At 48.8% G+C, this 141,526-nt stretch overlaps 7 protein-coding genes, 1 long non-coding RNA gene and 1 pseudogene across 12 annotated transcripts; 6 read left to right on the forward strand and 3 right to left on the reverse strand.

The window, feature by feature from the left end:
* Positions 1–1,824: 1,824 nt before the first annotated feature.
* LOC120688111 lies at positions 1,825–4,111 on the forward strand. 2 transcript variants are annotated; one of them, XR_005680977.1, is made up of 6 exons: positions 1,825–2,128; positions 2,254–2,320; positions 2,639–2,687; positions 3,011–3,055; positions 3,216–3,308; positions 3,795–4,111. XR_005680977.1 is itself a non-coding variant. In XM_039970283.1 (6 exons), exons 1-5 carry the CDS (start codon positions 1,886–1,888, stop codon positions 3,276–3,278), a joined length of 471 nt encoding a protein of 156 aa, XP_039826217.1. In that variant the 5' UTR covers positions 1,830–1,885; the 3' UTR covers positions 3,279–3,308; positions 3,795–4,111. The 2 variants fall into 2 exon arrangements, 1 of the variants encoding a protein (XP_039826217.1); XM_039970283.1 differs by having other exon boundaries at positions 1,830–2,128; positions 3,212–3,308.
* Positions 4,112–5,212: 1,101 nt separating this feature from the next.
* On the reverse strand, positions 5,213–10,677 carry LOC120688101 (FT-interacting protein 3-like). Its single transcript, XM_039970273.1, has 2 exons — positions 10,275–10,677; positions 5,213–8,536 (listed from the first exon to the last, which is right to left on the reverse strand). Exon 2 carries the CDS (start codon positions 8,490–8,492, stop codon positions 5,472–5,474), a length of 3,021 nt encoding a protein of 1,006 aa, XP_039826207.1. The 5' UTR covers positions 8,493–8,536; positions 10,275–10,677; the 3' UTR covers positions 5,213–5,471.
* On the forward strand, positions 8,536–12,354 carry LOC120688122. Of its 3 annotated transcripts, XR_005680979.1 has the most exons (4): positions 8,536–9,904; positions 10,875–11,023; positions 11,183–11,463; positions 11,547–12,354. It is a non-coding gene; the product is annotated as an uncharacterized LOC120688122 (long non-coding RNA). The 3 variants fall into 3 exon arrangements; XR_005680978.1 differs by having other exon boundaries at positions 11,183–12,354; XR_005680981.1 differs by having other exon boundaries at positions 10,875–10,976; positions 11,183–12,354.
* A 35,490-nt stretch (positions 12,355–47,844) lies between these two features.
* On the forward strand, positions 47,845–48,844 carry LOC120688150 (actin-depolymerizing factor 2). Its single transcript, XM_039970326.1, has 3 exons — positions 47,845–48,044; positions 48,184–48,449; positions 48,543–48,844. Exons 1-3 carry the CDS (start codon positions 48,042–48,044, stop codon positions 48,691–48,693), a joined length of 420 nt encoding a protein of 139 aa, XP_039826260.1. The 5' UTR covers positions 47,845–48,041; the 3' UTR covers positions 48,694–48,844.
* Positions 48,845–49,710: 866 nt separating this feature from the next.
* LOC120688134 (E3 ubiquitin protein ligase RIN2-like) lies at positions 49,711–58,213 on the reverse strand. 2 transcript variants are annotated; one of them, XM_039970311.1, is made up of 12 exons: positions 57,700–58,181; positions 56,144–56,221; positions 55,111–55,197; positions 54,919–55,040; positions 54,325–54,421; positions 53,751–53,856; positions 53,039–53,202; positions 52,822–52,959; positions 52,677–52,744; positions 51,722–51,931; positions 50,098–50,461; positions 49,711–50,021 (listed from the first exon to the last, which is right to left on the reverse strand). In XM_039970311.1, exons 1-12 carry the CDS (start codon positions 57,910–57,912, stop codon positions 49,962–49,964), a joined length of 1,707 nt encoding a protein of 568 aa, XP_039826245.1. In that variant the 5' UTR covers positions 57,913–58,181; the 3' UTR covers positions 49,711–49,961. The 2 variants fall into 2 exon arrangements, with proteins under 2 accessions (XP_039826245.1, XP_039826251.1); XM_039970317.1 differs by having other exon boundaries at positions 49,825–50,021; positions 53,039–53,196; positions 57,700–58,213.
* Positions 58,214–102,253: 44,040 nt separating this feature from the next.
* Positions 102,254–104,942, forward strand: LOC120688160 (spindle and kinetochore-associated protein 1 homolog). The gene is made up of 9 exons (XM_039970336.1): positions 102,254–102,470; positions 102,548–102,672; positions 103,149–103,264; positions 103,339–103,432; positions 103,541–103,602; positions 103,697–103,802; positions 103,891–103,920; positions 104,002–104,115; positions 104,700–104,942. Exons 1-9 carry the CDS (start codon positions 102,365–102,367, stop codon positions 104,775–104,777), a joined length of 831 nt encoding a protein of 276 aa, XP_039826270.1. The 5' UTR covers positions 102,254–102,364; the 3' UTR covers positions 104,778–104,942.
* Positions 104,943–114,886: 9,944 nt separating this feature from the next.
* LOC120696159 lies at positions 114,887–116,896 on the forward strand (annotated as a pseudogene).
* Positions 116,897–118,130: 1,234 nt separating this feature from the next.
* LOC120688178 (beta-ureidopropionase-like) lies at positions 118,131–121,063 on the reverse strand. The gene is made up of 6 exons (XM_039970360.1): positions 120,709–121,063; positions 119,844–119,951; positions 119,497–119,685; positions 119,152–119,379; positions 118,836–119,060; positions 118,131–118,724 (listed from the first exon to the last, which is right to left on the reverse strand). The coding sequence occupies exons 1-6, from the start codon at positions 120,814–120,816 to the stop codon at positions 118,362–118,364; spliced, it is 1,221 nt and encodes a 406-aa protein (XP_039826294.1). The 5' UTR covers positions 120,817–121,063; the 3' UTR covers positions 118,131–118,361.
* Positions 121,064–121,234: 171 nt separating this feature from the next.
* On the forward strand, positions 121,235–126,911 carry LOC120688171 (asparagine--tRNA ligase, chloroplastic/mitochondrial-like). The gene is made up of 15 exons (XM_039970347.1): positions 121,235–121,667; positions 122,249–122,317; positions 122,464–122,568; positions 122,896–123,003; positions 123,525–123,662; positions 124,278–124,355; positions 124,487–124,564; positions 124,659–124,727; positions 124,834–124,908; positions 125,056–125,139; positions 125,263–125,349; positions 125,756–125,851; positions 125,935–126,009; positions 126,128–126,254; positions 126,400–126,911. The coding sequence occupies exons 1-15, from the start codon at positions 121,311–121,313 to the stop codon at positions 126,513–126,515; spliced, it is 1,662 nt and encodes a 553-aa protein (XP_039826281.1). The 5' UTR covers positions 121,235–121,310; the 3' UTR covers positions 126,516–126,911.
* The last annotated feature ends 14,615 nt before the right edge of the window (positions 126,912–141,526 follow it).

The raw sequence follows: 141,526 nt of genomic DNA on the forward strand, positions 1-141,526 counted from the left end.
ATGTTGATCAATAACTCAGATTCAAGTTTTCATAGTTTGCACAGAGAGATTGGTTTGCACCTGATACGTTCCCTACTAATAATTTAGCCAATTACTGGCTGCAAGACTCTTTGCAGCTCATCTCTCAGCCCACTTGTTTAGTGGATTAGCTCCCCACCATTAATATATGGCACACTTGTCTATCTCACAATCTTTCTTAGTTCTTGTGTCAAAACTGACTGTAAGCTTAGAGCAGGTATTATAGAGCCAGCGAGGAGGGTTGGGAGCACAGCCACGTCGGAAAAATCATTGCTGGCGAAGAGAGAGATGGAGAGAGAACGTGAAGCGGACGTCTCACTAAACGTCGGCTTCCAGCCGACGGATGCGCGCGCGCTGCGCCCATTCGCTGTGCTACTGCTGCGCTCGTGCACGTGCTGCTCCCATTGGCCGCATGCGCTGCCCGCTGATTGCCGCTGTCGCTGCAGGCTATAAATGCTCACCATGCTGGCGTTCTCTCCGCCGGGTGCGGGCGCGTTTATTAGAGCCCGTTTGGTAGGGCTCTTCCCGCGGCTCCGCCAGCAGCTCCACTAGGAGCCGTGCCAAACGGAAGAATGGGAACCGGCTTCACATGTGAAGCCCTTGCTGGAGCCACCGGCGGCTTCCACAGGCGGCGTGAAGCCAGTGAAACGAGGCTCCGCGCGGCTCCGGGAGCTGACATCGCCCTGCCTTCCAGAATTGCCCCTCCCCCAACCCTCCAAGCCCCGACGGGAGAAAAAAAAAAGAGCGCGGCGTGACGGCCGGCCAAGGTGCAGCGCGGGGGAGGAGCGTGGTCCGCCGCCGCCGTCCGCCGAACTCGCGGCCCGGGGCGGAGCTTCGCCGAGGCGGCGCGTACGGCGGCGGGCACGAACGGGGCGCAGACGGGCGGCGCTGCGGGCGGGCGGGCGAGCGCGCACGGCGGCACGGCGATCGACCAGGGGCAGCGTGTCGGTGGTGACCAGGGCGTGCGGCGGCGGCGCGGGTGGGTGGAGCTCCGCTGTAGGTGTGTGGGTGGGCGGAGCTCAGGGGCTCGCGGCGCGTCGGAGGCGCTGCGGGTGCTGGGCGGCGGCAGAGGGCGGTGGAGGAGGAGGTGTGGGGCGGCGGCAGCTCCGGGGCAGAGGCCGGCGGAGGATTCGAGGAAGGGGCCGATGACTGGAAAAAGAGGGGAGGAGGAAAAAAGAAAGGGAAAGAAAAAAAATAAAAAAGAAGAAAAAAGAAAAAGGGCAATTTAGACTTTTTGCAATCTCAATCCAACAAGTGAAGCTGTTTTGCCAAAAGTTTTCTAAAACGGCTCCAGCTCTACCAGAAAAGCCGCTCCACCGGAAGAGTCGGAGCCGGAGCTGTTTTTGGAGGAGTCGGAGCTCTGCCAAACAGGCCCTTAATCTTGCTCTTACAGCCCACCCCCCTCTCTCTTTCTCTCTCTTCCACCTCATCATTCAGTCTGCTTTTATCTCACTATAATACTTGTTTTAAGAGCAAAACTAATAATATAGCCAGCTACTGGCTGCATAGATTTTTTTAGCATTCTCTTAGTCCATCCATATAGTGGTTAAACCCTTCATTATTAATGTATGGTCTACTTATTTTTCTTACAAATTTTCTTAGTTCTTGTGTATAAGCGGGCTGTAAAATTACAGTCCATCTCTCTTTTTTTTTCTCTTCTCCAACTCAACATTTAGCTAACTTAACCCACTTTGCTCTAATCAAATTAGACTGTCCGCTTTCGGGTTAAAGATAACCAAAGTCCACGTCAGCTTCCAGCGCACCGCACGTCGTGTCAGTACACGTCATCCACAAAGCGCCAGGACACCTTCCTCTTCTCTCTCCCCACTTCCGTTCCGCGAAACAGAAAACCCAACCGGAGAAGGAGATGGAACCAGCCACGGCCGCCGGGAAGTCCCCTGATCCGATGCCGTCGCCGCCCCCGGAGGGCCCATCGCCCGTGGTGACCTCCTCATCCTCCGCCGCTTCCCCGGTGACGCAGGCGCCGCCGCCGGCGCCTCCGGGGGCGCGGGAGGTCGCGGCGGTGATGGAGGCGGTGGAGCGGGACGCCGCCGCCATCGCCGAGAGCTACGCGTCCCTCTTTGCCTCCCTCCGCGTCGCCCTCTCGAACGTACGTACTCTCTCTTCACAGACCAAACGCGGCGAGCCTTCGAGCTCTGCTACTCTCCCTTCACATTCCCGAACGCGACTGATGGATTACGATGAATCTTACTGCTGCGACGCGTGGAAACGAAGGTCACCTCGACGTCGGCGGAGAACATGGAGTGCTTGGGCGACGTCGTCGGCCGCCTCCAGGAATCTGGTGAGGCCTCGAGACTCATGGGAAATCTAGTCTCTCGAGTGTTCGCAATGTATTGGGGCTTTGGGGGAAATTTTGTCTTCGGATTGGTGCAACTAAATCTCTGATAATACTGTGAACTGTGGGCCTTCAAACGTCACCTCCTTTACTTGTAGCAATAGTGATTGCAAAGTTTCCATAGTTTGATGTGTGAATTTCTATAGATGTTGCTTCTTGTGTTTGGGGTTGTCATATATGATTCCATGTGCTGAATGTCTAAACATCAATTATTTTGCTGGGGTTCCAGATTATGATTGTTACTTTTTTTTTATGTTTTTGCAGCACTTGAAGCATCTTCAAAAGGAAATAAATACATCAACTCGTGCTTGAGGTGATCAGTTTGACCAAAATGTTCACCTTGCCATGCATAGTGTGATAGTACAGTGTGTGTGGACTACTTAATCTAGTGGGATATCTTGTTAACTAATAGCAGTTCTGGAAGTATTTGTGAACTGCACATTTCTGTAGTGGCTAAAAGTCTTGCTGCATTTCATGATTGCTGTGATTCTTGAAGTGAAAGAAGATACTATATGAAAAAAAACTGTATTTCTTTTTTAGAATGATGTTCTTTGTATGTATTTACAATGGTTAACACATTTTGTGTTTCTTGATTCTTACTAGCCTTTCCTGATAATATATTTTTATTTTTTGCAGGTTAAATGAGGAATTGAGAGGCTTGGAAAGCCTAGCTATGCAACTGTATCCTTTTGTTAGTTGACAATATATAGTTCTATTCACTATGGAACTGGTTAATGGCCATCTTAATATGATGGTCTCAATGTGTGTTACTTTTCATAGTACTTAATACTTTAACTCAGTTCATTTCTGTCTTGTTAAATCTTAATTTTCTGGAAGAAAGATACTACGGAAGAACGTTGATTCATTAGATTTGGCTGTCAATCAGTTGCTCCGCCTCCCCTAGTCCATGAATATTATCAGTAGCTCGTATAAGGTAACTACCACTGGAAATCCATGACATGTTTCCTGAGCCACATCAAATTGTTTTTTTGGTATCTCATCATATGCTCTGAAAGTGCTTCAACGCCTTAGTCAAGGAAAAGCTAATAGTAATAGCAAGATTTCCAAAGTAAAGTGTCAATTACCCACTTTAGACTTTGGAAGAATTGAGGCCCTATTGTACAGTACAAGTGTTTATGCATCTATTGGTAGGCTCATTGAATTTATTTTTTATATATATACCTACAATCACTTTATTTCGAAATGTAGGATGTACTCAATACTTCCCTATAAGATAATACCTCATGAGTTATTATCCACGATTGCAGCTGCTCCTTGAATGTTTACATTGACGTCAATACATACTGCTAGTTCATCAAATGTTTACTTTTAACTATAATACAGAGTTGCAGACTAATGGTTCTTTTCCTGCTGTGATGCTGGTGTGCATGTACTGATTCTTGCCACTATTGTGCTGCAGGTGTAAGGAAATTGATACACCAAATACATGCCAAGTGTTTTAGTTCCAAGGCAACCAGGTGGTGGAATATGAAGGGGCTTATGCCAACAAAGGATGACTTTCCCTTCCATGGCATGATAAAATACTCCTAACTCTTGATTTGATTTATGCTTCCATCTTATGTGTATTTGTAAACAATGCTATGCAAGTATACATTTATTGAGAAATATCTTTGTCTTCTTGTGATATGTACATGGAGTTATGTTTGTAAATGGGTCGTTCAGTCCATGGACAATCTCTTTAAATTGGGGATAAATGGCACCAAGGTTTTCCTGTTATATCTTCGCTCTGCTGTTTCTTATCTTTGTTTGCTCACCCATGGATTTCTGACAATGATCCCACTTGTGATAACATTACAATGTGTGGTATTCAGATCTGGACTTAATCTTTCTATTTGCCAGCAATTTTAACTACTCGCAGTTGTAAGCGAGAATTAATAGCTTAAAGAAACAGATGCCTTGTGAGGTTAACACGAAAATGGTAACTTTCTCATTACCTTTCTTATACACCACAAATGTTGTTGTTAAGGATATAAGAGTAAATGAGTCAAGGGTAGTTTAGTCATATTTATTCCAAAGACCTTTGCTGCTTTGTGCCTATATTCATACAATTGCTCAACCCTGACTGGTTGCTGGATAGCCTGATTACCAGCCATCTCTCAAATTTCTTTATATCTTCTGGAGTTTGTAGCACCAGAATACATACTAGAATGTGTACTCATTAAATCTGTAAAAAAATAGCTACAAATCATGTCATCACCTGGTAGCTACAGCGCTACAGGTAATTCAGTACCCACAGGTAATGCCAGAACAAACGCAATTCTTACTTTACCTCTTTTTGTACTGTACATAACTTGATATTTATTTTCAGTGAATGTTCAGAACCAATTTCTTTTCAGGTAGTAATGTTTTGAGCTTCTTGATAGTTTGATTATACAGAAAAACTGATAGCTTGAAAGTATCAGATGTCCTGTTAGTGCTTTTAACTGATAGCTTGAGAGTATCACTCTCTGGAGGGCTGAATGTACTTCAAAATTTGCCCCAAGATGATACCCGATAAGGCGATAAATAACTAGGAGAGCTCGATATGTTAGAAACGCTTTCTGGATTAGTTCTTTAGTATTGAATATTGTTGGTTTATGTTAGGGCCTCCTTGACTTTTATGTTCTTCAGGTCCCAGGCTGCTTCTTCAAAGTGCAAAAAATGGCATCCAGTCCTAGTCTCCTAGTGGTGCTATTACCTGTTTTCAGATACAGTAAGGTCTGATTCTCAAATTCATGATGCAATAAGGTTTTGATGATCAGACATGGATGCACTATAGTAAGTGTTTATTTTGTTGACTTATATATTCACATCCAGATGACATCAAAAGTCCCAGCATGAAAATTTTGACTCATTGGAGAAACTGTTGTTGAATCAGACATCTTACATACATTTCATGATATACAAAAGTTTGAATATATTCTTAACTTCTAAGGCATGGAAGTTACCTGACGAAATTGACTTAGTTTGTTCTGTCACATGAAGTGCAAATTGCATTTTATCTCACTTAATACTATTATACAACAATAAATGGGACACAAGAAACACAAACAGAGAGGTACATTAGATACCATCAATAGCTGTTCCCCAAGGAACTTTACAGCAAAGAATCTGTCTTTGCAGGTAGCCTCCTGAAGAAGTTTACTGGTGCAGCCGGCACCTTGTGGCGAAATCGAGGATGCCTCATCCAGAAGAACCCAAGACAGAGTGCAATCACCTGGAATGGTGTCACATATAGTATAATGGCTGTGATCAGGCAAAATATTAGGAACATAGCTGTTGCCCTTGGGTCCCTCCAGCTCAGCAGTGACTGTAATCTCTCTCCCTGAGTGGCTATGTCTCCAACAACTGTCTGAATTCTCCCAGCAACATGTCGTAACCTATCATACCTCATCCTAATTAGATCTGGGCTTTTTGAGGTAGGGAATGTGTCAAATTCCTCATCAAGCTCATCTGGATGGGCAACATCAGCATAAGATATTCTTGTGTTCATGTGTGGTGGGAAGCGTGGACGGAACCGGTAATTCCACAGCCCTATCAAGAACATGTAGAGGAAGATTGTTGGCAGGATAAGGTCTGGATAGAACACAAGCATGACAAAGAGCACATGAACCAATACTGTGGTGACTGGGTTTTTCCACTGACAAACATCGCCGAACCACTTTCCTGCAGCAATGACTCCAGAGAAAACTTGCATAAGACGGAAGAAATTAGCTTTGCTCCGTCGCATGCTCCACAGGTGAGAGCGAGCATCTGACATGAACTCAACAACTTCCCTGCGAACTGGTGGCTCCATGCGCCCCAGGCGCTGCGCAACAAGCTGCACAGCCTGGTGGCGAAGCATTTCCTGCTGGACTATTGACAGAGGCTGTGCATAATGCATCTTGGGCAAGAGGGGCCTAGAGTATGTAAAGAGCACATTGATCAGGGATGTGGCTGAGAACCGGATGGCAAGGTGGAGTTCACCCATCTTTTTAACTCCTGATGGGTGGAGGACAAGCAATGGGTATGTGTGTGTGTACACCCGCCCAGTCTCAAGTGTTGAAAGCCGAATTCGCACTTTCCCAATGGGTTTATCCATATGGCCTTGGGAACCGTGGTTACTGTCTCCACTTATGTGGCAGTTGTCAAATAGACCAATTGTGAGTACAGTTCCATGATCATAAACTTCCCAAGTGTACTGCTCATTGAATCGAGGGCTCAAGTTGTCAACGATTGTGCGTGTCCGCACCCATTTTGAACCATACTTGGCAACACAATATGCATCACATGACCCTCGGTCATTTCTTGTTTTTGTTGGATTGAGACCATGTGCACTTAAAATGCCAACTTCAAGCATGCCAATTGGTGGCTTCCACAACTGCTTCATTGTTGGCCGGAGATCACTACAATATTGTGTGGACTCATCAAGCACATGATAACCACCTTCAAGGCAAATACGGAGGTTTACCTTTGCATAGAATTTGTCTTCCTTTAGCTGGTTCACATCAAGCAGTCCTGGTCTTCTCAGATCAAACCATGCTGGCCGTACTGGCTTGTGATCAGCCCGCTTTGGAATCCTTGTCAGTGGTATCATAACTTCACCAATCACCTCATCTTTGTTTTGTGCTACACGGTCTTCTATTGTTATGATCAAGTCTTCCTCAAAAGGCTCTGCTGCGACAAACATCATCTCTTCATTCCACATGAAGTTTTTGGTTGGTGACCGAACTTGCCTTGTCTTCAACAATTGGTGGCCCAGCCTCACTTTTACAAATACATCAGGTATGTGGTTCTCCATTGGGAATATATCCTGTGCTTCAATTACATTGACCCTCACGTACCACATTCTTGGTGCAGGGTAGACCTTCCCACGGATGTAGTTGTGAAGATGGGAATCAACTGGTGTTGATCCTGCATGGATGGCGCTTGAGAAGCATTCATCTGCTTGAGTACCATACCAGACTGCAAGCATCAGCTCTCCTCTGTCCCTCATGCCATCCTTTCCCACGAGACGATACCACTCAGGCGCCAATGGGCTGTCAGGAGGGACCCTTACAGGGACCTCATTCAGGTCAATACTCACTCGACCGACATAGTCATCCCGAATAACATCCTTGTCCTTCACAACAACTTCAAGTGTTGTTGACTGCATGACTTCTTTAGGGAATGCAAACACCTCATCCCATTCGGGCCTCTGATTCTTCTCAAAGTACTTTGTTTTCATTTTGTAGTTTCCAAGGTGCACCTCGACATAAGGGTCAAGACTCCCAGTGATGTCCATGTTGGGCAGGTCGCGGGCCTTGACCACTCGCACAAAGAGGTACTGCATCTTCTCAACAAGGTCGTAAGCCCCGGCCTTCTCACCAGGATACACCCGGCCGCCAATAACACGGCCACCACCAAGCGTTGGGCTTGTCTCCTTCATCTGGAAGTCGATAGGTTGCTGCGAACCTGGAGCATACATCCTTGATACCTGAGGCGGAGGAGCTCCGGCTTTATTTGCAATTGCAGAAAAGCTTCTCTGCTGCTGGTCTCCGTATGAACCTTCATTGTAGTATGCTTGTCCCATTGGTGCCGGACGCTGCTGTTCTCTTGGCAAGTGCTGTAATTGTCTCACTGGATTTGGTCTGGTCTCTTGGAAAGGATTTGGAATGGAGTTGGCCGCCTCCTGCTCTTGCGCAGTGCTAGATGTGCTTAACATATCGAATTCCGGACCTGGTGCAGACACCCTTACTGATGGATCATTTGTAAGGAAGACCCTTAGTCCAAGCTCACCGCGTGCGCGCGATAAGATGTTGCGCTTCTCCAGGGGATAGTGCAGGGGCGAGGCATCTGGTTGGCTGACAAAGGATGTACCCGATATGCGAACCTTGCCAAGGCAGGTCTTGGAATTGTTGGCACGGTTTGCATGGTACACATAGGCCTCAAGGTGTAGCTCCGTGAGGCGGGATGGATCAGATATGTTGAAGTAGAACTGCTCATTCCACACAGGGTTGAGGTCCCTGTCTTTGATGGCTGTGCGGAACTTCTGGTCATCAAACTCGACCTCAACAAAGGCATTGGCTGTGCCCTGTTCTTTCGGGAGGAGATCGTGAGCACTGAGAACCTCAACACCAAGCTTAACATTGCTCATCATGGCCTGCCACTGGATCTTGTAGCACCGAAGAGATGCACCTTATTCTGAAATAAGAACGAAACAACGGTTAGAAATCTTCTGTTGCAGAAACTACAGTGACAGCTAGCATTACAACTACCAGTTTGGCCAATATTCCAGTTGAAGCAAGTGATGGAAGAAAGAAAATGTTTGCACAACGGACAGTTGTATCGGTAGGTTGGAAAAATTTTCCTGGGGATGCCCACAAGTTTTCCCATGGTCCCCAGGAATCAATTGTTGTTGTTTGGAGCATGTCAGTTAGACAAGAGAGGTGCTGACAACAACAAAAGTAAAAGTGTGTTTTATTTTCGCGGACCAATGGATACACACATGTAGCATTAGATAAGAAATTTGAGGCTCCAACTTCTTTTCTAGATTAGACATACGTACAGCTGGAAGCCATGTGTAACTGGAGTATTCTGCTTCATGCCTCTGAAAGGCCATCGCGACTTCTTTTTCTTTGGAGGATAGATTATTACAACTTGGACGCACTTTAATCTATATTGAACTATCCTACACAGACCATTACTGAACAATCATCAGCTAATGATCTACGCCTTTCTCAATACATCTGTTGGTGCACACATAGTCAGCAATCAGATCTCAGACTTAAGAACACATTTTAAATCCAGTCCAGATAATGGCATGCGTCAACATTATGTGCTGATTCAGTAAGGTACAACCATCGGCCACATGTTGCAGGCCAGATGCTGACGCAGAGAAAGAGAGAGGCCACCGGCCCTTCCCTTTCCTGATTGTGGCTGCCACCGTGACCACAAAGGATCACAATTATTGACGACGCTTATTAGCCGAAGCTTCAGTTCAATTCCATGACAAAGAGCACACGTTTAGTATGAATGTGATGTTATTTATTTCCCTTGCACCGCTTGTTTGCGCAGGAGACGCGACGCTAACAGGGAAAGGAGATCCGGAGGCATAAATGAAGCGGGCACGATCCTAACGTCCGGAAAGTGGCAACTGAATTTGCTGAGTTCCATCAAGAGATTAGGAGGGACCATGTCCATGGTGCACCTCCTTTGCTGAAGAAAGGTAGGTAGGTAGGCAGGCAGGTGATGGGAGGATGGGATGGGGGTGTCAACATTGAGGCAAGTGAACAAAGTGCTCCATGATGTTGCTTAGTTGATTCCATCCATCCATCCATCAATCCCCAAGTATCGTATCCGTTTATTTGGAGCCCTGTCTATGGAATCTGTCTGCTTCATTAGTTACATGATTAATTGCTAAACTTGGTGTTGATCAAAAAAATTTGGACTTGGCTTCCACATTTGCCTTGTGATTTTCTTTCAGGCTGGACTTTTAAGAGAGTATATGCACTGAATTTGGGGGAAAATCAAGGACAACCATGTACAGAAGAAAGCAGATACTCGTAGCAGGTAAGATGCCAAATTCTCAGCGCATAAAAGTGATTCCTAAACGCTTTTGTGGTACATCCCTGAACCTGGGATCTTCTTGCATCCGTTTTCATGCATCACATCAAAGAAAGGGGAATAAAAAAAGTTTCGTTTTGGAAATCATCGCCGAGCTGTCAACAGAATCAGCAAGGACGTCTTTTCTTCGAATAAATCAGCAGGGATGTCAACAGAGATGATTCTGAGGAAGGAAGGGGAGCGCAGGAGGCAATCTGATTGCCCAATTCGCCCTCCTCCATCACCAGACAAGAACTTGGAGGAGCACACAAAAAACACACCCAAGAAAGCTCCGCAGAATTCAGAGGTAAACATCACAAGAGGATAGGATACGAACCTTCAGAAATTCAGAAGGCAGTAGCCTCTCTATCCTTCAGCCGTTGAACAGGCAGCAGCTTCAGCCCTCGGTGGTTCCTCCCTAATCCCGAGAAAAGAGCGAGGACGACGACGACGACAACGAAGAAGACGAAGATGGAGGCGAGGACTAAACTATCTGGCTCTGGCTCTGCTGATAGGAGAGAGGACAAGTGGCCACCACGGTGATGAAGGAAAAACTGAAGAAGAGGAGGAGGAGGAAGAGGAGGGGGGAGCTGCACAACGTGCAACAACCTATCGCACTAAAGAGCGAGGATGGAGAGCCGGAGCCTGTGGAGCGAGGAACACATGCACCTGCTGCTGGTGGTGGTTCTTGTGGGGGGTGCCGTCAGCTGCTGGTGCCGTGTTGGGCCTTGGAGCTATCCGGGAGGAGGATAGACCGAGAGATTAATCAACCGGAAAGAGGGGAGAACGAGCGGGAGCGTGTGAACTCAAGAGATTAATTAGAATAGTATCCAACCCAACGCATGGGATAATAATAATATTCAGGATTTGTTTGTGTTAATTAATACGCGTCCAAAAAAAACAAAAGGAACTAACAAATCTAATTTTTATAATGAAGGATGACTAGGTTAACAGCGACGGTTGAGTAGAAAAGACTGATGGATGATAGGATGGGCGTTTTGCTGTGCTGGTGGCATCGCCTTCCTACATTGACAATTCAGTGAGGCTGTGGCCACTACAGCGCTGCTGTTTTGGTCTCTTCCCCTTGTGCGCTTGCTTGCCTCATTGTTATCCATTCTTTTCCTCCTCTCTTTCTTTCTTTTTATCTCTGGTGTCTTTACATTTAGAGTCCTTTTGCAGTAATTTGTTGTATACCTGATTCTTTTTTTTCCTGGTCACGCTTACTATCATTGCTGAAATTCCCAGGTCAACATCGAGTCGTTGCTCTAGTTTGGCGTTGCAAAATGGCCTGGCTCAGTTGGTTGCCACGCGCCGACGCGCCAAAAAGAAAAGGGCAAGTTACTGCACTGCACTTGTCATCCTTTGTTTTTTCTTGACTCAGCACCGGTCTCTGCATGCCTCGGCGGCTATAGATTAGTGTTTCTTGCTCTCAGCTTTGCTGTGTGTTTGCTTAGATTATGCTGCCTCAATCAGCTCAGGTGATCCGCAGTGATCCGTGTCACAGTCTCGCCATGTTCACTCGAAACGTAAACAACCTTGCAGTGTGTTTTGTTATTCAAAAGGAGTATCAAATAATATCGTCATTAACTTGCTCTAATTTTTCCGCTAGATTTAATTGAAGTAGGTGCTGTCTAGTAACAGTACGGCTGCGGTGGATGGCTGGACAGCTTGTGACTTTGGCAAGGAAAAAAGAGGTCCCGTGGAGTGGACACCCACTTTTGCTGTTCTGCGAGGACAAAGAAGCAGCAGGAGCACGAGTCCAGATCTGAGCGACGAACTTCTTCCAAAAATAAAATCTGAGCGATGAACTTCTTCCAACAGAAAGATCTGAGCCATGAACAGTGCAACTGCTACTGCAGTTGCGTTGACCTGGATAGACTCCACAGCAATTAGTAAGATAGGACATTTTACTTGTTCATTTTCATGGCGTTAAGAAAACACACGAATCACGTCAGCCACACGCGTTTAGAAAAGAAGACGGAGTTGTTGTGATGTCTATTTATATTTTGAAAGGAAGTTGTTGTCATGTCTAAGGAAAGGGACAAACGAGGAATATTTTCCCTCCAAAATGTAACATATCTTCGGTCTCACCCTGCCTGAAGAAAGCCGTTGCCAATGACCCAAACGTAACCCACAAGCCACTTTGTTCTGGTAAAAATGCGCTAGTCAACATCATCTCTTACTGCTACTGCAAAGAAAGCAGAGAGCTGGTCAAGAAAATAGTTAAGAAAGCGGAGAGACTTTTCTACGTCAGTTTTGAACAAATTTTAGCAGAGGGAATAATATGGCAAAGTGGCTTCTGCAACCCTAAGGTGTAAGGATGGGACGACAGTGAAAATATCACTTTTCCATCCCTGGAAACTTTCCCACTGCCATGTGGCTGGGGCTAGATGATGTATACATTCACAAGTTGTTTCTACAAACAGATTCATTATTGATTGTTAAAAGAATCTATCCATGACATAACACTTAATTAATCACCTCGCAGAATAGTGCCACAAAAAAAATCTTTATAAGTGGCTTAGTTACATTTAGCCATACGTAATGTGTAGCTCGCAGGAATTAAGAAGAAATGTTTGGAATTTACCAGTATCGCTTTTCTTCATATTTTTACCAATTATTAAGTCCACCTGTGTTTGATTATTTCTGCAAAATTTTGCCAGTTTGACTAGGGAGTGATCAGGTATAGGCTGGTGTGCAATTCTAATACCACACATGTCATTTTCATTCCCTCTTTGCTTCCTTGTTATTCTTTATTCTCCTCCTCTCCTTTGATATCTCATCTTTATATGTTGTCCTTTTGCAATAATTGTTTGATGAACTTTTTCTCATGGTCATCCTTGCTTATCATTGTAAAATTGAAGTCGGTCAATCTAGCTACGTCGGGGTTCCAACTCTTCTGTTTTTATGTTGGAAAATTTAATTGGCCTAACCTTTCTTGCAATTTGCATGTTACTATAATTGTTTATGATATTTTTTTACTTCTTTCTTTTCATCTCTGATCCTTATAGATTTAGGGCCCTTTTCTAATAATTCTTGTGGTACCTTTTGCCCATGTTTTACCCTCACTCACCATTTGCCAAAAATTGTCAGTCAATCTTAGTCGTTGTAACAGGCCCTTTTGATTGTTGCAATTCATTGACTAGTCTATAACTCTGCAGTTTTTCTATGGAATTTGGAAAGTGAAATGTGGCTGTTCCTTTTACAACAAAAAGATTTTTTGCCAGGTACTAGCAGCTCTTAGCCCTTGTCCCCCTCCTTGACTCGACACTCGTCTTTGCATGTGTCGCTGCCTGTAGATTATTAGTACTCTTGTTCTTAGTTTTGTTGTGCGCTTGTTTAAAACCTCAATCTTCACAACTATCTCCCATGATCTGTGTCGCTGTCTCTCCATGTGCACTTAGCTTGTAACGTAAACAAGTCTGCAACAGTTCTTGTTATCAAAACTAAAACGAAATACAAAATATTTGCCCAAATTTGATTAATCACTCTGCATTTGGCACTAAATTAAATTGAAGCAGGTGCGACTGCAGTGGATGACTTGACTTTAAATTGAGAGGAAAAAGAGGTCTCGTGGACAGGACAGGACACCACCCACTTCTGCAATGACTGTGTTTAGTTCCTCTAAAGTTTCCAAACTTTCCATCACATAAAAATCACATCAAAACATTAAATATAGCAAATGACGTATGCATGGAACACTAAATGTGGGTAAACAAAACAACTTATTGCACAGTTTGGATATACGTTGCGAGATGAATTTTTTGAGCCTAGTTAGCCCATGATAAGATAATATTTTTTCAGCTTCACTTTTTTCATCTAAACACAGTCAATGACAAAGAAGCAGCAGGAGCATGGACCCAGATCCGAGCCATGAAAACACTGCAGCTGCTACTGCGGTTGACGTTGACCTGGATTATTGACTCAACAGCAATTAGCAAGACAAGACATTTATTTATTTTCGGGCGTTAAAGAAAAAGCATTAATCACATGCCAGTGACACGCGTTTAGAAAACAAAAAATTAGTAGAATATTACGGTGTTGTTCTAAGAGTAATGTCCAAGGAAAGGGACAAACCAGGAATATCTTCCCTCCAAAGTGTCGCCTATGTTTCCGGTCTTCACCCTGGCCGAAGAAAGCCATTCCCTGTGACATAATGTTGGGCTTGTCTTGTTTTGATTTGTCTCGGCTTATTTCGACTTATTTTCTCTCACAGAATACTATTTATTCTACCAATTCTATACTATTCATATAGTCAGCCGAACAGGCTCGTAATCCACAAACCACTCTTGATATATATATAGAGAGAGGATCGGTCTATTTAGTATTTCGGGTGTTGAATAATATTCAACGCTCATGGCGGAGCGCCGAACCACATTCGGCAAACTAAATTTACTCCATGACACAGTCCGGGTGTTTTAATGCAGACTTGACCAATGGCATCACGGATGTGTTTTAATGCACATTTGACCAGCTCCAGCTCGCACAGTCATAAACAATTTTTAATCGGTGTAAGGATGAGTCACGGGTCTCCCATGAAAGTTCTGGATCGCTGGTGGCGTAACCCATCGGACCTCCGGCGAGCTGGATGTTTACTACGTGGTGTTGTAGAGGGAGTAAAAGGACGTAAAGGCTTAACATTACTAGTACGTTGGAGTCCTGGGAAGTAAAAAGCTACGGTTCCGTCACCTTGCATGGTTTGGAGAAGTAAAAAAACTAGAAGGTAGACCTAAAAGTTAAATATTACTACCCTTCCGGCTCCCTACGCTGAATTGTTATCTGCTTTTATGGGAGTTTTTTTTAAAAAAAGTGGACGTTCCACGGCGGATTAGTGGCAAATTTGTATGATCCAAACATTGCATGAGGGTAGCTAGAAAAAGGTGGCCGGAATTTTTTTTATATTTTGCGCTGTGAATGCAGATCCTTGTGCGCCGATCTATATGCACTTGGTCTTGACAGCACTCCGGAAGTAAATTTTCAACACATGGAAAGTTAATTTCTCAATAAGTAAATACACGGAATATTCAGAGAGTAAGATTGGATGTTTTTTTACTGCTGCATATCCATTCATATTTTAAAAATTGAATAAGCAATGTCAAATTATAGAAGTCATTTTTTTCAAAATTGAAATGAAATTTCTCACTGTTTGTGTAGAAGTAATTTCCTGCACGCATTATAGCTGTGGTCGGACACTCGGACTCACGCTGGCCCGCAAAATGCGGTCAAGATGTTTGCATGCGAGCATGCGGCCTACATGGAGGCTTTATAAATTTAATTTAAAATTGCACAAAGAGACATTCGAGGGTGTATTTATTAGCTACTAGTCGCTAATAGAGATTTTAGGGAGAATATACGGATGTGTAATGTGTTTGGAATTAAGTCAATAGAGAACTAATTTCCACTAATTATCTCAAAATGTATTATTGCAGTTCAAATAATTTTCAAAATAAAGAAGTAAATATTAAATATTAGAATGGTATTTTCATAATGACTTGACAGTAATATTCTTTCAATTGTGTTGGTCTCCGCCATCAATTAGGGTGCGTTTAGTTGGTGAAAAAGTTTGGGTTTTGGTACTGTAGCACATTTTGTTATTACTTGACAAATAATGTCCAATCATGAACTAATTAGGCTTAAAAATTCATCTCGTGCTAATCAGTTAGACTGTGTAATTAGTTATTTTTTTCAACTATATTTAATGCTCCATGCATGTACCCAAAAATTCGATGTGATGGGTACTGTAGAAATTTTTTTGAAAACTAAACGGGGCATACTCGATTGTTCCATTACAATGAGTTGTGGCCACGCCCACCACCGGACATGTTCTCTATGTTTGAACGATCTGACACAGATTACAGTTAGTAAATAAGTGTAGGAGTTAGGTTACTGCAGAGGGTGGAAGTGTAGGAGTTAGGTTACTGCAGAGGGTGGGACCTCGACTGCTGTATTCGAGTAATATAATCACTCCATTTTAACTTTTTGTTATTTCAAATAACATTAATTCAGAAGTAATTTCTAAAACTTAGATAAATAATTTTCTAGAAGAAATTAAACTCACAATTATACAAGTCCACGAAATAGGAAAAGGACTTGGACAAGTAATTTATTTGAGTAATTTTCCAAAAGTAATTTTCCAAAACGACATCAACTCAATGATAGAAAAGCTATCTCTGTTACTATTATTCCTCTAATTCTATGATAATCAATGTAAGAAATAGCGGGCTAAGATATTTAGCAGAAGCCTTTTCATAAAGCTAAAAGAGCTATAGCGGAAGCTAAATCATTTAGCAGAATAATAAAATAATCAATAATTACTTACAAATTAGAAGAATCATTGGTCTAACACTTAAAAATAGACTCAACACATATCTTGACTGTCCAACTGTACCTCTACTGCTTTGTCTATGATCCACTCTAGTTATATTGATTCTTTATTTCTTTTAAATAAATCTTTAGCGGACATAACGGATATTTATTACCGCTAAATCCTGTAAAACCTCCTTTAGCGGACATAGCGGACAAATATTGTATAGTATAGCGGTAGGTCTCCTAAAAAGCTAATAGCGGATAATAGCAGGCTATTAGAGCATCTCCAAGAGACTCTTCATATTGTTAATGGTTTACAGAAATAGAGATTTTGATAAAAAAAATACCCTCCAACATGCTCTTCAATTGGATATCTAAATACAGACGTCCTCTATTCCGGATTTTTCACTAGCCAAAGATGAAGAGCGAGAATGGCTCTCTAGACTATGCACAAGATATAGAAAGACTCTTGGAAAGCACAAATATATAGAAAACAATTTTTACTCAAATGACTCTCTAAATGGTGATTTAGAGAGTAGATTTTAGAATGTCTCTTGGAGATGCTCTTAGCGGGCTATTTTGTACTTTGATGATAATACTCTTTAAGATTAATAACATTACTACTCGGCATCAATACTTAGTTACTGGGTTTTGGAAATCGAAGTTAGGTTACACTGTACAACCTGATTTGATTACTCAATCAACTCCCACTGTCTGCTTGCATTGTTTCATTCCTGCAAGCAGATCACAAAAAATGAACAAATTCTAATAAAATAGATCACAAGGGAAATCTCCCACATCCGCATGCGCGGGCAGAGCTGCGTGGAATGAATTTCTGTTGGGAATAAAAGCTTTTCTACCACCGCATCTGCAATAGGAGATTGATTTTTAATACAATAAACTACATGATGGGCATGTGACTAGAGAACACCATTGTGCCAAATACTCAGCAGTGCTAGAGTGTCCCCAATAGGGTCTGCGGCAGTGGCTGAGGAACAGGATCTTGGAGGAAGAAGATTGTTCAGATCGAGAGGGCACCTAACCTGAATCGTGGCAAATTAGTACACCGTCAAGGACATCATGAAGGGAGGGCAGATTCAAGGAATCAAGGTTGCAGGCATGGAAGTAACCGTGGTCACTAGACAACAAGCCATGTGTGGCCGCTGGACAGCAAGCCGCTGCGCCGCAAGGCTTGTTGACCTCCTTGGATCAGCACAGCAGCAGAAGGATCTCGCTTTAGCCGCCGAGGATCCTGGTCAACAGTGCTGCTGATGGGGAGGGAACTAGAGCTGTGGCCGCCGCCTACAGCCGCTTAGGGGCTCCACCGCCAGACACCACCGTGCTGCTGAAGCGCCCCGACCCCAAAGATCGAGGCTAAACCATGTATTCATAACCGAAGCAAGTCTCCGGTACAATACATGTTACATCAAGTGGAGTCCAAAGTCATACAGAGCTTTATTCAACCCGTACACGAGGAGTAAAGTGACAACACAAAGCTACTGCAAATAACCACAGGATAATGAGTAGCATAATGACATGCAAGACTAGCTCTTCGTCCATCACGGCTCCACTCGATCAGCTTGGGTGCGGTCACAATCTACTCGTAATCTTCAGGCACAAAGTCAGGATCCTCTGGAAAAAAAATAATCAACAAGGGTTGAGTACGAAAGTACTCAGCAAGTCCCACCTCACCCTTACGGGGAGGGAGTTACAGATTAACACACAAAGGTCCATTAATCAACCAGAATAAATAACAAATGTAGTATTAAAGGTAACCCAAACAGTCATCCATCTCAGGGGCTAGGTGGTTCAACTAGTTGAGATGTCCACACCGTAACCTGTCCAAACCGAGGACACAGATCATTCGAATGGATTGTACACTCTGCAGAGGTTGTACGCTTTACCCACACGCACTTCACCGTCCAGAGACGGCTCCGTCATAGCCGACACCCAACCGTGGATCAAACCCCGACTAGTCGCCCACAAACCCCCGGGGTCTTGACCAATCCAGGTATCACCCCAAAATATATCCACCCCGGACGACTACCAGGTTAGCCAGTGGGATTATACTAAGGTTTTCCCATACAAACTCATGTGGTCGTACTGAAAGTATGTTAGGTGAGATGGCACCACAACACACGGTCCTTAAGGTTCATCAGGGCAGTCAACAACCATAACCAACCAAACCCGAGGTGTCACCACGACAAAGGTCGGTCGCAAGTCTACCACCACGATAGCTCATGCTCCAACACATTCCACACTGCCCTGGTCTCATTCCCATTCCAGTTTCATCAATTAACAAGGTTTGATAATATGTCAGTCTGACAGTAAATCGATATGCAACATGGCTTCAGTCAATGGTTTATCTCAATCCCTCAGTGTATCGTCTCATGCAATCCCTAAGTCTAGCAAATTTTATATTTAACCTTACTTGGGATCAATCATAGTCAACATAAGGGATCGATGAGACTTGCCTTCACTTTCGTACGCGTCGGCGTCGGCGGTTTCCTGATCTCCCGGCTCCTTTGGTTTCTCCTCTGGAATCGGTTCTACTTCGTCATACACGGCGGAAACAGCACAACCGACGAACAACATAAGCAAGCATAAACATAAAATAAAATGAGCTTGAATCGGAAACAATTTAAGATACGGGGATAGGAGTAATATTTTTTTGGGAGATTTTCTAATGGCACGGCCAAAATTATAATAGAAATGGTGTGGTAAAGTTTCAGGTCGATCGGAGGATTTTTTTGACGCATGAAATGATATGTTAAAGGAGTGGTTAGGGTCTAAATCGGGTTTCAAGGGCCCATTTGCAAATACTTTTGGGAGAGGAAAGGTCCTTATTGGAATTTCTGAAAATATCCAGGCCATATTAGAAGGGCAGGGGCCTATGTGTAAATGTTTTGTAAAGTGGAGGGGTCATCTCTTTAAATAGGATGGACAGAGAGGGTTTCTTTGAAAAAGGACTAGAGAGAGGTGGGAGGTTTCTTAACAGAAAAGGAGAAAAGGGAGGGGGCTTTGGGCAAAATAGCCCTTTCTTCTTCCTCCCGTTCTCTCCCTCGATAGAACAGAGGAGGGGGATGAAGGGGGGGCTGGGATCCGGCACTCTGGAGCACGGCGGCGGCCGGGAAGAGGGGGGAAAGGGAGAGGAGGCCGAGGGGGTCTGATTCCCCTACTCACCTCGGGCTATGGTGGTCTGTGGAGGGCGGACGACGGTGGCGGGTGGAGGTGGCCGGCTATGGCCGTGGCGGCGGTGCTGCAGACTTGGGGAGGGGGCAAGCGGTGGTGAGGGCGGTTGTGGTGGAGGAGAGCTGCGCGTAGGGCCTATTTATAGGCGGGGAGAGGCGGTGGAGCGCGGTGGAGGCCGGCCGGCGAGCTCGGCGGCCATTAATGGTGCTTGGACTCGTCGGGGCATCGCGGAGCGGTGGCGCGATTCGCGGCGGCGGTGCAGACGACGGGACGGCTCGGGCAGAGGCCGAGCGGCGCGCCGGGCATCCCGCGGCGCGTGAAACGCGTGGGCATAGGGGGGGGGGTGCTGCAGCGTGTGCACTGGGGAGGGTGCTGCAGCGCGTGCTCAGGGGAGGGGCTCGCGTGAGCAGAGAGCAGGAGGGAGAAAGAGAGAATGGAGAAAAAAGAAAAGGGAAAAGGAAATGGAAAAAGAAAAAGAGAAAGAAAAGGAGAGAGAGAGAGAGTGAGAGAGAGAGAGAGATGGCGGAGATTTCGGCGACGACTGCGGCGGTGTCGGGCACGCGTGCTGCGACGTCCGGTCGGACGACGCACGCGGAGCGAGGAGAAAAAGGGAGACGGGACAGCGGTCGGATTCGGGTGTCGGGTCAGGAAAAGGTTTCGGAGAAATAGGGCTTGGACAGGAGGGATTGAGCTCAACGACAAATAGAATTTTGAAAAAAAAAATTAGCGTGTGATTTGATTTGGTAAATTTTTGGGATGTTACAAACCTACCCCACTTAGGTTGAATCTCGTCCCCGAGATTCAGCTAAACTACTAAAGAAACTAGGAAATTCGGCTCGGAGCGCGTCTTCTCTCTCCCAAGTTGCTTCTGCTTCCGAATGTCTGCTCCACTGAACTCGACAAATTCTAACTGTTGAGTTGCGGGTTCTTCTCGTCACAGTGTCCAAAATTTTCACCGGCACCTCTTGATATCTGAGATCATCTTGCAGGTCGATTGTCTCTGGGGCCACTTGTTCTTCCGGTACTTGCAGGCACTTCCTGAGCTGGGACACATGGAACACATCGTGCACATCTGACATCTCTGCTGGCAACTGAAGCTTGTAGGCTACTGCTCCCACTTTCTTGATAACTGGAAAATGTCCAATGTAACATGGGGCCAACTTCCCACGCACCTAGAATCTGTGCGTGCCGTGAATTGGGGAAACTTTAAGGTACACATAATCTCCAACTTCAAAGCTGAGAGTACGTCGTCTTTTATCGGCATAACTTTTCTGGCGGGATTGAGCTGCCTTTAGATTCTCTCTGATTTCTGCTATCTTGTCTTCTGCTTCTTTAATAAAATCTGGGCCCTCAATGATGCGGTCGCCAACTTCGGTCCATATGAGAGGTGTGCGACACTTCCTCTCATATAAGGCTTCGAACGGCGACATCTTCAAACTTGACTGGTAGCTGTTGTTGTAAGAGAACCCCGCATATGGCAAACTATTTTTCCAATCTTTGCCATAAGTAAGAACACAGGCTCTTAGTATGTCTTCAAGGATCTGATTAACTCTTTCTGTCTGGTCATCAGTCTGAGGATGATAGGCTGAACTGAAGTCCAACTTTGTACCAAGTGCTTCATGTAACCTACTCTAGAATCTCGAAGTGAACTGGGTGCCTCTATCTGACACAATCCTCTTAGGTACTCCATGCAACTTCACAATGCGCTCAATATATAACTTGGCTAATTTATCACCTCCATAAGTGGTACGCACTGGGATGAAGTGTGCCACTTTAGTGAGTCGATCAACAATCACCCAAACTGAGTCATGACTGCTCTGGGTTCTTGGTAGACCGGTGATAAAATCTATACTAACTTCATCTCATTTCCATACTGGGATCGGCAACGGCTGAAGTAATCCACTGGGCTTCTGGTGCTCTGCCTTGACCCTTTTGTACACATCACAATGAGCGACGAATCGAGCGATATCCCCCTTCATACCATTCCACCAATACTTCTCCTTAAGGTCCAGGTACATTTTCTTAGTGCCGGGGTGAATGGAATAAGCTGAGTTGTGGGCTTCATCCAAAATAGTCCTGCGGAAATGACCTTGCTTAGGCACACATAATCTCTTCTTGAACCACAAGACTCCATCCTTATCTACTCTGAAATATGGGGCTTTGCCTTCACTGTTGCGACCTTTAATCCATACTAATCTTCTATCCTCCATCTGAGCTTCCTTGATCTGGTCGTCCAGGACGGGATGAACACTAAGGTTGTAGTTGCAAGAGCGGCGTACAACCCTTAGGTTCAACCTTCTCATTTCTTCACTCAGCTCTGGGGCTTGTGTAACTAAGTGATGGCAATACGCTTTTCGACTGAGCGCATCAGCCACCACATTAGCCTTTCCAAGGTGGTAGTGCATTTCCAAATCATAGTCTTTGATCAACTCCAACCATCTTCTCTGTCTAAGGTTGAGATCTGACTGGGTGAAAATGTACTTCAGGCTCTTGTGATCCGTGTAGATTTCACACTTGTTCCCGATCAGATAATGTCTCCAAATCTTGAGGGCATGCACAACTGCTGCTAACTCCAAATCATGGGTGAGGTAGTTCTACTCATGTATTCTCAACTGTCTTGAGGCATAAGCTACAACTCTTCCTTCTTGCATAAGCACACAACCCAATCCTTGTCGGGATGCGTCACAATAAACGACAAAGCTCTTATGATTATCTGGCAAGACTAGCACTGGGGCAGAAGTTAGTCTCCTCTTCAACTCTTGAAAACTTCTGTCGCAAGCTTCAGACCAGACAAACTTCGTGTCCTTCCGGAGCAACTCGGTCATAGGCCGGGCTATCTTAGAGAAACCTTCGATGAATCTCCGGTAATAGCCGGCTAATCCGAAGAAACTCCTGATCTCCGAGGCTGATGTTGGTTGCTTCCATTCTGATACTGCCTTGACCTTTTCTGGGTCCACTTCAACACCTTCAGTTGTTAAGACATAACCCAGAAAACTGACTCTCTGAAACCAGAATTCACACTTACTAAACTTGGCATACAACTGGTGTTTTCTGAGCTTTTCCAGCACAACTCTGAGATATTGTCCATGCTCCTCAGCACTCTTAGAGTAGACCAGTATGTCATCTATGAAGACCACGACAAACCGATCTAACTCCTCCATAAACACCTTATTCATGAGGGTCATGAAAAAGGCAGGGGCATTAGTCAGACCAAAAGGCATCACTGTGAACTCATACTGGCCATAACGGGTCCTGAAGGCTGTCTTAGAGATGTCCTCTTGTCGCACTCTGAGCTGATGATAACCTGACCTCAGATCTATCTTGGAGAAGAACTTAGCTCCCTTCAGCTGATCAAACAGGTCATCAATCCGAGGCAGAGGGTACTTGTTCTTTATGGTGACTGCATTCAGATCACGGTAGTCCACACAAAGTCTCATGCTTCCATCTTTCTTCTTCACAAAGAGCACTGGGGCTCCCTATGGAGAAGTAGCAGGTCTAATAAATCCCTTTTGTTGAAGCTCTTCAAGCTGCTTCTTCAACTCGGCAAGCTCTGGGGCTGCTAACCGATAGGCATTCTTTGCTATAGGCTTGGTTCCAGGGACTAAGTCAATAGTGAACTCTACATCTCTTTCTGGAGGCATACCGGGTAATTCATCTGGAAACACTTCTGCGAATTCCTGAACTACTAGCACATCTTCTGGGCATTCTGCTTGGATGTGGTTCACCATGGAGTCTGATAGGCTAGGATGGATTAGGCATGTGACTGTTAACCCTTGGTGGTTGATGACTGTCACTGCTCTCTCAGCACAGGCTATGTTTCATCGGTGCTTGGTGAGCCAGTCCATACCGAGTATGACATCTATCCCTTTGGAAGCAAGGACTACTAGGTTGGCAAGGAATACTACCTCACTTAGGTTTATAGGGATATCTATGACACCTAAGTGGCAAGGTATATGACCTCCAGGCGAACGGGTCATTAGCGGCCTCTTAAGAGCTATAGTAGGTATATCATACTTTTCCACAAAGTGGGAGGATATAAAGGAATGCAATGATCCAGAATCAAAAAGCACTGAGGCTAGAGCTGATTGGACCAGAAACTCACCGAAAATCACTCCTGGTGCATCCTCTGCTTCTTCAGCGTACACATTATTCACCTTTGCCTTGCCGAAGGACTGCTGCTGGCTCCTAGCGGGTGCTGCACGGTTGGCTTTAGTCGGCTGCTTTGGTCCTTGAATAGAGTTGGAGAAAACAGAAGGGGCGGGCTGGCTGAGATACGGAAAGTTGGCCTTGAAGTGTCCGGCTTCACGGCAGTGGAAACAGGTCCTCACATTGGTCACTTGACTTCCACCAGACTGCTGGGTGCGGAAGGTACTTTGGGTCTTCACAACTGGAGCTGACTGAGCTGGCTTCTGGAGAGAACCGGGGTGCACCTTGAATGAGAAGGCACCCTGGCTCCTCTGACCTGAGTGAACCGGATACTGATTCCTCTGGAACTTCTTCAACTGCTGGGGCTTTTTGCTTTCAAACCGACGTTTGCGCTCACTGAGTTCTACCTTCCTATTTCTCTCTGTGGTGATAGCCCTGTTGACCATGGCATTGAAGTCACTGTGGGTGGTGACTTCAACCAAGGTCCTGATTTCAAGATTAAGCCCACCAAGAAAAGCTTCTTGCTTCTTCTCGTCATTATTAATATCCTCTGGTGCATAACGAGACAACTCTGAGAACTTATGAAGATACTTTGTCACAGTCATCCCACCTTGACGAAGCTTTCTGAACTCATCCTTCTTGAGCTTCATAACACTGCTGGGAATGTGGTGTTCTCTGAAGATCTTGACAAAGTCAGGCCATACCATCTCGTTAGCCTTTTCGTTTACTTCCCGATAACTTTGCCACCAAGGAAGGGCTGGTCCCCTTAACTGCTGTACTGCGAGCAAAACCTTGTCTCTATCATCTGCATGGACTACTTCAAGCTTCTTTTCAATCTCTCGCAGCCAATTATTTGCCTCAATTGGGTTGTCAGACCCTCCAAACTTGGGTGGCTGCAAACGGTTGAAATCTGCAATTCTACTGCCATTGCCATTATGATGCATCGCAGGTCTATTGTTGCCAAGATTGCCTTGAGCTTGAGCAGTGAGAGTGGTCACAAGAACTTGAAGGAGTTGGTTCTGCTGCTGCAATATGGCTGCCTGATCAATGGGTGCTGGGGCACGGGGAGGTGGCGGCGGTAGGTGTCCATTTTCTGGTGCTTCTGGGGCTACATTCAGAGGGGCTTGGTTTCTCGGGTTGACGTCGTCACCGTCTTCCTGAGCATGGAGTCCCTGGACTCGGCTTGAACGACGAGACATCTACGGTCAAGGAGGGCAAGATTAGGTGACTCCCCTAGTATATTGCTGGGGTAGATTTGTGTATATAAAATATTTTGTACCGCACAATGCACACAAGCAAATCATTCAAGCCTCACACGAGCATTCATTCAAACAAGCTGGGATACATAGCTCAACGGAGTACAATAATGCGGCTCGACTTTTAAGGGTCGGCCGGAACAACTTGACTACTGGACCCTACGACACGGTCTTCAGGGTCTCGGTCTTCAACTTCACGGGGTGATGCGGGAGGTGTGGGTGGCACCGATTCACCAATCCTTCTGCGTGGTTGGGACAAGGAATACAGCGGAATTCCCTCCAAGATTGGCGGCTCAGCAGCAGTCCTGGGATGGCGTTCCTTGCACTTGACACGATCCACTAGGTAGACTCCCCTAAGGAGCTGACTATGGCGGTCTACTTGCTCCCTAAGGTTCTCTTCGACTGCAGCAAGGCGGCTTTCAGCTTCAGCTGCTCGGGCTTCTGCCTGAGCTAAGGCCAGCTTAGTCTTACGCCAACGGGACTCCGCTCTCTCAGCATGTTGGATGAGGTCTTTCACACGCTGGTGCAGTTGGTCGCACAAATCGTCAAGGCTAAGCAAATAGGCAGACATAGCGACAACTGCGGGGTCCTTCTCGGTTCCTGCGGTGCTCTCCAAGTTGCGGATCCTCGCCGCCCAAGTAGGATGGTTACGATCCAGCGGGGGAAAGTACTTCATGGGGGTAGAACCCAAGTGCCATTCAAACATCTGGCACAGGTACCGCAATGCCTTGCGAGCTGCATGTTGAATAGTGTCAGGCATACGGGCTCCAGTGGCGGTGACGCTCCAGGGTTGCATCTCCAAGTACTTATCACTGGGTCCAATATGGATGGTGACCTCACTGCTTTCGGTGCCATGCTCCATGAACTCGTGATCGACGTACTCCGGACGTTCCGGAATACCAAGTCGCACAGTGGCAGCATAGAGCACCTTGGGGAATCCATCTTCGTTGATGCAGTAGGTGGTGGTCCAGTCATCAGCCATATGATTTACAAGGGTAGGGTTAGCATAACAACGACAAAGTTTAAGGAGTAATAGGGTTTCAAGGATTGACCATCCTAGGGCTCCTACGGTCATCGTTCACTACCGGTTCGTGTCCTACAGCCAAGCATGGCTCTGATACCACCTGAAGCGCCCCGACCCCAAAGATCGAGGCTAAACCATGTATTCATAACTGAAGCAAGTCTCCGGTACAATACATGTTATATCAAGTGGAGTCCAAAGTCATACAGAGCTTTATTCAACCCGTACACGAGGAGTAAAGTGACAACACAAAGCTACCGCAAATAACCACAGGATAACGAGTAGCATAACGACATGCAAGACTAGCTCTTCGTCCATCACGGCTCCACGCGATCAGCTTGGGTGCGGACACGATCTACTCGTAATCTTCAGGCACAAAGTCAGGATCCTCTGAAAAAAAATCAACAAGGGTTGAGTACGAAAGTACTCAGCAAGTCCCACCTCACCCTTACGGGGAGGGAGTTACAGATTAATACGCAAAGGTCCATTAATCAACCAGAATAAATAACAAATGCAGTATTAAAGGTAACCCAAACAGTCATCCATCTCAGGGGATAGGTGGTTCAACTAGTTGAGATGTCCACACCGTAACCTGTCCAAACCGAGGACACGGATCATTCGAATGGATTGTACACTCTGCAGAGGTTGTACGCTTTACCCACATGCACTTCACCGTCCAGAGACGGCTCCGTCATAGCCGACACCCAGCCGTGGCTCAAACCCCGACTAGTCGCCCACAAACGCCCGGGGTCTTGACCAATCCAGGTATCACCCCAAAATATATCCACCCCGGACGACTACCAAGTTGGCCAGTGGGATTAGACTAAGGTTTGCCCATACAAACTCATGTGGTCGTACTGAAAGTAGGTTAGGTGAGATGGCACCACAACACATGGTCCTTAAGGTTCATCAGGGCAGTCAACAACCATAACCAACCAAACCCGAGGTGTCACCACGACAAAGCTCGGTCGCAAGTCTACCACGACGGTAGCACATGCTCCAATACATTCCACACTGCCCTGGTCTCATTCCCATTCCAGTTTCACCAATTAACAAGGTCTGATAATATGCCAGTCTAACAGCAAATCGATATGCAACATGGCTTCAGTCAATGGTTTATCTCAATCCCTCAGTGTATCGTCTCATGCAATCCCTAAGTCTAGCAAATTTTATATTTAACCTTACTTGGGATCAATCATAGTCAACGTAAGAGATCGATGAGACTTGCCTTCGCTTTCGTACGCGTCGGCGGCGGCGGTTTCCTGATCTCCCGTCTCCTTTGGTTTCTCCTCTGGAATCGGTTCTACTTCGTCATACACGGCGGAAACAGCACAACCGACGAACAACATAAGCAAGCGTAAACATAAAATAAAATGAGCTTGAATTGGAAACAATTTAAGATACGGGGATAGGAGTAATATTTTTTTAGGAGATTTTCTAATGGCAGGGCCAAAATTATAATAGAAATGGCGTGGTAAAGTTTCAGGTCGATCGGAGGATTTTTTTGACGCATGAAATGATATGTTAAAGGAGTGGTTAGGGTCTAAACCGGGTTTCAAGGGCCTATTTGCAAATACTTTTGGGAGAGGAAAGGTCCTTATTGGAATTTCTGAAATATCCAGGCCATATTAGAAGGGCAGGGGCCTATGTGTAAATGTTTTGTAAAGTGGAGGGGTCATCTCTTTAAATAGGAAGGACAGAGAGGAAACAACATTTTGGGAGAATTCCTGATCTCCCGGCTCCTTTGGTTTCTCCTCTAGAATCGGTTCTATTTCGTCATACACGGCGGAAACAGCATAACCGACGAAAAACATAAGCACGCATGGCCATTAATGGTGCTTGGACTCGTCGGGGCGTCGCGGAGCGGCGGCGCGATTCGCGGCGGCGGTGCAGACGACGGGACGGCTCGGGCAGAGGCCGAGCGGCGCGCCGGATATCCCGCGGTGCGTGAAACGCGTGTGCATAGGGGGGTGCTGCAGCGCGTGCACAGGGGAGGGTGCTACAACGCGTGCACAGGGGAGGGGCTCGCGTGAGCAGAGAGCAGGAGGGAGAAAGAGATAAAGGAGAAAAAAGAAAAGGAAAAAGGAAATGGAAAAAGAAAAGGAGAAAGAAAAGGAGAGAGAGAAAGAGAGAGATGACGGAGATTTCGGCGACGACTGCGGCGGTGTCGGGCACGCGTGTTGCGACGTCCGGTCGGACGACGCACGCGGAGCGAGGAGAAAAAGGGAGACGGGACAGCGGTCGGATTCGGGTGTCGGGTCAGGAAAAGGTTTCGGTGAAATAGGGCTTGGATAGGAGGGATTGAGCTCAACGATGAATAGAATTTTGAAAAAAAATTAGTGTGTGATTTGATTTGGTAAATTTTTGGGATGTTATAGCTGCCGGTCTCAACGCAAATCCACGCTAACGTATTAGAGATGAGCAGAAAACATGAAACATTAGCAAATTAATTGACGAGGCCGGACCAGCGATGTGATTCGCGGGGTTTCTTACTGCTATTGGAAAGAAATCTGAGAGCTAGTCAAAACTCATAGAAAGATCTACTTCAATCAGCCAACAGTGTTTTTCTCACACACCAAACTAGCACCAGCCATGAGCTACCAGCCAGTAGTGTTTTTCTTTCACAACAAATCAGCACTAGCCACCAGCCACAGCCTGCTGAACAGAGTCGATGAAGACGATGGTGACACATAAGATACTTTTATACTACATTGCTTTTGACAAAATTCTGGCAAAGCGAAATGCGGCTTCCGCAATGGTACGTCTGAGTTCACAGACGTCGTTTTTCTTCAATTTTGTTAACCAAATGTTACGAGTCCACTTGTGTTTGATTATCTCTCCAGAAATGTCACCAGCTTGACTGGAGGTACGGGCCGGGGCCGGTGTCGTGCCGCCATAAAATTGTGAAATCCTAATTAATAATAGGCCCGTGCCCATGTCATTCTCCTTGCCTATGCTTGCCCAACAAACGATGCGCATTACTTACTTTATTATTTGCTATATATAGAATGTTGATTATGATAATAATAGAAAAACTCTCCTGGCTAATGTTGCGGCTCACACACGTATATCTGTATATGGGTAACCACACGATATCAATCAAGAGCAAGCGATTTTTTTATGAAGAAGTGGACGTCCCGTATACGACAGAGCCCCGCGTGGGGCCCACCTCCTACGTGCGTGCGGCCACATACGACGACTTGTGCCTCCCGTAGGGACTTGCGATGAGTTGCCCATTTGCGGGGCCCACGTGTAACATTCCCGGTTTTGGAAAAATTAAAATTTCGGAAGCTCTGGGTTCAAAAACCGGAACCTCCGGTTTTACTCTGCTCCGGTGGGCAGAGCACGAATCGCGGCGCGCCGCACGTCGCCACCGCCGCCGGCCATTCACGTACCACGCGCCGGCCATCCTCATTCTGTGCACGTTCTTATCCCCTTTGGAGTTGCCGTGTTCTTCTTTTCATTCTCTTCTTCCTCGAGCTCAAGCCGAGCTGAGCCGCCCCGTCACCGCTCCGGCCATCTCCGGCCGCCGTTCGTCGATTCCTCCCACCAGCATCTGCCGAGCCTCGTCCTCCACCCATCCACGAGCCCATTTGAGCTGTTCCCCGACCAAAATCGATTCCCCACGGCCGCCACCGCTTGAAACTCTACCTCACGCGTCGAGCTCCATTCTCCGGCCTTTCTCCGCACGACCTGAGCTCGGGGTAAGCATCACGGCATCCCCCGCGACCTCTCCAGCCATTTCTTCTTCCATTCCGGGCGTCGCGCGCATGTCATGGCAAAGACCGGCTGAAACAGGAACCGCCGGTTTTAGAAACCGGAACTTCCGGTTTTGGCCTGACAAGTGTCTAAAACCGGAACCTCCAGTTTGAAATTCTGGAACCTCCGGTTTTGTCAGGGTTGCATATCCAAAATGTTATCTCATGTATATCTTTTTACGCATATCATTTCATGCAGTTTATTTTATGCACAATCGTAGCATTGCACTAACGCATGCATTTCATTCATGCATTATAGTGACCGAACTATCAGAGGTCGAACCCGTGGAGCCCACCGAGTCCGTTGAGCCTGAACCCGGAGTCCCGTTCGTGGTTGAGCCCGAAGTTAACCAAGGCAAGCAGCTAAACATATTCCTTGCACCTATCTAATCTGATTTAGTTTAGCTATTCCACTTGGGTATTGATGGGCTATATATGTATAGTATGTATGTATTGCATTCTTGTACCCAATTTTTTTATGCATTGTCCTTCCTTGATTTGTTACTCATGTCCTTGTCACTTGTTAGTCAGATAATTACTTAACTTGACTAGATGCTTAGCTCTGCTTAGAATACTCATCTTGCTTACTAGAAAGAACAGCTGGAGTATCACATTTATCGGTTACCCTTGATCACACTGGTTTGGTTGTTAGTGAAGTGGTAGTACCGAGATTCGAGCGGAATGGTAGGGCCTAGAGAATGAAGTCACTTGGGCATAGTCCGTTTGGATCGATTAAGGACCGAGTGGATGCCATCGGCCTTGAGCACCTTTCCGTGTTACCACATATCCTCCAGCATGATCTGTTGGGTGAGTCGCATGGTCCTCGCGTCGTGTGGATAAAGTAATACACCCTTGCAAGATTATAATTAATTCGAATTGCCGCGCTCTCGGATATGAGCAAGCTCTTGGTTCGTCGAATTCTTCATAAAGTGTCGGTACCTCTGGACTAGGGTACCCCCTCTTGCTGTGTCAAGACTCGTAGTTATCCGTAACTACGCCCAGGGGAGCTGAGCAACCGGACCCCTGGGGTCCGACTCCATCTCACTGGACCAATGGTCTCGGACCCGCATCCCGCTCGGGGTCGGGTCCGGTGTCACCACATGTCCTGGAGAAGGGAGCACTCAGACAAAACAGCTGGGGGCCCCGAACCTCCCACGGGGTCCCGGACCCCTCGGCAGGGAGGGAACAGACACCCCGCCTGGGGGGTCCGGAGCCGCCGCGTGTTCGCAGATGCAGATACGCGCGCGGCTGCCAAGCTTTCCCGGGAAGACTTGGCCACCTACCGCATTCAATGCGGGAGGCGTTAAGTGCGCTCTGCCACAGCAGAGCCCGAGGAGATTTTCGCCACGCTGTATTGTTGACCACGCGTTACCAAGGTACACTGTACAGCCGCTGGCGCCACTCACGCCACGCACGTCAGTCTGCTACACCAGTTAGACACGACAACTCGGTGACGGAGTATCATAATGCCTACACGGTAGACCCAACAGTCTACGCTGCAACCTACACTGCCTCAACGGGCGCCTTGCCAACGAGACAGGAGAAGACCCCCCTCGGACAGAGAGTCTACATGACGGTGAAGTGTATCCGGCAAGAGATTCTCCATCACTGTAGCACCACTACTGTCTAGTAAAATATACATCCTTGTTGGGCCCACTTGTCGGGGTCCGACACCTGTGTATGTGTCCTCCTTGCTCTATAAAAGGGAGGCGCCCGTTAGAGAAAGCAGGTCCAAGAGAGACCTGGGGGCAGAGGATAGACTCATTCATTCCTAGTGCAATACACCACACAGTGGATGTAGGGTATTACGCTCCGGCGGCCCGAACCACTCAAAAATCCGTGTGTTCTTGCATTCTTGCCCCGAAGCTAGATCGGCCTAATAGCTTAGCACTTCCCGAGTACTCCCCCTCGGGGAAAGGGCGGGTGCGTTCCGCCACCCGGCTGTGGGTACCCCCAAAAGCCCATGACATAGAGAGTTTCGGTGTTGTTGGCTTTGGATTCATGTCATAGTGATGATCTTATGTTTATTATGTTACTCTCTTAATCAACTAAAATATTCTGGGAGTTAGGCAAGATTAATTAAGTTTGCTAGGTGATAGTTTAGACAGCTCCTGTTTATGCAATAATTACTTAACCCTAAAGTCTTTACTTGAGCCTTTGTATGATCCTTGTTTATTTAATCGCGTAAGTCTTGCGGAGTACTTTTGTACTCAGGTTGCTTCTAAACTTAGTTGCAGGTGAACCAGAAGTGGTGTTCGGCCACTTCTACACCGCCGATCCAGGTGCGGGGAAGGAGTAGGTCGTTGAGGCTGTGATGGTGTCCTTGAGCAAGACACCATTATCTTTTAGTTTTTCTCGCAGCAGAACTCCGTGAGAGCATGTGAATATAATAATCTTTAAGCTTCTGTATAATATGGCTTCTGTGGGCCCAAGGCTTGTAATGGAGATTAGTTTGAACCATCCTATGTTGAATTTGTAATATTGTTATCGCCATAAATTAACAGGGTTAATTAATGGGCCGCGAGTGAGTTGGGCTTAATGAAGAGATTGAAGAAGGCTTACGAATCGGCTCCTGCGCGAGCATTTGGGCCATGTGGGCCATGTATCCTTAGATTTAGTTCAGATTGAGCTAGAGATAGAGTCCGATATGGACACATTAGTTTAGATTGTTTCCCAAGTCTCCGGACTATAAATATGTACCCTATGATATTCGTGAAAGAAGAACGTCATCACGTCTCGTAACCAACAACTCTCGGCGCACCGCCACCCCTAATTCTAGGGTTTCATTCAAGTAAGCGTCATGCTGCCCTGATCGCTTCCTGCGACCAGGGCAGCATTGTTCTTACTTTTACCTTGGTATTACTCGTACTGAAGCGTTTTTGATGGCGAGTAATGCTAGTTATCCTGATGTTCGTAGCATGGCTTCTAGTAGATTCGTCATGCTTTTATTGCTTATCATCTACGAATATCATGTTGTTTCTGTGCAATCACGTTTCAATCTTACGCTAATTCTTGTTGCATAGAGTTAGTTGCATGGAAACAACACACTGCTTCTTTTCCATCTAGTAGATCTAATATGTTACGGTTTGTTCTTATACTTGAGAATTGACGTAATATCTGTTAGATTAGGCCTTGCAAATGGGTTGGATGATCTGGTGATGTAGTAGATGCTTTATTTTAGCCTTGATAGGGATCGTTCCGAGAATCGGCTCATGCTAGTTCTTAGGCCTCTGTTTTTTGTTATGGTTTAGTTATCTGTTACGTTCATTAGGCCCAATCACGTGTAGGATGTTCCGATGTAACAGTGAAGCTTTTACCGTCGTGGATTAGATTAGTTAGATTTAATTGAAGCAGCTTTACAGTTATTTGCTTTATTTACCAAAATCCGGATGAAAACAGATCCAATCTGACACCGGGACTCGATCGGCTCTTTAAAGCCGATGCAAGAGTCGTCCCGGGGAGCCGACCACGGCTCAGACTTATGTTTCCACGTGTTTGTGTATGCAGGCAAATCGTTGCAAGCACGTTCGCACCTTTCTGATCGGGTATAGGTCAGGTGGCACGCCCTGCATCTTCGGAAGCCGCGGCGTGTGCTGGAATTGCGGGCCATTGACGAGGGAGCAGTGCCTGCCAGCGCCCCGGCAACCTCTCGGCTCTTCGTGTTGCCTGTCGCTACTCACCGGTGGGTTTCGACCGACAACACATTCTGGCACGCCTGGTGGGACCTTCATCAACAACAACGCCCACCGCAGAGATGACAGGAGCTCAGGACCAAGCACCGGTTTTGCCGGTCACCAAACCTGTCACATATGAAGAGCTGACTCCAGAACACAAGCAAAAATACGATGAGGTCATAGCTCAGTTCGAAGCCGATCTCATCGGCTCTTTCGAGAGGACCCGCAACCACGGCATCAGGTGGAAGGGGTTCTCACCGGAGGGTGCTCTTGACAACGTTGATCTGTCCGTGCCGTCAGAGGAGCGCACTAGAGCCTTACGCCAGGAGATGAACTACATGGTGGCTCACGCGCTTCATCGGCACTCAGAGAGGCTGGTGAACGAGCTTGAGTGCGTGGCACATCGCATTGTCCAGGAGGTGATCAAGAACCATTACTCCCCATCAGGACCAATCTTGGGGAGTCATAGGGGAGAAGCCTCGCTCCAGTCTAGGCCGCCATTGCCATATTCACTCGCAGCAGCAGGATAGCAAAGCTCGCCGATCTATGTCGTCTACAAGATCGGCGGTGACCCTGGAGAAGGCCAGTTCCTGAACGAGCCACCTAAGGAGATCCCGCATGGCTACACGTGCGCGTACGTACCTGACAATATCAACCCGACACACACGGGGCAGCTGGTGGGTACAGCAGCTTCAGGAGCAGACGTAGAGAAGCAGGCATGGCTGGCAAAGTACGCTACCGGGCCGAGTGCTGAACCCTCGGCCCCAGGAGTTCTTAGTGTGGAGCAGGTCAGTGCAATACTAAGGGACCAATTTGGCATCCTGCCCAAGAGAAAGGCGATCGGCTATTCCAAGCCGTATCCAAGTGATTACGATTTGATCCCGTTGCCACCCAAGTATCGGCTTCCGGAGTTCACCAAATTCAGCGGATCAGAAGAAGCCAGCTCCATTGAACATGTGAGCTGATACCTGACGCAGCTTGGGATGATCTCAGTATCGGATCCTCTGAGGGTCTGTTTCTTCTCCCAGTCTCTCACAAGTTCAGCTTTTGGGTGGTACACATCACTGCCTCCAGATTCGATCTGGACTTGGAGGCAGCTGGAAGACCAGTTTCACACCCAGTATCATTCAGAAGCTACTGAAGCCGGGATTGCCGACCTCGCCCAAGTCAGGCAGAAGCGAGGGGAAAGTGTCTCAGAGTATGTGCAGCGCTTCCGAGAGGTCAAGAACCGATGCTACACATCGCGCATAACAGAAAAGGAGGCAGTTGATTTGGTTGTTTTGGGACTCGCTAAGCCGATCAAGGATCTGGCTTTCCAGTTGGAATTTTCCTCGCTGGCACACATGGTGCAGAAGCTCACGGCATATGAACACTACCACCCTGATCTGTACCAAGAAAAGTTCAAGCGCCTTGTTAATATGGCCCAAGCTGGTGATTCCGATGATTCTAGCGAGGAACAAGAAGTGGCAGTAGCAGAGTGGACCCGGGGGGCAAACCCCGTCCCGTGCAAATGGGTCAAACAGAAGGGGATTGTGAAGGGCTTTGATTTTGATGTGGCCGAGGCAGAGCAGATATTCGATCTACTGCTCAAGGAAAAGCAGTTGAAGCTCCTAGAGAGTCACAAGCTACCAACGGCAGAAGAGCTGTAGGGAAGGCTGTACAGCAAGTGGCACCACTAGTTCACCCATGCCACGAATGACTGCAAGGAACTGCGTCGGCAGATCCAATCGGCTATCGAGCAGGGCCGATTAATTCTGGCCCAACACATGATGAAAGTGGACAGTCAACCGTTCCCACAAGCTAACATGGTGGAGCTGTCAGATTTCGGATTCGAGGGCCAGAATTTGGCATTCCAGATCAACATGGCGGGACCCATTCGCCGCCGTGTCGAGCAGAGGAAAGAGGCCATTTCTGGCAAACGGCCCCAGGATGAAGACAAGTCAGAGCGGCAACATGTCACTAAAGAACAAGTGCGTCACATCCGCAATCAGCTCCCAGCTTCCAGTCGGCTTCTGGAAAAATACCAGTATCAGTACAAGTTGCGCCGCCGATACGAATCGGAAGAAGATGAGTACGAGCGCCGCACAGGGAGGACGCTGGGGAGACACCAGGCTATACGAGACCACTGGCATTGCCCGTTCTTCAGGTACTGTTGGAATTCCGGCATGAGCCGATTGCCTACTATAGATGATTGCTTGGAGTGCAGGCCTCAGGGACGCCAGCAAGGCGAGACATCAGTGTTCCAGCGCTTAGGGCCCAGAACACGTCACGATGACCGTGTGAGGCGGCCATCCAGGGATGATCTCGAGCCAGAAGAGGAAGACAAGTATCATCGTCCACGGTGGTGTCCTGATGGGCTCAGCCGATCACAGAAGCGCAGAGTGCAGCGCCTACGCAATCTCGAAGAGGCGGAAGCAAAGTACCTGGACGTGCTGAGGAAAGCACGTCCGAATCTCGCAGAGCAAGTCAGGCGCCCGCAAAGGGTGGAGAGGCAACCTCCAAGGAAGGAGTGGCGCCCCAAGCAGCCAAGAGCCGATGAGAAGCCATCGGCTGATGTGAACATGGTGTTCGTGCTCCCGTCGGAGTTTCGGGCACCCCAACCGGAAGAATTGGCTATCGCGCAGCTGGATCTCGGCCCACAGCCGATCATCTTCGAAAAGCCCAAGGAGAAAAGCTACAAGCACCTGAAGGGATTGTATCTCAAGGGCTTCATAGATGGCAAACCTATGAACAGAATGTTGGTCGACATTGGCGCTGCAGTCAACCTAATGCCGTACTCAGTGCTGCGCCGGCTGGGTCGTTCCACTGCTGATCTTATCAAGACCAATGTGATGCTCAATGGTTTCAATGGTCAGCCGTCGGAGGCACAGGGTGTCCTAAATGTGGAGTTGACAGTTGGCCGTAAGACCGTTCCAACGTCGTTCTTCATCATCAACAGTAAGAATACATACATAGTGCTGCTTGGGAGGGATTGGATTAACGCAAATTGTTGCGTTCCTTCTACGATGCACCAGTGTTTGGTCCAGTGGGATGGCGATGAAGTGGAGGTGGTCCGTGCAGATGATTCCAGCGAGGTTTCGCTTGCGGACATGAACGCTTGGGGTGCGGAAGGGCAAGAGCCGATCTCAAGGATCGCGCTGGAAGATTGTGATAGGATCGAAGCGACAAAAAATGGACTGAGGCTGGTCTTATCTACTGGCCTCACAGAGTAGACACATCCTGGCAAGCTACGGCATCCAGCAAGGTTAGAGAGGCCGGTCCCAGCGACCGGCCCCAAAAAATGAGTAATATGTACTTGGGGTCTCAATTGTTACATTATGTACAAACAATGGCCTTTGCTCAGCATTCAGTTCTGGATAATAACGGAAATGTGGGAACGGCCAGCCCGTGCGGTTGGCCGGAAATTTTTTCTTGTCATCTCCCTGTGTTTGCTGTCAATGTCGATCTTTCAAACGGCGGCAAGTTAGGTTACGGGTTTACGTCTGTTGACGATTTGGAGGAAGTCGATATCGGTCCCGGGGATAAGCCGTGACCGACATTTATCAGCAAAAAGTTAGACCCGATCTTGCGTGAGCAAATGATAGCACTGTTGAAGGAGTACCGGGACTGTTTTGCATCAGATTATACTGAGATGCCCGGTCTAGATAGAAGTATCGTCGAGCATCGACTCCCGCTCAAGAAGGGATTTCGGCCGTTTCAGCAACCAGCACGGCAGATGAAGGCCGAAGTCCTAGAGGAGGTTAAGAAGGAGGTGAAAAAGATGCTCGATGCAGGATTCATCAGGCCATGTCGGTATGCGGAGTGGATCTCCAGCGTGGTCCCTGTACAAAAGAAAGATGGCCGATGGAGAGTCTGCGTGGATTTCAGAGACCTCAACAGAGCAATGCCAAAAGATGAGTATCCGATTCCTGTTGCAGAAACATTGATCAACGCAGCAGCTGGGCATAAGATGATGAGTTTTATGGACGGTAATGCCGGCTACAATCAGATTTTTATGGCCCCAGAGGATGCACACAAGACCGCGTTTAGAGTACCAGGCGCGGTCGGGTTGTTCGAGTACTTTGTCATGACCTTTGGGTTGAAAAATGCTGGTGCAACGTATCAACGCGCCATGAATTACATTTTTCATGATCTCATCGGCAAGCTGGTAGAAATCTATATTGATGATGTTGTAGTCAAGTCCATGTCAGCTGGGGGCATCTGGAAGATTTGCGTAAGGTTTTGGAGCGAACTCGGAAGTTTGGGCTCAAAATGAACCCAAAGAAATGTGCGTTTGGCGTATCGGCCGGTCAATTTCTGGGATTCCTGGTGCATGAACAGGGAATCGAGATCGGCCTGAAGAGTCAAGAAGCTGTGAAGACGATGAAGCCACCTACTATGAAGAAAGAGTTGCAGAAGCTTATCGGTAAAATTAACTTTGTCAGACAATTTATTTCTAATCTGTTTGGGCGCATCGAACCATTCATGGTTTTAGTGAAGATCAAATCCGATGATGAGTTTCGCTGGGGGGCAGAACAGCAGCAAGCTTTCGATGAAATCAAAGAATATTTATCAAAACCTCCAGTGTTGGTTCCTCCTCAGCAAGGTAGGCCGTTCTATGTGTACCTATCCGTGGGTGACACTTCCATTGCTTCGGTGTTAATCCAGAAGCACGACGGCCAGGAGAGGGTGGTTTTCTACCTCAGCAGGCACATGTTAGACGCCGAGACCAGGTATCCTGAAATCGAGAAGCTTTGCCTTTGCTTGTTCTTTACATGTACAAAGCTTCGACATATTTTGCTCTCGGCGGAAACAATTGTCATATGTAAATCGGATGTCATCAAGCATATGTTGTTGGCTCCTGTTCTGAAAGGCCAGCTTGGAAAATGGATGTTTGCATTGTCAGAGTTCGATATTCGATATCAGCCTGCAAAAGCCGTCAAAGGACAGGCACTGGCGGATCTTGTTGCAGACTGGATCAGCACTGATATTGCTGCACTATTTATTCGTGCTTGGGCTATGTTTTTTGACGGATCGGCTTGTGATGATGGGTGTGGTGTGGGAATTCTATTGGTGTCTCCTTGAGGGGCGACTTACTCTTTTTCCATCAGGATGACTGCCCCATGCACCAATAATTTGGTGGAATATGAAGCCGTTCGCAAAGGGATGGAACTGCTCCTCGAAGCTGGTGCAGAAGCGGTGGAAATATTTGGAGATTCAAAGCTGGTGATTTCTCAGCTCACGGAAGAATATAGATGTGAGAGCCAGACTCTTTTTCCGTTATGGATGCAGTGCCGTGAGTTGATGTCACAATTCAGGTACATCAATTTCCACTGGATACGCAAGACTCTGAACAATGAAGCCAATGATTTGGCACAGATGGCTTCCGGGTACAAATAAACGGCCGATGGGGTCGACGTAGAGGTTCAGTTTCTAGAACCTGGAGACTGGAGAGCCGATATCTTCAATTACTTGAAGGATTCGGCTCGGGGGCACCCAGGAGGATAAGACTCAAGGCTATGAAGTATATTATGATAGGGGATGATATGTTTTACAGAACCTTGGAAGGACTACTTCTTAAATGTCTGGGACCTTCAGAGTCAAATCGGCTCTTGCATGAGGTTCACGAGGGAATCTGCGGTACTCATCAATCGGCTCATAAGATGAAGTGGCCGATTAGGCAATCGGGTTATTACTGGCCCACTATGCTTGAAGATTGCTTCAAATATTACAAGGGATGTCAGGCATGTCAGAGGTTTGGCAAAATTCAGATAGTGCCAGCATCAGTAATGAATCCTATCATCAAACCATGGCCATTCAGAGGTTGGGCCATGGACATGATTGGTCAGATCAACCCGTCATCTAGCAAGGGTCACCAGTGGGTCTTAGCTGCTACAGATTATTTCACAAAGTGGGTAGAGGCAGTGCCCATGAGGTCAGTAACGTCAAGAGATGTGATCAGCTTTGTCAAAGAGCACATCATTCACAGATTTGGGATTCCTCAAACCATTACAACCGATGGAGGATCGGTCTTTATATCAGAGGAATTCAAGAAGTTCGCCGATGACATGGGGATTAAGCTGATCAGATCATCTCCATACTATGCCCAAGCTAATGGACAGGCTGAAGCATCCAACCAGAGCCCCATCAAGCTCATAAAGAGAAAGATTGATTAATATCCTAGGCGCTGTGTTGTCAGAAGCTTTGTGGGCGTATCGAATTTCATGTCACGGGTCCACCAAGACATCGCCGTACCATTTAGTCTACGGCCAAGACGCTATGTTGCCATGGGAAATCACGGCTGGATCAAGGCGTGTCGAGTTCCAGAATGATCTGACAACTGAACAATATGCAGCCTTGATGAATGACAATGTGGAGGACCTGATAGAGCTAGGACTTTGGTCATTGGAGAAGATTAAGGAAAACAGTGCTAAAGTTACTCGTGCGTACAACAAAAAGATCAAGCCAAAGAATTTCCAGGTTGGAGACTTGGTTTGGGAGGCAGTATTGCCATTGGGAACTAAAGATAAAAATTATGGCAAGTGGTCTCCAACTTGACACGGGCCGTACAAGATTGATCAGGTTTTGCCTGGGAATGCATACATGCTCGAGGAATTGGACGGCGTCAAGTTTCCTGTTGCTGTCAATGGCCAACACCTCAAGAAGTATTTCCCGAGCATGTAGGAAAGCGAGTAACAAGAGACGATGAGATCCATCTGGTTGTACCGAGAAAGGCCAACACGTTGAGTTGGCCAATAAAAAAAAGAAAGAGATGGGCCAACACGTTGAGTTGGCCGGTAAAAAAATGAATGAATGAGAGGCCAACACGTTGAGTTGGCTAGTAAAAATACATATGAGAAGCAAGATAGCCGATGTGTAACCATCGACTTAAGGTGTTTTAAATGAGTACAAGTTTCAGGTTTAACAGGCAACATCAAATGTTTTCTGAATAGTTCTACTAGTTCAGGAATCCTTCTATGGCATGGATGGCTTTTGCACGTACAGCGTCAGCTCTTGCAATGATTTCTTCGTCATCCTTGCCATCGCATGATATTATCTGTCGACTCAAGGTGCTTATCTCTACAAACTCTGCCTGTATTTGTTCAGTCATTTCTTGGGCTTCCTGCTTGGAGTTTGCGATCGAAGCTTTCTCCTCTTGGATTAGTCTTTGGGTATTGCGCACCTTTTCTTCAAGTTCCATCAGTTCATTTTCCAAGAGATTGAGTCATCTTGTGCTCTCGGAGATATCAGCTTTAGCATCCAGAGTTGCCTTCTTTTGGTTGAGTAGTTTGCACTTCTGAACGATGTCGGCTTTCAGAGGGATTTGAGAATGACGCAGTTCTATTCTCTGTTGTGCTGCCTTCACCTCTGCCCGAAAGAAAGGAAGATGGCCGGCTGGCCAAATTTGACTCGAAGTGATTCTGGAAGCTGGGATTCTATCTGCTCGAGAATTTCTTTTATCTTGCTGGAATCATCAACCAGAGTAATGATCGGAGCAGATAGTAGATCCTTGATGAGTTGAAGCTGATTTGCCAAGTTAGCCGATTGCTACAAAGATGGTGCTTTTGCTCCAGGGGCAGTCAGACCCATTGATGCCGGGTCAAAGGAAAGCAAATCTGAAATGTCAAAGCCCTATGGACATATCTGAAGTTAGAGTAAGGTGCATTTATGAAGCTATCGGCTGGTTCAGAATTGGTTCTTGTAATGTTACCTGTTCTGAAGAAGAAGCGTTGGGCGGTTCAAGAGCGATCGTCCTAATAGAGCTTGTGTCGACATCAAGAACATTGACTGTGTCAGCTTGCCCCTCGCTTGCCTCTATCAGTACATTAGTATTTGTAGTCATCTCATGTTGTACTGGGCTTTCTGCATTGGGGATGTCTTCAGCCATGTCCTGAAAATAAAATTACGATCAACCAGAATATATGTGCATAAGGAAGAAGTTTCGGAAAAGATGAATCACCTGGTTGGAGTTAGTATCTGATGGACTTGGGGAAGATTGGACAATTTTCTTAATGACCCTTTTTGTAATCATCTTCCTTTTTTGGTTGGAACTCGGGGGGCAACAATTGCAGAAGCTTGTCTTCATTTGGAAGCCGACTAAAGTAAGTCTGGCTGAATAGTCATTATCACTTTCTTCATTGATGATGATCCCTTGCAGAAGAGTACATCAGGGGCAGTTGGAAGAAAGTGGAATGGCTCCCCGTTGCTGGTCATAGGTTCGGGACCATCTTGTTGCTGCAAACATGGTGAGCAGGATTAGTTAAGAGAAAAAATAGAGGACTTAGAAAGAATGAATGCATAAATTCAGTACCTCTTCTTCGGGGATTACGTATTCATGGTCAATTTGCTGCAGTCGAGGACCTAGAGCTTTCCTGAATACATGTGTTTTCCACATTCCCCACCATGTGCTAAAATCGATTGATGAAGGATCAAAGGACAGATCGGCTGGTATTGGAATGTGGAGATCATCGAACATGCTGTAGCATCTTGAGCTGGTGAGACCATCGGGCAGTTCGGCTCTACTCTCCACCAAGTGGTGAATATGGAAGTGGGGAGGGACTTGTCCTAGGCCAAATTGCCGAGCTGCTATGACTGGTTGGTAAGTTTTGTAACCTGGCTTGATAATTCTATTGGAGGTGCTGATGCCAACAGGAAGGAAGCCAGGTCGGATCATTAAAGAATATAGATGCCGAGTGCTGTTGTCATCGGCAAAGCTGTCCAGTCTAAAGTCAGTTGGGTTCTCAAAGGATTCAGATTCAGTGAATGGAAAATAGAGTGGATTGTCCAGTCCTTTGTAGAAAATTCTGAACTAGTTTGCTGCATTTGTTGGATTCAGTCTGCTGCCAGGAAGACTAAATAAAGCTTGGCCATAACTAGTACATCTAATTGGTTTGCCGCTCTCGTCAGGAAAGGAATTCTTGGTCAGGCTTTGGAAATTTGGGATCTGATGCTGAAAGTACAGTTGTGCCCACAACTAAATAAACCACCAAGGGTCTCTAGTTCTCAGTTTCTTTTGGTTAAGCAAGTTAGATGTCATCAAATGGAGATATCTGTAGGTTTCTCCAAGGAAAAGTTTACCTAGGCCAGTGCGGTTGCCATGGGCCAGATGATAGGCCAAGGGAAGATAATTCTTAGTTGGAGCTAAAGAAGGGCCACAGAAGATGAAGTGCTCTAGCCAAAGATTTAAGAAGGTTGTGTGTTCCTTTTCAGTCACTGGACCTTTTGTTTTCATGTGCTGGTTCATGTAAGTGCCCCAGTTTGTGCAGTTTGCCTTGGAAGAAAGTTTAAAGGGAACTTCTGCCATTTTGTGGGCAGCAGGATTAGGAGATCCAATGTCTAGGCCAGTGATCATGGTGACATCTAGTAGATTAGGGGTCATGGGACTGTGGCCAAAGAGGAAACAGTTCAGGGCATCAGACCAAAAATAGCCGATGGTTTTCAGAAGATTTTCATCTTTGTCAAGAGGTGATAATGATAGGCTAAGTGCATCGGCTATGTTCAATTCCTGCCACAAGGGCATATAAGCTTTTGTTACTCTGCTGTACCATGTAATCCATCTCTCAGGGGGGTTAGGCCAGGCTCTTAAGCAGTCGGCCCAGAGGTTCAAATTGATGTTTTGATTCATGAAAGGAATCCTATTTGCTTCACAAGAGATCAAATCTATGGGGTTTTCATAGGTTCGTGGGCCAAGACAGAAAGATTTTGGATTGGAAGGATGCGGCAGAAGAATGTCTGACATCTGAAGTTCAGAAATTCAGAGGTATGCATATGGTGTCAGGTTTCAGAGTTTAATGTTTCAGAGGCTTAGTAAGCTGAGGAAAACCAAAAGAATTAGGCTGAATATTACCTTCAGGCCGTAGATTGTCGCATCATCAACTATAGGATTTGTTGTTTGAGCTACAGAGTCCGCCATGGTTCAGATCTGTTGGTTTAGGGTTTGATTGCTATGGGTTCTGAATCGAATTCTGGGTGCTTGGAGAAGTTCTTGCTCGAATTTGTAGAGCTGAGTTTTCGAATTACGCTCGGATTTGAGAGTTTGTTTCGAGTTCGGTTCAAGGTGGAAGTGATACTCGACTCTTGTGCGGGTTGCTTCTAGTTTGAATTTCGCCGGCTCTTAGATATTTATAAAAGCCTGATGCGTTGCCATCGGCTTTTTGGAAAATAAATCACACACATAGCAATTGAAGGAAATTAATTTCATTAAAAGGAAAGGTTTTTACAAGGAAAAAGCCGATTTTTACAAAGGAATTAATCCTTCGGCTTTACAATCCTACTCCTACGGTACTACTTCTACTGCTCGTAGGTACCTAGTACCTACGGCGTTTGGAGCTCCGAGCCGGCGCATCTCCGCCGTCGTTGCCATCATCGTCGTCGTCGTCGCTGTCGTCGTCCTTGTCATCGTAGTTGTCATCGTCGTCGAAGGCGCTGCTGCCGCCCTCGGGCCCGAAGTCGCTGCTCCGACCGCCGCCGCCGCTGCTCTCTTCCTCGCTGTTCTCCTCGGAGGACCCGAGGAATCGGAAGGGTTTCCCTCCCATCGGGTCGTCGCCGGAGGAGGAGTCGATCTCCTCTTCCGAGGAGGAGTCGACTCCGTCCCAAGAGAAAGCGTCGTCGCTGATGCTCTCCAGTTCCTTCTGGAACAGGAACTGGAGGTCTTCCCCCTCGGTCTCGGGCTCGTCCTCCTCGGAGACGACTCCAAAGTCGAACTCCTCTGCATCCCAATGCAGAGGAGTCAGCGTCTCATACGCTGTTGTCGGGTTCCACTCAGGAGTCGGCTGTCGGCTCTCCAGGATGGAGTCGATGGAAGAAGCGGAGAGTGAAGAAGAAGAAGGAGAAGAGGAGGAGGAAGAATCTCCGAGGGAGTTGGAGCTGCAGGAGGAAGAAATCGCCATGGTTACTGGAGGTGGGGTTTTCTGTGCTACATGGCTTTGGAGGAAGATGAGTTTGCCGTGAAGAAGAGCCGATTCGGGGTAAGATTAAATAATGAAAGATGGAAGACGGATCGGCATTTTCACGTTCTACGAGGAGTCAGTTGCAGAGACGTTGCGTCTTCCTTGGTGGTTGTCGTGTGTTTTAATGAGCATTAACGGGAAGATAAAGCGACGGAGTGGTTTTGGAATTATCATTGCCAAAACCAGGGGGCATGTGTTATCGCCATAAATTAACAGAGTTAATTAATGGGCCGCGAGTGAGTTGGTCTTAATGAAGAGATTGAAGAAGGCTTACGAATCGGCTCCTGCGCGAGCATTTGGGCCATGTATCCTTAGATTTAGTTCAGATTGAGTTAGAGATAGAGTCCGATATGGACACATTAGTTTAGATTGTTTCCCAAGTCTCCGGACTATAAATATGTACCCTATGATATTCGTGAAAGAAGAACGTCATCACGTCTCGCAACCAACAACTCTCGGCGCACCGCCACCCCTAATTCTAGGGTTTCATCCAAGTAAGCGTCATGCTGCCCTGATCGCTTCCTGCGACCAGGGCAGCGTTGTTCTTACTTTTTACTTTGGTATTACTCGTACTGAAGCGTTTTTGATGGCGAGTAATGCTAGTTATCCTGATGTTCGTAGCATGGCTTCTAGTAGATTCGTCGTGCTTTTATTGCTTATCATCTACGAATATCATGTTGTTTCTGTGCAATCACGTTTCAATCTAACGCTAATTCTTGTTGCATAGAGTTAGTTGCATGGAAACAACACCCTGCTTCTTTTCCATCTAGTAGATCTAATCTGTTACGGTTTGTTCTTATATTTGAGAATTGGCGTAATATCTGTTAGATTAGGCCTTGCAAATGGGTTGGATGATCTGGTGATGTAGTAGATGCTTTATTTTAGCCTTGATAGTGATTGTTCTGGGAATCAGCTCTTGCTAGTTCTTAGGCCTCTGTTTTTTGTTATGGTTTAGTTATCTGTTACGTTCATAGGCCCAATCACGTGTAGGATGTTCCGATCTAACAGTGAAGTTTTTACCGTCGTGGATTAGATTAGTTAGATTTAATTGAAGCAGCTTTACAGTTTTTTGCTTTATTTACCAAAATCCGGATGCAAACAGATCCAATCTGACACCGGGACTCGATCGGCTCTTTAAAGCCGATGCAAGAGTCGTCCCGGGGAGCCGACCACGGCTCGAACTTATGTTTCCACGTGTTTGTGTATGCAGGCAAATCGTTGCAAGCACGTTCGCACCTTCCTGATCGGGTATAGGTCAGGTGGCACGCCCTGCGTCTTCGGAAGCCGCGGCGTGTGCTGGAATTGCGGGCCGTTGACGAGGGAGCAGTGCATGCCAGCGCCCCGGCGACCTCCCGGCTCTTCGTGTTGCCTGTCGCTACTCGCCGATGGGTTTCGACCGACAACAAATATTAAGTTTTGAACTCAGGTAATGTAAAACTGCTCTTTGTGGTTCATTGGCGATGTATTCGATTGTAAACGATATGTGTATATGCTGATTCTGGGCGTATGTTGGAGCACATACCGGGACTACCGGATTTAATATTATTTTAGGCGAATGACGTGTCGGTTATTCGTGTCTCTAGATGTGAGGTAATATGTGGCACACTCTCTGACAGTCACGTGTTAACTCTCATATGAAAAATAATAACTAGTGATTTGTTTAAAATAATATTAAATTGAGTGGTTCTCACATCACGCATGCACCCGGCCACGCCAGCGCGACAGCGACTGCCCCGCGGACTCGGACTCGCTCAACCCGAGCCGACGACCCCCGAGTCCCTGAGTCGCTGCTTGCTGCTCTGGGTGGGGCGTGCCAGTGATTAACTTTGGACTGCCTGTATTGACTCGACTAAACAAGGTGTAAACGTAAAGCCTTATGATAATATTTTTTTAGAGAAATTAATGATCATAAAATGTTTTGGAAAAAGTTTTTTATACAAAATACGTCTTACACCATGGAGTATGGACAAGAAGAGTATTGCACAGGTTAGAGCAAGTGGGCCTAGCCCATCTCGACCAAGATCACCATCTCCTCCTCTCTCAGTCCAACTAAGTGGCGGTGAGCCGGCCCAGCTGGATTAAAAAAATTTATTAATCAATTCCTCACATTAGCTAGCCGCCTGTGGAGTTTCCGGTCTCTTCCCCAGCTTTCTCCTCACTACAGTTCTCCAGAGGCGAAAAGCAGGCGGACCGGCGCCCGGCGGCGAGTCCGGCGTTCTTCCTCGCCTTTGTCGGCCTCTGCGCCGGTGGAGGGTGGGGGAGCGTTTGTTGGATTCGTCGTCAGGTACGTGTATAGCATTTCTTTTTATCTTCTATAGCTAGTATAGGTCTCGTACCTCCTCTTCCTCGCCGGAGTTGATGACGGGGGCGCAGCATGGCGCGGCGCGGCGTCGGCCGTGGGTGTCCCGGCCTGGTGTGGCTGTGGTTGGGGCTCCCCGTGCTCGACCTTGCGGTTGTGGCTCCGTCGCTGGCCTCCTTTGTTGCTTCGATGGTGGAAGAGTGAGGGATCCCTACCTCTACCTTCTAGTATATGTGGAGGGGGAAATAAACGGCATCCTCGGTGCCGGGTGTGTGTACCAGCTTGGTCAGGAACCGAGTTGGTCTTTGGTTCCCACCTATTTTGGTGGTTTTCTTTCCCTTCGGGTTGTGTCGTCGTCTGGTGAGTCAGGGTGGCTGCTGGTCCTCGAGGCGCCAGATCCCTTGTCTCCCAGCGATGTGATGGCCGGTGGCCATCTTCAGCCAGGGCGTTCAGCGTCTTTAGTACACGTCGATGTGTTCAGGGTGCTACTCATGGAGGCATTCAAAAACTCTGAAGTTTCTTCGTCGGGATGGAGGTCGGCTTCAAGCAGGTGGCTGCTCCGACTGCCGATGACGGGAACGACCAGGAGCTTACAAGGACTGGATTGTCTTTTCCTTTTAGTTTTAGAATGTCTTTGTAAGTGTTGGGATGTAACCGCCAAAAATTATGAATGAAATATCCCTGGTTTCTCAAAAAAAAAAAAAAGCTAGCCGCCTGTGGTCTTGGCTCTGTTGGCATACCAAGCCTTTGTTATAAAACTAAGAAAATATTGTTTTACAAAGTGTTACCAAGTACGTACTTCCTCTGTTTCAAATTATAAATCATTTGATTTTTTTGATATTAAATTTGACCACTCGTTTTATTAAAAAAAATTGTGCAAATATAGTCAAATTTAAGTCATTCTTAAAAAACTTGTATTGATAAAGTAAACTATAACAAAAGAAGTGAAATTTTATATAAATTTTTGAATAAGACGAGTGATAAAAAAATCAAACGACCTGTAATTTGGAATGGAGGGAGTACGAGTTTAGAATAATAGAAGATAGAGGATTGGATGTAACAAGTCATGCAATTCTAGAAACAGTAAGCAATCCTTTTGGACTCTGAAACTTTTTTTTAAAAAAAATAACAGCCGTTCTCACCTGTTCTAGCACACCAGGATGTACACATGCATTAGAAAGGGGCACTATTATCATTTTTCGACAGCCGCATATCATGGTGCTGCGTGACCTGTGTTTGCCAGCAAGCATGCGTATTGCAAGCAGCCTAAACATAGATAAAGCTCAGACAAGGAGGGATTGCCGGCCCCGCAAGACGTGGCGCCAAGAAAGTGCTTCCTCTTGCCGTTCCTTCTCTTTCCCGCGCTTCCCTCCCGTCCTCTCCTCCCCCGCAACAAACACCCTGCTCTCTTCTCGATCTCCGATCCCTCCTCCTCCGCCATCTCTCTCTCTCTCTCTCTGTTCGTGTCTCCTTTCGCAGGGCCGGGAGGAAGAGAGCTCGATCGGAAGCAAGCACGCAGCAGCCATGGTGACCGATCGATGCCCTCCCTCGATCTCCCCCCTCCATCGTTAATATAATTGTTCCTCACCTCGCTCATGCGCGTTCCGCGTCGTGGATCGTGAACGATGGCTCCTCGATCAAATGTGTGGTGTGGGCGTGTGTGCAGGCGAACTCGGCATCCGGGCTGGCGGTGAGCGACGAGTGCAAGGTGAAGTTCCAGGAGCTGAAGGCGCGGCGGAGCTTCAGGTTCATCGTGTTCAAGATCGACGACAAGGACATGGAGATCAAGGTGGAGCGCCTCGGCGACCCCACCCAGGGCTACGGCGACTTCACCGACAGCCTCCCCGCCGACGAGTGCCGCTACGCCATCTACGACCTCGACTTCACCACCGTCGAGAACTGCCAGAAGAGCAAGATCTTCTTCTTCTCGTGGTAACTAATTGATATATGATGCTCAGCTGCTGCCCTAGTTCCTTAATAGATCAACTAATCACAAATTATATGTTACTCATCATCTCCATGCAGGTCTCCTGACACTGCACGGACCCGCAGCAAGATGCTGTACGCCAGCTCCAAGGACAGGTTCAGGAGGGAGCTGGACGGCATCCAGTGCGAGATCCAGGCCACCGACCCCAGCGAGATGAGCCTCGACATCGTCAGGAGCCGAACCAACTGATCGCCGCCCATCACCAAGCAACAAGACGAACAAACAATGCTTCACATTTGCCCTATTATTTCGCTATTTCAGACCCACCCGCTACTAATTATCGTCCATGATGAGGGATTGATCTGGATTATATACCTTTTTTTCCTACCGGTACCATTCATTTCAAACGTTTTCATGTTGTTCATCCTGATTATTCCATGTTCACTTCTTGTAATCGTTCAATTCTCTTCTTGTAAGGAGCATATATAAATATATGCTCATGCCATTCGTTGGGCATAAGAATACATTCTGTTCCTGTAATATATATAGAAAAAAAAGAGCATTTTAAAGCAATGGTTACTGTCGAGCTACTTCGCTTGTGAACAATTTTGTACCGCATATCAATTTGCCTTTTAAACCTTTGCCACATTTTCTTGGTATTGGTACTAACAAGAGGATATGAGCACCGAAAACCAAAATTGGGGGATGTATACCTCATAAACAGTGACAATAAGAGAACACACCACCACCTACGACTACGAGACGAATGTATATGGCGCACAATCTGAGCGGATGCCAAATCTACGCCTAACACAGAAAAAGAAACTGCTGCACATTTTAGTGTAAGCGGTTTTGATGCATAAAGGATATGATCTTTGATGCTGCGACAACATGAACATCACCTTGCACTTGGAAAATGTTTGAGCTGAAATGTATGATGTCCTGTTTCAATCTGAGAGATGCGTGATCAACAGGAAACAAACATGAAACATGCATCCAAATAGCAATAGACAGTATGCCGACCATGCCTCTTCAATTTTCATACAGCAATGTCAATTTTGCTCAATGCAGGCATTAAGTACCAGCAGCACAGCTCTGCAGAACTGCCAACTTTGCATTAACGAATCCATTAGTTTCCCTTCTGCAAAGAGGCTCGTCATGTAGCTGCAGCCTGCATGTTAAGCTCTGCATGCCTAAACAAAATGCTGGAAGAAACAGGGCATGGCCGAACGTGACCATTTACCACTGATTTTGGAACACATGATGTATACCCCAAAACAAATTTTATTACGATGGTAACATCCTTCTACATACACTAACCTACAGCATATCGAGCATGATATTATACAACTATGGTTGCTATACAAACCACTGGTAACAAAAGCAACGGGGAAAAAGGGCCTTTATTACAGAACCAAAGAGTACACCCATGCTCGCCTTTAACTATACAGTCTTTTCTTGTAAGCTTTTATAGCCAGTAAACATCATACTTATATGTAGTATTGTCGACATCTCTACTATTGCATCAGCAGCAGATTATTCACAGTAGCATTTATGTTATTTGTCCTCATCAAATCCTACAGAGAGAAGTATCAGTGCATGCGAATTCACAAGAATAACAGCGATTAGAAGTGAGGAAGATAAGACAGGTACCTCTATAATTAACTCATCAGGGATATGAGGTAAAACTTCCCGTACTCTATCTACCATGGTGAGTACCTCAGAAAGACTTCCATTGCGAGTAGTACCTACAGTGCCTCGGAGCCGCAATCCAGCGGCAGCTGCATTATCAGGAACCGAGGAAGTGGATGGAACAAGAGAGGACCCTGCCATTGTCTCAGGCCATAGGTTCCAGGTGCCATCAGCATGACCATAATTGTCGGTCACAGAAGCCAACTGCCTCATCATCATCTGAACTCCGGTTAGACCTACCGGCCTCACTGCACTAGAGGAGCTGGGATTGTCCATCACAGGGCTCGACCATGGTGGAACCCAGCTAGCATCAAGACCTGCACCTCTGCATCACCAAGAAAGGAACACCCAAGGAACCAAAGATTAACAATACAGACACAAACCAACCATAACCTTTTAGTAAGCATGCTAACTAGGGATTTGATCAATTGTTGTTTGGCATGTCCGCATGTTGCTCAAGTTCGTTAACTACATCAGCAACATTCTAATCCAAAAACATAACATGATACGCCTAATCCTGGCCCTTGGATCCTTGCTTCATGTTGTTTGGTCAAAGATGCAGTGAAAGCAAGCAAAAGACAAATATCAAGATCAGCTGCAGGTTGATCAAATCATGTGATTTCCTCATAATCTTATATTGACACTGAACTGAAAGAAAATAATGTTATTTCAGCTAGGGTATACACGCTTTGCTGCAAAAGACCGTTACCAGCCTGGTTCGAATTCCCAACCATTTTCTGCTAATAATTGGAAATAAGCCATCCAGTTACATTTTTAATTAAAATTTTGAAATTCACAACTTGCAGGAAATGGTTGTAAAAAGTTGGTGAGCAAATGGAAACATAAAGCATGCTTTAGGGTGATAAACTGATACTTCTTGGTTGCATAACCTATTCATGCAGAAACCACTCTATAATTTATGGCCTGTTTTTTTTCTAGGACGCGCAGGAGAGCTGCGCATCAATATATTAAGAAGAAAAGCACTCTATTATGGCCTGTACCTAAAGACATTTACTGTGGGGTATTTTAAGTAGCATGGTAACTGCATAGAACCAGCACACTGCCATACATTATGTTTCCCTTCTATTCATTTCGACACATTATAATTTTATCACAAAGTTCCAATGTATTAGGGTCTCCCTCAAGTACAATGATGTGGTCCTCCATCCCATTGCCCATGGTATATACCATCCTGCACTAAGGCCATCAAATGTACAATTATACAAGTGAGGAATTCTTCTCTAAACACTTAGCATTAAGACACTAAGCCATCAGACCCAAATAGATGCAGGAAATTACAAAATCCATCAACTAGCATGGACCCAAATGCTCATGCAGCTAAGTATCTACCAAGGCAATCTCTCTAGAATTGATGTTGCTTGGGGGGAAAAAGATCACATCACACATATGTTCAAATCTTTTTAATACATTTCTCAAGTGTAGTAAATTGCATATTCCATTTGCTCTGATGAACTAGCTGCTAATGGCTAAGGTAGCTAGTGCCATTCACACCTTTAATATATTATGGTGAATAAAGTGAACACATAACATAAAACAACTGAACAATCCAAGTAGTGATACCTACCTCCAGACAGCATCTGAAGGGTTCTGCTGTTCAACAGGATGTTCATTACCAGGAACTCTATGCTGATTCAAACCCATTGTAAGCTGTTCCGCAATTCGCTGAACATTCGCTACCTCAGCGGTTGTAGGCCTAGTATGCCCTTCAGACGACAGAGAGAGGGGTCTCCGACAAGTTGGACAGGAGTAACCTTCCATTAGTCCTTGATCCAACCTACGCATAACATGTGATCTCAGGAAAAAATTAAAAGCAGGATTCTTTACATATAGATATTACATATATTTGATGCTATGACATAGAATTCTTCAGCCAATGTCCCTTTCTTAGAGCGAAAATTTTCCAAAGCTACACCTTTCTAACCTCGATCTACTAATTCATTTTCCCCCTTGCTCATATACATGTAAAGTCCAAATTTACTTTGATGAAGTATTCCCTGCTCAGAAATATAAGGACTCATATGCATTATGCTTCAACCACCCTTGTCAAAGGATGGTCAGATCGACCCACCAATGTTTTGGCAATAAAATTTAATTAACACCTCTAGTTTACTCATTAAATAGGAAAGAATTGTAAGTGGGGTGACAAAAAATCATAGGTAAGCATTAGGCCCAAAATTTTGGTACCAAACTAAGCTACACCCCATGGACGGCAGAAATGGCCAATTTTGAATATTAAGTCGCCACCCAAACATAGAAGTTTTTTCTTTCTTGACAGATCTCATTACAGCATGTAAACTCATAGGCAAATCAGGAGCACGGTCTTGCAAGCCAATTTTAACCATAACACCAGGTAACCAGTTACAGTATAATATAAGTGGCACCTCCTCATGTAAACAGGAGCATCATGAGCATGAAGAATAATGAGTCGGAAAGTTTCCCTTAAAAGAATACAACCTATGATTTCGCTGCAAACTATAAAGTGGCAATTGCACTATATCAAAAGGTCAATAAGGGCATACCATGATCGCAAACAAGCTAGATGAAACAGATGGTTGCAGGACAATTTTTTAGCTCGAGCCATTGGTCCCTATTGCAGGAACAAGAAAAAAGTTCAGACACACAGACAACGAAGCCCCATGTGATTCTATAGATCTCGGCAATTACCCTGCAGATGGCACACTCATCATCATATGCGCAAATTTCATCATATGTAGCATCTGGAAGTGCTCCATCGAGTGAACTAAGAGCCTTCCGTAACTTGATATAAGTCTTAATCCTCTTCAAAAATGAAACAATAAGAGCCTGGAAAGTTTTAAATGAATGATATCAGCACATCATACATAACATTATGCTATTTGTTGACAAGGGTAGTGTCACTTACACGCAAGTTCAATAAGAGAACTACATCAACCAGATGAAATGCCATACCACGTAGCCAAAAGATCATCGAGTAATGACCAAGTGACATCAACAAACTTATCAAGTCAATTGCAAAACCAAAATTCCTGGTAAGCTTGCCCCTCCATTCAGAAAAAGATCCTGCAGCTATGAAGAATGATCAGGTTCTGGTGAAGCAGTAAGAAATCAACAAGTGGATGCACAGCGATCGAACTCTAGTCATACTCAACTTGAGCTGACATCTTCCAAAAGATAATGAAGCACAGTTTACAGATAGATCAAACCAACAAACCAGTAAACAACTGTTTTATTTTAACTTCATCCAATCATGAAGGTGCCATGTTGGCTACTGAAACAGCCTCCAGAAAGCAACTTCAAGCAACAATCTGTATTGCATTTGTATGTACTATCAAGTAAAACAATATAGTAATATGAGATTATCTTTCAGATATATGCACCCATATTTTCAAAGCCAACCTATACTTCAGAAAGATATTGCAAGTTAAAGTTTAACACCTGCATGCATTCTAGGGTGTGACCTTCATTTAGTGGTCGTACCAATATTCCTCTACTACAGTTAAGAAGCAATTAACTACAAGATTTGCACATCAAATAATCTGTGCACTGCATTTGTTAACCAATTCTAGTAATTTAATCATTAGCTAATCATGGAAGAGGATATAGCAGCTTATCACCTGCTGCATGCTTATAAGATTTTTGGAAATCAAGAAAGTCAGCGCCACTTTCCATTAGATGCCGTTGCCAGATGTCGAATAACTGGAACCCATGCACCATGATAGACTGCCAACAAAAATTGCATGAGATAAGGCATGAAGAGATTAAGTACTAAACTGTATGCACTATGCATTTTGAAATTCATAGTTTATCTTTACTGCTTAAAAAATTGAGTAGGTCATGGTAGGTTTGCCCAGATCCATCTTCAGGGATTTTATATGCGTTATTTGCGGTATGCATGTCTCTATGTGCTCCATGTGGGCAGTGGGCTGATGATATGAATCTCTGTGGCTTGGATATCTGCTGACATGTTTTATATGTTTCTTTATCTAAAGATAATAATTACAGATGATAAAAAGGTGCAGAGATATTTTAGAATTTAGATAGTAATGAACTAATAATTGTTTATTTGAGGTCTGTACCATGTTACAGATGGGTACCTAGCTAGTATTAATCAAAATCAAGCTTTAAGGCTAAATGGTCACAGAAAATGAGACTCAAGAGTGAGTTTTCCAACAACCCTGATTGAATTACCTGCAGTGTATCAAAGGCAATACTAAGTGGCTCAAAGAACAAGAGCCAAAATAACTTGGAATTACAAGAGCTGCAGAACCCAACACAAAATTTCATCCTGGATAAGATAAATAAAGCATGGATCAGTCCATTGAACAGAAAGAATTTAGTCAAACAAACACGCCTAGAGCTTGTAAAAATACTAAATATTAAATGTATTAGAGACAGCATCAACAGTTTGACATGGTAAATTGTTCAGTGGATAGCTACGTTATACAAGAAATAAAACAACAAAGCATAGGCAGTAAAAGGACTCTTCACTAATACATTTTTTATCAAACATGCAGGAAAACTGTGTCATTGCATTAAGAAGAAAAAGAGTGTTACAAAACAAGGTCCCTAGAGCTCTCCATTAATACATGATATTGCTGGCTACGAAATATGAAAGGGTGTGCAGATAGATAAAATGTCATGAGAATCTAAATTGTGAATGATCTTGTATGCTTGATGAAATCCAATATTCAAGGATTACCTTGTGCATATCTTAAAGTACCCACCATACTATAGGCAGGTTATAAATAAATGGAAGAATACAAAATAACCAGGGCATATTACCATAGCAGATCAGCTGATAAAACCAAAAGCAACGCAGAGTACACACGAAAATATTTTGATGGAGTCGCTGAGGGAGACGCATTGAGCTGTTCAAGACGTTCTCTGGCCAATGATTGAAACATCTGGATGTGACATGCATTTCAGTTAAATGTGATTGGTAGAACATCAGCAAGCACAAGTTGCAACCTGTACCTTCAGTGAACAAAGAATGATCAACCAAGTTGACCAAAGGATAATTTGTTGAGAGCTAGGAGGCACAACCAGTGGGAGAAAAGTACCCTGTAACAGGACATCAATTAATTGTGCCACAGAAGGCATCCTGGCATTTAGCCAAATTACGGACAAGAACATAAATAAATAATAATTTACACATTAAAGAAAGAGGTTGAAAGCAAAGCTAACAAAAAATATCCAAAGGAGCACCCACTGCAGCTTAATGTTAGGAATTGCAGAGTATAAAATATTTGGTGAAGCATGTCAAGAACAGCTAAGACTTAGGGTTGGTTACAGACCTCATTTACTGTTAAGACTTAGGAGTGCATTTAGCAGTCATGAACAAACAATTGCTTTGGTTAATCAGCAACCCTTTTAATTGTCATAGAAACTCGTTTGTCTGTTCTTTTGTTGAAACTCATTGGTTGACAACATGAACTATGAACAGCAGTACTAATGCAGTGTACGCTGACATGATTATATAAATAACCTTTGCAGCGTGAAAAGTGCAAAATTATAGTTAAGTTGTAACTGGTACTTCCAAAGGCACTTCGATATAAACAAATACTTAAAACATGCACAATGGTGACTGGCCGATTAGGCAAATAATATTTCAGTGAACTGTAAATTAGAAAAGTTACGGTTAACTACAGATATACAGATAAGTACAAATGTACAGCCACATTTTATTTTGGTTGAAAGTGATAAACGAAAGTAATGTTACATTTTATTAGTAGTGCACTATCATGCTGTTTGAGTCTCATACTCACTAGGGTATTAGATGGAAGTGCCATCTTATCAAACATACATGGTTGAAGAAAGTGACTACATATTAGTATATAAATTATGAAGCAATGTTGTACCTCTACACAAATAAAAGAATACAAGGCTAAAAATTTTTACTAGTGGGCTGATTGTTGGAAGCAACAAAAATCATTCAACTAGTCCAGTGCAAGAGTTCTCTTACGACACACAGAAGAAGGGCAGACAAAAAATACAGGAGAGAAAGTACCTTGTAAATTACATAGTTAATGATGTGCTCCAATACTTTTCTTGTCTCTAAAGAAGTTAGCTGAACAAAAAATAAAGTCTGCATGGAAAAAAGAAACAACATTAACGCTGCTGCATCATAAATAATGAAAGGTAGAAATATGTTTGACATATAGCTAAGGTGCAGTATACAAAGAAAATCTCTATAGGGGTTTGTGCACTAGCAAAATAACAAGAAGATTTCAAATGTTCAGCTCTCATGCTGAAGTCCACTTTGTATGAATATACTTAAATCATGAAAAATCTAAAGGTTGTTGTGATGCATGCAATAACTGATACTCCAGTTTTTGTTGTCAGCTCCCTACTGAATACCACTTTCATGAAACAGTGACTGACTTTGATGCTTCACATAAGACTCTAAACTCAGTTCTCCAGTACGGTGAGCCAGCAGTTTAACATCCTTTGCGAAATGAGAATAGACAATTACTTCTGCTGTACACCATGCAGCATAGATAGCAGAAATGCTTCTGGACATAGCAAATGCTTGAATTGAACTAGAATAGGATTCATAATGGTCCCTTTTGAGACACCTTTATCTTGTACAATGCAAATCACAAAAATTGACCCAGCCGGTACTCAAGTCGCAGAGTTTGAAAGGGTAGCCATCGAGATTACAATGCGTGAATTATAAGCCCTAAAAGTTTCTGCTTCTAAACAGTCATCTATCAAAGATTATGCTTAGGAATCATTCATGAAATTCTTACATGAAACTCAAATATCTGGCACAAATTGATCTTGACGGATCACGGATCACAATGAAAAAATATAACTTAGTTCTTGCTCATGTTATCCATCCTTCCTGACATTGCACTCACTATGGTCAAAATTTGGATACTGAAGTGCTCCCATTGCCCCAATAAATTTACTAATGGTATTGCCACATGACTAACAACTAGCACCCTCCCAACTACCATAATGGTATGGCTACCGCCCCAGCAATAAAAAACAAAACATGAAGCTATCCAACTGCAAGAGGGAGTCACATCCAGAGAATGGACGATAAGCATCAAATGACAATGACAAGCATCTGTCATTCAACTAAACCATCAAAATTACATTCTAGAAACTTCCCCCTTTATGACTACTTAACTTTAACTCCCAATAGCACATGCATTTAGCTTGTTCAAACATTGCCTTGAAACAGGAAGGAGTACAACAATTCAACCAACACAAAGTTCATTCAAAACACCTCACTTAGCGGGCCACTCCCAACTCTCTCATTAGGCAAGTTAAACAAATCGTATGATGACCACTAGACAACCAACAGAGGCTTTCAAATCAAATTTGACACGTTAAAACGATAAAATAAGAGCCACTACAGCAGTATTAAATAGCACGTAGCTAACTAACGCAGTTAGGCCCCAGAATATGTAACGGAGCTCAATGAGCTCGATCAGCCGCGTACACCACAACAATCCAATCTCCGTTCGTTCGAACCCGGAAAGGCATCAATCGTGCGCGGGTCAGCCCCCACGAAACTACCCCAAATGAGGAGAACAACGGAGCCAAGGTGGTCACCTTGAGCGCGAGGATGGCGACGAGGAACACGTGCGCTGCCAGATTCGCGAGGAGCGCGACGGTGACCCGCGACCGCAGCACGGCCCCGAGCCAGTCCCCGTCCTCGCCCGCCCCGGCCTCGCCGTCGAGAAGCGAGGACGCCCACCACTGCAGCGCGGCGGCGCTGGCCGCCGTGGAGGCGGCCGCGACGTAGAGGCAGTTCACCGCCGCCATGCGCCGCGCATCGGTCGCCCGCCGCGGGAGCGAGACGGCCGGGACCTCCCTGGCCTAACCTGCCCTAGCGCGCAGCTTCTCCGCCGGGGGCCCTCCCTCCCGATCCCGCGCGCGGGGGAGACTTTGCTTGGTGCGCGCGTTGCCTCCGGCGCCTTTATTCGCGTGGGGGGAAAGGGGGAAGGGAGGGGAGGAGGCGATGCCGCGAGGAGCGATGGCGGGCGAGGAGGCGGGCAGGCCGTGACGGAACGCGAGGGGGGCGGAGCAGGACGGGGCAGGCGGAGGGGGACAAAATTATTGCGGCAGCGAGGGGGGATATTTTTATTTTATTTTAGGTTTTTTTTTCTCCGGATCAGATTAATTAGCGGATAGAGATACGTACTAGAGGCTAGAATAGACCAATCCAGGGTTAGCAGTATTTATTTGACGGGGTTTGAGTCCGGACAAATTTCGCGAAACGATCCTTCCTGATACGCGCAATTGCGTTCGTGCTTCCGCGCAGCCTTTCCGCGCAGCCAAGTATGGGTATGGGCGGACGGCGCGAAACCTGCGCAGGCAAAGGTGGTTTCCGTAAATCCGCTGCTTCTGGAAGGCGTTACCGGTACGGCGCGCGCGGTGGCGGGCCTCGTCGGGCGGGCCCCGCGCGTCAGCGGGTACCGGAAAGGCGGGTTGGGTTGGTGAGCCCGTGGGGGTGAGGCCGGCAGGCCGCAGCGACCCGTGGCCGTGGCGCGGTGGGTTCCGCGGCGCTGTCGCGAGCCGGGACCCGGTCCGGCCGCCGCGCGCCGACTCAGGCCTCGTTGTTTCGGCCTGGAATGGCCCGGAACGGGGCCGTTCCACCTGGAACAACATGCGCTGGTTCGAAGTAAAGTCGGACCAGGAATATGTTCGTTTAGACCTGATCCGGAATGAAAACAGGCCATTCCAGGCCGTCCCACGTTGTTTTCGGCCCGGAATTGATCCAGACCTCAAGGGTCCAAGAATTGATCCAGGCGGCGGCGCGACTCGAGGGCTCCGTGACCGCGACTCGAGGGGGGCTCCTGGCGGCACTGGAGGCGAGGCGGCGTCCTGGCGCAGGAGGCGACGGCGTCACGGCGTGGCACCACCACCTGCCCTACCTTCTCCCCCTTCTCGCCGGTAAGGCGGCGCCACCCTCCTCATCCCTCCCCTATTTTCTCGATTTGGGAAGTCTAGATCACCCCCTAACTACGAGAAGTGGACTACATAACCCCCTCAACTATGAAACCGGACATTCTATCCCCTGAACTTTTCAAAACCGGTCAAATTACCCCCTGGAGCTGTTTTGAACGGTGGTTGTGCTACAGTAACACGGTTCTGCTATTTTCTTTTTTATTTATTTCGGTTGAATCTTTGAAAAATCATAGTAAATCACAGAAAAATCAAAAAATAAAAAATCCAATTTTGTTGGACTCCATATGAGTAAATCTACACAGTGAACATATAATATGATATGATTTAGTACAATTTTTTTGCTTTAAATTTAGATCTATTTTTTCTGTAATTAAATGGAATAATTCATAGCCGCAGTTTCTATGGCTCAATTGAGGTGAAATTTTTATGGTGGGCTTACTATTGTATGCTTGAACTGTAGCAAAAATTTCATACTCATTAGATCATGTATAACTTAATTATAGATTTATTTATGTTTATGCTTAGGTTTATGCTTGTTAAATATAAATAAATATATAACTAAGTTATACATGATCCAATGAGTTCTTTAGAAGTTATACATGATCCAATGAGTTCTTTAGGTTTTTGCTCTGGTTTTGTGTCTTTAGAAGTTCAATTTGAAATTGCTTTTTTGGCAATGCATATTGCTTTGTAACTAGAATATTCATTTCTGGTGGTATTTTATTCAGATTTTACCAGCAGCCTCTCATCATTGCTTAGCGTGCGATATCATTGCTTACCAGGTCAGGATGCAAACCAGAGCTGGTTTCAGTGACACGCCTGGTTTCATTCAATCCTGGCCAGGATGCAAACCTGCTCTGGAATGAAACCAGAGCTGCCGAACAAGGCCTCAGTGGGGGTACTTTTTTGTTCCGATCCCTCCTCGTTTGTTGGCTGTTGGGTAAAGCTTTTTCTAAGAATGGACGAAGCTTGTGCGTGTTTGATTTGAGAAAACAAATGGTCGCCGAAAGGAACATTTGATGTGCATGTATGTACTTACCCTGACACGCTTTTGACATCGTGCTTGCTGTGGGTGCACGGATACATTAACTCCTCCTAAACCAGTGCAAATGATCGTCAGCAGGTTTAGATAAAAGCACAAATCAAGAGCTAGGCCGGAATCTAGGCATGCACCGACTGCTGCTGAAAGCAACATTTCGTAAGCGCGAGATCTCACGAGTCACGGCCACACCCCCATCGCACTTTGACATCATGCTTGAGCAAGTTAATAATACAATTAACTGTTGGCCGTAAGAATTCTTATAATCCATCTCTCAGCCAATTAATATAATAATTTAGTCTTTCATCATTAATATAAGGCCCACATATTTCTCTCACAAGGTTTTTTGGTTCTTGTTGTGACAATCCAGGTTTTAGGGGTTAAAAATATAATTTTTGTGTTGATTTAAACCATAATTTCCAGAGCAAGGGTATTTTTGTTATTTTGGAAAAATGCAAAGTCCTTTTTACAAAATAGTTTTGCAAAAGGCAAAATTTCAAAATTTATGAGAGGTTAAAATACATATTTTATTTTCCACTTTTACCCTCATAAAAAGATGTATTTATACTTAAGTCTATCCTTGCAATTTTAAACTAAAGTTGTATTCTTTTGCATTTTTAAAAGATTTGACGGATTTATCAAAATCCTTTGATTTAGTGAAAATTTGCACAACAGTAAAGTTGTAGACCTTAAAAAGTTACACAACTTTCATGTTGGGCACTTTTTCATTTGAGCCCTAGATCAATGGGAAATTTTTACTTTATAGTTTTACCCTTTGAAGTTTGGAAAATTGCAAAACCACCCTTGTCTACATCTTCTTCCTCCCTCTGCTGGCAGAAACAGGGGTGCCGCCACCCTCGCCGGTTTTGCCCAGCCGCCGTTGTTTCACCCGCCGCCGGCTGCCCCGCACCGCCTTTGGAGCCCCATGCGTCGAATGCCCCTTCCCGCCGCCACCCAAGCCACCCTTGCTGGCCGTCCGCACGCGCGCCATGCCGCGCTGCCAGATGCCCCTGCAGCGCCGCCCGTGGACAGTTGCCGCTCGCCGCTGGAGTTGCCTCGACGAGCCTATCTCCTCCAGGAGCCCTTTTCTCGTGCTCATCCCTTCCTTCCTTGCCTATAAAAGGGGTAGAACCCCCCACGCTCACCCAACCTGCCAAGACCTCCACTGCCGCACGCCATTGCCGCTCGAGCTCTGAGCTCATCGCGGAACATGCCCCTCCACCCCAGCCTTGCTCAAATTTAGTACTCCACGCCCTTCATCACCTCACCTGGAACCCTTCCAGCCCCCTCAAACCCCCTTCCTCGCCGACGAGCTCGCCGGAGCTTGGCTCCCTTTGGCCACCGGCCCTGCTCGTCGTGGGCACGTCGCCTCGGACAATCTTTCCGTGAATCAAGTACACCAACAGGTGCGGTTGGTCCTCCCCGTACTTTTCCCCATCTTTCCCCTCACCCCCATGGCCGTCCCTTGCCGGAATCCGGCCAGAGCAGTGCTCCCCACGGCCAACCATGGCCAGGGACCTGATTGCTTCAATTGAAATCTCCATAAGGTCCTTTCTGCAAAATAGTCAGCCCTTTTTTCTTTTAAACTTTGTGAACTTTGAAAAATCTTAGAAAATGGTAGAAAAATCAGAAAAATGTCAAATAAATTTTGTCGTGTTCCTCTTAACTACCTCTATAACTTTGGCTACTAAAGTTTGTATGAAAGTTGATATTGTGTTCTCTAATTTAATTGTTAGCAAATGAGTAATTTATTTATATCTTTTTAACCATAGCTTTGTTATGTTTGATTTTTGGAACTTAGTATCCTTTTACCATGTATAGTCTTGTGTGAAATTTTTGGCCCCAATGCTTGATTTTTGCTTGTTATTTCATGTGTTTTATTTTAAATGCTTGGAAATTCATGCTTTATTTATATCTCATGTTCCAATATTATGTTGTTTGTGATCTTTAAACCATGTGTTGTCCATGCTATGAGTAGCACTGTGTAATTTTTGTAGACCCAATACTAGCCTCTAGCATGAGTTCTTAAATATTTTGATATATGATGCTTGATTCATGTTTATTTTGTAAGACTTGTTCCTGTTAGTTTTTGTAGCTGAAATTTTTTTATGCTAGCATCTACTAGCCATGTGTAAGCTTTGGTAATTTTGGCAATAATAATAGCTCTACCTAGCTTGAATTTTTAATTTATTCTTGAGTTCTAAGATTAATTTATAAATACTAGTTCTTATTCATATATATGTTCTTTCTTTTGAATTCTGAGTTTATGTTTGAATTAGAATCTTAATTTTTGAATTTTCTTTTGAATTCAAATTCTAAATTTGAATTCAACCCACCCCATTTCTTGAATAAAATCACCCTTCCTTTCTTTTGATTTCAAACCATGCTACTTAGTGTAGCTAGTCTTGTTATTTTATGAAATTCCTTCTGTTTACTTTTACTCGATAAACGATTGCCCAGTAAAGTAACACTTTTAAGCTTGGTCTTAAATGTCTACTTTATTGGATAACAACTTTTTAGTGAAGGAAAGCTATACTTAAGCACTTCACTAATTTCGAGTACTGCATTGCATATAGAAATAATATCGCTAGTAGACGGAACGTACGAGCTCATCTAGGAACCAGAAGGGATATTTCTGAAGCCCAAGTCAACATTATGAAAGATAATGAAGACCTGAACGTGAACCTAAAGTCCGAGAAGTGAATTGCATGAAGTCCAACAACATCGCCGAATTAACTGAAGTCCCGAACTCCGATTCGGAAGAGCTAACGCTTACTGACTTTATAAACTCTACTAAAGGCAAGCCCCGGTGCATAATCCTATTACTTTAAATTATGCAATATATTGTTACTCTTTATTTGTGCATTTAAGTTATTGGAGTTGAATGAAAACCTTAGATGCATAATTCTATGTACCTATTGATTGAACACAAAAAACAGAGTTCGATTAGATGCTATGCTAATAGGTCCGGTAAAAGTCGAGTGATTGCCTGTCACTCGCGAGCTTTATAGGAGTTGATTGTTTACTTTCGTGTAATCACTATAAGGACCATGGACGGATGTGGTTATGAGCATCATGTTGAAATCCGTCTGTGTTGATGAACTTGATAAGGCCGCAGTGTTTGGTAGCGGTGGTTAAGCGTTTGAAAGTACTAGCCACATGTCGTAAATATGGTACGCGGCAAGCCTAGTAACTCCTCGGCCCGGCAAGTGGACATACCCCCCACTCTCTCGTAGAGATAATAAATTAAATTATGTTGGAAATTAAATTAAGTTGCACAACACACTACGGTTGCAGAGAGGGTCGGGCTCGCTGCAGTCGGGGAGAGTGGCACTGATCCATGAACCGGAATGAGAAGCAAACGGTTGCTTAGGAGTGACTCGTCGGTGCTCCATGTGTGTGTGTTAGGTTTATCCTTGCAAGGTTGGAAATTCAATTCAGAATCGTCCGTTTCTCGCGGAAATTGAGTCTGCTTGATCCCTTTGCCACATAGAGTAAGAAGTGAAACATTTATGATTCATAATATGGTTGAATGCAAATAATTTTTTTCTACTATGCTTGTATAGATAGGTGCAAACCTAGAATGGTTAATCCAACTAAAACTTGAAAGCTAAAACTTGAAATTAAGGACCTACTTTTTGTTGCTTTTCAGCAAAAGAAAACCCAGAACCTTCACAAGCCTTGCATATCTAGTTAAAGGGCTATGATATACCTTAGTCGGGTCAGCCTTGCTGAGTATTAGTATACTTAGTCTTGTTTGTGACTTTGTTTTCAGGTAATCTTTGAAGATTTGGTGAGATTGACGTCATGTACGGGCTTCATCATGATGTCATATATCGTCGCTAGATATCGTTTTCTTTCCGCTGTTTGTAAACTCTGAAGAACGTATCCACTTTCAAACTGCTGAGGTACTTTGTTTGAAACCTCCAAACTCAGTTTGTAATGACCTTTACTATTAAAGTTTGAATTGTGAAGTTTTGGCTATTGTAATATCTGGACTCACCTATGAGTGAGGTATGTTGTTTCGATCCGAAGTACAGTGGTTTAATCGGGATTTTACCCGACAGACTGTCAAATTTCTCCGTTTGACGTGCGTGTTAACCATTTTAGTAATAATAGTGATGGTTAACGCACTTTAATTGGATTAATTTTGGCGGTTCTGCCACACTTGTGCCCAAGCTGGCTACAAGCTTGCAGCCCATCTCTTCTCTCTCTCCTCTTCTCTCTCCTCCACCTCAGCATTTAGCCTTCTTGCAGCCTGTTATAATATTTGCTCTTACTTGCTTGGAACTCCATATAGTTATGGACTTATTGCATGTATGTCAATGATATATTAGGGTTGTGTACTGACTAAAATTGATTTTTTGACAAATGACGTATATAGAAAAATAAGGAAAAGATGACTTGTCTCAAGACAAATCATGTGTGCCTTCTAGAACTAGCGTTCCTTTCATTATTATTATATTTTTTCTTGTATTATTATCTTTTCTTTAAAGACACTGCTACGTCTGTCAATATTGTTGTATTCATGTTTACTGCATAGTCTGACATTACTCTCCTTTTTTTCTGGTGCCTCCCAATAACCAATACGCAATGCAACCAAAAGAGAACTCCATTAATAAGAAAGGAAAATTGTGGCTTAATTTGCACTTCTTGCCTCAACTTTGCATCGTTACCCTGCTTTAAACCAAGTTAACAAATTGAGAGAAACGGTGTGTTGACTTGGCCAAAAGCAGATGCGATAAAAGCCAATAAGTATAAAGGTTGAAAAATTGAAGCTAGATTGATTAGAACGTAGGAGGAGCTTGTCTCTCTAGTTGAGATGGTCAGTTTTGAAACTGATTATGATGCCATTATCGGGACTTTCCAAAGTAATGGCCAGTTTTCTGTCATGCCATGTATAAAATAATTAGCTTAGGTATCCAACCTGTTCACACCCCGGCGGTTTGGCATATTAATGTCCCTCCGAGAATTCATATCTTTCTTTGGCTGATTGCAAACAACAAAACTGTCGGGTACCACAATTAGGGACACACTAACCGGGGTACTAAGGTCACCCTAAAAAACGCAAACACACGTTGGGCAACTGGGCCCACGAAGGCCCACGACCTCTGTCGTGGGCTTTTGGGGTACCCACAGCCGGGTGGCGGAAGGCACCCTCCTATTCCCCGAAGGGGAGTACTCGGGGAAGTGCTAAGCTATTAGACCGATCTAGCTTGGGGGCAAGAACGCAAGAACACCTGGATTTAGAGTGGTTCGGGCCGCCGGAGCGTCATACCCTACATCCACTGTGTGGTGTATTGCACTTAGTATGAATGAGTCTATCCTCTGCCCAGCCGTGCTTCTTTCGGACTTGAGTCCTTCTCTAACGGGCGTCTCCTTTTTATAGAGCAAGGAGGACGCGTACACAGGCGTTGGACCCCGACAGGTGGGCCCAACAAGGATGTGTACTATACTAGATAGATACTAATGGTGCTACAGTGATGGAGAATCTCTTGCCGGATACGCTTCATCGTCCTGTAGACTCTCTGACCGAGGGGGGTCTTCTCCTGTCCCATCGGCGAGGCACCCGTTGAGGTAGTGTAGCTTGCGGCGTAGTCTGTCGAGGCTACAGTGCAGGCGTCATAATGGGCGAACCCGAGCCGTCGTGTCCAACTGGCATTGTAGACTGACATACGCGGCGTGGGCGGCGCCAGCGACTGCACTGTGCGCCTTGGTAACACGCGACCAACAATGCAACCTGGGAAAGGCCGCCTCGGGCTCTGCTCCGCCTACCGTATTGAATGCGGTAGGTAGGCGAGTCTTCCAGGGGAAGCCACGCGGTCCTGCGCGCGTGCCCGCACCCACTGATACGTGGCGGCTCCGGACCAGCCCCAGGCGGGGTGTCGGTTCCTCCCTGCTGAGGGGTCCGGATAGCATATGGGGTCCGGGACCCGGCGGGGGTCCGGAACTCCCTGGGAGGTCCGGAGCCCCCAGCAGTTTTGGCCAAGGGCTACCTCCTCCGGGACATGTGGCGTCACCGGACCCTCCCCAAGCGGGGAGCGGGTCCGGGGGCCGTTTGCCGGGAGAGTAGGGCTCCGGACCACAGGGGTCCGGCTGTTCGGCCGTGAGGGCGTAGTTAAGGAAAACTACGAGACTCTTGCCTAGACACAGCAAGAGGGGGTACCCCAGTCCTGGGGTACCGACAGTGGCCCCTGGGCCCACCTCGGGAGAGGTACGAACCCGCGGGTGGGGCCATTTATCGTGACGCAATTCAGATTGCATTGTCGTGCTTATGTTGAGAGCGGGTGCTTCGGACCCCTTCCAGGCCGTAGCACTTGTTGCCAGGTTCAGGTACTAGAGCGCTCTCCGCAGGGCGGCGAAGGTGCAGGCTTAGGGTACGAAACCAAGCTAAGCGGATGCACGGACGTTGATCCGCCCAGGGAGCGAGCACCACTTCCCCGGACCCGGCTCCAGTCGACCGTGGCGAGCGGTCTCCGCCGGAGCGGGCCACCGGAGTGGACTTGAGTCGACTGTGGCGAGCGGTCTCCGCCGGGGCGGGCCACCGGAGTGGACTTGAGTCGACCGTGGCGAGCGGTCTCCGCCGGAGCGGGCCACCGGAGTGGACTTGAGTCAACCGTGGCGAGCGGTCTCCACCGGAGCGGGCCACCTGAGTGGACTTGAGTCGACCGTTGCGAGCGGTCTCCGCCGGAGCGGGCCACCAGAGTGGACTTGAGTCGACCGTGGCGAGCGGTCTCCGCCGAAGCGGTGTGGCGGAACCACCCAAACTAACTGGGCCCGGGTGCACTGATCTTTGTTGCTAGGCAACTCTGACCCAAATCGGCACGCACCGGTAGTTCCTCGAGTGAAGCCTCGATTAAAGCCACGCTATTCCAGAATCAGCAGACAACACTCACACGAAGGTGAGCCCAGAGATTACAACACAGAACACTTCATACATCTCAGAGTTTGCAGCGGAAAGTAAATTTATTACAAAACATGTTCAGAGTAGCGAAGTACTACAGAGTTCCAAACTACACAAATTATTCAAGTGTCATAGTTCAGCGGAAGCATTAAAAGGTAACTAGCGAAATAACATGACGCATTGATAAAGCCCGTACGAAAGCGTCACTCAGCAGGAGGGAGGTCAGCACCAGCTGAAGGGCCATCCCACTCAACAGACCAACCCGGAGGCAAGGTACACGGCCAAGTAAGACTCGCGAACAGATCTTCGAAGTTAGTACCTGAAAAACAGTGCCACAAGCAAGGCTGAGTATACTAATACTCAGCAAGACTGACCCGTCACCGGATATAACATAGTCCGATAACTAGACATGCAAGGCTTTTTGGTTTGTGGGGTTTGTTTTGCCAAAAATGCCACTAAGAGTTGGTCCTTATTTTCAGATTTTATCTAGCCATCTTCTAGTTGGATTAACCATTCTAAGTTTGCATCCAACTCTACACAAACATGGTAGAGCAATCATTTAATCAACCAGCAGTATTATCATCATCATGTTCCACTTGTTACTCTGTGTGACCGAAAACATTAAGCAGTCTCATGCCGTGAGAGGCGGACGATTCTGAATCGGATTTCAACCTGGCCAGGGGAACCTAGACCACACGTATGGGAACCAAGTCACCCACACAACATTTCCCCTTTCTTTCCAGTCCGTGGATCCGGAACACCCTCCCCGACTACAGAGCCCGACGTCTCTGCACCCGTACGTCCGGACAAAAAATAAACCTACTTCTACCAGGAGGGTGCAAGATCGTTCCACTCGCCGGTCCAATCAGGTACTTCAGCTTACCGATTACCATATTTCTCGGCATGTGGCTAGTACTTTCAAACGCTTAACGAAATGAGCCACACACCGCGACCTTAGCCATTTTTGACTACACCAGCGGGGTATCACAACTACACAACCCCGCCCGTTGTCCTTATATTTCAGCAGGAATTAAAGTCAGTCAACTCCTATAATCTCGCGAAAGGCAGGAAGCCTCTCGACTTTTACCGTACCTAGTTAGCGGGGCAACTAGTCGAGAAAAAGATCCGGATAACAACCATAGGTACCTAGGGATCATGCACCTAAGGTTTTCGATCAACTCCTAGAAAACGTAAATGCGCAATAAAATTATTACAACATACACAAATAGTAAGATGAATATAATGCGTAAAATAATGGGATTATGCACCGGGGCTTGCCTTCTTGGGCACTGTTCAAAAGTAGCCTTTTGCTCTTCCGAACATTGGTTCGGGTCTTGATTCAAGTCAGTATAATTAATAGAGACACTCTCCGGAGTGGTAGTATTCGCGGGCACCAACTCGTAATCACCGTCGAGTAGATTTACCGTTTCTATATGCATGCAGAAATGATATTGTTACAATATGATATAAACATATTTATTTCCTTCACTATAAAGTTGTAGTCCAGAATAGCACGTGTTTGTTGTGGTGGTCTTAGTTAACTTTATTTTCTGGGCAATCGTTTATAGAGTAGTTCTTAATTTCACTTTACTTCATAAAAGAGCTGTGTGTTTTGATTTTCATTCTTATCATTAAAACATAGCAGACTTTCACTATTTCATAGCAACCAATTTACTCATGAGCTAGTGATGAAAAACTAAAGTAACTCAGATCAGGTACTTTAGCATCTATGGTATAGTTTTCAGCATCTAACCATAAAGTAATTAACCATAACAAAGCATGTAAGTAGATTACTCTAGTTGCTTCACCTTTTTGCACAGCAAGTTTGACATGGGTTCTGGTGCTACAAATTTTATGGGAGCATCTACCAAGCATCTACTCAGTACTGTAATTTTTCCAGATTTTATTCACTTATACAGCTGAGGTAATAAAAAGAACAAAAACAACAAGCCATTAAATAAGATTAATTCTCCAGAGAGTTGTACTAGGGATATGATTCTTAAATATTTACCAGATCCTATTAATGAGCTTAACATACTCCAGAAAAATTATCGAGCTTTATAACCACTAGATAAATTAGTTATGCATTTAACTCAACATGATTTAGCATAAATTTCTCAAGGTGCATTTAACCAGTACTGCTTATGAAATTTTTATTACAGATAGAACATACTCTAAACAAGATCATATCCAAAAATCAAGATCAGTTATGGTGTAGATTACTCAGAACACAAATAGTAAATCTAGCCCTAAGATACTAAGCATGATTATTCACCAAAGCAAAACTCAGTAAATGCAGCTCAAAATTTTTAGACAGGAACACAGAGCTAAAAAGAGACTTCAGAAATAAATATAGATTTTTCTGAGCATAAGAACTATATATGAAGAATTAAGTTGATTAAACAAGCATAAATCATGGTATATAGCAAATGAACTCAAATAAATCTGAAATTTAGGTATTAACAGGTATTCATTTTCACATGCATGCATTAAAAATTCCAGAGCAATTTCATGTGCCTATTTTCCAGTATTAATTGGAGAATGTCAATAACAGATTAGAGAATCTTGATTGTTCCAATATGATAACTATTTTGGTTGGGTGTCATCTTTTTACTGTGATCTTAATATTCCATTATTGATATCATATCCAAAAATCAAGGTCATTTGCTGAGTAAAACTTCATGAACATGCATAAGGTGATTTTCTTATTCTTTTTCTCAGATTAAAATAAAAGCAAAATATGAACATGTGAATGTAACAAAAGTTGTAGTTCTTGTTCTATGGATTCCAGAACATTTTAGTTTCCATTTTTCTGATTTTTATACGATTTTCTAGGCATTTTTGAAGTTTGCTGTTTTGAGTTTAGGCACATTTTGCAGTTTGACCCCTGGAAGTTTTGGTTCTTCTCAAACAAGGTCCCTGGCGGAAATCCAAAACAGGGGGAGGAACTGGCTCGGCGTTTCCCGGCGATAGGGATGGCCGGCGGCGAGGGGAAAGTGGGGGGAAAAGGAGAGGGGATCGAGAGCTACCCTTGGGCGGTCGTAGGAGGAGCGGAGGTGGTCGGAGCTGGGCTCTCCACGGCGAGGGGCGGACGGCGGCGGGTCTGGTCACCGGCGGCGATGTTCTAGTGGGGGAAGGAGGGAGCGGACGGGTCTGTGAGCTTCAGGAGGCCGAGGAGCTTCCGTTCTGGGGGTTGGTTCGTGTGGAGGAAGGCCGGAGATGGGGGCTCCGCGGCGAGCCGAGCTCGGCAGCCATGGCAATGGTGGCTGGGGCGCTTTAGGCGCGCGAAGGGGGCCGGCCTGGGCTTTTATAGGCGCATGGGTGTCACTGGGGGCCGGTTTCCTTCGCCTGGGAGGCAATGCGGGGCTGGGGGAGTGCAGAACCGGGGCAGCTCGGACTGGCGGCAGTGGTGGCCGGCCATGGCGTCGTGGCAACACAGGAAGGGTGGGGGCGCGTGGCGAGCTCGGGGGAACGCCAGGAGAGCTGGTTTGGGGCAAACCCAGGGGTGCGGGAGCGGTTTTGGGCGGAGGCGCGACGCGTGGGGCGGCCAGGTGGCTTCGCCGGCGTACGGCGCTGCCCGTAGGCCGAGCGCAGGGAGACGAGAGGTTGAAGAACCGGCCAGTGGCAGTTCTGAAATTTTCTCGAAGTTCAAAAATCCAGTTATGTAAACTCTAATTTTCTCCTCCATCTTGGCCTCAAATGAAAAAGTGTTGAATACCATTTTTGCTCAGTTTTTCGGGATCTACAACTTTCGTGTTATGCACTTTTTCATTCGAGCAATGGTTTGAGAGTTATTTAATTATTTCAAAAACTGCCATTTAAAGTACTTATCATTTCATGTGAATTTTGGCACTTTTACTCCTAGGCTTCAACTAGGTTTTTGTTTAACATGACATGGTGAATATGTCTATTTATTTTCATATGCATGTTTACATTGTTTTGCAAGTTATTTCAACTGCCTTGCTACTAGAATTTGAACTCCTTTTTATTTAATTTGTTTGAATTAGTAGCTCTTCACAAATCAAGGAATGGTTCCAATAATCATTTCAACTGATGGTTTTTCCAGTTTAAATTTGATTTGCATAGAAAGTTTATAGGTTATTAGGAAATATGTATTTTAGTGTCTTATTACCACACATGTCAAGTCAAGTTTAAAAGTGTACCAAATATTATTTTTCAAACACATTGCACTCAAACACATGCATACATACATCTACACACAAGTTTGCAAAAACTAGACATAGGGTTCTTATTTAAGTTTTCTTAGCTCATTTGTGTGTGAAATTATGTTAATTGACTGGCTTTGGTTAAACTGACACCGGAGGTGTCACAAGCGGGCCACCGGAGTGGACTTGAGTCGTTGCTGACGATCCCATGAATTATGCCACCGGTCCTTGCAGCAAGGTGTAGGAAACCATGCCTTATACCAGAAAGGAGCCCGGGACCTCTGGGGACAGCAGTCTCGGATACTAGGGGACTCGTAATAGGGCAGTGAAATACGTAGGCTTAGGGTACATTACCAGGCTAAGCTACGCGGAGCTTCTCTACCCTAGGATACGGGCACCACTTCTCCTGAGCAGGTCCCTAGGGGTCCGAACTGTCTTCCAGCTAGAAGGGGTGTCCCCACCTGACCACAAGCCAGCAACTCAACTTGGATCGTCAGTAACTAAAGAAAAGACTCCGTTTGGGAGAAAGACACAGTTAAACCAAAACGGATAAGTGTAACCAAGGTAAAGATCAGTTAAGACTTGAGAAAGCAACTCTCCTTTATTGTGGTTATCGTGGTGTACATCAGAGGTCGGGATTACGAGGCTGGACCTCTACCGCTCTGTACCACTTGCTGGCGTTGCCTGTTTGTGCGATGAAGCCAGAGATCGGGTTTACAAGGGTGGACCTTTACTGCTCCGGACCACACGTAGGCGCCATGTTATTACAAGGATGTACACTCTTAGTCCTATCTAGAGGTAACCTACGGCCGCCTTTTGTAAGGCATGCACTTTCCCAACCAGAGTGGAGTCGCCTCCTTTGAGTTTTCCACAGTCGTCGGAGGCGAAGGCAACCTGGACGTGCCTGAACTGCATCATCCAGCATCACCTCGGGAGCTCGGGGGGCCCTTCCTAGCCTAAGAACTGTCATATGCCCTGGTAGCATGGAGACGAATTCTTTGGCTTTGAATGGGAGTGGCCCAGCCGCCGCCGTCTGCCGCCGGAAGCCAGCCTGATGATTGCTCATCACGAGCTGGGTGCTCATTTGGATGAGCATGGAGCGTGGAGAAGGGCGGTCGTTCGCCGGCTCGACCTTAGTGCTGGCATTAGGCCCCCGCGCCTGGTGGCGGAATCCTGTCTGCAGCAGTACCAAGAGGGACTCGGTCCTGACGAGGGAGGAGACGACGGTAGACTTCCCCCGGGCCACAGTGGTCGGCTCCAGGCTTCACATTGAGAGAAAGTCTTGAGACGATGCCATGTCACCGCAGGGGAGTCCTGGTGGTTGCTTGGGAGAAAACCTTGAGCCGACGCGGAGGTGTTGTAGGGTGACGCACAGCGGGCATCTCCGCTGCGCGCCACTGCGCCGGCTCTGAGGTGTCGCAGTGGCGACGCACAGCAGGCGCCGTTGCCGTGCGCCGCTGCACCGAGGGCGCTGCTGCCTCGGCGCTGTGACATACGGCGTAGGTGCTGCCATGCCTTTCTTCATCTTCTCATCGCCGTTGCAGAGGATGAGCTCAGCCTCAGAAGCCTGGAGATCTAGCCAACGCTTGCACGTCTCCACGGACGGCGCCAAATGTCGTGGGCTTTTGGGGGTACCCACAGCCGGGTGGCGGAACGCACCCGCCTATTCCCCAAAGGGGAGTACTCGGGGAAGTGCTAAGCTATTAGGCCGATCTGGCTTGGGGGCAAGAACGCAAGAACACCTGGATTTAGAGTGGTTCGGGCCGCCGGAGCGTAATACCCTACATCCACTGTGTGGTGTATTGCACTTAGTATGAATGAGTCTATCCTCTGCCCAGCCGTGCTTCTTTCGGACTTGAGTCCTTCTCTAACGGGCGTCTCCCTTTTATAGAGCAAGGAGGACGCGTACACAGGCGTTGGACCCCAACAGGTGGGCCCAACAAGGATGTGTACTATACTAGATAGATACTAATGGTGCTACAGTGATGGAGAATCTCTTGCCGGATACGCTTCATCATCCTGTAGACTCTCTGACCGAGGGGGGTCTTCTCCTGTCCCATCGGCGAGGCGCCCGTTGAGGTAGTGTAGCTTGCGGCGTAGTCTGTCGAGGCTACAGTGCAGGCATCATAATGGGCGAAACCGAGCCGTCGTGTCCAACTGGCATTGTAGACTGACATACGCGGCGTGGGCGGCGCCAGCGACTGCACTGTGCGCCTTGGTAACACGCGACCAACAGTGCAACCTGGGAAAGACCGCCTCGGGCTCTGCTCCGCCTACCGTATTGAATGCGGTAGGTAGGCGAGTCTTCCAGGGGAAGCCACGCGGTCCTGCGCGCGTGCCCGCACCCACTGATACGTGTCGGCTTCGGACCAGCCCTAGGTGGGGTGTCGGTTCCTCCCTGCTGAGGGGTCCGGATAGCATATGGGGTCCGGGACCCGGCGGGGGTCCGGAACACCCTGGGAGGTCCGGGGCCCCCAGCTGTTTTGGCTGAGGGCTACCTCCTCCGGGACATGTGGCGTCCCGGACCCTCCCCAAGCGGGGAGCGGGTCCGGGGGCCGTTTGCCGGGAGAGTAGGGCTCCGGACCACAGGGGTCCGGCTGTTCGGCCGTCAGGGCGTAGTTAAGGATAACTACGAGACTCTTGCCTAGACACAGCAAGAGGGGGTACCCCAGTCCTGGGGTACCGACAACCTCCTTCCAATCTGGAAGAAAGAAAAGGGCTCAAAGAAGCCCAGCATGCGGCCCATTCGTGTCCCCCGTCAAACCCGCGGAGCGATCTCCGCCTCGCTCGAGGGCTCCCATCGAGACCCTCAACTGCGCCCCGCATCTCCGCCTCGCTCGAGGGTAGCGAATCTACCCTCGAGCGGGCAACTCATCTCCGCCTCGCTCGAGGGTAGCGAATCTACCCACGAGCGGGCGGCTCATCTCCGCCTCGCTCGAGGGTAGTGAATCTACCCTCGAGCGGGCAGCTCATCTCCGCCTTGCTCGAGGCCACCCCTCAGCATAAGGGACAATCGGCCTTGCCGCTCACCCGCCCGTCGTACGGAGGCATTAAGTGCCAACCACTCCTCCACAGCGCTCAGGACAGACGGCGTCAGGCCGCCATTCTCCACAGTGGTTGTGACCGGAGTCTCGTCCGCCAACTCCGGTCACTGCTCCGCCATCCCGGACGCTGTGGCAGCACTGTGGAACCTGCGACGCGGGACGAGATGGGCTCGGCATTGCTCCCATCGCTGTACTGCCAACTCCGGCTGTCCGGACTCCACCTCACCACACGTATGGCCCCGGGCGCGCCCCCTGCTTGGGAAGGGGTCCGGTGTTGGCACGTGCCCCCCGAAGAGGGACGCCCGGCGCTAGCAGCCGGAGGCCCGGACCTCCCCCCTCGAGGGGTATGGGACCTCCACGCGACCCTCGGACCTCCTTAGTGCTCATGCCAGCACTCTGTCCTGGGGGTCTGGGACTACCGCGCGTCCCGCTACCGCTGGTGCACGCAAGACCCTGACCTGTAGGGCCCACGGAACGCCATCACGCCACATCTGGAGCACTGTACACCCTACAACGACGACCATGCTGCCTGCTGGGGTTGACAGGACGCCGGTGCAATCTCCGTGAGGTCAAGAACGACGCCCAGGACGACCACCACGCCCGACGCCATACTCCACAGTGTACTTCCCACAGTACTCGACTGTTGTATCCCCACAGCTCGGGGAGAAACGACGACTTCCACGATCCTCTGTACATGTACCCATCCCACCTTGTGTCTATAAAAGGAGGAGGCGGGCTTCCCTTAAGGGGTTGGTCGGCTCTCTAGGCATTACACCACTCACAGAGCACACACTCGCTCCTAGCCCCAACATCGCTACTCGCCACGCACAGCTTCTCCCCTAGCAGAGACTTGGGAGCCTCCCTCCCTCTCTCGCCTCACTTGTACCCCCTACTACAAGCACTCCAGGTGCAAGATAATACAGTGCCCTCGCACACCCTCTTGCTGGACGTACGGTCCCGCGGCCGGAACCAGGATAAACCCGTGCGTTACTGTGTTGCCTCTTGCATCAACATCTGGGACGAGGAAACACGCAGCATTTACTAGTTGGGATCCGGACCCCGGGGTCAGGACACCGACAGTTGGCGCGCTAGGTAGGGGTGGCTGCGTGACATTTTCTCTCTTGTTTCCATTTGATCTCCAGGGATGGCGGGCAGATCCAACCCATATCCCATGGGCGTCTCGGATCCTCTCCCAGCTGGATACGTGATCTGGTTCAGGAGTCTCGAGTTCAGAGCAACCGGCAACGGTTACCTCATGGAGCTCCTCTCGCCCAGGCGCAACCCCGTCACTCCGACTTCACCAGCCCGGCGCAACAGGCGCTCGGGCCAGCATTCGCGACAAGCACGCGCGGAGCGGCGCCATGCGGCACGCCACAGCTACCCCATGTGGGTTGAGGCTGGAATGTCGCAACTCAGCATCGTGGCCAACGGGGCCACCGCTTCATCATCACACGCCTTGGCGTCGTCTGCGTCGGCACCATCATCTGCTGCAGCACCAGTGCCTCCCAGGGGGGCACGACCTCGCCGTCGCCCTTTCCCTTCGGGATGCGCAACGCTACCACCTACGCCTCTTCAATCAGCACTAACTTCACCGAGTATGAGGATCTGCCGGGTTATCATCTTCTGTCGATCCGCAACTTCATCGCGTCATCTCCTGACGAATCCTACCCCGAAACGGCGAGTTCGATCGCCGACGACATCAACTTCTTCATGAACAACTTCATGGACGAGGAGGCCGAGGACTACTCCGGGGTCCGTGACCCCGACGCTTTCCGCTCATTCCAGATCGCGACGGCTTATTGCCTCACCTGCTCTGAGGACTCCAGTGAGGGGGAGTACAACCCCACTCGGGAGAGCTTCATGGCCGATCTTGCGGACGAGCAAAACGACAATGCCCTGGGCGACGACGAGGACGGCGGGGCAGACGCACAGGCGAACCAATCGGTGGTGCCGCCTGCGGCCCTTTCTTCTTCATCAAGCTCGGCGGTGCGACAAGCACAGCTGGCACAGCTCAAAGATCTTTAAACCAAGCTTGATGAGCAACGCCGGCAGACACAGGAGTTGTGCACCGCACTCGAGCAGCAGCGCACCGCGTGTGGTGCGCATGCCCAGGCGGCGGCGCGCGTTGCCCGGGAGCGCATCCTGGCCGACGACAATGTCGACAAACCTCCGGAACTGAAGACAGCCGGAGAAAAACTCGTCGCTGCGGCCTACCTACTTCAAGCCATGCCCGAGCCGTCGACACCTTCGGGTCGCAACCTGCACCGCGAGGCACAGGCGCTCATCGAGCAAGCTGCCGTGCAGCAGGCCGAGAGCTCTGCGTCTCGTATGCGCTCGAAAGCCCCGGAGCAGCCCGGTGGGACTGCATGCCAGGACCATGAGGCTTCGGTGCACACTCCACCAGCAGGGAAGGGCAAGGCAGTCGTAGCGCCCGGTGCGAAGGCACCCTCGGTGCACGACCACATCGGAAAGGCTCCCGCAAGGGAGCGACTCCACGACACGCACGGGCACACCGATGATGGCGATGCCCGCTACATCGTCGGCGGCAGGAAACACACCCCTCGACGGGGTGGTCGTTTCGACCCCGAGCATGACAGGGGCGAGTCACCGGAGCCTCCGGGCACCCGGGTGTTCAGCCGGGAGATTCGTACCGCATCTTTTCCCCTGCGCTTTCGACAGCCCACCACCCTCGTCAAGCACTCGGGCGAGACAGATCCTGCGGTCTGGCTCAATGACTATCGCCTAGCATGCCAACTGGGTGGTGCGACAGACGATGCGGTCATCATCCGCAACCTTCCTCTTCACCTTGCTGACGCCACACGAACGTGGCTCGAGCACTTGCCCGCGGACCAGATCCACAACAGGGCCGACTTAGTCAAGATCTTCGTGGGCAACTTCCAGGGCACATACGTTCGCCCTGGGAAATCTTGGGACCTCAAAGGGTGTCGCCAGAAGCCCAATGAGTCCCTGCGTGACTACGTGCGGCGCTTTTCCAAGCAGTGCACCGAGCTCCCCAGCGTCACCCACGTCGAGGTCATCAACACCTTCCTCGACGGTATGACATGCAAGAGCCTGGTGCACAAGCTTACGAGAAGCCGACCCGCCAACACCAACAAGTTGTTCGACGCCGCCACCAACTACGCCGCCGGCGAGGAGGCTGTTGGTGCCATTTTCGACGATAAGCCGAACAAGCGCAAGGAAGATGCGCCCGCGGAGGGCAGCAACGCCAAACCCAACGCCCCCACCAAGAAACAGAAGCGGGGGAGGAAGGGAAAGAAGCCGGTCCCACCGAACCAGCGCGGATTGGACAGGCAAAGGACTCCGAGGAGGCCTTCGCTGCCGCCCCGGACCGCAAAGGACCTCGAGGCCCCCCTCGAGGCAGTGGCGGCCTGTTCGACGACATGCTCAGGAAGCCATGTCCTTACCACAAGGGCTTGGTCAACCACACCCTCGAGCAGTGCGAGATGCTCAAGAAGTATTACAACCGCGTCGCGCATCGCGACGAGGACAAGAAAAAGGATGCTGGCGACAAAGGTGGAGATGAAGAGTCCCCCCCGGTGGAGAACGCCTTCTTCATCTTCGGAGGACCAATGACGAACATGACCTCTCGGCAGCACAAGCGTGAGCGCCGGGAAGTCTTCTCCGTCACCAAGGCCATGTCATCCTACCTTGACTGGTCGAAGGACACCATTTCCTTTGGCCGCGAAGACCACCCCGACTACGTCCCGCACCCGGGACGATACCCGCTCGTTGTCGACCCCATCATCGGCAACACCCGCTTCTCCAAGGTGCTCATGGACGGAGGAAGCAACCTAAACATCATGTACGCCCACACCTTGGAGCTCATGGGGATTGGATTGAACAAGCTTCACCCCAGCAAGTCGTTGTTTCATGGCGTTGCGCCGGGGAAGCGCGTCCCACCCCTCGGCTAGATCGATCTGCCTGTCTGCTTCGGCATGGCAGCCAACTTCCGCAAGGAAGTACTCACCTTTGAGGTGGTGGGGTTTCGGGGATCTTATCATGCCATTCTTGGTCGTCCCTGCTACGCCAAGTTCATGGCCATCCCAAACTACACCTACCTCAAGCTGAAGATGCCGGGTCCGAAGGGCGTCATCACCGTCGGCTCTTCGTTTGAGCATGCCAACGAGTGCGACGTCGAGTGCGTTGAGCACGCGGAGGCTCAAGCGGAGGACGAGGCCCTCGCAGCCACCCTCGATAGAATGGCAAGCGAGGCTTTGGACTCCACGCACCGACATGCAGGAAGCTTCAAACCGGCCAAGGGTATCAAAAAGGTGCCCCTCGACCCGAACCACTCCAACGACAAGGCGCTGCAGATCAGCGCCACCCTTGACAGCAAATAGGAAGTGGTGCTCGTCGACTTTCTCCGCGCCAACGCAGACATTTTCGCGTGGAGCCCCTCGGACATGCCTGGCATACCGAGGGAGGTCGCCGAGCACTCCCTTGATATCTGACCAAACTCCAAACCGGCGAAGCAGCGCCTGCAACACTTCGACGAGCTCAAGCACCGGGCGATCGGCGAGGAGTTGCTGAAACTTCTGGCGGCGGGGTTCATCCAGGAGGTATTCCATCCCGAGTGGCTAGCTAATCCTATATTAGTGAAGAAAAAGAACGGAAACTGGAGGATGTGTGTAGATTACACTAGCTTAAATAAAGCCTGTCCAAAGTTTCCCTTTCCTTTGCCACGAATTGATCAGATTGTAGATTCAACTGCGAGATGTTAACTTTTATCCTTAATTGATGCTTATTTCGGCTATCACCAAATCAAGATGAAAGAATCTGACCAGCTCACGACTTCTTTTATCACACCTTTCGGCATGTACTGCTATGTTACGATGCCCTTTGGCCTCAGAAATGCTGGAGCTACATATCAGCGGTGTATGCTCCATGTTTTCGGAGACCATCTCGGGCGGAACGTAGAGGCATATGTCGACGATATCGTTGTAAAATCCAGGAAGGCGGACGACCTGGTTACTGATCACAGGATCACATTCGATTGCCTACGGGCCAAAAGGGTAAAACTCAACCCCAAGAAGTGCGTGTTCGGGGTGCCTCGAGGCATGCTCTTGGGCTTCATTGTCTCCCAGCGGGGCATCGAACCCAACCCTGAGAAAGTCTCGGCCATCACTCGGATGGGACCGATCCGAGACCTAAAGGGGGTACAGAGGGTCATGGGATGCCTAGCGTCCCTCAGCCGGTTCATCTCGCGTCTCGGCGAGAGAGGCTTACCCCTGTATCGACTCTTGAGGAAAACCGAGCGCTTCACGTGGACCCCCGAAGCCCAATAAGCCCTCGATAGGCTGAAGGCATCGCTCACTCACGCCCCCATTGTCACACCACCCACGGACGGCGAGCCCTCTATCTGTACATAGCTGCGACGGCCCAAGTGGTCAGCGCGGTGATCGTTGTCGAAAGACAAGAGGAGGGCCATGCTCTGCCCGTCCAATGGCCGATGTACTACATCAGCGAGGTGTTGTCTGAAACTAAGACACGCTATCCGCAGATTCAGAAGCTGCTCTACGCAGTGGTTTTGGCTCGGCGCAAGCTGCGCCACTACTTCGAGGCCCATCCCGTCACCGTGGTCTCGTCTTTCCCTTTGGGAGAGATAGTCCGCAACAGGGAAGCCGAGGGTAGAATTGCCAAATGGTCTGTGGAGCTGATGGGAGAAACTCTCACATACGCCCCCCGCAAAGCGATCAAGTCCCAAATCTTGGCCGACTTCGTGGCTGAATGGACAGACATTCAGCTGCCCCCACCACAAATCCAGGCAGAATGCTGGACCATGTTCTTCGACGAGTCGGTGATGAAAACCGGTGCCAGTGCCGGCCTCCTTTTCATCTCACCCCTTGGAGATCACATGCGATACATGATACGCATGCACTTCCCTGCGTCAAACAACATGGCGGAGTACGAGGCCCTCCTCAGTGGCCTCCGCATCGCCATCGAGCTCGGCGTCAAACGCCTCGACGTGCGCGGTGACTCCCAACTTGTCATCGACCAAGTGATGAAGGAGTCTAGCTGCCACGACCCGAAGATGGAGGCATACTGCAAAGTAGTGTGCCGCCTCGAGGACAAATTCGATGGCCTAGAACTCAATCATGTCCCGCACAAGTACAACGACGACGCCGACTAACTAGCCAAGATCGCGTTGGGGCGGACCACCGTCCCCCCGAACATCTTCGCTCGCGACATCACCAAGCCCTCCATCGAATTCAAAGATCTGACGGAGCCAGGCCCCTCGTCCACCGGGCCCTCCGGCGGGAACCCCCCTTAGGATGAGGTCGAGCCTATGGACATTAACTTCGGGACCTCCGCGGATGAGGCCGAGGCAATGGAGATCGACGAGGCCCCCACTTCGCAAGATTGGCGCGCCCAGTACCTTGCCTGGATGATTCGAGGGGTTCTACCCTCGAACCGCGCTCAGGCTCGGCGCCTCGCTAGGCGGGCCAAGTCTTTCGTCCTAATCGACAACGAGCTGTACAAGCGCAGTCCCTCGGGAGTCTTGCAGCGATGCATCCCCATCCCCGAGGGCAAGGAGCTGATCCGCGACATCCACACTGGCATCTGCGGCCACCATGCCGCGCCACGTACCCTCGTGGGCAACGCGTTTCGGCAAGGTTTTTACTGGCCCACCGCAGTCGCGGACGCCACCGACGTCGTGCGGACCTGCGAGGGTTGCCAATTTTACGATCGACAAACGCACCTCCCCGTGCATGTTCTGCAGACTATCCCCATCACATGGCCTTTCGCTATGTGGGGACTGGACCTCGTCGGTCCGCCGCAGAAGGTGCCCGGGGGCTTCACCCACTTTCTGGTGGCAATCGACAAATTCTCCAAGTGGATCGAGGCTCGACCCATCGGCAAGATTAAATCCGAGCAAGCCGTTCTATTCTTCACCGACATCGTCTTCAGGTTCGGGGTCCCGAACTCGATCATCACCGACAACGGCACCCAGTTCACAGGCAAGAAGTTCTTGGCATTCTGCGACAATTTCCACATACGTGTGGACTGGTCGGCTGTGGCACACCCACAGGCGAACGGCCAAGTGGAGCGTGCTAATGGCATGATCCTCCAAGGACTGAAGCCAAGAATCTTCAATAAGCTGAACAAATTTGGCCGGAGGTGGCTCACGGAGCTACCCTCGGTCATTTGGAGCCTGAGGACGACCCGAAGCAGAGCCACGGGCTTTACCCCGTTCTTCCTCGTCTATGGCGCCGAGGCCATACTCCCCACGGACTTGGAGTACAGGTCGCCAAGGCTCAAGGTATACCAAGAGCAGCAGAACCAGCAAGCTCGCGAAGACTCGCTAGATCAAGTGGACGAGGCTCAAGACGTGGCACTCCTACACTCTGCGCGCTACCAGCAGTCTTTACGAAGATATCAAGCGCAGAGAGTCCGGCGCTGAGACCTCAATAAAGGGGACTTGGTGCTGAGGCTTCGACAAGACAACAGGGGCCGCCACAAGCTCTCACCGCCATGGGAGGGCCCGTACATAATCGCCAAGGTGATCAAACCCGGCACGTACAAGCTGGCGAACAACAAAGGCGAAGTCTTCACCAACGCTTGGAACATACAACAGCTACGTCGCTTCTATCCTTGGAATTCTGAGCTATTTGTACATCATCTGTACTCGCATTCTCGATTTCCCGAAATAATAAAGAAGTACGCTTTATTTGTTTATTTTTTGGAACCTTCCGGACCCTCGAGGGCTTGGATATGCACGAACACTGAGCTATGCTTGGCTTTACCCTCGGCAAAGCCAAGCCTCCCTCGGGGGCTACTACGGGGGGAACCCCCGAACGTCCCCAAAAATCGCCAACATTTTTTCGAAAAACTTCCGTCTCGTCTCTAAGCTTCTCGTACACTTGGGGAAAATGGATGCGAGGCATAAGCAACTACGGTACGGGGCCGGCCGAGTCGTGGGGCCGCCTACGCCTCCGGTATACGGCACCCCCCTCACCACTCCACGCCTACATCGCTTATGAACGCAAAATTCCTCGCAGAAGTTTACCTAAGTCACGTACGAGAACACGGAAGTAGAGTAAAGAAAACGCGGGCTCGAACGCACAAGGCCTCGATGGGCCACACTGTCGATTTCAACGATACGAATTTCTTATATTTATAAATATAAAGTGCGATTACAATGAACACTAATCTATTACATGGGCTTCGAGGCCCAGCCTATCTACAGGTTGTCATCCCCCCTCCGTGGATCTGCGACAGCGTCGAATTCAGCTATCGGGGGGATGTCGGCTTCGAGCTTTTCGGCGAGCACCACGGCGAACTCCTCGGCGGCTGCGTCGGCATCGTCCATGATGGCTGACGCGGCATCCGCATCGGCGTCGTCTGGAACCACGTACCCCGATGACACTCTCTGCAGGTCCATGAGGTAGTGCGGTGAGGGCGCGAAGGACACCGAGGCGGAAGGTACTCTTGGCGTGCTCAGCGATCCGGCCACCTAGCGCTCGCAGGCGGCTGATCACCGAGCTACCAGATACAGCGCCCTCCCCCTCGAGCTCTTGGCACACGCTCACGGCGGTATGCTCGAGGTCAGCGTACTCTGTTTGAGCCGCCATGAGTGTGGTGCCTACCGCCTCTTTTGCCGCGGTCTCGTCCGCCACCCTCTGCCTCAGCTCTAATCAAAGGAATCAAGATCAGCCGCGAAAAAGTAAAATCCAACTACTGCGAAATTTCGAGTACTTACCCACGATGCTCTTCTGCGCCTCCTCCCTCTGGACTTGGGCGGCCTCCTCGAGCGAGGACAAGGAGTTTTCCTACTCCCTGAGGGCGGCCTCCACATTCTGGATAGCCACCTCCTTCTCCTCGAGGGCTTTGCCCTTTTCCTGGAGGGTCCCGGAGAGCGTGACGACGGTCACCTCTTTCTAGAGAAGCTCAGTCTCCTTCTGCTCAAGCGCCGTCGCAGGCGTTGCAGCTCGGCAGTATGCTCCTCGGCTTCCTGAGCCTTCTGCTCTGCTGCGGCCCTCTGGACGTCACGCTCCCCGGTAACCCGTGCTAACTCCTCCTCCAACGCCTGCTGACGCGCCCCCAGATCCGTCATCCTGGTGTTGGCCTCGATATTTGTAACATCTCCGATATTTTCTTCCTGTGCGTGTTGTCATGGCCAAGTTGGCCACGACACCGCCTGTGCGCCACGCGTGGGACGCGCGTCTCGTGCTGCTATTGCCTCCCCACTCGGTTCCCTCTCGAAGCTGCTAGACCGTTCCCGAGTTCAAATCTTCCACAGCGTCGTGTCCTTCTCGCTCACTCCCTCGCCTCTCTCTCGCACGCGCGCCGCCTGCCACACTCCTGCGCGCACCTTGTGCCGTCGCCCGCCGTGGTCACCGCGGCCACGAGCCGAGCTCGCCGTGTGCCGCTCCGTCCCGCTCACCACTCGCTCGCACGCCGCGGGCCGTGTCCGCGCAGCACTGAGCTGCGCCGCCGCACGCCATGGCCGCCGCTCGCCCCTCAACGCCGAACCGCCGCTCGAGCCCGCACCGACCCCCAACAAACCCCAAACCCACTTGCTCTCGGCCCTCTGAAGTTCCTCACCCCGACCCCGTCGATCCCGCTCGCCCGAGCTCGCCGGAGCGCCGCCCGCACCGCCACCGAGCTGCTGCTCACGCTGCGCCCCCACCTCCGGCCGTTCCCAACCCCAACCGAGCACACCCCCGGGTAGTCCTCGCTTCCCTCATGCTCCTCTACCCCTCCATCGCCGCCGGCAAGCCACCCCATCGCCAGAATCGGCGTTTTCCCAAGCGCCCCTGCTCTGTTTCGCGTCAAGGACCTCAGGCTAAAATTCAAACAAGTGCAGGGGGTTTTCTGCAATGTCATAGACTCATAGGAATAGTGTTTCAGGGACTAAATCGCTTGAAACTTTGAAAATCCATAGAAAATAGTAGAAAAATCGTAAAATAGTAATTTAAGATGTTTTGGAATACTTGTGAGTATATCTATGCAGTGGAATCATAATATGATGGGTGTTAGTTGAAAATATTTACTGTAAAAATAGATTTATGTTACTAGGTGCATAAATGCTAGTTGTTTATTCTTTTTTCTTAATTAATTCTTGAAGCCTTGTTATGCTCTGAAATTTTTATGGTGGTTTGTTCATGTGACACTAGTGTTTCTATAAAAATTTCGTGGTCAGTTCTCATGAGTAGCTATTTCTTTGATTTAATGCTTGTTTAATAGACTTTAATTATGGTAAATAGTTTATATTCATGATAAATCATGAAAATATTTCTGAGTGTTCTTTTTGAATAGCTGAACTTGTCCATGAAGTTTGAGTCCCAATTCATGACTAGAACAGGAGCTAAAAATGAATCTTGTAGATATGATGTCTATTTTGTTTATTTTCTCAGAATTAATTATGTGTAGATAAAATCATGAAAAATTCACAGTAGCTAACTCATCCCTTTTTAGACCTAATGTTAAATTTTGAGCTTCTTTTATACTCTGGTCTAACCTGTATAGTTCAATCTTGTTTTAGGAGTTGTCTGATTGCATGAATTGTTCTGGATATTTGGCTACAAGTTTTGGGATGAATTTTTCAGGATAGCTAGTTCTATTTACCTTCTGTTTGATGTAAGTTTTTTGAATTTACTACTGTATGTGTGCTGAGTTGTTGATTTATTAATAAACCATGATTTACTTGTTATAGGAAACCACTTCAACTTGCTTGGTGAAGTTAGTATAGTTCTTTTGTGCTGTTGATCATGATGCCATGGGTAGTTAGAAATGTAGTTAACTACTCTATAAACGATTGCCCATGTGATATGATTGTTTGCTACTTGTTAGACTACAACTTTATCGTGAAGGAAAAATAATAGCATCTATATTGTTGAGCAACTCGGAACTTTGCATTCATACATATGCATTGCTGCATTTCATTTAGGTACGATAGATGAACCACATGAAGGATGTTCCGTTGAAGCCGAGACAGAAGACGGTGAATGGTGGACACGTCTAGAAGATGAATGGATGGATCCCGATGTACATGATCCCAAGGAAGGTACTTGCCAAGCGAGTATCATCTAACTAACACTGACTCAGTGTTAATCCCAGGCAAGCCCCGGAGCATAACCTAATATTTTAACTCATGAAATGTTATTTATGTATTTACTTACTTATGCATTAAGTTTCTAGGCGTTGGATGAAACCTTAGTTGCATAATTCCTAGGTTCCATTGGTCGGAATACTAGTATGTATATGTCGTTATCCATGCCATGCTAAAATAGGATTCGGTAGAAGTCGAGTAATGTCCGGTTACTCGCGAGGTATAGGATGTCTTTAAGATTTGATTATGGATTGTTGGAATATGGAGGAAAGGAAAAGAATTGGAGACCGGACGGGAACTGTCTAGCCCCGTCTGTGTCGGTTAAGGACCGTACCGTTGTCGGCCCTGCTGATCAGGTTTGATTTGTACTAACCGCATACCGGGAGTAGGAGGTAGTCGAAACCGGTAAGCCGAGTACTGCCTTGTTTCGAAAGTACAGAACTTCATCACCACCCCTTAGGGCGAGTCGGGTAGTCGCGGAGAATTGGGATGCATATGTTTACTTTTGGTGGTCTCTCGTTGAGCCCGGCTGACTATATGTAGGTGGGGCGGTTCTGTAGTTCGAGGCGGGGAGGGGAATGGTTGGTATGTATAGTCCGACGGGGCAAATACGTGCCGTGTTGGTTAGGTCCACCTTGCAAGGTTAAATCGGATCGATTCGCCGTCAGTCGCTCGCGGACATGAGCACCTTGATCCCCGAGTCACATCGTAGTAAGAACATGGAAGTGATTGAGATGATCGGTATAGTTGTACCTAATCAATTGTTTTTCCACACTGATTGTTTTAGAAGTGCAAACCTTAGAAAATAGGTACTCCTTATTAATCTTGAGCTAAAATAATGAAAGTAAGGACTCACTCTTAATTGCTTTTCCGCAAAACAACCTACAGCCAGAAAGCCGTGCATGTCTAGATAATGGGCTATGTATACCCATAGTCGGGTAAGTCTTGCGGAGTATTAGTATACTCAGGGTTGTGGCTCAAACTATTTCAGGTCAGGATGGGATCGACTTCTGCCCTTGTTGTGCTAAGTTTATACAGCTTGGCGCGAATGGTTGGGAGGTGGCCGGACCAGATGCTTAGTCATTGCTAGTTTTCAAATCACACACCCGTGGGCTGAGTGTGTGATTCGTTACAGTGCTTCGTGTATTATAGTCGTCAGGTTTCCTATATCGGACTTTGTTTTAAAATAAAGTTACTCTTGTATATTGTTATGTAATGAAACCAGGTTTGTAGAACTTAATGTACTATACTCGATATTGTAATCCTATTTTTATGTACTCGTCATGTTTGTACTGCCTGCGCTCACCTTCGCGTGGGACTACTGGTGTTTGTTTCGATCGGAATGTCGGTTTCGAAAGGACTGTCAAATTAAACCGTTAAGCCAAATGTGTCTGATGTGTTCAAATGATGGCCATTTAGTTTAATTTGAGTTTTAATTTGGCGGTTCTGTCACAGCTGGTATCAGAGCCGAAATACACCAGGGGTGGTATGGATGTGACTATTTTCTAGATTTTCAAGATTAAAAATAAATTTCTGGGGTATAAAGAAAAATCGTTTCAGTCGCGCTTTACGATTAAATCCGTATTAAGCCCTATATAGTACTTGGTTATTTATAAATTGGTGGCAATATTTATATTCACTGACTTCCAGCACATTTCTTTCGGTTAAACCTTAATTTCTTGCACAACCCTTACTTAATATTGTAACGACGCACCTACGCTGAGGTAAGCAAGGTGAGCATTCTTGGTAGTCCTTAGAATAGCCCATGTGTTTCATACGTGCGCGGGTCCCGTATGATGAGCATACGAGGAGGTGATAAGGCTCCATTCAAATGAGCCTGTCGCTATCTGCCGCCTGATATGGAGCGTGGATTTCCCACCGTGTGATTGCAATCATGGCCATCTCGTAAGGCAATGTTACGAGATGTAAATCTGTCATGCGATTGGCCATGACCGTGTACCTTGGGACACATTTACCCTTGGGTGTCCCGTAAGGCGATTTGTACGGGAAGTGAATACGTTGCCTCGGTAACGTATGCGGCGCTGTCCATGCAGCGTTAAACGCATGGGCGCCATCTCTATAGTGGATGGTGATGTATGTGTGAATATGTGGGCAACTGCATATGCGTTTCCCATGTGGCGTAGGACACATGGGGGCCGTTCGTGTGTGCTGGCACGAAGGGTCCAGTCGTGGATATATATATGTATATCATGTGATTTTCTGCAGGTACACTAACAAACGATTGCGTGAGTTAGAACGAGTACAAAACGACTAGATATATAATAGGGAGAGTACGTATGTATGCCATCGAGTATTCACGTATATTGCCATATAATTATATTGGCAAATTTTAGAGAGGACGAAATTAGACGAGCATGCATCATCATATCATCATGTGTGGAGTTTTGGGTGGTTTTTCTGGTGCATCCAATACTCACTCGTTCATTAAGAGCATATATCGCTGTTTTGAAATTTTGCGCTGCACTACTATCGGTCCAACTTCTAGTTATCTAAATATTTTTTCCTGTAAAACGTAGTTGTGAGAAAGATGTGAGAAACTATAGATTTACATGCTGTAGAAGTTTTAACGACCTTAGTGAAATGTTCAGGTGGATCCCTAGATTAAGATTGGCTCTTTAATCAAGTACTTTCGATGCTTATAGTTACGACTCGGTAGTAATGGTCAGTTCTTTCTTAACATTCTCTTTATCTTCGGAAGTCCTAATAAGGATATTATCCTAAGAAGAATCTCCTAGCCAATTTTCTTAACATACCAACGCATGAGCTAAAAATTTTCCTATCTGTGGCTCAATGATCCTTCCAAATTATTCAAATATTGGTGTTTTCTACATTTGGTTAGTGTTAGTTGGAAATCGTATGTCCTCATCTTTGGGACCATTTGCTCGACTAGCTATTCTTGGTTTAGTACTTCATGCACATAAAATACCTCCCCTAGAGTATTTAATAGTTGTTCGATCAGCTTCTGGCGCCCTAGTTTTATTTGAACGTAGGTCAGGCCTCAGCCTCAGGGTCAGCTCTAAGGAGTAAGCTAGTAGTTCTAATAACTGAGTAGTAGAGTACTAGTGTTTAGTACTATTATTATCTCTTGGGATGGAGCAGTTAGTTTATGCTTATGTAGATATTGGTACCTGACACGTGGGCTCGGGCCCAGCTGTCATGGACCAAAAGCTCATTACCATGTCTGAGACCGACCGTCTTGCTTCTCTCATCAGTGACTCTAGTGGTGATCCAATTGTTCCATAGCGCACCTCAGGCTATTCTCGATGATCAGAAGCATCATGTTGTTCTTCCAGCGTTCATATTCATTCATTCTAATCGTCTTGATTCATACACCTAACTCTGATCCTTTTACATTCTTGCTCGAATAAACATGAATGAGGTCGCATATTTGTTGCATGGCAACCACACTTGCATGACATCACATTGCATTGTTGGGCCAGGCAGGGTTAAGGAAACATCGGTGGTAGTTCGGCTGACCATATGTATTCATGCTTTTAAGTACGTTCTCTAGTTGCTTTCGACTTCTGTAATCTCGTTCGATCTATTTGTGATATTCAGGGTGTTATTTTTGGTTCTTATGTGGTGGAGATTTGTCCCATGACCTCTAGTGCCGCGACGGAACCTAGGGCCTCGCATGTGTGGCCACCATGCGATTGTGCTACTAGGTGCACGCTGGTGCTTGAGTGCATGTGGACGAAACTACATCGCCAATTCTTTTTGTGAAATCTTTGGAATCATTTTTCTCTGGTTTGATCTTTTAAGGGGGTAGGCCCTAGACGAATAACAGTGCGTACGAGTTGTTTAGGTTTGAGTTTCTGGGTATTGTCCACTAACTGGCATGGCATCATGTGCATCCTCAACTCATATATGCGTGCATCATACTCATGCATCTCATGGCGAGCATCACTCAAGAGCATCGTTATTATGCATCATGATGTATGCATCATTGAGTCTGACATTATGGCAAATGCATCATGTCATATGCACCATTTTGTTTTGTGCATGGAACATCCCATCATGGCACTACACTGGCATTGCATTGGTATAAATGAACATATTTTACAACTAGCATCATGCAAATCATTCAGCTAATAAACACTGAGCAGGAATGTTCCAAACACCACTCGTAAATCAATCTCTCGTACTATCCTCTCTTACTATCCATAAGTCTTGTGATGAATCTCGCCGACATTTGTTTTCCTCATGTTGTGATCTTAGCTCTATGAGAACTTGATCACCTTGTCTCATCATTATTCTTTGTTTTGCTTGATCTTTTCTTCTAGATCGAAAAACCTTACATCACTCAGTTATCCAATCTAGTTGAAGAGCCGTGCAAGAATCAAGTTCAGGTGTTTGCTTAAAAGCATCATTGTCATTCTGATGCGTCCCTAGCTACTTGCAAGTGGAAGCTCCTTCCTCACTAATAGAAAATCCCGGTTTCAAAATGTGTGTGTATCCTTTTCAGTCCTATAAATGACCCTGATCAAGGTTTGGAGCTATAAACTCTTATATGCAGTGCTAGTTACAGTTGTTTGTGCTGCAAAAATCAGAATTTATGCATAATGTAGACCTTTTGTTGACTCGCTAATCCCAACTAAGTTTTCTCAATAATTGCTTATGTCTGTGGTATGCTCATGTACCTGCTGGACAAAATCATATCTGACATTCACTGTTGAACCTCTCTGTCGCTTATCTTAAAGATGATCTAGTGCAATGTTAAATCTCTTTTTCTATCATGGCCTCAGCATCTTTTCCTTGTAACTCATGTCGTTGCTCTGTCAGCCAAGTCTCCGGATAGTATATCGGTTTTGTTCCATGTATCCTGCTTGTTTCGTTTATAGTTCTCTAAGGTTCCTGAATGGTTATCGGTCTTAATCTCCTGTTGCTGCCCAGCCGGACTGAATCTCATGTTGATAGTTAATCCGGTAATCTTGTCGGTGGACGCAAGCTATGTGTGAAACTTAAGCAAGAGTCTTATTTCCTGCAGTCTGTGATGGTTAGTCTCTGTTTCTCTCATGTCATGCCTCCGTTTTTAGATCACCTCCTTGCTATCCCTCATTCTCATAATGCTTATCCATGCATGACCTATCTATGCTACATGAGAATTCTCGTCGTATGCTCGGTAATGGTGTTTTGATTAACGATTGATAGTGATTGTATCCACATATATTATCCACAGTAACTTGCCGCAAAAGCTGAAGCCCTGGAGCTTTTTAGTGTGGAAAAACAATTGATTAGTTCGCACAGTGGCACGGTTAATCTCCAGTTAGATAATGATAGTAGAGTTGCTATGAAACTTATGTCTTTCGGAACCATGTCGAGCAAGGAATTCGCAAATCAACTGGTAATGTTTATACGGTTAAACCCAGCTACGTTGATTAATCTAGAGACTACCACCCACATTGGCCGATCCTTGTCCCTGAGTTTATTGATTGTTCTTCTTTACTTCTTCTCCACTTAAATCTCGGGACGAGATTTTTTTAAGGGGGTAGGATTGTAACATCTCCGATATTTTCTTCCTGTGCGTGTTGTCATGGCCAAGTTGGCCACGACACCGCCTGCGCGCCACGCGTGGGACGCGCGTCTCGTGCTGCTGTTGCCTCCCCACTCGGTTCCCTCTCGAAGCTGCCAGACCGTTCCCGAGTTCAAATCTTCCACAGCGTCATGTCCTTCTCGCTCACTCCCTCGCCTCTCTCTCGCACACGCGCCGCCTGCCACACTCCTGCGCGCACCTTGTGCCGTCGCCCGCCGTGGTCACCGCGACCACGAGCCGAGCTCGCCGTGTGCCGCTCAGTCCCGCTCGCCACTCGCTCGCACGCCGCGGGCCGTGTCCGCGCGGCACTGAGCTGCGCCGCCGCACGCCATGGCCGCCGCTCGCCCCTCAACGCCGAACCGCCGCTCGAGCCCGCACCGACCCCCAACAAACCCCAAACCCACTTGCTCTCGGCCCTCTGAAGCTCCTCACCCCGACCCCGTCGATCCCGCTCGCCCGAGCTCGCCGGAGCGCCGCCCGCACCGCCACCGAGCTGCTGCTCACGCTGCGCCCCCACCTCCGGCCGTTCCCAACCCCAACCGAGCACACCCCCGGGTAGTCCTCGCTTCCCTCATGCTCCTCTACCCCTCCATCGCCGCCGGCAAGCCACCCCATCGCCAGAATCGGCGTTTTCCCAAGCGCCCCTGCTCTGTTTCGCGTCAAGGACCTCAGGCTAAAATTCAAACAAGTGCAGGGGGTTTTCTGCAATGTCATAGACTCATAGGAATAGTGTTTCAGGGACTAAATCGCTTGAAACTTTGAAAATCCATAGAAAATAGTAGAAAAATCGTAAAATAGTAATTTAAGATGTTTTGGAATACTTGTGAGTATATCTATGCAGTGGAATCATAATATGATGGGTGTTAGTTGAAAATATTTACTGTAAAAATAGATTTATGTTACTAGGTGCATAAATGCTAGTTGTTTATTCTTTTTTCTTAATTAATTCTTGAAGCCTTGTTATGCTCTGAAATTTTTATGGTGGTTTGTTCATGTGACACTAGTGTTGCTATAAAAATTTCGTGGTCAGTTCTCATGAGTAGCTATTTCTTTGATTTAATGCTTGTTTAATAGACTTTAATTATGGTAAATAGTTTATATTCATGATAAATCATGAAAATATTTCTGAGTGTTCTTTTTGAATAGATGAACTTGTCCATGAAGTTTGAGTCCCAATTCATGAATAGAACAGGAGCTAAAAATGAATCTTGTAGATATGATGTCTATTTTGTTTATTTTCTCAGAATTAATTATGTGTAGATAAAATCATGAAAAATTCACAGTAGCTAATTCATCCCTTTGTAGACCAACTGTTAAATTTTGAGCTTCTTTTATACTCTAGTCTAACCTGTATAGTTCAATCTTGTTTTAGGAGTTGTCTGATTGCATGAATTGTTTTGGATATTTGGCTACAAGTTTTGGGATGAATTTTTCAGGATAGCTAGTTCTATTTACCTTCTGTTTGATGTAAGTTTTTTGAATTTACTACTGTATGTGTGCTGAGTTGTTGATTTATTAATAAACCATGATTTACTTGTTATAGGAAACCACTTCAACTTGCTTGGTGAAGTTAGTATAGTTCTTTTGTGCTGTTGATCATGATGCCATGGGTAGTTAGAAATGTAGTTAACTACTCTATAAACGATTGCCCATGTGATATGATTGTTTGCTACTTGTTAGACTACAACTTTATCGTGAAGGAAAAATAATAGCATCTATATTGTTGAGCAACTCGGAACTTTGCATTCATACATATGCATTGCTGCATTTCATTTAGGTACGATAGATGAACCACATGAAGGATGTTCCGTTGAAGCCGAGACAGAAGACGGTGAATGGTGGACACGTCTAGAAGATGAATGGATGGATCCCGATGTACATGATCCCAAGGAAGGTACTTGCCAAGCGAGTATCATCTAACTAACACTGACTCAGTGTTAATCCCAGGCAAGCCCCGGAGCATAACCTAATATTTTAACTCATGAAATGTTATTTATGTATTTACTTACTTATGCATTAAGTTTCTAGGCGTTGGATGAAACCTTAGTTGCATAATTCCTAGGTTCCATTGGTCGGAATACTAGTATGTATATGTCGTTATCCATGCCATGCTAAAATAGGATTCGGTAGAAGTCGAGTAATGTCCGGTTACTCGCGAGGTATAGGATGTCTTTAAGATTTGATTATGGATTGTTGGAATATGGAGGAAAGGAAAAGAATTGGAGACCGGACGGGAACTGTCTAGCCCCGTCTGTGTCGGTTAAGGACCGTACCGTTGTCGGCCCTGCTGATCAGGTTTGATTTGTACTAACCGCATACCGGGAGTAGGAGGTAGTCGAAACCGGTAAGCCGAGTACTGCCTTGTTTCGAAAGTACAGAACTTCATCACCACCCCTTAGGGCGAGTCGGGTAGTCGCGGAGAATTGGGATGCATATGTTTACTTTTGGTGGTCTCTCGTTGAGTCCGGCTGACTATATGTAGGTGGGGCGGTTCTGTAGTTCGAGGCGGAGAGGGGAATGGTTGGTATGTATAGTCCGACGGGGCAAATACGTGCCGTGTTGGTTAGGTCCACCTTGCAAGGTTAAATCGGATCGATTCGCCGTCAGTCGCTCGCGGACATGAGCACCTTGATCCCCGAGTCACATCGTAGTAAGAACATGGAAGTGATTGAGATGATCGGTATAGTTGTACCTAATCAATTGTTTTTCCACACTGATTGTTTTAGAAGTGCAAACCTTAGAAAATAGGTACTCCTTATTAATCTTGAGCTAAAATAATGAAAGTAAGGACTCACTCTTAATTGCTTTTCCGCAAAACAACCTATAGCCAGAAAGCCGTGCATGTCTAGATAATGGGCTATGTATACCCATAGTCGGGTAAGTCTTGCGGAGTATTAGTATACTCAGGGTTGTGGCTCAAACTATTTCAGGTCAGGATGGGATCGACTTCTGCCCTTGTTGTGCTAAGTTTATACAGCTTGGCGCGGATGGTTGGGAGGTGGCCGGATCAGATGCTTAGTCATTGCTAGTTTTCAAATCACACACCCGTGGGCTGAGTGTGTGATTCGTTACAGTGCTTCGTGTATTATAGTCGTCAGGTTTCCTATATCGGACTTTGTTTTAAAATAAAGTTACTCTTGTATATTGTTATGTAATGAAACCAGGTTTGTAGAACTTAATGTACTATACTCGATATTGTAATCCTATTTTTATGTACTCGTCATGTTTGTACTGCCTGCGCTCACCTTCGCGTGGGACTACTGGTGTTTGTTTCGATCGGAATGTCGGTTTCGAAAGGACTGTCAAATTAAACCGTTAAGCCAAATGTGCCTGATGTGTTCAAATGATGGCCATTTAGTTTAATTTGAGTTTTAATTTGGCGGTTCTGTCACAATATTCTTGAGCACCAACTCAGCATTGTGCTGTCCGAGCCAGCCTATCTGGGAGTGCAGCCGGGTCATCTCGGCACTCTTTTTGCGCGAGATATCCTTCAGCCGCTGCGAAAGAAAAGGCGTGGGTAAAGCAAGCAAAATCAGGGACAAAAATACGAACGATTCTCGGGGAGGAGCCGCTTACCTGGCTGATCTGGTAATCTGTCGTCCGATGAAGCTCCAAGGCGCATTCGAGGTGGTTCTGAATCTGAGAACCTACCTCGAACTGCACCTGCCAGACGGCCTCCTCCTCTCGCTCATTGCGGAGAAGCTCTGGGGGGACCACGGACTGGATGATTGCCCCATGCTGGGGCCCCCCGGATGTCCCCTCGCCGAACACCTCCGCGCAGGCCGACGTGAACTCAGCGATCTTGTCGGCGGCGCTCGCCGCAGCAGCGGGGTCGATGTCTCTCGAATCCCCGTATTCCCCGCTGCTGTCCGGCAGCTGCACCACTGGGATCGCAATGTCCATCGCCGCCTATGCCGTCACCGTCGGCGTCGTCATTACCGCAATGGCACCCACGTCCTGGGCCTCTCTGGGCGCCAAGACGCGGGTTTCCTCCACCATCGGTGCCCTCTGCGCTGACTCCTCTGCGACTCCCTCGACCCCAGCCCTCGGGGGCTCGGGGACGAGGGTCTCCACCTCCGTCTAGTTGGCGGGGCGCTCCTGCGCACCCCCACCAGATCCTTCTTCTGCGACTGGCCGGGCGGCGCTATCCGCGCCGCTCCGACCGACCTCGGCTTCGCCGACCGACCGGGCGGCATCATCTGCGCCGCCCCGGCCGGCCTCCCCCATGGCGTCAGCCGGAGCAGTTGCTACGGCTCCGCTCTGGCCAGCGTCACTTCCGTACCCCGGCATTAGAGCCCGTTGCACCGCTTGAGTCCCTCGAGCCATCACCGCCTGTAGTTTCGCGGCCTCCGCCACGATATCTACGACGGGCAGAGGCTGCGGCGCCGTGTGCGGAGTGGCGCGTGCCCCGGTCTTGAGGGCTTTGACCAGTGCAAGCGGGACTGTATCCTTAGCGACGGCCCCGGGGCTGGAAATCGGGGAAGGAAGGTTGAGGTTAACAGGAACGGGGAATCAACTAAACGAACGCAAGAGAATAAAGCCAAATCACTCACCAGGATCGGACGCTCATGCTGCGCTTGCCCGTGCCGCTTCTTAGGGCCCGCGGCACACCGACGCCCCTCGACGCCTGACCCGAGGGTGTCACCCTCAGAGCAGGCTGAGGCCTCAAGGCCGTCTGCGCGGACGCCTCCGCGCTCGCCGCGGACCCATCGCCGCCCGTCGACATCGTGGGCGCGGGGACCCCCTCGCCCGTCACTGGCTGGGGCGACCTCCGCTCTGTCGCGGGCGCAGACGATCCTCCACCCACCGCCGGCGACGGTGACCCTCGACCCGCCGCCGGCGTGGGCGATCACCGCGCCGCCGTCGCTGGCGCCTCGTCGCCATTACCCTGATAGACCGGCAGGGAACTCGCGCCCGCCGCCGCCGCCGCTTCGTCGTCGCCCATGGGGTGAGCCTCGGCGTCCGAGGCCTCCTTCTCATCGTCCGTGGATTCGGGCGTGTCGGGCCGCGGTTTCCCCTCCGCGCGTGCAATCTTGCACGCCGTGTCATGCCTCTCTTTTCTCTTCCTCTTCCTCTCGGCCGTCGCCTCCGCCGCGTCTTTCCGCTTCTTCACCGCCTCTGCGTGCAGGCGGTTGATTTGGCGTTCTTCCGGGACCGGAGGCCTCGAGGGGTGGCACTTCAACCCCTGCAAAATACAACCAAGTCAAAGTCAGGAGGCGGGGAAAGGAACAGCACAAGACAACAACGAATCCGGAATCGAGACTCACCAGAGAAATGTACCCCGGCTTGGGGCGCATCTTTATCCTCCAAAGATCTTCGGGGTCATTGGGGATCTCTGCCACCGCACCCCTCGCCCTCCGGGCAGCGATGTCCCGGGGGAGCAGCTCGACCGACGTCGTCGAGCCCGAGGCCCGGGCCCCGGGGGTGAGCTTGAAGATCGGCAAGACCCTCTCCATGAGAGGGATCACCCTCTGCCGGTGGAAATTCGCGATGACGGCAGCCGCCGTCAACCCTCTTCGATCCAGGCGCTCCAGCTAGTCGGTGAGGACCTTGAGATTGGCTTGCTGCGCTGGGGGCGATACCCCCCAGTCCCACTTTTCGGGCCTCTCCCGGAGCACCCTGTTGGTGAACGCCGGGAGCTTGCTGCTGAAGTTGCGCAGGTAGAACCACCCTCGAGTCTACCCGGCGTTGTTTCTTGTCATTTTGTTGGAGATGTACAAATTCTTCCGGCTGGGGCGCAAGTGGAGCGTCAGGCCGCCTTCTCGCGCGTACCTCTTTACTTGGTTCCGCACGTGCTCGACGAAGAGCTCGCCGCGGAAGAGTTGGGGCTAAAGTTGTGCAGCTCCGCTCCATAGTGGTCGCACAACGCCCGCATGAATCGCCCCATGGGAACGCCGAATCCCCGCTCGTGGAGCCTCACGAGGCTCACGACGTAGCCCGCGGGGGGATTCGGCTCTGTCTCCTCCGGCCGCGGGGAGATCCACGCCGGCGCCCCTGAGTCGGGGTTCAGCGGGAGCAGCCTGTCCTCGACTAGCCGATCCAAAACCGCCTCGGTGGCAGTGGATCTCCCCCACGACAACGGCTCCTGGATATCCGCCATTGCTTCAGACCAAGGGGGGACGCAGGGAGGCAAGCTCTGCTATGGCTAAGGTGCGCTCTCGCTTTCCTTCCTCTACTCCCTCTTGCTCTCGGCTGCGTGCTCAGAAGGCAGGGGAGGCGAAGGAAAATGGCCAGGTGAGCCCAAAACAACCCCTTTCTCCTCGCTTTTATTCATCGCAGCGGACGGGGCCGCTGCCACGGCCAGAATCCACCGCATTGAATGCGGTAGATTTTGCTATGATTGACGGCCGGGTCCCATGGGGCGGAGTCTCCCACGCGCGCAGTCAGGAGTAATCACGGCATGGTAACCAACGGGCGCGGCGCGACTGTTGCGCTGTTCCATCCGTCAGCCGACGCCCACGCCGCTTCGCCTGCCCGAGGTAGACGCCTGAAAAGGCGCGCCCGCACCGCACCTCACGAACCGGGCCACGTCGCCCATGACCGGCGAAAAACTCACTCGCGTGACCCGCGACTCCGCGCCATTCGCGAATTGTGACGGAATATTCCTCCCGGGGGCTCTTTACCCTCGAAGGAATCGCATTCCAAGGCCTTACTAATCAGGGGTATGAAGCCTGGCCCGTCGAGGGTTCGACAGGCGCCTCAGATCGCCAAAGTCAGGGACTGCATGGATGTGCCGTACAAGCCACCCTCGAACGCGGAGTTCGAGACATCCTACGCATTGTTCAAGCCCAGTAGAGGGTGCCAAGTAGGGGGATCCCATCAAGGGAGAGCATCGAGCCCTCGGACCCTATCGAACGGGTCTGAGCCCCGCCTATCGAACCTTCACAAGCGCTTTATGTGACGTGTCCATGGACCACGAGCCGACCCTTATTGAACGGGGCACGGACGTCCGCTTGAACTACCCGCTAATAGCTCACAGAAGCAGCCATAGCTCGCGGCCCGGGCATGGGTAGCATGGTGCGCTTCACCCTTCCTCCCTGCGGAAGGGCGACGAGGGTCGTAATCAAAGTCGAGGGTTCCCCTGAATGCCTTCATGAGGGCCTGGGCTCGGGGGCTCCTCGCACACCGCGGCTCAGGCCGCAACCTCGAATAAGTGGATAACCGTCGGTTATGAAGTTCCGCGTGTCTAACTAAATCCCCTACTATTAACGCGCGCCCACCTGATGGTTAAGCTGAACGCCGAGCCGCTGTACCAGCACTGAGAATGCCGAGGGCGGCTGAAAGAGTGCCGATGCTGGCTGAAAAAGACGCTGGACGGCCACCCCAGTGAAGCAACCCAGCGGGGCGATGTTTATAGCCCTTGGACGAATGCAAACACTCCCCCAAGGCCTCGGGGGCTACACTCGCGGGTGCGCAGACGCGCCCCCACGGAGGAAACTTCACACATATTCGAGGGCTGAAACCCTCTGTATTCCCATATACCCTTGGTCATCCTCCCCGTGAAGGAGAAAGGGACTTTATTGCTCGATGCAAATAAAGATTACAAAGGGTTACCGGCGCGGAGCCGTCGAAAGGTACAAACATGTTGCCACCTGCGTGGCAATTTCCCCGTCTAGGGGAGGATCGAGCGACGAAGAAAAGCACCAAGCCCCTGGCTGGCTCGACGGCCAGGCTGCTAGGGATGCGAGGAACAACCCTCAGACCGCATGGGTCCAGCAGGATGCCCTCCTCGCAAGCTTTCTTCTAGCATCTCCTCCACCGAAGACCATGCGGGGGGGGGGGGGGGGGGCGAGCTGGCGGACAGCACCCTCCACACCGTCTCCCCGAGAGCAATCTTGTCGCCGGGGGGGGGGGGGGACGATGTGAAGAATAGCCACCAAACCTGGCACCAGTGCCATGGTCAGGCGTCTCCATCCCCCTTCAGGCGAGGGGACATCACAGAAGCAGGACCCCACGGGCCTAATGCTCTTCTGCTGATCCCACTGAAGCTAAGGGATGGTGCACACGCCCTCTCCGGCTTTCCCCCGCCGCTCGCAAGCATTCTTCTAGCACCAGAGCCTAAAAAAGCCAGGCCGCCCCATCTGGGGGCCGGTCACGAAAGGCAAAAGAAAACATTACAAGACTTAGGCAATGCTAGAAGAAAGGCAGGGAAGTTGCAGAGGAAGAGGAGTCCCACGACCCCTATTTATAGCTGCGCCGGGCGCCAAGCTTCAGGCCTGTCGAAGGGCGAAGGTTTGGGCAGCCCGTGACGGCGCAGCACTCCACGAGCAAAAGATGCCCTCAGTTATCGCGCAGAGATGCGATCGAACAAAATAAAGCCGAGTCCCTGGACGCTAAGCGGCACAGCATCGGCCCAGGCCGACCGCCCTCGAACGGCGCGTCGCAAGGCGACCAGGGAAAGCGGGGCCGAGGCCCCGAGCACGGGACAGCGCGACGAAAGCCCCAGCTGCTGAGCAGCAGGCGCCATCGTCACCCTGGCCCACTCAGCACGTGGATGCGTCTCATCCCCGGAACAAACCAAAAAAGTCACGCGCCTCGAAGTACTCTCCCCGCAGGCGCACTACCCCGACCGACGAGTTGTCACATCCGCTGGGCTGGCACCCAAGTGCGCCTGGTGGGTGCACAGCACCGACCTCTCACGACAAGGGGAAAATCGCCGAAATACCCTTTGGCCGAATCCCTTGACTCGACCAAAGCCTCGGGGGCTACTGTCGGGTACCATAATTAGGGACACCCTAACCGGGGTACTAAGGTCACCCTAAAAAACGCAAACACACGTTGCCACGTGCCCCCCGAAGAGGGACGCCCGGCGCTAGCAGCCGGAGGCCCGAACCTCCCCCCTCGAGGGGTCCGGGATCTCCACGCGACCCTCGGACCTCCTTAGTGCGCACGCCAGCACTCTGTCCTGGGGGGTCCGGGACCACCGCGCGTCCCGCTACCGCTGGTGCACGCAAGACCCTGACCAGCAGGGCCCACAGAACGCCATCACGCCACATCTGGAGGACTGTACACCCTACAACGACGACCATGCTGACTGCTGGGGTTGACAGGACGCCGGCGCGATCTCCGCGAGGTCATGGACGACGCCCAGGACGACCACCACGCCCGACGCCATACCCCACTGTGTACTTCCCACAATACTCGACTGTTGTATCCCCACAGCTCGGGGAGAAACGACGACTTCCGCGATCCCCTGTACATGTACCCATCCCTCTTTGTGTCTATAAAAGGAGGAGGCGGGCTTCCCTTAAGGGGGTCGGTCGGCTCTCTAGGCATTACACCACTCATAGAGCACACACTCGTTCCTAGCCCCAACATCGCTACTCGCCACGCTCAGCTTCTCCCCTAGCAGAGACTTGGGAGCCTCCCTCCCTCTCTCGCCTCGCTTGTACCCCCTACTACAAGCACTCCGGGTGCAAGATAATACAGTGCCCTCGCACACCCTCTTGCTGGACGTACGGCCCCGCGGCCGGAACCAGAATAAATCCGTGTGTTACTGTGTTGCCTCTTGCATCAACATCTAGGACGAGGAAACACACAACATTTACTAGTTGGGATCCGGACCCCCGGGTCAGGACACCGACAAAAACTCTGACCAGTTCAAATCTAGCTAAAAGGCACGAAATGGATAACATTAGCTGTCTCTTTTGTGAAGAGCCTGAAACTGTACATCACTTGTTCTTTGGTTGCTGTGTGCCCACAAGTATGTGGTGCCACCTTTCTGAAATTTTCGGTAGAAGTCTATGTGCTGACTTTGAATCAGTGGCTAGATGGTGGATTAGTAATAAAAAGAATGACATCTTGAATACTTGTTGTGCTGCATTGATGTGGTGCATTTGGAAAACAAGTAATGATATTTGCTTTCAGGCGAAGATGTGGAAAAGCGAGGACATACTACTGAAACTCCTAAGAACATCGAAGAATTGGCCAGCGTTGTGCAAGATTGCAGACTTGAAAGAGTTGGACCGAGTGATGGAGGATCTCACGTCAAGGCTGCACCAACCTCTGCGCATTTCCTGGGCTGGTCAGAATGCAACATCCTCAAGCTTCCAGATGGGGATACAATCAGATTTGGCAGTATCAATTGGGCAAGAGATCTGGAACAGCACAAGTGTTCAAGAAACGCTGGAAGATGCTTCTGAAGATAGTTCCCTTCAATCGACAATCTGCTCTGTAATAGACCGTTGATGGTGCATGTTTCCTAGCTGCTGTCTTAGCGCCTTTTCCTATGAACCTGTTTTTCTTAGCTGCACTGCTTTCGGACCTTAAACTGAAATCTGAACCTGAGCTTCGTTTCTCTAGAATAAAGCGGGAGCGATCCTTTTCTCTAAAAGAAATAAAGGTTGAAAAATAAAAGGCGAAACCACATTTAAGAATGCAAGTGAAAGCAACATTGCAAATCAGCAAATATCCGACTACCACCGTGATGGAGATGAAGATAACACGGAAACAGTTCTAGGTGACAATCCGTTCAGCTCTTCATCCTGGACTGACAGCAAAGCCGATCTATGCACCTTTGTTGCACCCCGCACTTGACAAGGCCACTACCCACACACGCACCTAGCCGGCTAAGTGGCTAACCACCAATTAGCTTATGTGTACAAACTTGTATAGCTAGACGTGATGTGCTGGTGTCAAAATAAAGCTTTTTTTCCAATTTACCAAGTCAAACTTGTGGCTCCATCATTTTACCATATAAAAAAATGGATTCGCCAAATTGCCATGGTAAGAATTGAACTTTGATTTTCACTGTATTTGTAAGTATTCCCCATATCAAAACCGTCTTTTCATATGACCATTTTAGAGGCTCAATGCTCGACCGCTCTTGCGACGGGGTAAAGCTTAACAAACTCTTTTTGAACGATTAAAGCTAACAATTTTTTAACGTCCTATTCCTATCTACTCCTATAAAACTGCTGCGTTGGAGCTTGTTCTGTTTAGTTCTAAAAAAAAAATTTCCTACAATATTTGTAACATGGAATCTTCGGACACATGAATGAATCATTAAATGTAATTGAAAAAATAACTAATTATACAACATAACTGTTTTATCGAGATGAATCTTTTTAAATCTCATAATTAGATATTACTGGTTAAATTACAACAAAATGCACTACAATAAGGACTTGTTTAGATGCGTAAATTTTTAGGTGTAAAGTACTGTAGCACTTTCGTTTGTATTTGATAATTATTATCGAATTAGGCTCAAAAGATTCGTCTTGTAAATTATAGACAAACTATGTAATTAATTATTTTATTTAGCTATATTTAATATTTCATGCATGCGTTGAAACATTAGAATTTTATAAATTTTTGAAATTTTGAAAGCAACTAAACAAAGCCTAAGATTCAAACGTTTTCACGAACTGAACTACGCAACCACCCGTAAAAAGGATTCCTCCCCTGCAGTAGTCCAGCAGCATCGGACGGACCTGAACTTCATTTCCCGCCCAAAGCCCCAAATCCCCCGAAACCGCTCCTCCCCATCGTCGACGGCGCCGCCCTCGCCGCCACCCATCTCTCCCATGGACGCCGGCGGCGGGAGGCCCGCCGCCTCGCCACTGGACACAGTGGCGGCCGCCTTCAAGTCCCGCGTCATGGAGCTTCAGGATCTCGTCCTCGCCCGCAGCAGTACGCTACTCCTCCCGAATCCCCGCTCCCTAAACCCTAGGTGGGTACGGGAGTACTGACCCCACCCCCGTTCGCAGTGTTCCCGGCGACGGCGATGCCGGACCTCGCCTCCGTGGACGCGTCGGTGACGGCGATGGAGTCGCGAGTGCAGGACATCCGCCGCTGCCTCCAGGAGGAGCTTGACGCCATCCCTAAGGCCAAGGTACGGCTTCTTCGCTCGATTCACCGCGGGAATGCCGGGGATAGAGCTTTTGGTCTTTTTTTTTTGAAGGAAAAGCTTCTTTGAGTCTGGATGTGCCTCCGGAAGCTGATCCGCCTGTTGCTTTAACAGAAGCCAGAACGGGTGCGATAAATTGTGTAGAAGTGGTGGCGCTGAGTTCAGACTTTGGATTGGGGGGGGGGGGGGGGGGTCTTAGCCTTCTGATGTATCTGGTTGGATGATAGGTTCAAAGCTCACGTTCATGTCAGTAAATGGGGGAACGGGATCTTGATTGGTAGCAATTTTTGTGCTTGGAGAAATTATAGTAGGAATCGGCCTATATTGGGGAAAATGGAGATATTCCCTACCTCCTCTATCTATTTTGCGCTTGCTCCTAACCTCCTAAAACCAAATTCGTTCTATTTGTTGGCAATAGATGGTTGTTTTCTCAGTGCTGACTTCATTGAATCCATATGCAGAAGCTAATAGAGAGGTCCTTGAAGCAGCAGGAAAAGCTGCAGCACATGCTTGCCAACGTACCTTCTGGGATGCACGTGGATGTCTTTGCTACTCATCTGGAACAGAGCTCATCAAGGTATCTGCTGAATAAGGTTGTATCTTCTGCTTCTGCCTTGATTTGGCCGTAGCAACAAGCTGTTTGTGTTTCAGGATGCTGCCTGAGCGCTTCAATTTCAGTTCATCTGTTCCTGAATACAATGAATGTGAGTTGAAGATTAAGGAGGAGCCAGTTACTGCTCCCAAGGTAAAGCCACTTAAATCTTGTGCAATATTTAGGGATTGTAGTTGCTTTTCTTCTTCATGAAAGTTCCAATTGTTGCCTGAACTTATGCTTTCTTTGATTGCTGAGAAGAAAGGAAGAGCACCTGCACCTCGCTGGTACATCTCAACAGAGGAGCTTGATTCGTTGTCATCGTTAGTCCTCAATCTGCAACCTTTTCCTTTTTCGGATCAAATTCGGCCATCTGTTATTATGATTGGATATGAAATATGTATTCTGTTATTGCAGGTACATGAGGGGAAGACTGACTTTGGAAAAGGTTAATATCGCAATCAATGAAGTGGCTTCATATGCAGATGCCAATGCTCATCTTGTTACATGCCCCACGAACAAGGTTTGTTTCATTTCATTCCATCTTTTGGCAGCGACATCTGTTTTTATTCTATGACTAGCTGTTGACTATGCTGTCAGTGTTCTTGCAGTTGTCAGAAGATAAGTGGGATAAAGCTTTGGTAAGCCCAATCTAGATGCCATCAACCTGATTCATTTCCTCATTTTATTTGAAAATTCATTCATTTGGATATTGTATTCAGGAACTAAGGAAAATCGCAGCGACTGAGGCAGTAAAGGGGAAGCCTTTCTTCCTGGAAGTCGACATAAAAGGACCCGGTCTAAAACTTGACCAAACAGGGAAAGCTATTCTTACAGTGAGTCTATACAACTTTAGCCACTTAATGAAACAATATGTAGAGCATTTTGCCAAATGATGTATTCTTTTATCAGATATACTCTTTTATTGTTTTACATCACTGAAGATGATTAATGAGTAATGGTGGATTGTTTGACCTTCATGCAAGCTGTTCTTTATGAAATTTTGCATCATTTTGAATGTATAACTAAAATAATCTATATGTGGACTGTCAAACTTGAACCGTCGCTGAACCAGATAAGACACATAAGATAAATATACTTTCACATTGAACATTAGATGAACAAATACACAATTACAAATATCTTATGGCTTCATACAAAGTTGAAGAATTTTTCATGTAACCTCATGCTATAAACCATGTGAACCTTGCATTACAGTCCAGTACCCTTCAGAACAGTAGGCCACAAGGTGCACTTGAAGGAGCATTGATCTTGCAATATTGTCATTTAATAAGTTTGATAGCTAAAGAGATATAGATAATATTTAATATGTGTTGCGATCATATTTCCTGGTTTTGACCTGCTCATTTTACTAGCAACGTAAGTCTCGCTGTTACATTCATCTGCTACTGTCCTCCAGGTCCTTCGCCATCTTGGACGCTTCCATGAAACCCGAATTGGGCGCCATCGGGTCTTTATACTAAAAAAGCAGGCGTGAAGGAATTTCATTCGATTAGAATTGGTGCATATTCTGCAATCTGTCAATATCCAGTAGCCTCCTTGCTTTGACATTGCAAAAAACATCTCGCATGTGCTTCCTGGATGATTCAAAGATTGCTGTGCTTTCATCAATATCTGTTTGGCTGCATGCTTTTCTTTTGTACTTTGCTTACATTGGTCCAAAACTCCCATGACATATATGTTGGTGTATATGTGAGCCCATGTATAGAGGCCCATCTAGAAGCCCATGTATAGGATCTATATATCCCACCCTTATATGGTTTGGAGGAATACAAACCATTATTCTCTCTATCATGCTATCATTAGCCTAGGGTTAGGGTACCCTGGCGCGGCCCTACTGCTGCCCTGGCCGTCCTGGACGGTGCTGCGGGTGCCGCCGCCACGGGGGCCGCGGGAGCCGCAGCCGCAGGCGCCGCCGGTGCTGCGGACGCCGAGCAGGGGCCTCCCGTGCCGCCCCAGCAGCCCCTGCAGCTGCTCGACAACATCGCCGCCCCCTGCAGGACGCCGCCCAGCAGGCCCCCCTGCTGCCAGCCGCCGCCGCAGCTGCTGGCGCGGGGACTGCGGGGCCCAGCAGCGCGCCGCTGCCGTCGATCCGGCCGCCCTGCGGGCTGTGGCGCAGCTGCTGCAGGCCGCGGGCGCCGATCCGGCCGCCCTGCAGGCCGCGGTGCAGCTGCTGCAGGATCCCGCCGCCGACGCCGCGCCCGATCCCGCGTGGCCTAGCCTCGGGATGTCGCTCGCGGATGCGCCGCTCTCCGTTGCCGCCCTCCGTGGGCAGCAGGCCGACGTCGCTCTCGCCGCGGCCCTCCTCGCCGCCAAGTCGGAGGCTTCGTCAGCCTAGGAGCGGGTCCGCGTGGCTGCCATCGCCTGGGAGCGCGAGCGCGCCACGGCCGACACCCTCGCTCTCCGGGTCGCCGAGGCGGAGCAGCACTTCCTCCGCGTCTCCTCCGGCCTGCTCGTCGACCCCGAGTCCGTCTCCTCTTCCTCCCACCAGGCCCCGCCCGCTGGATCTGGAGCCCAGTACGACTCGACCGACCACATGGTCGCCCAGCTCCACCTCCAGGCCGCCGGCGTCCAGAACATCCGGGCCTTGGTCACCGTCCTCCTCGACCCCGCGTCCTCCTACAGACGCTGGCGGGACCAGGTCCTCCTCGCCCTCCGCCGCTATGCCCTCGACGACCACGTTCTCCTCGACACGCCGATCGAGGCGCGAGATGTGGTGTGGCTGCGCCTTGACAGCGTCGCCATGTCCTGGATCTTCGGGACCATCTCCCTCGATCTTCAGGACCTCATCAGGACCTACGGCGGCATCGCGCGACAGGCCTGGGTGGCTCTCGATGGGCAGTTCCTTGGCAACGCCGAGTTCCGCGCCCTCCAGCTCGACGCCACCTTCCGCACCTTTGTGCAGGAGGACCTCTCCGTTGGTGAGTTCTGCAGGAGGATGAAGAGCATGGCCGATGCTCTTCACGACCTCGGGTGTCCGGTGTCCGATCGGGTCTTGGTGCTCAATGTCCTGCGGGGCCTGAGAAACATCTATGACCACCTGAAGACCTGGATCACCCGCTAGAGGCCCTTCCCCTCCTTCCTGTAGGTCCGGGACGACCTCGCCCTCGAGGAGATCACTAGGGGTCTCGCACCCGGATCGTCCTCGTCCACCCCCACCGCGCTCGTCGCTGCTCCACCGACCTCCTCTGCCGCTCCTGCCACCTCCCTCCTTAGTGCTGCTCCCGCCGGGCAGACTGGGGGTGGGGGGCGTGGACGTTGCCGGGGGGGGGGGGGGGGTGGTGGTGGCCACTGGTGGCCCTGCTTCTGGGGTACTGGTACCGGTGGGGGCCGTCGGGGCTTGCCGACTCCGGCTCCGGCTTCCGCTCCTATTCCTGCCCCTGGAGGTACGCCCTGGCCATCCTTCAGCAACCCATGGTCAGGGCGCATCTCGATGTGGTCGTTCCAGGGTCCGGGAGGGGGGCCTCGTCCTCAGCTCCAGCCGGCGGCCATGTTCACCGGTGCTGCTCCCCTCTTCGCGCCGTCCTGGACCCCGCCCGCTTAGCCCATCCAGCAGCCGACCTGGCTTGGGGGGTGGGACCAGGCCGCTCTGGCGCAGTCCTTCAGCACCATGGGACTGATGCCGCCGGTCAGCACCGAGTGGTTCGCCGACTCGGGTGCCTCCTTCCACACCACTCTTGATGCCGGTATCCTCTCTTCCATCCGACCCCCACACTCTTCTTATCCTTCTTCCATCATGGTTGTTGATGGGTCTTGCTTTCCTGTCACCGCCGTGGGTTTTGCTCCTCGTCTTCCTAATGTTCTTGTTGCTCCTCAGATGGTTCACAACCTTCTTTCCATTCGCCAGTTTACTACTGACAACTCCTGTTCTATCGAATTTGACTCTTCTGGTCTTACTGTGAAGGATTCGGCTTCCCGGCGTCCGCTCCTCTGATGTGACAGCCAGGGGCCCCTTTACACTCTTCGGCTTCCTGCTTCTGCTGCTCCGCCTTCGGCTTCTTCTTCTTCGTCTGCTGCTTTTGCCGTGACACCTTCTTCCATCACCTGGCACCGCCGGCTTGGACACCCCGGCCGCGACGTTTTGGCTCAACTCAGTCGTAGTACCGATGTTCCATGCACTAGGGCTCCTGCTGAGCACCTCTGTCATGCGTGCCAGTTAGGTCGTCATGTTAGACTTCCTTTTTCTTCTTCTTCTTCGCATGCTGCGCATGCTTTTGATCTTATTCACTGTGACATGTGGACATCTCCTGTACTTAGCATGTCTGGCTATAAATATTATCTGGTCGTGGTGGATGATTTTTTTCATTACTCTTGGACTTTCCCTTTGCGCGCCAAGTTTGAGACTTTCCCCACCCTCCTCCACTTCTTTGCCTGGGTGTCCACTCAGTTCGGCCTCACCGTTAAGGCTGTCCAGTGCGACAACGGGCGTGAGTTCGATAACTCCACCTCTCGTTCCTTCTTCCTCTCTCGGGGTGTTCAGCTGCGTATGTCTTGTCCGTATATCTCTTCTCAGAACGGCAAGGCTGAGCGGATGATTCGCACGACGAACGACGTCGTGCGCACCCTTCTGATCCAGGCCTCTCTACCCCCGCGCTTCTGGGCTGAGAGCCTCCACACCGCCACCTACTTGCTTAACCATCTTCCGTCCACTGCTTCTCATGCTCCCACTCCACACCACGCTCTTTTCGGTACCCCTCCTCGCTACGACCACCTTCGGGTCTTCGGGTGTGCGTGTTACCCTAGCACCTCCGCCACCGCTTCTCACAAGCTGGCGCCCCGCTCGACTCGTTGTGTGTTCCTTGGGTACTCCCCTGACCACAAGGGGTACCGATGCTTTGACCTCACCTCTCGCCGTGTTTTGATCTCCCGACACATCGTCTTTGACGAGTCGGATTTCCCCTACTCCTCCACTCTGTCTCTTGACCCCGAGTTGGATTCACTGTTTTCGACTGACCCGGTGGTTCAGCCGCTGTTACCTGTCTGTCCTTTCCCTGCAGGTTTTCCCGGTACAACGACACCGCTCCTGGTGATCCCTGCTGCGCCGAGCGCGGCCCCGGTGCCCGCGGTCGCGCCACGCGCGGCCCCCGGACCTCCGGTCGTGCCGCGCACGGACCCGGTGTCTCCTGTTGCGCCACGCGCGGCCCCGGTGCCTTCCCCTGCACCGGCACCGCCGCGGTACGCTCAGCCGGTACAGGTGTACCGGCGTCGACACCGGTGTCGCCTCCGGCTCCGGAGGCTCCTGCGACGCCTACACCGGAGCCGTCGTCGCTGCCGCCTCCTCCGGCTCCCTCTCGAGTCGAGCCGGCGGTGTACCACCCACCAGTCATCTATCGGGATCATCGGCATATCCATCCCATGGTGACTCGGCGGATCGCGTCTCAGGCCGCGATTCTCTCCGCCACCGAGGGAGAGCCGCGAGTCTCTCCGGTACCCTCCTCTGCCCGCGACGCCTTGGCGGATCCTCACTGGCGTCGCGCGATGGAAGAGGAGTACGCGGCTCTCCTCGCCAACCAGACGTGGGATTTCGTGCTGCGTCCGTCTGGTTGCAATGTGGTGATTGGCAAGTGGATGTGGACGCATAAGCGTCGGGCTGACGGCACACTGGAGCGTTAGAAAGCTCGCTGGGTTCTCCGGGGGTTCACCCAGCGGCGTGGTGTGGACTATGATGAGACCTTCAGTCCAGTGGTCAAGCCTGCTACTGTGCGCACGGTCCTCTCGCTTGCGCTCTCTCACTCTTGGCCTGTGCACCAGCTGAATGTGAAGAATGTGTTTCTTCACGGCACTCTGTCAGAGACTGTCTACTGCTCTCAGCCAGCGGGATTTATGGACTCGAGTCTTCCGGATATGGTCTGCTGGCTCAACAAGTCTCTCTATGGTCTGAAGCAGGCTCCTCGGGCTTGGTACTCTCGGTTCGCCACGTTCTTGCTGACATTGGGGTTCAACGAGGCCACGTCTGACACGTCTCTCTTTATCTACCGCCGTGGGAATGAGACTGTATATCTGCTGCTCTATGTCGATGACATTGTGCTCACAGCATCCAGTCAGCCGTTGCTTTAGAGTGTCATTTTCTCTCTACAGCAGGAGTTCGCTATGAAGGATTTTGGTCAGCTCCACCACTTCTTGGGCGTCACTGTTGAGCCTTGTCCGTCTGGTCTTCTCCTTCGCCAGCGGCAGTACGCACTTGATATTCTGGAGCGGGCTAGGATGACCAATTGCAAGCCCTGCTCCACTCCTGTCGACACTCAGGCGAAGCTGTCTGCTGATCTGGGTGATCTGGTGGCTGATCCTACCACCTACCGGAGTCTGGCCGGCGCTTTGCAGTACCTTACCTTCATCAGGTCAGACCTCACCTACGCTGTTCAGCAGGTCTGTCTCCATATGCATGATCCCCGAGAGTCACACCTTGCTGCGCTGAAGCGTCTCCTCCGCTACGTCCGTGCCACAGTGGACCTCGGCCTGGTTCTTCACCGCTCGTCCTCTGCTGAGCTGGTTGTCTACATCGACGCTGACTGGGCTGGCTGCCCGAACACTCGTCGCTCCACTTCCGGCTACGCCGTCTTCCTGGGCGGCAATCTGGTCTCCTGGTCGTCCAAGCGGCAGCCGGTTGTCTCCCGCTCCAGTGCTGAGGCGGAGTATCGGGCTGTCGCTAACGGCGTGGCGGAGACGTCCTGACTACGACAGCTCTTGGCGGAGCTTCACAGCCCGCTCGCCAAGAGCATACTCGTCTACTGCGACAACGTCCGCGCCGTGTATCTCTCCACCAACCCCGTCCAGCATCAGCGGACGAAGCATGTGGAGATCGACCTGCATTTCGTGCGCGACAGAGTCGCCATCGGCGATGTTTGGGTACTCTATGTCCTGACTACCTCCCAGTTTGCTGACATCTTCACCAAGGGACTACCCTCCTCGACTTTTTCGGAGTTTCGCTCCAGCCTCAACATAACTGGTGGCTAGTTGTGGCTGCGGGGGGGGGGGGGGTATTTGCCCTTTGTATTCTCTTCTTGTCCTGTCTTGAACACCGCTGCGCCGGTTGTTCAGATTGGGGGGGTGTTGGCTTTCTTGAACACCGCTGCGCCGGTAGTTCAGATTGCGGGGGGTGTTGGTGTATATGTGAGCCCATGTATAGAATCTATATATCCCACCCTTCTAGGGTTTGTAGGAATACAAGCCATTATTCTCTCCATCAATATATGTTTCAGTCACAAGATTATCTGTGCAGTAGAAACTCAAATTTCCCGAATGAAGAGTTTGCAAGAGCAATCTCTAATTTTGGCTTTCGTTTTCCATCTTTTTGGAACAGCTGGTTAGGAGAGTACATGTGTCCAGAGATACCTGGATTCATATGATGTTTCATTGATTGTGTACCGGGGTTTTTCCTGGGCAACTTATCAGTTCCTTACATCTTTGCTTGGAAGTGAGAATCCAGTACGGTCAAAGGTTTATAGAGGCAGCAGAAACTCCTGCATGGCTGCTAAAAAAGAAGGAAAGCGAGAGGAAATGCCCTTTTGGTTGTTGATTTTTCATGTGCTCATTTGGCAGACCAGACCACTTTCTTCAGCTGTTATTTGGGTTTGAAGCTAAACTTCGGACCAGCAAACTTTAGCTTTGCATTTGAAGTGAGAATGAAATTGAGAGACAAGCTGGAGCAACGAGCAAGTCATGTTTTCTCTTTTGGATTTTTTGTTTGTTTGTTTCCATGTATGCAGCTTCCTGCGTTTTGATCCAAATCCATCTCATCCAATTACATTAATTGTTTGCCACAAGTTGGAACTCAATAAGCCAAATTTGAATCAAATTCACTGCAGCAATCAATCGGGTTTGAAAAGATCTGGTAAAGAGTAAATATGTATACACCACCAGTTCTTGGACTTTCTCAGTGTCACCCGCTATCCAAAAATATGAAGTGAATGATTGATTTACTGGCTTTGATGTCCTGTGTTCCAGTGAGAGAAGCGACAACACAGAAGATAAGATGGGGCCGGTGCATCTACATTGTTCATGGGGTTTGACTACAACGCGTAGTTGGGTAGCAGACAAGTTTTGGCTCAGTTAGAGCAAGACGGTCATAGGTTGTGAGCCGTGCTGTGCAGAGCCAACCTATTTTCCACTCGCACATAAGTGAAGCAAGTGAAAGCGTGGATGCAGGATGCAGATTGCAGATCAGACTTGTCAGCGTACAGCGTTATCGTAGTGTAGTTTTGTGATGCGGTGGGAGACAGCAATTAGTAGAGATGGGTTTCGTTCTTAAACGTTTCTGTCTGCGTTGTGTGGCTAGCGGATAGGGGGGCTGCGATTTGCGAAAATCAAAATTACAGGGACGAAAATGGTGGTCCAAATCTGATTAAAAATTGCCAAGATTAGTGAACGAGCTTTAATTTGTCTATCACAGATTCTCCTCCTGAATCGATCTTTCTGAACAGATCAGAGCAGATGTATCTGGTAACTCAGGCGCTTAGTTTTCACTGGGGAAACTGTCTGTGACTGTGATGCCAGGAACGCACTGAAGGTAGTTGTTCTTAATACTCTTAAGAGGCAGCCAGGCAGGAAGCGCTACTAAGTGCTCTGGGTCTACCCTCTAGTGAACTAGAGCAAGGCCTTGCTCGGCTCCTGTTCGACGACTTGAAAAAAAAAAAGAGAAACATCAGCATAGGCTTCGATCCTAATGTTCATCAGTGCGTCGGAGGCGCTGAAAGAAGCAGCTTCGCCTCTAAAACTGATGATGCCATCACAAGCTGACCGCTGGCTGAATGACATGAAGGACTAACCACATTCTGCTATCAGTGTGAATGTTGGTAATCTAGGCACGATGTAGTAACTGAAATCCCTTATTTTGGGTTTATGAAAAGGAATGTTATGCGTTGCATGGTAAAGATAATTTGTACACCAGCATAAGCATATACTTCTCAAACATGCTTCTCCACATCCTGACCGGAGGGAATAAAAATAATCAATTTACAACCTGTCATTAAAATTTACCTTAATCTTTTCTTTGACAATTGCAAACAGATGATATTTATCCTAAGCTAAACATTTTAAGATTAATTTTAATTAGAAGGTGTTGAACGGACGCAACATCCTACTTAACTTTCTCGTTATTTCAATACTCTCTATATCTATATATAGTCACCTTCTATGTTCCTCTTACTCTTTTCCCTCTTTGGTTAGTCATACATGCAAAGCTTTCTCTCTCTTGCGCGATCTCGATCTCTCGATTGACACAATTCTAGCTGTGCCTCTCCAAATCAGGTGAGAATCCTCTACCAAAATTACATTTATAATAACTAGATGTTTGCACATGAGGAATCTAATTCGGTGCAAATGCATGCAAAAGAAACTCTCTTCTTTTCCCTAATCGATTCCATTTGGTTTAAACCTACAAAAGATGATTGTATCTGGTTACGCGCATAAAATTGGGTCCCTCATTATACCAAATTAAGTGATTGACATGTTGCATGCTCATTTAGTTTCTTTTTTTTTCAAGAATACGCAGGAGGGCTACGTATCATTTCACTAAGAAGAAAAGATTGTTCAAAGTTTACAACGCGGGCCAAAAAGGGGCGCACGCACACTTCAACCGAAACTAGAAGAGGACTATACGGCCGTATATTACAACCAGAGAGCACCCTGTGCTAAGAGACCTAGCTACCGTTGACATTTGTACCCGTGAGCGACCGATGTGGCCAGCCGATAGCAGCGAGCTTAGTCGCCCCAGCCCGAATCCAGCTACCTCCCTCGGCGAGAATGTCGTCCAGCAGCTGGCCTGGTGTTCGCTCAAGATTGCTGAACACCCTGGCGTTCCGCTCCTTCCACACCAGCCAAGAGACGAGCATTACCGCTCATTTAGTTTCTAGTTATTGACAAAATGTGTAGGATCATAGTGGGCATGAATATGTGCAGGAGATTGTGAATTTTAGGCCAAATATTTCTTAATTGCATGGATATGGACGTCTGTTCTTGTTTACCTTGGAGCTATTGAGCACAGCTCCATGCCTCTTTCTTTTTTATCGTCCTGTCAAACTTCAACCTTATGGCATCACAGAGAAGAGAGAACCCAGAGCTTGTAGAACCGGTCTACTGTGTATGTGGTAATATATCTTTTAGACTCAATCTGGTGGACTTTTACCCTGCCAATATATTGAGTCTTTGACTTGCTACTATTTTATTGTTGCATACAGTTTTCAAATGTTGTGATGAATACATGTCATTATTTTGATACCCTCACGCCATCTTGTAGTTCATCAATCTATGTCTGCATCATGCCTTGACCAAGCTGCAATTTATTTTGTTGCTTGCAAGTGCACCCCATTGCTCTTCTAGTAGTCCTTTGAGTTATGCCTGATGTAATCAAATGCTTCTTTCATTGGTAACCAGAAGTGCACTCCACTGTTGTACTACTAGTCTGTTGGGTTCCAGAGAGAATCCTTTTAAGAGTGAAAACGACCTCCCAATTGAAATTGTGTAACGCACCTGAAGTTTCAAAACCTGACATAAACTCGATGTTGATGTACGTCCACGTTCCTGAATTTATGTGCCTTTTTATCCCAACTTCTTTTGCCGAGAGACCAAGATAAATATATAATCTTAATCTGTTTCTTCTCTTGGAGTTACATACCTCATTTTCCTCTTTGAGACATCCGAGGATGTTGATTTGACCATTATAAAAAGGAAGCAGTAGGGAGTTGCAAACAATCAGACAAAACTAACAACCAACAAGATACCCTAACTTGTATGATTCTACAAGAACAATGGAGAACAACTTTGGTTCTTCGTCTCAAAATTGGAGAACATGCCTTGTATGATTAGAATTTCATCAGAGCATACCAATTGCCGAAGTTACAGCAGATGTCAGTGCTTACTGCATTGTCTTGGACAAGAGTTGTAACAAAATCCCATTCCCTCATTGATTCTGCCATTGATCTTCCTTGGTGTGTCTAAACCTCTGTAGTCATCATTGTATCTTGCTCGTTTCTTTCGCATAGTACGCAGTATATTACTGCAAATCAGTATCTTCATGGATGCCCACAAAATATTGGTGTGTAGCCGACCATGCTGTCTTGAATCCTAATTGACTATGATTAATTGAGCTACATATATATGTTGCTGCATTGATGTGTGTGTACGGAGGATTCTGTTGTTCGTCGTAAGACTTTGTCTCATTGGTTGTTGTTGACCTGAAGCCACCCATTTCATTAATCCCTGATTGCTAGCGTAAGCATGCCTTGACTTCCAAACTTATATGTTGCTTGCTGCATCAGATTCCTCTGCAAATCATTAACACTTTACGATGTCTATGCAGGCTATATATAAACATTGTTGCCTTTACTTTTGCCTGCTGGTGGTAATCTGGAGCTTCAGAGCTTCTTGAAGTACGTATACGAACGTCGTTTCCTTTAACTTTTGCATTTGTCTAAACAGGAAGCAGATGTATCTGATTTCTCTGGTGCTTTGATTTCATTGGAAATGGGCTGCAATGACAAGAAGGCACTGAAGACATGTGTTTATTTGTAGAGGGGACACTCTGACTAACGTTCTGTGAACAAGAACAAGGTCTTCAACTATTTGGCAGTTTGGTAGAGAAAAATCAGCATGGGTTCCTATGCTAATGGAAGCACCCGTGCAAATGAAGATCCTTCATTAGCAGAGGAGATGAAAGAACCGGATTTTCCTCCAAAAACGATGTCACTACATGCTAATGGCTGGTTGAATGACATGAAGATATCCTCGCCTACTGCTCGTGGGAACATCGGTAATCCCAGTGCTTTTGATCCGGTCTACCGAGCTTGGACTGTGAGTTTTTACCTTCTCTCTGAACTTGTTGCAGTAGTTTTTATATTGTAGGAGCTGGTGCTATTTTTCAATTCTTTGTCATCTGCAGAAGAAGTATCCTTCAGCCCTGAACGCATTTGGAAAAATTGTTGCCTATGGCAAAGGCAAGAAGACAGTGTTGTTCTTGGACTATGATGGAACCCTCTCACCTATTGTCGATGAGCCAGACAATGCCATCATGTCTGATCAGGTAATATCGTTGTAATATCAATCTCTGAAAGAGTTCCCTTCTCTTTGCCGAGTTTTGCTGAGTGAAACATCTGTAAAATATCATATACACAGATGCGCGAGGTGGTGAGGAATGCTGCATTGCATCTTCCCACGGCGATTATCAGTGGAAGGTCTTGTGATAAGGTGAACAAATTGTTGATTGCCCTTTCCAATGGATTCTAGTTTACTTCTAAGTATCTCGTTCTGGGCATTAACTTAACTCTTTTGAATCTATTTAGGTGTTTGATTTTGTTAAATTAACCGAGCTGTACTATGCTGGTAGCCATGGAATGGATATCATCGGTCCAACCAGGAAAAGTGGTTCTGTCACTGATAATAGAAGCTGCAGTAACTCCAGTGCGAAGCAGGTGAGCACAAGCCTTTACCAATTGAGCCAATGAGATAGAATTTTGTTAGTGTTCACTATGCTTAGTGCAGAGAACAATGGATGTTTATTCAGTTTGGAGGATTTTCTTCTTACTATCTTTTGTAGGACAAGGAGGTGAAGATCTTCCAGGCTGCTACTGAATTCATACCAATGATCGATGAGGTATAAAATTTGAATGGTTTACAGTTCCATATGATGCGATCAATATATTCAATGCAGCTCCATGTGATGCAGGTTTTTAGATTGCTCATTGAGAAGATCAGGGGAATCGATGGTGCAAAAGTTGAAAACAACAAGTTCTGCGTGTCCGTACACTACCGCAATGTCAACGAGAAGGTGGGCTCTCAGTTTTCTCAAAAATTGTTTTGACGAAAAAGAACCACTTGCTGACGGTGCTGCTGCTTTCATTTGACTTTCAGGATTGGCCAATCGTTGCACGGTGCACAGACGATATCTAGCCTATCCTCGCCTCCGACTGAGTCATGGACGAAAGGTATAAGCTGTAAATGAAAACACTAGTATAGCGTCTCTTGAAAGGTGATCAACGGATGAATCTGGTTGCTGCAATGCAGGTTTTAGAAGTTCGTCCGGTGATAGACTGGAACAAGGTAAAGGCTGTGGAGTTCTTGTTGGACACCCTAGGGCTAGCTGATTCTGACAATGTGCTCCCTATCTACATTGGAGATGACCGTACCGATGAGGATGCATTTAAGGTGCATAATATGGTTTTGATACAGAACAACCTTTGTCTTTCTTTCATCTACATAATTCACTTGATGGTTTAAATCTGCAGGTTCTACGAGAAGATAAACGGGGTTTCGGAATTTTGGTGTCATCTGTACCAAAGGAATCTCACGCAGCTTATTCTCTTGTGGATCCGTCTGAGGTAAATTCACTATTTTACCATTTGCTGCACATCAAGTTACACAATTGGATTGTTTTTATATATCGAACTGCTACATGTTGCAATTGTTTTCAGAAAAAAAAAATTAGTCCGCATTCTTATACTTGACTCTGTGCTATTCCAATTGCAGGTGATGGACTTCCTGAAGAGATTGGTGAAATGGAAGGAGGAAGAAGCATTAAAATAACAACAAACTAGTTGATAATATTTACTGATAGTTTTAGGGTTAATTTCTGACAAAAAGGACTAGGAAACTGAATTGTGTATAATATTTATTGTAGACTCTGTACCCAATCTCTTTATTTTTAGTATGCAGTAGATTTGCTAAATGCTCATCTTCATGCAGATGCAGCCCCCCCCCCCCCCTCCCCCCGCCCAAAAAAAAACCCTCGTCTTCATGTAAAAGAATGCAAAGCATTCTGCACCAGTCAGTCTTATGAACAACTAGTCAGGTTGGTGCGCTTCGCGCCCCTGTATAAAAAACGTGGACCTAAAATATTAATAGAAAGATATTATTCGTTACTATGTTCGAAGCAACATCGTATCGATGTATTGAGTTAGATCGAAAAATTACAGTAAAGCAGCATAGTTTTTTTTTGTGTCTGAGAGCGCGCCAATCTCAAGCATTGTAGTATAGAGGTACATGTAATTTTTGCTTAGGAATTCGTTTTTTGTGTCAGTAGGTATAGTTTAATTACTTTAGTAGGGAAAAAAAGTAAGATTAGAAATGAATGAACAGTTTAATTATATTTTGTGGATTTACGGAGGGAAATCAAAACCCAAGAAGTAGTACAACTACCACATATAGATGTAGTATACAAAATTTAGTTATTATTTTTTATGTAGGAAGTAGTTAAATATATTTGTATTGTCAAATAATGGAAGGAATTTTTTTTTGAAGATAAAGAGACTAACTTAATAGAATCGTGGGCCCGACGTGGGGCCCACCTGAATAGTACATGGGTCCCACGTGGGTCCCGCCTGAATAGTACGTGGGTCCCGCCTGAATAATATGTGGGCCCCACGTGGGTCCCGCCTGAATAGTACGTGGGCCCCACGTGGGTCCCACGTGAATAGTATGTGGGACCCGCATGAACAATATGCGGGCCCCCACGTGGGGCCAAGGCTCATGAGATTGCACCCATTCTTGGCACTTTAGTAGATAGTGGGCCCGACGTGGGGCCCACCTGAATAGTACATGGGTCCCACGTGGGTCCCGCATGAATAGTACGTGGGTCCCGCCTGAATAATATGTGGGCCCCACGTGGGTCCCGCCTGAATAGTACGTGGGCCCCACGTGGGTCCCACGTGAATAGTATGTGGGACCCGCATGAACAATATGCGGGCCCCCACGTGGGGCCAAGGCTCATGAGATTGCACCCATTCTTGGCACTTTAGTAGATAGTATAGATTAGTCCGACATTATGTTTGGTGGAGTTTCTTAGTTAGTTTAGGTGGTTTAAAAGTTTATTGAATTTCTTTACAGAGCAACCCCTTGCAAATGGCAATGCAAACAATGCAGACATTCATGTTTCCAATATTGAGTAAAGTCAAGTTGGACAAACTTCAGCGAATGTACACCAAATGCTTTTTTACAAGATGTGAAGAAGGAAAGGAAAACAGAAACTTCCTTCCATCTGCAGCTTCAAAGAGATTATTCTGCTAAACTGTAAACACGTGCTGTTGAAGTCCCAGCACAAATGACCTCCTTTTAAACCCAGGTAACCTCTGTTTTATGCCCTCTTGTTAGTCAAGGGATCGACAATGACTTGAGGTTTAAAATCTGGTTTCAAGTACTCTGATAGCAAGGAAGCATACATATCGTAACGAGCAGTCATGCGGAAGGCCCACTTGTCTTTGATCTGGCGGCATAGATTGAGATCCATATCAGAAATGGCCAAGCCATCTCGGTAGCGTGATAGTGATGGGGTGCAAGAAGCGTCCGGTGCTGAAAAATGGCTAGATCCATAGAAATGGCCGAAGTCTGCATGCTGAGGTTTCCCATCACCAGATGTGAAAGGATTTGGGAACACTTCTGTGCCAACCCGGTTAACTGATCCAACGAAGTAGCTGTTTGCAATTGCGGCATTCCTTGCCTGAAGTAGAACAAAAGTTATAAAAGATAATTATGCACTCCAAAGTTTCCAAATGCATTTACCAAAAATGTGCGTTATAATGAAGAAAAGAGCACAAGAAAATTCTCCAACCTCAATAGGCCACATTGGTTCGCTGAGTTCACCAACAGTTGCAGATGGGTTGAACACTATTTCAGCTCCGTTGAGGCCAAATGCAAGCCAATTAAGTGGATGATGTCTTCCATAACAAATGTTGACTCCTATTTTGCCATAAGTTGTTTCAAACACTGGATGCCCAGTGTTACCCTCCATGTAGTATGTACTCTCATTGAAATCACCAACTCTTGGGATATGATTCTAGATAATGTGTTTATTTAAAGCTTTCTGCCAGAAGGGAGGAGTACAAAATGCAGATTAAAAAAAAAGAAAAATAAAGTGATGTGCATACCTTTCGATGAATGCCAATTATGTTGCCATTATTTCCAATTATGACAGCAGTATTCCAAATAGTCTCCCCATGGTTTACATCCCTTTCGAGGATTGGGTTCACAATTACCATGTTATACTTTTGTGCAAGTTCTTGAAGGAACTGAGTAGATTCTCCATCAACCGGTTCAGCAAACTCACACCACCTTTTCTCACGTGTGCAGAATGCAAAAGGCATTGTCCAGGCTTCCTGAATTTTGGGGTGCATATCATTAGAAACATTCTTCCTTTGGGGATATAACACAGCATCTTGAATTGTATACCATATAATTTCAAATGTTCCAAAGAAATTGTACAAAGTACTCACTTGTAAGCACAAAATATTGACACCAGAAGCACCAGCTGCATCAACGATGGGTCCAATTTTATCCATGATAGCCTTCTTTTGCTCAGCAAAATGACAAGTAGTGGGAACAGCAATTGAGTTCTGAATTAGACCAACTCGAACAACTCGTGGTTGCCTAAGAAACTCTTTATCTGCACTAAAACGGAAGGCCTACAGAACAAGTAGATTACAGTTTAAATCTGCCACCCAATATAATTTAATTTCTATATGCTAGCACCTGACGTAGAGAATAAAGATGCTACATCTGGCAACGCCACAATAAATTAAGAAAGGATCACTGCTAATAAAAATGACAATTTAGAGATAACCTGCACATCAAAATTATGTGTTTCTGCAAGAGTCATTGTGGCTTCAGGCAGTGCGATAACCTCAAGAGGTCGTGCACAATTCAGCCCCAACAGCAACCGGCTTGCTTCCTGTTAGCACGAAAAGATTGACAAAAATCAACAAAGTGAACATAAATGCAATCTAGATATCCTTATGTCTCAGTGAGATGTCTCAACTGGGAACTATTCGCTGGCGTGGATACAGACGTATTAGAATAGGGAGCTCTTTGTTTACTCTAGGCCCGAAGGAGAAAGGCTTTGAATATAAACAGTACTCTGTCATGATTCGTGGGATTTTTCACCACTAGAAAAATCCGCCCGCATGCCAAACCTTGTACAGTTCGATGTATGTACAATTGTGAAGTCAGACTGTACGTAAATTTCACACCCACGGATCTTGTTAACTACTAACCGCTACCTCTGATGCTCTGGCTACGAACACTTGTTAAAACGACCTAAAAAAACACTCGTTAAAACAAAGGCACGCAATTTCAATTGACAAACGGGTGAAAGCTAGGACAAGTAAAGAAGCATGTTTTAGGCCCACATCACAAATAATCAATTCAGTAGTACATTATTATCCATGGAGAAAGTGACTAGTTGTCGCACAAAACCTTAATCATAGGCCAATCAGAGCACCAAGACTCGTTCACCCGATTTTCTCGATTAACAGTAGTTCGATCACTCTTTCCGGGCCGTAATTTGGTTATCTAGGAGCTTGCCAGCGCACAAGGACGCAACTGAATCTGAATACGGCATCCAATCCAAGAACCAAGAAACGGGCACGGACGACGACACGGCGGGACGAATCTGGCCGCCCCCGCCCGGGTGGAGTGATAAAGGGTACCTGGAAGAGCTCGGGGGAGAGGTTGGCCTCCAGGAGCCTGTGCAGGGACTCGTACCCGCCGATCGACCCCTCCTCCGCCTGCGCCGGCTTGCCGTTGCTGCTCGCCATCTTCTCCTCTCGCGGATGGCCACTCTCCCACCCAACTCCTCCGGATTGGACTGACTCGAGGGAGAGAGAAGCGAGCAGGACTCTTCAACTAGTGAGACGAAATGACAAAACGCATGTGATGATCTTGATTGGCTTCTTGCTTTGCTTCATCGTTGGATGATCAATCAACCAATCCACCACCCCATCCCCATGTGATTTGGATTGGTTTTCATTAAAATTAGACTTTAGAATAGCTACCTAAACTGATGACGTGCGTGATAACGTCTGCCTGATCCTGCGATGGTCAGCAACCGTAACAAAAAGGCGTGCCAGCTATTATACGTAAACAAGAGGTGAAGACGGAATCATAGGAATACGTAATCGGCCTCAAAAGGCGCGTTCACCCCTCGATCCTAAACGGACGGCTCCTAGTCAAGGTGGAGGAAGCAGATAGGCCCGCCGTGACAGGCGATAGCTTACAGGCAACCCCGCCGACCGCCGCCGCCTAGCTGCCGATGGCGGCTGCCGCGGCCGCCCGGCTCCTCCGCCTGGCCCCGCGCAGGCTCCAGGTTAAGACCTCCCCGCTCGCCGCACTCTCGTTCCCGCTCCCGCGTACGCCGCCGCTCGCCGCCGCCTCGGGGCGGCGGCAGAGCTTCTGCGCCGCGGCGCAGGCCTCCGCTCACGCCCCCGCTGCCGCTGCGGCCGCGGCGACCGGGCCGGCGGGGGAGGCCGTGGGAGAGTTCAGGAAGCGGCTGCGGGTGGCGGATGTGAAGGGAGGGGAGGACGAGGGCGCCGCGTGGGTGGGCAAGGAGCTCGCCGTGCGCGGGTGGGTGCGCACCTGCCGCGCCCAGAGGACCGTCACCTTCGTTGAGGTGAGAGTGAGACATTTGCAACCCCGTTTTTGCTGTGGCCCCCATCAGTTGGAAGGAATGGCGCAGGGGTAATGCGCGCGTGCCGTTAGCAGATTTTACTTTTGCCGAAATGCTGGTGCATATGATTATCAGTTGTATCAACTTGGTGATTTAGGACTCTGGAAGGGTGGAAAAGGTGCTTTCCCTTTTGTGCGTTACTGGCATTGCTGCCCATTCTGGTTAATGTGAACTGTTGGTCACTATGACTTAATATTTCAGCAATGGGTTGGTTATCAATTGTTTTGATATTGGCCTAAATACTCAGAGTGAAATCTAGGGTTGCTCGCTTGCATGGAAATAGTTGAGGACTGTAGCTACCAGATCGTAACACTATGATCATGGGCCAGTGGAACCATAAATCTTATGCATGTCATAGAGATTTTTGCGATATTATGGACTCAAGTAGCTCTTGTCTTATGTGCATGCGTAGAATATTTATGGGGATTGGTTATTTGGAGGAATGGGTATTATTATTATTATTATTGTTATTAGTATTATTTTTCCTTTGAGAGTCTAATGCTTTCTGAAATTTCAACGTTTAGGTCAATGATGGCTCTTGCTTGTCCAATATGCAATGTGTATTGACTCCTGATACAGAAGGCTATGACCAGGTACTATGTTTTCCCCATTTATTGAAGGTTGCGATTTGTTTACTTAATTGAACTTGTCTTACATTGCATTCCTTGCAGTTGATTGACAATTTTGACATAAGGCTAAAATACATTTTATTGTTCATTATTCCAATGATGGCTGTCAGATAGACTCTGTGACTACCGGAGCATCTGTACTAGTTGAGGGAGTTGTTGCAAGCAGCCAAGGCGGTAAGCAAAAAGTGGAGTTGAAGGTTTCAAAGATCACTGTGGTAATTTTTCATTCTTTATAACTGTTTTTAGTTCATGAATTCTTATGTCTGTAATAACTAGCTTGTAAGATGTCAATAAGTTTCTTTCTGTTTTTGCACATAAAAAATACAAGGAATACTTATTGCATAGTGAGTTAATGTCTCATTTTGTGTAATATACAAGCTATGGTACTTTCTTTTACTACACTTAGTCTAATTGGTCATAGTTAACTAAGTTAAGCACGCTTAGACGGTTAGACCAATAACTTGCAGATCTGACAACAATATTCTTTGTGCCTTTTATTTCTTTTCTTGTGTTCTAATTTTTTTTAACCTTTCTTCTTGCAGATTGGGAAAAGTGACCCCACATCTTTTCCTATACAGAAGAAACGGGCATCAAGAGAATTTCTTAGAACTGTAGCCCATCTCCGTCCTCGGACAAACACTTTTGGTGCAGTATGTTATTACTCACTGCTCGTTTCTTTTTCTTCCCTTTTCTGGCATTCTGAACTTGAAAGTAGCCAATTTGATATTCTTTTTAGTTCCTCTTGGTATAAAGGTGCATATGTTTTTTGACCATGACATTGGAAATGATACATCTTCTTTCCTTAGGTTACTCGACCAGAAACTGAAAAGCACTTTATTCTGTGTCATCCTTTATCTATTTGTATGATTAGTTCCCCAGGGTAACTTACAAGTTAGTATACAATCTGTAAATATGGTTGCCTATGCAAATTTGTAGATTTGGCAATGATATGGTTATAGAGGGGTCACTTAGTTTATTGCAAATAAGGGCCACTTGGACATTGAATTTCAAATTAATGGGTTATGAGTAGTCTACTCTGATGATCTAGCTACATAAACCGCTCTTAAAAAAATTGATATGCGAAAAATATTACTCTTGACCATAAAAATCATTTGCCCTGTAATTATACACTCCTGTTGATTGCTTACTGTATCTGCGGGTGCTTATTTAGGTGACAAGAGTGAGAAACGCTCTGGCATATGCAACTCATAAATTCTTCCAAGACAATGGATTTGTTTGGGTATCGAGCCCTATTATTACTGCCTCGGATTGTGAAGGAGCTGGGGAGCAGTTTTATGTGACTACTTTGGTTAGTTTTTCTTCAATATGTTTCTTTAGATAGACTAATTGATGCACTCGAGAATTTGATTGCTGTATAGAAAATATTATGCTCATTTATGTGAAACTGAATTTATGTCCCGTTTCTATGTTTACCCAAATATTTCAATGGAGCTTTGCTCTGAATCAGAAACTATACAGCCTAACGAGCTGCCTTATCCAGCTGTCATCAATTTTAGAGTACACGTGTTGCATTTTTTTTTGATATTGTCGGACCTATGTGGCTTATAGAACTTCCTTAAGTCTGTGCCTATCAAATATTTGGTGTATGGAAGTCATAGAAACATCCGCAGCAGGTTTACTGTTAGATCAGGATTCAGGTCGCACACATTATTTGGTGAGTGCAAATGCAATCGTTGAAGTTATACTGTAAGAGTGGTATCAGAATCATCCTATCATTAGTCCATATGTATTGTCATGCATATATTTAACAAAATTCATTATTACTAGTGGCATCTATTATCCTTTCACAAAACTTTTCATTAGAATGATATGTATCTCTCCATTTTGGCTCCTTGTTCCTTGGTTTGCTTATTCCATTCTGGTTTGAATGTGTTTAATATTTCTGTCCACTTCTATAATATAGCTTTCAAACAGCGCTGAAGGTGGTTCCTTACTCAAAGATATTCCTGCTACCAAGGATGGAAGGGTTGATTGGTCACAGGTAGCCTTTCCCCTTCTTAGCATGTTACCTGACTCACTCTGGTTATATGAATTGCTGCCCTATATTTAATGTTATTTGGTTTCTTAAAACTGTTCAAGTAACGTGACTGTTTCCTATGTTACTTATGTTAGGATTTCTTCTGCAAACCAGCATTTCTGACAGTGTCTGGACAGCTTAATGGCGAAACATATGCTTCGGCTCTGTCTGATGTAATTATTTTGCCATATTCATTTCGAACAACTAACACTCTGTTTGATAGCTTTAATCAATTTATTATTTCCTCACATTCATTTTTTGTTCCAGATTTACACATTTGGTCCAACATTTAGGGCTGAAAATTCAAACACGGCAAGACATCTGGCTGAGTTTTGGGTATTTGAAATTCTTGCACCTGTTTCTTTTTTCCCCCTCAGAATCCTACATAGACAGTAGACACTGATTCACAGCTTCTTCTACTGTTTCGTTGTTCTGAGTGAAGATGATTGAACCTGAGCTTGCCTTTGCGGATCTGAATGATGACATGGCTTGTGCAACTGCATATCTCCAGTATGTAGTAGGTGCCTTCTATTGATTTTTGGTCGATGCTCAAGTATACTGCTAGCCATTCTGCAGTGTAGTTTTATCAATGGTTTTTATGTATTAAATCAGGGAAATTTCAAGCAGGGGTTTAGACTCACCTAATTATTGTTGTTTCATGCAGGTAAAGTATATTCTAGAGAACTGCAAAGAAGATATGGATTTCTTCAATACATGGGTTGAGAAAGGCATAATAGATCGATTAAATGTATACCTTCAATTTATAGTTTTCTTTATTTATCATTCCATGGCAGCAATGTAGCTTGGGACTTGACGGCACATTTTGATTAAGAGGATTCTGACATAGTGAAATCTCTTCTGCTTGACCTAGGATGTAGTAGAGAAGAAATTCGTTCACTTGTCATACACTGATGCTGTTGAGCTACTTCTTGGGTCCAAGAAGAAATTTGAGTTCCCGGTAATGCACACCTGAGTACCTGACAGCTTTCTATGAATAACTTTCTCATTTTTGTCACAGGAAAACTTATCTGATGCGCTTACTTGCAATTTAACTTTTACTTACAATCATAATGGAGATTCAAGTACATACTTTAGTAAAAGTAAAAAATGTCTGCATGCTTGAAATGTTTATATATGTATTCACTGTTCAGTGTTGGATGACTTTTCAGTGTTTGTGTTGACTGTTGACTGAGAATAAATGCTGGTTGTTTTGATATGTATATGAAATCATCCCTGGGTTTTCTACTACTGAACCCCACACGCCAATGTTCTTTTCCTGAGCTAGCAATGGAGAAAGGCAAAATTTGAAGTGGTAACTATATGGAAAAAATATCTGACCTTTTTTTTGTACAATAAATCAACAGGTGGAATGGGGGTTAGATCTTCAAAGTGAGCATGAGAGATACATCACAGAAGTTGCTTTTGGTGGCCGCCCAGTTATAATTAGAGATTACCCAAAGGTTTGCATTGTGCATTTTTCAGTGTTTAACTGGTCTTGAAACAAACTGGCGTACATTAAGATCTCTCTTTTCAACTTTTGTAGGAAATCAAGGCTTTCTATATGCGGCAAAATGATGATGGGAAGACAGTTGCTGCAATGGATTTGTTGGTTCCTCGGGTAGGCACATACAATCAACACAACATACATAAACTTCTTAGCCATATGAATCAATGACATAAAATGGAACAACATCTTTTAGCTATTGCAAACAAACTTTGCTTCTATTCAATGTCAGGTTGGTGAACTTATTGGTGGAAGCCAGAGGGAAGAGCGCCTTGATCACCTCGAAGCCCGGTTGGATGAGCAAAATCTGAACAAGGAGAGCTACTGGTGGTATTTGGATCTACGGCGATATGGATCAGGTTAAATACCTTAACCATGATTGCTAATATTGGAGGATAAAGCTGTATAATGTGATTTTCTCTGTTTTTTAATAATTATCATGAACAGTAGAAACTTTTGTTCCTGTGGCGTGCCATGACAAACTTGTTCTTTTCTCTGATGCAGTTCCCCATGCTGGTTTTGGTCTTGGATTTGAACGGCTTGTACAGTTTGCAACTGGAATTGACAACATCAGAGATGCCATCCCGTTTCCCCGAGTTCCTGGCTCTGCTGAGTTTTAGCGACGTGAAGGTGTTTGCAAATATATACTTTACGAAATTCTTGCCTGGGAGTTCAAGGAAAACACACCCACATTGCCCATTACTATGCATTGTACAGAGTTGAACTGACACATTGCTATGCTGAAGCAAAGCTATACCGTGGCATATTTCATTGTTTGGTGTAAATGACATATATTTCATCGTGATAGTGATCGGTGTAGGATTTTTATTATTATTTTGTAATCTGAACACCAATTATTTTGTCAAGGGCGATTTTGTTAGTCCAGTGGCTTGGCTTATCGCCCATGCAGGCAAATTGTAGCGTCAGGTCCTGCTGCTTGAGGCCCCCTTTGGACCAAAGAATTTGTGGAGGAATTTTATAAGACTTGGCTATTAGATGGTACTTGTCTGGATGCATGGAAGGAGAACAATCTGTGTGGATGCCATTTCGATATACTGGTCTGGTGTTAGATGGTGCTTCTGCATGAACTGGTCCTTCCCTGGAACCATTTCGATATACTGCTAACAATTAGCCTAAATTGCTGCACTACACGTTTATCTGATCGGATAATTTAAGTAATTTGCGAGCTCAGTTATATCTTTTGCTTTAGTTTTTGACGTCTATTTACTCGTCCCATGTGCCTTCTCTCTTCCTCGTACTACCATGCTGATCTTGAATGCGTACTAGCGGCATATAAGAAAGAGAGGGTGCTAGTCATCGTCACCATCTTTATAAACGTGTGCACAAATATCTGCTGTAACTTAATTGGAAAACAATTACCGAGCCTGCTGCTTGCGCACAAAGCCAAGTACATACATGCTATTTTTATTGAGAAATCGGTTTTCTGCCCCTACTTTGCAATGCAATTTGTGATTATACTTTTGCTTTTCTTAACTTTGTGATTTTGCCCTTACCACAATTTGATTTTGCCTCTATTCAACGCGAATTTGCCCCTGTGTTTGACTGTTGACAAGGGGAAAAATCGCGTTGACTTGTGAATAGTAAAGACAAAATTGCAAAGTTAAAAAAAAATGAGGGTAAAATCACAATTGAAATGTAAAGGCAAGAACACAACATTTTTATTATACTTGATGATATGTCTAACATAAAACTAAAAAGAGGAAGGAACTATAGATTCAGGACCAAAAGAGACTGTTCACTTAGAAAATTTACATTTTCACCACTATTCCAAAAATTAGCTTAAACTAATAAAAATAAAAGTCCTTCGAAACTGGTATAAAAGACGAGCAGTGTAATTTGTACGTGATATTTTGATGCCTGCGGTAACTAACTCTTTTGGGCGGTGTGGTCCACACCGGAGCCCCAAGTCAACTGTGAAGGTGATTTGAAAAGGTTCGAAATTCAAACGACAGCAACCAACCATACCCCGCGTTGCGGCGCTGCCGCGCTCCGTGCCGCAATGCTGAATCTGCGGGTGACCGTAACATACCACCTCCAGCGGTCGATTTTTTTTCCATCTACGTGCGCGGGGCCCACGCGACCTTATCCTCCGCGCTCCTCCTCTCCTTTTTCCACTGCACACGGTCTTCTCCCTCCCTCCCATCTGGATCTCGAGCCATGGCGCCCCCTTCCCCTTTCCTTCTGCTCCATGCGGCTTGAGAGGAGGTGTCGGGTGCCACAATTAGGGACACCCTAATTGAGGTACTAAAACCACTTTCAAAAACACAAACATATGTTAAGGCAACTGGGCCCACGAAGGCCCACGGCCTATTTCTCCCTCAGAGGAAAGGAAGGGACTCAAAGAAGTCCAGCATGTGGCCCAGCCACATCCCCCTCGGGCAGGTGGCCAATCTCCGCCTCGCTCGAGGGCCCCTCTCAGGCCCACCGAACAAACTCCGCCCCGCTCGAGGGTAGCGGATCTACCCTCAGGCGGGTCACTCGTCTCCGCCTCGCTCGAGGGCTCCCCTCGGGACCCTCGACCGCGCAATCGCATTTCCGCCTCGCTCGAGGGCAGCGGACCTGCCCTCGAGCGGGTGGCCAATCTCCGCCTCGCTCGAGGACAGCGGACCTGCCCTCGAGCGGGTGGCCAATCTCCACCTCGCTCGAGGACAACGGACCTGCCCTCGAGCGGGTGGCCAATCTCCGCCTCGCTCGAGGCCATCTCTCGGCACAAGAGACAAATGGCCCCGCCGCCCAACCGACCGCCGTACGAAGGCATTAAAGGCCAGCTACTCTGCCACGGCTCAAAGGACGGGCGGCGTCAGACTGCCACTCCCGCAGTGGATGTGACCGGCGTCCCGTCCACTGACCCCGGTCACCGCTCTGCCACCCCAGCCGCTGTAGCAGCACTATGGAGCATTCAATGCGGCACGAGGCAAGTTGGCGCCGCCCCCGTTACTGTCACGCCGACATCAACCATCCGAACACACCTCCCCCTGGGGAAGGGGTCTGGCGATGTCACGTGCCCTTCCGAGAGGGGCACTCCGCATGCACGGGCGGGACCCCGGGCCTCCCTCTTGTGGGGTCCGGGACTTCCACGCGCCCCCGGACCTTCTAGTGTGCACACCCGCACTCCGGCCAGGGGGTCCGGGACCGTCCCACGCCATTACCACCACTGGTACACTACAGGACGGCCGCCGCCATCTCCACGGGACCAAGGACGAAAATCCAGGACGACAGCGACACGCGCCGCCTTCCCACAGTACACTTTCTACAGTGTTCGACCACTGTACCCCGCGATTCAAGGGAGAACGACGACTTCCGCGCCCCTACACTCATGTACACCGCCTCTCCTTACAACTATAAAAGGAGAGGACGGATCTCTCCAATCAAAGGGTGGAAGCAGGCTCCCTGAACTTCCCCTTTCAGAACTTTCAGCACGATTGAGTACTCATCTCAACTAACTCCACTTCTAGCAGAGACTTGGGAGCTTTCCTCCCACTCTCGCCCCGCTTGTATCCCCTACTGCAAGCACCCCGGGTGCAAGATAATACAGTGCCCTCGCACACCCCCTCTGCTGGACGTACGGCCCCACGGCCGGAACCAGGATAAACTGTGCGTTATTGTGATTGCCTCTTGCACCATCATCTGGGACGAGGAAACATGCAGCATTTACTAGTTGGGATCCAGGCCCCCGGGTCGGGACACCGACAGTTGGCGCGCCAGGTAGGGGGGACTGCGTGACATTTTCTCTCTTTCTCCCATTTGATCTCCCGGAGTGGCGAGCAGATCCAACCCATACCCTATGGGCGTTTCGGATCTGTTTCCAGCGGGACGCGCGGTCTCGTTCGGGAGTCTTGAGTTCAGAGCAACCGGCAACGGTTACCTCATGCAGCTCCTCTCCTCCGAACGCAACCTCATCGCTCCGACTCCGCCAGCCCGACGCAACAGGCGCTCGGGTCAGCGTTCACGACAAGCACGCACAGAGCGGCGTCGTGCGGCCCGCCACAGCTCCCCCACGTGGGTCGAGGCTGGCGTGTCGCAACTCAACATCGCGGCCAGTGGGGCAACCGTCTCATCATCGCGTGCCTCGGCGTCATCAGCGCCGGCACCATCGCCTGCGGCAGCACTAGTGCCTCCCAGGGGGGACCCGACTTCGGTGTCTTCTTTCCCCTTCGGGATGCGCAACGCCGCCACCCGCGCCTTGTCAACCGTCGCTGACCTCATCGAGCATGAGGATACGCCGGGTCATCATCTTCTGCCGATCCGCAGCCTCAGCGCGTCGTCCCCTGACGAACCCTACCCCGAGACGGCGAGCTCGATCGCCGACGACGTCGACTTCTTCATGAACAACTTCACGGCCGAGGAGGCCGAGGACTACTCCGGGGTCCGCGACCCCGACTCTCCGCGCGTTCCAGCTGGCGACGGCCTACTGCCTCACCTGCTCCGAAGACTCCAGCGAGGGGGATTTCGATCCTTCCAGGGAATGCTTCATGGCGGACCTCGCGAACGAGTAAGACGACAATACTCCAGCCAACGACGAGGACGGCGGGGCGGACGTACGGGCAAAGCAACCGGTGGTCCCGCCCGCAGCCCCTTCCTCGTCAAGTTCAGCGGCGCGTCAAGCCCAGCTGGCGCAGCTCAACGAGCTTCAAGCCAAGCTCGACGAGCAGCGTCGGCAAACCCAGGAGCTACGCACCGCACTCGAGCAGCAGCGAACCGTGCCTGGTGCGCACGCCCGGACGGCGGGACGTGTGGCCCGGGAGCGCATCCTGGCTGACGACAACGTCGACAAATCTCCGGAACTGCAAACGGCCGGCGAGAAACTCGTCGCTGCGGCTTATCTACTTCAAGCTATGCCTGAGCCATCGACACCTTCGGGCCGCAACCTGCGCCGCGAGGCACAGGAACTCATCGAGCAAGCTGCCGTGCAGCAGGCCGAGAGTTCTGCGTCTCGCATGCGCTCGAAGGCCCCGGAGCAGTGCGCTGGGACTGCGCACCAGGACCGTGAGGTTTCTGTGCACACACCCCCAGCAGGGAAGGGCAAGACAGCCGTAGCACCCGGTGCGAGGGCACCCCCGGTACACGAGCGCATCGGAAGAGTTCCCGTAAGGGAGCGAATCCGCGACACTCGCGGGCACGCTGGCGACGGCGACGCCCGCAACGTCATCAACGGCAGAAGGTACACCCCTCGACGGGGTGGACGCTTCGACCCTGAGCACGACAGGGGTGAGTCACTGGAGCCTCCGGGCACCCGGGTGTTCAGTCGGGAGATCCGGACCGTGCCTTTTCCCCCGCGCTTCCGACAACCCAACACCCTCGTCAAATACTCGGGCGAGACTGATCCTGCAGTCTGGCTCAACGACTACCGCGTAGCGTGCCAGCTAGGCGGCGCGACGGAAGACGCGGTCATCATCCGCAACCTCCCCCTTCATCTTGCTGACGCCACACGAACGTGGCTCGAGCACTTGCCTGCGGATCAGATCTACAGCTGGGCCGACTTGGTCCATGTCTTCGTAGGCAATTTCCAGGGCACGTACGTGCGCCCTGGGAACTCCTGGGACCTCAAAGGGTGTCGCCAGAAGCCCCGCGAATCCCTGCGTGACTACGTGCGGCGCTTCTCCAAGCAGTGCACCGAGCTCCCCAGCGTCACCCACGTCGAGGTCATTAACGCTTTCCTCGAGGGTACGACGTGCAGGAACCTGGTGCATGAGCTCGCGAGAAGCCGACCCGTTAATACCAACGAGTTGTTCGACGCTGCCACCAACTTCGCCGCCGGCGAGGAGGCTGTTGGTGCCATCTTCGACGACAAATCAAGCAAGCGCAAGGACGATGCGCCCGCGGAGGGCAGCAACGTCAAGCCCAACGCCCCCGCCAAGAAACAAAAGCGGGGGAGGAAGGGAAGGAAGCCGGTCCCGCCGGACCAGCGCGGGACGGGGCAGGCAGAAGACTACGAGGAGGCCTTCGCAGCCGCCCCGGACCGCAAAGGGCCTCGAGGCCCCCCTCGAGGCGGTGGTGGCCAGTTCGACGACATGCTTAAGAAACCGTGCCCTTACCACAAGGGCCCGGTCAACCATACTCTCGAGCAGTGCGAGATGCTCAAGAAATACTACAACCGCGTCGCGCATCGCAATGAGGACAAGAAGAAGGATGCTGGCGACAAAGGTGGAGATGACGAGTTCCCCCCAGTGGAGAACGCCTTCTTCATCTTTGGAGGAACGACGACGAATATGACTTCTCGGCAGCGCAAGCGTGAGCGCCGCGAAGTCTTTTCCGTCACCAAGCCCACGCCATCCTACCTCGACTGGTCGAAGGACACCATTGCCTTTGGCCGCGAGGACCACCCCGACTACATCCCGCATCCGGGACGTTACCCGCTCGTTGTCGACCCCATCATCGGCAACACTCGCTTCTCCAAGGTGCTCATGGACGGAGGCAGCAGCCTCAACATCATGTACGCCCCCACCTTGGAGCTCATGGGGATCGGATTGGACAAGCTACGCCCCAGCAAGTCGCCATTCCACGGCGTCGCGCCGGGGAAGCGGGTCCAACCCCTCGGCCAGATCGATCTGCCGGTCTGCTTCGGCACGGCAGCCAACTTCCGCAAGGAGGTACTCACCTTTGAGGTGGTGGGGTTTCGAGGATCCTACCATGCCATCCTCGGTCGTCCTTGCTACGCCAAGTTCATGGCCGTCCCCAACTACACCTACCTCAAGCTCAAAATGCCGGGACCAAAGGGCGTCATCACCATCGGCTCTTCGTTCGAGCACGCCTACGAATGCGACGTCGAGTGCGTTGAGCGCGCGGAAGCTCAAGCGGAAGACGAGGCCCTCGCAGCCACCCTCGACAAAATGGCAAGCGAGGCCTTGGATTCCACACACCGACATGCCGGGAGCTTCGAACCCACCGAGGGTATCAAGAAGGTGCCCCTCGACCCGAGCCACTCCGACAACATGGCGTTGCAGATCAGCGCCACCCTCAACGACAAATAGGAAGTGGTGCTCGTCGATTTCCTCCGCGCCAACGCTGATATCTTTGCGTGGAGCCCCTCGGACATGCCTGGCATACCGAGGGAGGTCGCCGAGCACTCTCTTGATGTCCGACCCAACTCCAAGCCGGTGAAGCAACGCCTGCGACGCTTCGACGAGCTCAAGCGCCGGGCGATCGGCGAGGAGTTGCAGAAACTTCTGGCGGCCGGGTTCATCAAAGAGGTATTCCATCCCGAGTGGCTCGCTAATCCAGTATTAGTAAAGAAAAAGAGTAGAAATTGGAGGATGTGCGTAGATTACACTAGTCTAAATAAGGCATGTCCGAAGGTTCCCTTTCCTTTGCCACGAATCGATCAGATTGTAGATACTACTGCGGGATGTGAGCTCTTATCCTTTCTTGATGCTTACTCCGGTTACCATCAAATCAAGATGAAAGAGTCCGACCAGCTCGCGACTTCTTTTATCACACCTTTCGGCATGTACTGCTACGTTACGATGCCCTTTGGCCTCAGAAACGCCGGAGCCACCTATCAACGGTGTGTGCTCCACGTTTTCGGAGACCAGCTCGGGCAGAGCGTAGAGGCATATGTCGACGACATCGTTGTCAAAACCAGGAAGGCGGACGACCTGGTTGCTGATCTCAGGATCGCATTCGATTGCCTACGAGCCAAAGGGGTAAAACTTAACCCCGAGAAGTGCGTGTTCGGGGTCCCTCGAGGCATGCTCTTGGGCTTCATTGTCTCCCAGCGGGGCATCGAACCCAACCCCGACAAAGTCTCGGCCATCACTCGGATGGGACCGATCCGAGACCTAAAGGGGGTACAGAGGGTCATGGGATGCCTAGCATCCCTTAGCCGTTTTATCTCGCGTCTCGGCGAGAAAGGCTTACCCCTGTATCGACTCTTGAGGAAAACCGAGCGCTTCACGTGGACCCCCGAAGCTCAAGAGGCCCTCGAAAGGCTGAAGGCATCGCTCACCCGTGCTCCCATTCTTACACCACCTACGGACGGCGAGCCCCTCTATCTATACGTGGCTGCGACGACCCAAGTGGTCAGCGCGGTGATCGTTGTGGAAAGACAAGAGGAGGGTCAAGCTCTGCCCGTCCAGCGGCCGGTGTACTATATCAGCGAGGTGTTGTCTGAGACCAAGACGCGCTATCCTCAGATTCAGAAGCTGCTCTACGCAGTAGTGCTAGCTCGACGCAAGCTGCGCCACTACTTCGAGGCTCACCCCGTCACCGTGGTCTCGTCTTTCCCCTTGGGAGAGATAGCCCGCAACCGGGAAGCCGAGGGCAGAATCGCCAAATGGTCTGTGGAGCTAATGGGAGAGACACTCACTTACGCCCCCCGCAAGGCAATTAAGTCCCAAATCTTGGCTGACTTCGTGGCTGAATGGACGGACATTCAGCTACCCCCATCACAAATCCGGGGCGAATGCTGGACTATGTACTTCGACGGGTCGGTGATGAAAACTGGAGCCGGAGCCGGCCTCCTCTTCATCTCACCTCTTGGAGAACACATGCGGTATGTAATCCGCTTGCATTTCCCTGCTTCGAACAATATGGCGGAGTATGAGGCCCTCCTCGGCGGCCTCCGCATCGCCATCGAGCTCGGCGTCAAACGCCTCGATGCGCGCGGTGACTCTCAGCTCGTCGTCGACCAAGTAATGAAGGAGTCCAGCTGTCACGACCCGAAGATGGAGGCGTATTGCAATGCAGTACGCCGCCTCGAGGACAAATTCGACGGCCTCGAGCTCAATCACGTCCCACGCAAGTACAATGAGGACGCGGACGAACTGGCCAAGATAGCTTCGGGGCGGACCACCGTCCCCCCGAACATCTTCGCTCACGACATCTCCAGGCCCACCGTCGAGTTCAAGCAACCGACGGAGGCAGGCCCCTCGTCCGCCGGACCCTCCGACGGGAACCCCCCGGCGGACGGGGTCGGGCCCATGGATACTAACTTCGGGACAACCTCCGCGGACGAGGCCGAAGCAATGGAAGTTGACGAGGCCCCCGCTTCGCGAGACTGGCGCGTTCAGTACCTCGAATGGATGGTTCGAGGACTCCTACCCTCGGACCGCGCTCAGGCGCGACGCCTTGCCAGGCGGGCCAAGTCCTTCGTTCTAATCGACAACGGGCTATACAAGCGTAGCCCCTCGGGTGTCCTGCAACGTTGCATCTCCATCCCCGAGGGCAAGGAGCTGATCCGCGACATCCATGCTGGCGTCTGCGGCCACCACGCCGCGCCACGCACCCTCGTGGGTAACGCGTTTCGGCAAGGCTTTTACTGGCCCACCGCGGTCGCCGACGCCACTGACGTCGTGCGGACTTGCGAGGGATGCCAGTTCTATGCCCGAGAAACACACCTCCCGGCCCATGCCCTGCAGACCATCCCCGTCACGTGGCCGTTCGCCGTGTGGGGACTGGACCTCGTCGGTCCGTTGAAGAGGGCGCCCGGGGGCTTCACCCACTTCCTGGTGGCGGTCGACAAGTTCTCCAAATGGATCGAGGCTCGACCCATCGGCAAGATCAAATCCGAGCAAGCAGTCCAATTCTTCACCGACATCGTCTTCAGGTTCGGGGTCCCGAACTCGATTATCACCGACAACGGCACCCAGTTCACAGGCAAGAAGTTCTTGGCGTTCTGCGACAGCTTCCACATACGTGTGGACTGGTCAGCTGTGGCTCACCCACAGACGAATGGGCAAGTGGAGCGTGCCAATGGCATGATCCTCCAAGGACTAAAGCCGAGGATCTTCAACAAGCTGAACAAGTTCGGCCGAAGGTGGCTCACAGAGCTACCCTCGGTCATCTGGAGTCTGAGGACGACCCCGAGCAGAGCTACGGGTTTCTCTCCGTTCTTCCTCGTCTATGGCGCCGAGGCCATCCTCCCCACCGACTTGGAATACGGATCGCCAAGGCTCATGGCATATCAAGAGCAACGAAACCAGCGAGCTCGCGAAGACTCGCTGGACCAAGTGGACGAGGCTCGAGACATGGCACTCCTGCATTCCGCGCGCTACCAACAGTCCCTACGAAGGTACCAAGCGCAGAAGGTCCGGCGCCGAGACCTCAACAAAGGGGACTTGGTGCTAAGGCTTCGGCAGGACAACAAGGGCCGCCACAAGCTCTCACCTCCATGGGAAGGACCGTACATAATCGCCGAGGTACTCAAGCCCGGCACGTACAAGCTGGCCAACGAAAAAGGCGAAGTCCTCACCAACGTTTGGAATATACAACAGCTACGTCGTTTCTATCCTTAAGCATTTCAAGCAATTTCTATATTGTTCGTAATCGCATTTTCGATTTCCCGAAATAATAAGGAAGCACCCTTCACTTATCGCTTTTTGGGAACCTTCCCGACCCTCGAGGGCTCGGGCGCACACGAACATAGAGGTACGCTCGGCTTTACCCTCGGCAAAGCTGAGCCTCCCTCGGGGGCTACTACGGGGGGAACCCCCGAACGTCCCCAAAAAGTCGCCAGTGTTTTTTCGAAATATTTCCGTCTCGATCCTGAGCTTCTCGTATCCTTGGAAAAAACGGACGTGAGGCGTAAGCAACCACGGTACGGGGCTGGCCGAGTCGCGGGGCCGCCTACGCCTCCGGGATACGGCACCCCCCTCACCACCCTACGCCTACGTTGCTTATGAACGCGAACTTCCTCGCAGATGTTTATCTAAGTCGCGTACGAAGAACACGGAAATAAAGTAAAGGAACACAGGCTCGATCACACAAGGCCTCGACGGGCCACACATTCAAATTACGAAACAAAATCTCTTATATTCATAAAGTGCGATTACAAGGCGCGACTATGATAAACACTAATCTATTTACAATGGGCTTCGAGGCCCAACTTTCCTACAGGAATCCATCCCCCCCTGCGGGTCTTCAGGGGCGTCGAATTCAGCGATGGGAGGGATGTCTGCCTCGAGCTTCTCGGCAAGGACGGTGGCGAATTCCTCTGCGGTTGCGTCAGCTTCATCCATGATGACCGACGCGGCGTCCGCATCCGCATCATCGGGAACGACGTACCCCGACGACACCCTCTGGAGATCCATGAGGTAATGCGTCGAGGCCACGGCGAGAGCCCGCAGGACACCGAGGCGGAAGGTACTCTTGGCGTGTTCGGCAATCCGGCCGCCTAGCGCGCGCAGGCGGCTGATCACCGAACTGCCCGAGACGGCGCCCTCCCCCTCGAGCTCTTGACACATGCTCACGGCGGTCTGCTCCAGCTCAGCAAACTCCATCTGTGCCGCCGTGAGCGCGGTGTGCACCGCTTCCTTCGCCGCGGTCTCATCCGCCACCTTTTGCCTCAGCTCTGAGCAAAGGAAATCAACATTAGCCACGAAAGAAAGCAAAACGACGGAAAATCGAAGGTACTCACCCGCCATGTTCTTTTGCGCCTCCTCCCTCTGGGTACGGGCGGCCTCCTCGAGCGAGGAAATGGAGGCTTCCTTTTCCTTAAGGCTAGCCCCCATGTTCTGGAGGGCCACCTCCCTCTCTTCGAGGGCCACACCCTGTTCCTGGAGGGTCCCGGCGAGCGCAACCACGGCCACCTCTTTGTGGAGAAGCTCGGCTTTCTGCTGCTCAAGAGTGGCGCCGAGGCGTTGCAGCTCGGCGCTCTGCGCCTCCGCCTCCCGAGCTTTCTCCTCGAGCGCCGTCCGAAGGCGCTGCAGCTCGGCAGCTTGTGCCTCGGCCTCCTGGGCCTTCTCCTCCGCTACCGCCCTCTGGACATCCCGCTCACCAGCAACCCGCGCTAGCTCCTCCTCCAGCGCCCGCTGACGCGCTCCCAGATCGGCCATTTTGGTGTTGGCGTCGATGTTTTTGAGCACCAGCTCGGCGTTGTGTTGCCCGAGCTGGCTCATCTGGGAGTACAGCCGGTTCATCTCGACGCTCTTTTGGCGCGAGATTTCCCTCAGTTGCTGCAAAGGGGGAGGGTGTGGGTGAGGACGCGTAAAAGCTAAAACCGAATCCGAGCAATTTTCGGGGGGGAATATTTACCTGGCTGACCTGGTAATCCGCGTTCTGATGAAGCTGATAAGCGCGGTCGAGGGCCTGCAAGATCTCGCGCCCAACGCCCATCTGCTTGTTCCAGGCCTCCTCCTCCTCCTGCTCCTTGCGAAGGAACTCTGAGGGGACACCGGACGGGACGATAACCCCGAGGTGGCTCCCCTCCGACGCCCCCGCTTCGAGCACGCCCGCGCTGGCCGACGCGAACTCGGCAATATGTGCGGCGGCGCTTGCCGCAGCAGCGGGGTCGATATCCATCGAATCCCCGTACTCCTCGCTGCTGTCTGGCAGCTCCACCACCGCCGTTGCGCCCCCCTGCGCCGTGGGCACGGGCACTATCGCGGCGGTACCCTCGTCTCGGGCCTCGGTGGGCTCCGAGATGGGGGCTCCTTCTACCGCTGGCGCCTCTTGCACCATTTCTTCTGCGAGACCCTCGCCCTCGGCCCTCGAAGGCTCGAAGACAGGGGTCTCCTCCGTAGTTTGGCCGGCAGGGTGCTCCTGCGCGCCCCCGCCAGTTTCTCCTCCTATGTCCGGCCGGGCGGCGATATCTGCGTCGCCCTCACCGGCCTCAACATCAATGACCGCTTGGGCGGCGCCACCGGCACCGCCCTGGCCGGTCTCCTCGGCGTCGGCCGCTTGAGCAGCCGCCTCGGCGCCACGGTGGCCGGCGTCACTCTGACCAGCGTCACCCTCCTTCTCCCGGGCTTGCTGCGCCGCCTGGGCCCCTCGGGCCACTGCCTCCCGTAGCCTAGCGGCCGCCGCCTCGAGATCCAAGGCGGGCGGGGGCTGCGGCGCCGTGTGCGGAGTGCTGCGAGCCCCGGTCTTGAGAGCCTTGGCCGGGGCAAGCCGCACTGCATCCTTGGGAACGGCCCCGGGGCTGGAAGTCAAGAAGCACGAGTTGAGCGGGATCGAGAAATTTACCAAGTACATAACAAAAAACGAAATCCAAAATGCTTACCCAGATCGTGCACTCATGCTCCTCTTCCTCGTGGCGCTCTTTCGAGCCTGGGGCATCGGGCTGTCCCTCGAAGACTGCCCCGAGGGCGCCCCCTCGTGTCAGCCCGATGGCTCGAGGCCGCCAGCACGGACGACTCCTCTCCCGCACGGCCGCGGATCAGCACCTGGGGCGCAGGCGACCCCTCGCCGGTCGCCGGCGAGGATGACCCCCGCGCCACACCCTCGAGGGAGAGGTTCGCCAACGACCCCCCTGCGGCCCTCGGCTCCTCTGGCGCCACGGTCGCTTCCTCTTCTTCGTCCCACAGGTAGAACGGTGGGGGGCTCGCGCCCTCCCCGTCCCCCCTCGGAACGTGGTCCTCGGCGTCCGAGGCCTCCTCCTCATCCTCCTCCGAGGACTCGGGTGTGGCGGGCTGTGCTTTCCCCTCCGCGCGAGCAAGCTTGCACGCCTTGTCGTGCCCCGCCTTTCTCTTCCTTTTCCTTTCAACCTTCGCCTCCGCCGCGTCCTTCCGCCTCTTCATCTTCTCCGCGTGGAGGCGATTGATCAGGCGCTGCTCTGGGACCGGGGGCCTCGAGGCGCCGCACCTCAAACCCTGTAAAACACACCCGAAGAGGGGGTCAGGAAAAAGGGAACTACACGATGCACGACGAGTTCGAAGCCAAAACTTACCAAGGAAATATACCCCGGCTCGGGGCGCATCTTGATCTTCCAAAGATCCGCGGGATCTTGGGGAAACTCCGCCACCGCGTACTTAGCCCTCCGGGCGGCGCTGGTGTGGGAGAGAAGCTTGCTCGACGTCCTTGAGCCTTCGACCTTGCTCCCGGGGGTGAGCTCGTAAATCGGCAGGGCCCTCTCCACGAGGGGGATCACCCTCTGCCGGTGAAAATTCGCGATGACGGCCGCCGCTGTCAGCCCCTTCCTCGCCAAGCGCGCCAGCGCGTCGGTAAGGACCTCGAGCCTGGCTTGTTGCGCTGGAGGCGACACCCCCCAGTCCCACTTCGGCGGTCGCTCCCGGAGAACTTTGTTGGTGAACTCCGGAAGCGCGCCCTTGTGGTTCCGGAGGTAGAACCACCCTCGGCTCCACCCGGAGTTGTTCGTCGTCATCTTGCTTGTGATATAAAAGTTCCTCCGGGACGGGCGGATGTGGAACGTCAGGCCGCCGGCGCGCGCGTACCGCCTCGGCTGGTTCCGCGCGTTCTCGATGAACAGCTCGCCGCGGAACAGATGAATCCAGAGGTCCCAGTGGACCTCGATGCCGAGGTACCCCTCGCAGACGGCGACGAAGACCGCCGCCTGCGAGATGGCATTCGGGCTGAAATTATGCAGCTCCACCTCGTAGTAGTCGCATAAGGCCCGCATGAACCTGCTGGCGGGAACGCCGAAGCCTCGCTCGTGGAGGCGCACGAAGCTCACGACATAGCCTTGCGGGGGCTTCGGCTCGGTCTCGTCCGGGCGCGGGGAAATCCACGCCGGCGCCCCCAAGTCTTGGTTCCGTGGCAACAGCCTGTCGGCGACCAGCTGCTCCAACACGGCCACGGTGGCGGAGGACTTCCCCCATGGCAAGGGCTCCTGGATGTCCGACATCTCCGAAAGTCAAGGGGGGATGGGAAGAGGAAGGCTCCGAAGTGGCTAAGTCTCTCTCTTCCTCTTTCTCCTTTCTCCTTCTCGCTCTTGGCTACGGGTTCAGGAAGCAACGGAGGCGGAAAAGGCGAAGGCGAAGGCGAAGCTGGATGGAGGCAAATGGACAGGTGAACCCAAAACGCCCCCTTTCTCTTCATATTTATTTACCACGGGGGGCGCACCCACCGCCACGGCCTAAATCTACCGCATTCAGTGCGGTAGATTTTGCTATCACTGACGGGTGGGCCCCACGGCCGCGGAGTCTCCCACGCGCGCGCGCAGCAATAAATGCGGCACGGTAACCGGCGGGCGCGGCGCGACTATTGCGCTATCCCATCCGTCAGCCGCCGCCCACGCCGCTTCGTCTCCCCGAGGCTGTCGCCTGAAAGGGCGCGCCCACACCGCGCCGCACAAATCGGGCCACGCCGCCCGCTACCGGCGGAAAACCCGCGCACACGCGTGGCTCAGGACTCTGCGACGTTTTCAGATCACGACGGAATATTCCTCCATGAGGTCTCTTTACCCTCGAAGGAATCGCATTTCGAGGCCTTACTGATCAGGGGGTCGAAGCCTGGCCCTTCAGGGGGTTCGACAGGCGCCCCAGATCACCAGAGTCAGGGACTGCTGGGATGTGCCGTACAAGCTACCCTCGAACGCGGAGTTCGAGACATCCTACACAGTGTTCAAGGCCAGTCGAGGGTGCCTAGAAGGGGGATCCCATCAAGGGAGAGCATCGAGCCCTCGAACCCTACCGAATGGGTTCGAGCCCCACCTAGCGAATCCTCGCGAGCGCTTTATAAGACGTGTCTACGGACCACGAGCCGACCCCTATCGAACGGGGCACGGACGTCCGCTTGAACAACCCGCTAATAGCTCACTGAAGCAGCCATAGCTCGCGGCCCGGGCATGGGTAGCATGGTGCGCTTCACCCCTCCTCCCTGCGAAAGGGCGACGAGGGTCGTAATTAAAGTCGAGGGTTCCCCCGAACGCCTTCACACGGGCCCGGGCTCGGGGGGCTCCTCGCACACCATGGTTCAAAACCACACCCTCGAATAA

Source organism: Panicum virgatum, chromosome 2K, assembly GCF_016808335.1.
Source record: "Panicum virgatum strain AP13 chromosome 2K, P.virgatum_v5, whole genome shotgun sequence".
In the NCBI taxonomy this organism is placed as follows: domain Eukaryota; kingdom Viridiplantae; phylum Streptophyta; class Magnoliopsida; order Poales; family Poaceae; genus Panicum; species Panicum virgatum.

Coding starts and splice junctions, on each gene's coding strand:
- LOC120688111 (XM_039970283.1), top strand. CDS start 1,886: ATGGAACCAGCCACGGCCGCCGGGAAGTCCCCTGATCCGATGCCGTCG. Junction 2,129..2,253: donor TCCGCGTCGCCCTCTCGAAC/GTACGTACTCTC, acceptor GTGGAAACGAAG/GTCACCTCGACGTCGGCGGA. Junction 3,056..3,211: donor GAAAGCCTAGCTATGCAACT/GTATCCTTTTGT, acceptor ATTTTCTGGAAG/AAAGATACTACGGAAGAACG.
- LOC120688101 (XM_039970273.1), bottom strand. CDS start 8,492: ATGATGAGCAATGTTAAGCTTGGTGTTGAGGTTCTCAGTGCTCACGAT.
- LOC120688150 (XM_039970326.1), top strand. Junction 48,450..48,542: donor AAGATCTTCTTCTTCTCGTG/GTAACTAATTGA, acceptor ATCTCCATGCAG/GTCTCCTGACACTGCACGGA.
- LOC120688134 (XM_039970311.1), bottom strand. CDS start 57,912: ATGGCGGCGGTGAACTGCCTCTACGTCGCGGCCGCCTCCACGGCGGCC. Junction 55,041..55,110: donor TCATTCTTTGTTCACTGAAG/GTACAGGTTGCA, acceptor TGTCACATCCAG/ATGTTTCAATCATTGGCCAG. Junction 52,960..53,038: donor TTCTCTTATTGAACTTGCGT/GTAAGTGACACT, acceptor AAAACTTTCCAG/GCTCTTATTGTTTCATTTTT.
- LOC120688160 (XM_039970336.1), top strand. CDS start 102,365: ATGGACGCCGGCGGCGGGAGGCCCGCCGCCTCGCCACTGGACACAGTG. Junction 103,433..103,540: donor AGCCAGTTACTGCTCCCAAG/GTAAAGCCACTT, acceptor ATTGCTGAGAAG/AAAGGAAGAGCACCTGCACC. Junction 103,803..103,890: donor TTACATGCCCCACGAACAAG/GTTTGTTTCATT, acceptor GTGTTCTTGCAG/TTGTCAGAAGATAAGTGGGA.
- LOC120688178 (XM_039970360.1), bottom strand. CDS start 120,816: ATGGCGAGCAGCAACGGCAAGCCGGCGCAGGCGGAGGAGGGGTCGATC. Junction 119,380..119,496: donor TCAATATTTTGTGCTTACAA/GTGAGTACTTTG, acceptor CCCAAAATTCAG/GAAGCCTGGACAATGCCTTT. Junction 119,061..119,151: donor TAATTGGCATTCATCGAAAG/GTATGCACATCA, acceptor CACATTATCTAG/AATCATATCCCAAGAGTTGG.
- LOC120688171 (XM_039970347.1), top strand. CDS start 121,311: ATGGCGGCTGCCGCGGCCGCCCGGCTCCTCCGCCTGGCCCCGCGCAGG. Junction 121,668..122,248: donor GGACCGTCACCTTCGTTGAG/GTGAGAGTGAGA, acceptor TTCAACGTTTAG/GTCAATGATGGCTCTTGCTT. Junction 125,852..125,934: donor TAATTAGAGATTACCCAAAG/GTTTGCATTGTG, acceptor CAACTTTTGTAG/GAAATCAAGGCTTTCTATAT.